This window comes from Neovison vison, chromosome 2, assembly GCF_020171115.1.
Source record: "Neovison vison isolate M4711 chromosome 2, ASM_NN_V1, whole genome shotgun sequence".
Taxonomy (NCBI): domain Eukaryota; kingdom Metazoa; phylum Chordata; class Mammalia; order Carnivora; family Mustelidae; genus Neogale; species Neogale vison.
Window position 1 is genome coordinate 155190374 of NC_058092.1, and position 121847 is coordinate 155312220.

The 121847-nt window shown below is 43.7% G+C and overlaps 3 protein-coding genes and 1 non-coding gene across 6 annotated transcripts; 3 read left to right on the plus strand and 1 right to left on the minus strand.

Annotated features, from left to right (window-relative positions):
- Positions 1–20237: 20237 nt before the first annotated feature.
- On the plus strand, positions 20238–80465 carry EGLN1 (egl-9 family hypoxia inducible factor 1). 3 transcript variants are annotated; one of them, XM_044239364.1, is made up of 5 exons: positions 20276–21529; positions 70951–71070; positions 74019–74155; positions 76772–76839; positions 77970–80465. In XM_044239364.1, exons 1-5 carry the CDS (start codon positions 20633–20635, stop codon positions 78032–78034), a joined length of 1287 nt encoding a protein of 428 aa, XP_044095299.1. In that variant the 5' UTR covers positions 20276–20632; the 3' UTR covers positions 78035–80465. The 3 variants fall into 3 exon arrangements, with proteins under 3 accessions (XP_044095301.1, XP_044095300.1, XP_044095299.1); XM_044239365.1 differs by lacking the exon at positions 74019–74155 and having other exon boundaries at positions 20239–21529; positions 77970–78126; XM_044239366.1 differs by lacking the exons at positions 74019–74155; positions 77970–80465 and having other exon boundaries at positions 20238–21529; positions 76772–76841.
- Positions 56458–56542, plus strand: LOC122901618. The gene has a single exon (XR_006383609.1). It is a non-coding gene; the product is annotated as a small nucleolar RNA SNORD35 (small nucleolar RNA).
- An 8341-nt stretch (positions 80466–88806) lies between the features above and the next one.
- On the minus strand, positions 88807–101704 carry SPRTN (SprT-like N-terminal domain). The gene is made up of 5 exons (XM_044239367.1): positions 101185–101704; positions 100099–100198; positions 95282–95410; positions 92075–92339; positions 88807–91154 (listed from the first exon to the last, which is right to left on the minus strand). Exons 1-5 carry the CDS (start codon positions 101403–101405, stop codon positions 90409–90411), a joined length of 1461 nt encoding a protein of 486 aa, XP_044095302.1. The 5' UTR covers positions 101406–101704; the 3' UTR covers positions 88807–90408.
- A 231-nt stretch (positions 101705–101935) lies between these two features.
- EXOC8 (exocyst complex component 8) lies at positions 101936–106705 on the plus strand. Its single transcript, XM_044239368.1, has one exon. It carries the CDS (start codon positions 102025–102027, stop codon positions 104200–104202), a length of 2178 nt encoding a protein of 725 aa, XP_044095303.1. The 5' UTR covers positions 101936–102024; the 3' UTR covers positions 104203–106705.
- The last annotated feature ends 15142 nt before the right edge of the window (positions 106706–121847 follow it).

Genomic DNA, 121847 nt, shown 5'->3' on the forward strand with positions numbered 1-121847 from the left:
CAGAAGGGGGCCAGCATCATCTCAAAACCTTCCTCATTCACATTTCTGGTGGCTGATGTTGGCTGTCATCTTGACAGCACTTGGACTAATAGCTGGAAGACTTACATGTGGCCTCTTTGTGTGGCTTGGGGTTCCTTCCTCATGGCACTGAAATTTAAGGATACACTTCCTAAACAGAAAGAGCCAGATGGGAACTGTATTGTCTTTTGTGACTTAACTTTGAAGGTCTTATTTCTGAGGTCATCACAGAGAACCACGATTGAAGGGTAAAAGACCTTCCACCAATTAACTGGGTGAGAGGCAAGTTTCTACAAGAGTATGTAAGACTGGAAATATTTTTGCAGTTTTGCTGTTATTGTTATTTTTGGAAAAGACATAAATCTGCCTCCAGGTCTTTTGATGAGGTGGTGACTTGGTCAGTTTGGTCACAGTTACGTCCATGATCAGTAGAGGACAGGACTCTCTAATGCCCATAGTGGGTAGGCTAAAGGGGATGCTGTGATCACTCTTCCTAAATGAAGTAGCACAAAATTGATATGAGGCAAAATTTTTATTACCTGAGGGCCAAATGAGGCCACCACATGTGTTTGTAAATACAGGTTTCTGGAGTACAGCCACACCCATTCCCACTGCTGCCTTCAATGGTAGAGTTGAATAGTTGCATCAGAGACCACAGGGCCCTCAGAGCCTACGGTGTTTTATATACGGCCCTTACAGAAAAAGTTTGCTGACCGCTGAGATGGAGTACTCATAGCTCATCATAAGAGCAGGTGGTAGCTGTATTTTCCTGACCTCAAATCAAAAAAGATTTGTCCAGTCTCTTTCGGTCAGATCTCTTTGATTAAGGTGCATGGGGGGAGGGGCTTATGGGATGCTCTACCATGAAGAGGTGGGAGGATGGTGGACACCTTGGCCTCCAACTTCAATGATGAAGCTAACAGACCATGTACCAGAGGTAGATGTTTATATAGGCCTTTCTTAAGAAGACCTCAGAGTAGTTGGAGTCCTACTCATGGTGTTCACATCCTTCTCATCACGTCTGTTTAACTGTGAAGAGATGACAGGGGCGCTGAGGTGGCTCAGCTGGTTAAGCACCCAACTCTTGATGTCCAGTATTGATCTCAGGGTCATGAGTTCAAGCCTTGTGTTGGGCTCCACACCCATGGAGCCTACTTTAAAAAAAAAAAAAAAGAAAGAAAGGTAGATGGCAGAGTCCATGAAACTGTTTTTAATGAGGGTGGTATAGGCTGACACAGGAATGATCTCAAAAGAATTGACTCAGAAGACTTCTTTGTGGAGGGACTGGAGGGTCAGGTTTTCCTGATCATTGCTTTTAGAAGCTTCATGATTGGGGGGAAGGGGGGTTCTTTCTATCTTATGCTGATTACTTTTTCTTTCTCCAGAAAGGGCTTTTCCCGTAGCATAACCAGGGAGTCAGTTGTCATGGGCTCTCTCCTAATAATTGCTATTCATGGAGGGGCACCTGGGTGGCTCAGTGGGTTAAAGCCTCTGACTTCAGCTCAGGTCATGATCTCAGGGTCCTGGGATCGAGTCTCACATCAGGCTCTCTGCTCCGCAGGGAGCTTGCTTCCCCCTCTCTCTTTCTGCCTGCCTCTCTGCCTACTTGTGATCTGTCTGTCAAATAAAAAAATAAAATCTTTAAAAAAAATAATTGCGATTCATGGAAACTTTGTTTTCTGAAATTATCCTCCATGTCTTGAATTCTTCTGCCTGTAAATTTCTGTTTCCTCTACATCGACCATTTCAGTTCATTCCTTGTACTCTTCCTATATTAGTCTCTTCTAAAGAATGTGTGTCTGCTCAGGGAGTTCTTTGAGAGCTTCTATTTTCGGCTAAAGGGCTTTGTGTTTCTTTTCCAGTTGTGCCTTGGTTAATTGCAGAGGTCAGAATTCAAGGTAACAACTCTCTGATGTTGTTCTCTCCATCCATGTGTACAGCTCACAGCCTATCACTCATTTTGGACTGGGATTTGAATTGTGATGTGAATCTATCCTTTTCAACTAATATTCATATAGTTTCTGCACATAGGACATAAATCCTCTTTTTCTGATCTTTTAGTACCTCATTCTGATGATCTACTAGTTGTCAACTAATTTACACCTTTCATTTTCTCTTTTTATTATATGGTATTTGCCGCCTGCTTCAGATGGAAGATCTGGCTATTTCAGTTGCACAATGCAATGATTAAAATGTTCAGTTTCATTTTCCTTGTAAACAAGAGTTCTTCTGTGTCTTTCTGAGACTTCTGAATTAATTAAGTGTGTCCTCTCAGTAAGTTCTGAATTCCAGGCTGCTACTCCCTCCTACATGCTCCTCTTCAGTCTTGTATTTTCTTCTCCAGTAGGAAGGAGGACTTTAAACTTCACATTGTCTTTATTGCCTTTACTTCATTAGGGGTTGAAAGACCCGAGGATCCCCTTACCCAAGAATTCAACACTGCCACAGGATGCAAGCAGCAAGAGGTTCTTTATTGTAGCGCGGGCGGCCCCCTGCCTACGTGACTATGCGGCCCCCTGCCTACGTGACTATGCCTCGGCTATTAGCAGAAGGTATCTTGTTCAAACAGGAGACCAGTGTCACACCCTAAAAGCCAAGCGGTTACAGAAAGGCAAAAGAGCGGTTAAATAATTAACAACTGGGGGAAGGGTCTTTCAGGGTATTTATATATATATATATATATATATATATATATATATTTATATATATTATATATTTTTATATATATATATTTTATATATATTTTATATTTATATATTTATATATATATTTTATATTTATATTTATATTTTATATATTTTATATATATATATATATTTTTTTTTTAAGATTTTATTTATTTTTTATTTGACAGAGAGAGAGATCACAAGTAGGCAGAGAGGCAGGCAGAGACAGAGGGGGAAGCAGGCTCCCTGCTGAGCAGAGGGCCCAATGCGGGGCTCGATCCCAGGACCCTGAGATTATGACCTGAGCTGAAGGCAGCGGCTTAATCCACTGAGCCACCCAGGTGCCCTGTATTTTTATATTTTTGAAAATTTTGTGGAATTCCTTTTAATTCCTCGTAATGTGTATGGATTTCTATCTTTTAAATATTTTATCCCAGTTCTTTACACTGTATTCTTTCTTGGTTTCAAGATGACAAGCATATATTTCAAACATGTTTTGGCCATCTTCATCAAGCCCAAGGGCTGTATTTTTTTTTTTTTTTTTAAGATTTATTTATGTGAAAGAGAGTGTGTGGTGGGGGTGGGAGCAAAAGGTGAGGGAGAGAGACAGTCTCAAGCCGACTGGGCGCTGAGTTTGAGCCCAACGTGGGGCTTCATCCCAGGACCCTGAGATCACGACCTGAGCTCAAACCAACAGTCAGACGCTCAACCGACCATGCCACCCAGGTACTCCACATCTTTTTGTTTTGTTTTGTTTTTTAAGATATTATTTATTTAATTTATTTTGGAGATAAAGAGAGCACAAGTAAGGGGAACAGAGGGAGAGGGGAGGGAGGAATGAAGAGTCTCAAGCAGATTCTGTCCTGAGCACAGAGCCCGACGCCCAGCTTGACCTCATAAGACCATGACCTGAGCCAAAAACAACAGCCAGGCGCTTAACTGACTAACACAGCCAGGGTTTTATCCCCCAAGGGTTTTATCTTTAGTACCAGTCCCTCTAGTAGAGATATCTGTATTTCTGTTTATTGGTTTCTTCAAATATTTACTCCTAATATACCATCTTTTTAAAAAGATGTTTGCCCTCCAGAATTTTAATCAAAACCTCAGACCTTGATTTTCAAATATCTGGAAGTTTCTAATTTTCTTCATTACATCAGAATATATTTCTTTAAAGAACTGAAGTTCCTGTCCAAGTTATTTCCCATATTATTGGCTAGACATTCTTCCTGGACAAATGTAACTTTGGCTTAATGGTGTGTAGCATGACTTGAATTAGGAGGAATGTGGAGAACTAATATACTTATGGAACTATCATATAGTCCACTTGTCAACACAAGATGTCTTTATTATAAGCAGTGGTTTCATGTGAGTACTTTTCCTTTACCCTATAGAAGCAGGTAATCAGGTTATATTTAAGCTCCTTTGAATCGATTGATTTTTTTTTTAATCTATGAATTTCTTCAAGTTCTCATGACATACTTAAAAGAATTCTATGTTAGCCTTCTTAGTAAGGTTGAAAATTTTTATTTCCATGGAGTTTTCACTCTAGCAAAATTCCTATTCAGTTAATAAATCTATTTCTCTTCTCTCTTCCCCATCTCTCTCCTCTCTATCTTCCAGACAGGAAAAAAAAAAGAAAAAGAAAAAAGAAGGGAGTCCCAGGCAGAAGAATGTAACCAGAAACAGGCATGAGGAAACTGCATTTATTTGGGAAGAACTCATGGGAGCTGTGGAGGAGCCTGAGTGGAAAATCAGTGGAGCCACTGGGGGAGGGTCCAATATGGTCCAACCCTATGGAGTCTAACTTATCCTGCTGAATGGACAACCATCTAAGTCTGTCTGTTTTCACACAGGAGCACTGTGTAATTTCTGTGTTGAGGAAGATACTTCTGAACTAGGTTCAGAAGGTGGATTGATAGTGGGAGACAGGTATTGGAAGGAGCAAGACCGGCCAGAAGATAGCTACAGTAACTTAGAGAGACCTGGGGGAAGGTCAGTTCTGTTCCAGCTCAAGCAGCATCTTTGAAACACTGAAGGGGAAAGCTCCATTGATCTACGTATGAGAGACCCAGCCTAGAGTGCCAGTGAGGAAGAGGGGGAAATCACGGAAACAACTGGATGTAGACGGAATTCTCAGTAGCCTGACTAGTGCCCACATGTCCTGTTAGACAGCATGTAAAAAGCCCATCTGGAGGCTTCCTGTCTGCAAGACTGACAGAATGTGCCCCACCCTCTATCTTTCTGTTATGGGCTTCCCAGAATTTCAACCTTTTACCCTCACACTAAGCCCTTGGTATCTCTTTTGGGCACTTCCTGGCCAACCACTTTGTACCCCCTTCGCTAATTTACAGACTACCTTGTTTAGTTGCCAAATTTATCGTCTGTCCCTAAAAGTGGTGATAAGTTAATACTGTTGCCCTGCTTGGCTCAAAGCAGTTGTTGTGAGAAGCAGACCTACATAGTTAAAACCGCTTCAACTGTTTTGCTTTGTATCATAAATAACTTCTTGAATTTTTTAATACAGGCTGATGATGATCCTTTTGAAGTCTGTCTTAAGTCACAGTGCCTTCAGCATAATATTGAACTACTGTGTTCGTGTGTGCAATGCTTTATAAATAAAGTGGTGTGACCATAGATTTTATTTAGATTTATACTCTGCCTCAATAATTCAAATCTGGCTCCGTGATGAACCTGTGAATTCATGGTGCCAAGATCAACATGCATCCTTTAAAGTTTATGCTGAGAGTTTATGATCTTCTCTACATGAGTAGAGAAGAGATTATTATCAGCCCTGATGGGAAGGACACAGTTGAAACTCGGTGAAGGAGAGCTCCATTCCCAGAGGACAGGCAGCTTCTGATGTCACCTCTTCTAGAAAACCTTCCCGGGCCATTGCAAGGTGGATTGGCTGTGGCTCTTCTGCAAACTCCTAACACTGTACCCACATATCAGCACTCCTCACCCATGCTGTGACCATTTGTGGCCACATGTGCTTGGCTCTTGTCTATGCCTTTGATCTATTTTCCATCCCTTCCCCACATACTGTATACTTTCCACTTGTCACTTTAATAAATGATCGATATGTTTTATGTGCTGTGATAAGCTCAAAGACTATTAGAACTGGAAAGGGGAAAAAAAAGGAACTGGAAAGGAATTTGGGGTTTTCAACTATCTGCATCAGACATATAGCACGCACCCACCACAGCAATATATAGCACCCATTGTGTGTGTGTGTGTGTGTGTGCATGCACATGCGTGCATGTGTATATGGCTATGAGAATCTCAATTTTACATATTTGATGCATAGATATGTATGTATATATCTGTATATAATAGAGAGAGATAGTATATGTATACAGATAGCTGTATAGTTATTACACACTGGAGTATGCACAGTATATAGGTATATGTATACACTATATGCATTTATCATTCACTACCGCAATGTTTAATGACCTCCAATGTAGATGGAACGCAAGCAACTCCACTTTGTCTTACAGACAGCTAGAGAGGTAATAACAAAAGCTTAAGCATTACATAGTGTATGAGGCTCTTTAACAAATGGACCATGATTAATTGTGAGGGAAATCTTAATCACCAGCCACAACCACAACCACAGCTTCTTTGCAGTACACATGTGGCTACCCTCAGGAGAATGACTTGCACTTTAACTCTCTCCCCCGCCTCTTTTGTCATCCTAACATTTCAAGGAAATTCACAGGTCACTCTTAGACATTCTTTTTATAAGGATTCCTTAGGCCATTCCTATCAGAAAATACTTTTTTCTCCCATCTGTCAAAAATATCCCTTGCTCCCTTCCATGACTCCTTCCTTTTTTTTTTTTTTAAGATTTTATTTATTTATTTGAGAGAAAGAGAGAATGCATACACATGCAACAGAGGGAGAAGCAGACTCCCCGCTGAGCAGGGAGCCTGATGTGGGATTCGATCCCAGGACCCTGGGAGGTCATGACCTGAAGGCAGATGCTTCACCAACTGAGCCATCCAGGCGTCCCTCCACGACCCATTTTAATGACTGCCCTATTTCTGCCCTTTTTAGAACAAAGGTCCTATAGTCATTATCATTCTCTCCTTCCAGTCTCTCCTGAACTGGTTACACTCAGGTGTGCCCCCACTCCACTCCTACGCTGCTCACCTCGAGTCACCCATCATCTCCACTTTTCCAGAGCCACCGGTCACTTCCAAGGCTCATCTCAGTCACCATATTAGCAGCATTTGTCATAGCTGGCAGCTTCTGCCTCCCCGCACCACCTGCATTTCTTAGATCCAGGACGCTTTCCTCTCCTGGTCCCTTTCCCATGTCCCTGCCCGCTCTTCCTCGGTCTTTTTTCCCCCATATTCTTCCCCATATTTCCATGCTGGATATGTTAGTTCCCCTACCACAGTCCTTGGGCTTCTCTTTCCTATCTATACCCATTCACTTGGTGACCCTTTCTGAGTGTCATGGTTTTATGTATCGTCTATATGCAGGTGACTCCCAAGTGTGTATCTCCAGCCTGGACCTTGCCCCCACATTCCAAACCTGTGTATCCAACAGTCTGTTTGAATCACCATTCAGACCAGGAATGTACATTTCAGATTTGGCAAGTCTAAAACTGATTTTTCTTTCTTTTTTTCCTTTTTTAAGTAATCTCTACTCCGGATGAGGGGCTCAAACTCATGACCCTGAGAGATCAAAAGTCACATGCTCTACTGACTGAGTCAGCCAGGTACCCTCAAAGACAATTTTTTTAAACCACTTAGAGGAGCAGGGCGGGATCTGGGGTCCTGGGCTCCCTGCTCAGTGGGAAGCCTGCTTCTCCCTCTCCCACTCTCCCTCCTTGTATTCCCTCTCTCAATGTCTCTCTCTTTCAAATAAATAAATAAAATCTTAAAAAAAAAAAAACCACTTAGAATGATTAATTTCAACATTAAGAAGAAATAAAAACAAACAAATTCAGGATGAAATGCAACAAGAATTGATCAAACTCAGGAAAGTAGTTGAAGATAAAGGTGTGTCTTAAAAAATGAAGGATAAACTACAATGTACCCAAGGAAGAAGGAATTCAAATAAAAATTTAAAAGAAACATTGAATCCATTGATGTATGAATGGAATATCATTCAGTGACAAAAAAATCAAAAAAATTCACCATGGATGGAACTTGAAGGCATTATACTAAATGAATTAGTCAGACAGAAAAAGATATATACTCTGTAATCTTACTTACACGTGCAATCTAAAACACACACACACACAACACAACCAAACTCATACAAAAGAGATCAGATTTATGGTTACCAAAAGTGAAGGGTAGAGAAAGAGGAATTTCAGGAAGGTGGTCAAAAGGTACAAACTTCTGATTATAAAATAAATCAGTACTAGGGCTATAATGTACAAAAGGATGACTATACCTAGCTCTCTATATGATACAAAGGAAATTTGTGAAGAGTAAATCCCAAGAGTTCTTATCACAAAGAAAAAGAAAGAAACATTGAAGAAAGTGAGTAAAACACAACTACTGAATCATTGAACACTACATCAAAAACTAATGATGTACTATACAGTGGCTAACTGAACATAATTAAAAAAAAAAGAAAATGAGTAAAACAACAAGCAAATGAAACTGAGATGAAGGTATATTAAAAGAAATCAAGAGAATGTGATGGGAGTGTAAAACAGACAAACAAAAAAAATCAATGTACACATAACTGGAATTTCTGAAGAAGAGAAATGAAACAACAGAATAAAACTCGTTTAAAAAGATTTTTAAAGCTTTTCAGAAGTAAATTTAAATATATTTCAATATTTTGAATTTGTCACTTAAGGGCCCACCACATGCATGATAAAAATGACCTGTTATAATGGCCTCAGAGTCATATCTTAGAAAAAAAAAATCAACAAACTTTAAAGCAAAGGAAAAAGGCTGAGAGTCTTAAAGCATAAAGATAAAATTACTTATAAAGGTAAGAAAATTAGGCTGACATAGATTTCTCAAGAGCAACATACAGAACTTTAAAGCTTCAAAAAATATATAAATTCATGCCAGAATAAATTTAACCCTCTTTAAGAAAAAACAACAAAATAGCATTCAACAGCAAAATACTCATGTTAAAATACAATTTAAAATTACTAAACATGCAAAGAGCCAAGGAAATGTAATCCATAGGCAAAGAAAGATTAGTCCAATTGCAAGAGACCCAAACATCACTTGTAAAGTAGCAGACATCTTTATAAATATGCTCAAGGATATAAAGGAAAACAGCATAATGAAGTGAGAAATGGAAGATACTGGAAGAAAAAGTCAAGTGGAAATTTCAGAGCTGAGATGATATATCTGAAATGAAGAAATTTGTTGGATGGAATTAGTAGAAGTTTAGACACTGCAAAAGAGAAGATCATGTACCTGAAGTTGCAGTGATAGAAATGCTTTCAAATGGAAGCAGAGAGCAAGGATCAGGTTTGGGGGAAGAAAAGAACTTCACTAATCTGTGAAACACTAAGTTATCTAATATATGTATAATTTGAATATAAAAAAAATGGAGGCAGAAAAATATTTAAAGAAGTCAGAGCCAAAATGTTTCCTAATATGATAAAAACTATAAATGTACATATCCAAGAAACTCAATGAACCTTAATTAGAATTAAAACAAATAAAACAGCATCAAGTCACGTATTCATCATATTGTTAAAAACTAGTGAAAAAGAGAAACTTTAAAAAGCTTTTAGGGGGCATCTGGGTGGCTCAGTGGGTTAAAGCCTCTGCCTTCGGCTCAGGTCATGATCTCAGGGTCCCAGGAGCGAGCACCGCATCCGGCTCTCTGCTTGGCAGGGAGCCTGCTTCCCTCTCTCTCTGCCTGCCTCGCTGCCTACTTGGGATCACTGTCTATCAAGTAAATAAATAAAATCTTAAAAAAAAAAAAAAAAAAGCTTTTTGGGTTTTTGTTTGTTTTTTTGAGAGCGAGTGAGAGCAAGTGCACACAGGACCACATGCACATGCCTCCAGGAGGGGAGGGGCAGAGGGAGGGAAAGACTCTTAAACAGGGTTCATACCCAGCATTAGGCTTGATCTCAGGACCCTGACATCATGACCTGAACCAGAATCAAGGGTTGGTTGCTTAACTGACCAAGTCAGCCTGATGCCCTAAAAAGCATTTGAAAACAAAACTCAATAGTAGTGGGCCAAAGGCAAGAAACACCAAAGACTATTTTCAGAGACAATGAAGCCAGGACACAATGAAATGACATCTTTATTTTGCCAGAAGAAAAACTCTCAACCTAGAATTCTATATCCAGCAAAAATAATTTTCAAAATAAAGGTAAAATAAAGACTTTCAGACAAAACACACTGAGAAAATCTCTCTCTCTCTCTCTCTCTCTTTTTCTTGACAGCCAGACTTGTACTAAGGAGATATTTATGGATGTTTATTATGCTTAGGGAAAATTATACCAAGAAAACATCACTCTACCAACAGAAGAAAAACAAAGAGAGGAAGTGAAGGGGCAAAGGAAAGGAAAGGAAGAGAAGAAAAGAGGATGTAGAGGAGAAAGAGAAGGAAGAGGAGGAGAAGTTGAAGCAAGAACAGAATAAGCAGGTAGAGAAGCAAAACTAGCAGAGAGAGCCTCCTCTTTTTGTAAATGAAGAGGCCACGTGCATATTTTTATGTATTTCCTATAGATAGTTTAACACAACAAGAGCAGAGCTGAGTAGTTGTGACAGAGACTAGGAAATGTTTGCTAAAGTCTAGTTTATATATCTCATATAGAGATTATCACACTGGATATAAAAGTAAGATCCAACTATATATATATAATCTCCAAGAAACATGCTTCAAACACAGAAATATAACTATGAAGATTCTATACCATGCAAACATTATTTGTAAGATAAAGTGGCTATATTAGTATCAAAGTGAACATTGTGATAGGTAAAATTAACATGAATAAAGAGTATTTTGAATAAAGAATAAAGAGAATAAAGAGGGTATTTCCTAAAGATAAAAGGATCAATTCAGGGGCACCTGTGTGGCTCAGTCAGTGAAGTGTCTGCCTTTGGTTCAGGTCATGATCTCAGGGTCCTGGGATCAAGTCCCATATCAGGCTTCTTGCTCATGCTTGTGCTTTCTCTCTCACTCTCTCTCTCTCTGGCAAAAAAAGAAAAAAAAAGGATCAATTCACTATGAAATAACAATTTCAATTTTTTATCTAATAACAGTATCAAAATGTAAAAGCAAAAGCTCTCAGACAAGAGAGAACACAAAAACCCCACATAACCATAGCTGGAGATTTCAACACTCCTTTCTCAACAACTGATAATACATAGAAAATAAGTAAGAATATAGAAAACTTGAATCCTGTCAACCAACTTGACCCAACTAAATTCTACAGAACATTCTACTCAGCAATAGTAGAAAACAGTTTTTTTTCAAGCACACATGGACCATTCACCAGAACTGGGTCATAAAACAAGTCTCAATAAATTGAAAAACAATTGAAATAATAAAGAATATGTTCTCCATCCCAAATGGGATTAAATTAGAAATCAACGGCAGAAAGATACCTGGAAATTCCAAACATTTAAAAATCAATACACCACACACACACACAACTTTAGAAATTAACTAACCCATTTCTAAATAGTCATCGGTCAAATAAGAAATCACAAGGGATATTATCTCAAAACACATTTTACTGAATGAAAATGAAAACACAACGTATCAACATACATGGATTGCAGCTAATGTAATGTTTATAGAGGAATTTATATCTTTAAGTATTCACGTAGAAAAGAAGAAAGTCTAAACATGTTCCCAGGTTTCCACCTTAACAAAGCAGAAAAAGACAGTTAAATCTGGAATGAATTGAAAGAGGAAATTACTCAGAAAGTAGCAGAAATCAGTGAATAGAAAATAAATGATAAAGAAAATCAATGAGGGGCGCCTGGGTGGCTCAGTGGGTTAAAGCCTCTGCCTTCGGCTCAGGTCATGATCCCAGGGTCCTGGGATTGAGCCCCGCATGGGGCTGTCTGCTCAGCAGGGAGCCATTTCCCCCCCTCTCTCTGCCTGCCTCTCTGCTTACTTGTGATCTCTCTCTCTCTGTCAAATAAATAAATAAACTCTTTAAAAAGAAAAAAAAAGAAAATCAATGAAACAAAAATTGTTTTCTTAAGACCAATAAATCTCACAATACATTAGCTAGATGAATCAGGAAAAAAATAAAGAAAATAAAATTATCAATATAAGGAAACTACCTAAACATTTAAACACTGGAGACTGGTTGAATGCACTACAGCATATTCACATGATGGAGACCCATCCATTTATAGCAACAAATGAGGAAGGTCTCTGGGGAAGAAATGTACAGTGGTTCCCAGAATATATTAAGTAAAATAAGTAAAATGCAAATCAGGACATGTAATATGCTACCTTTTACATAAGAGAAGAGGAAGGGACTTATATATTTGTAAGTTTATTATTATATTTATAGATTTATTTATAAAAAAATACAGGAGAAATTATAACTAATACCACAAAAATACAAAGGATTATGAGAGACTACAATAAATAATTATATGCCAGCAGGCTGGATAAACCACAATAAATGGAAAAATTCATAGAAACATAGTGTATATCAAGAATGAATCATGAAGAAAAAGAAAAATCTAAACTGACCAATAGGGGTAAGAGGGTTGAATCAGTAATCAAAAAACTTCCCAACACAGAAAGGCCTAGGACCCAATGGTTTCACTGGTGAATTCTGCCAAACAAAGAATTAATGCCAATGCTTCTCAAACTCTTCCAAAAAACTGAAGAAGAGAAACACTCCCAGATTCATTTTATGAGGATGGCCTTACCTTGATGCTAAAGCCAAATAAAGATTCTCCAAGAAGGGGCACCTGAGTGGCTCAGTGGGTTAAAGCCTCTGCCTTCGGCTTGGGTCATGATCCCAGGGTCCTGGGATTGAGCCCCATATTGGGCTCTCTGCTCAATGGGGAGCCTGCTTCCTCCTCTCTCTCTGCCTGCCTCTCTGCCTCCTTGTGATTTCTCTCTGTCAAATGAATGGATGAATCTTTGGAAAAAAAAAAAGATTCTCCAAGAAAAGAAAATTACAGACCTGATGAATGTAAATGTAAAAATTCTCAACAAAATATTAGCAAACCGAATTCAACAGCACATCACAAGGATCATTTCACCTTGAACATATGGTGAAACATCCTGTGATGCAAGGATGTTTCGACATCTGCAAATCAATCAATGTGATACACCATTAACAAAATCAGTGACAAAAATCACATGATCATCTCAATAAATGAAGAAAAAACAATTGACAAAATCCTTTTTTTTCCCCATGATAAAAACACTCAACAAATTGGGTTTCGAAGAAATAAATGTTCCTCAAAGGCCGTATATATAACAGGCCCTCAGCGATACTCAATGGTGAACATTAAAATCTTTTCTTCCATGATGAAGATGGATGCCCACTTTCACCACTTTTATTCAAGATACTATTGGAAGTCTTAGCTAGAACAAGTAGGCAAGGAAAAGAAATAAAAGTCATTCACATCAGAAAGGAAGAATTAGTTATCTCTGTTCACAGATGACGTGGTCTTATATACAGAAACCCTAAAGACCCTACTAAAAAGTGTTAGAATTTAACAAATAAATTCACTGAAATTGTACAATAAGAATACAAATACAAAATCAATATATAGAAATCAGCTGCACTTCTATACACTATCAACTGTATGAAAGAGAAATTAAGAAAACAATTCCATTTAAAATAACATGAAAAACAATACTTAGGAATAAATTTAACTAAGGAAATGAAAGGCCTGTATAGTGAAAACTATAAGACATTGATGAAAGAGATCAAAGAAGACACAAATATAGGGAAAGATACCCCATATTCTTGCATTGGAAGAATTCATATGGCGAAAATGTCCATACTACCCAAAGCAATCTACAGATTTAAGAAATCCCAATCAAAATTCCAGGGGTGGTTATTTTCACTGAAATAGAACAAACAACTCTAAAAGGTATATGTAATCACAAAAGACCCCAAATAAACAGACCTAGAGGCATTATGGTACCTGATTTCACGCTATAGTATAAAGCTGTAGCAATCAAAACAGTATAGCACTGGCATAAAACAGGCACGTTGATCAGTGGAACAGAATAGAGAGTCCAGAAATAAACCCCTACATATATGGTCAGCTGATTTTGGACAAGGGGGCCAACAACACACAATGGGGAAAGGACGGTCTCCTAAATAAATGATATTGGGAAAACCGGGCAGCCAAAAACAGAAGGATGAAATCAGACCCCTATCTTACACTACTCACAAAAATGTAAGACCTGAAATCACAAAGCTCCTAGAAAAAAAACATAGGGAAAAAGTAATTTCCTGGATATCACATGTAAAGCACAAGCATCAAATGCAAAAATAGGAGACTACATGGAACTACATTAATCTCAAACCTCCTGCACAGCAGAAGAAACAAACAACAGAGTGAAAAGGCAACCTATGGAGCGGAAGAAAATATTTGCAAACAGTATATCTGATAATGTGTTAATATCCACAATACATAAGGAACTCCTACAACTCAATAGAAAAAAAAAACCCAAATAATCCAATTAAAAAATGGACAAATAACTTGAATAAATATTTCTCCAAAGAAGATACATAAATGGCCAACAGGCCAACACGAAAAGGCACTCAACATCTCTAATCACCAGGGAAATGCAAATCAAAGCCACTGTGAGCAATCACTTCACACCTATTAGGATGACTGTCATAAAATTTTAAAAATGCAGTTTCTGTTCTTTGACTCTCCCATATTAATTCACATTTATCTCTCTTATGGAACTTATCATGTTTTGCCAGGGGATTATAAATCAGATCCTTCAGTTTAAATCCTTATCCTGCCCCTTGTGATCTAGGGAATGATGGAACTTGTTAGTACTTCACTCTTCCTAGGTATAAAGCAGAGGTGGTAATACCCACCCACAGGTTAACTGTGAGGGTTAAATTAGATGATGCATGGGAAGAATTCAGAACAATATCTAGCTATATGCTATGTACTGCATAATTAAAGGAATAATTTAAAAGTGGAAAAAAAAAATCAATCCCCTAAAAATTGAAAACAGACTGAAAGTAAACTAACCACATCTCAAGTTGATGGCTCAGTCATACAGAGAAAATAATTAGATCAGGTGACTTTAAAACACACTGTTTTCGGGGTGGGAGGTTGGGGTACCAGGTGGTGGGTATTATAGAGGGCACGGCTTGCATGGAGCACTGGGTGTGGTGAAAAAAATAATGAATACTGTTTTTCTGAAAATAAATAAAATGGAAAAAAAAATTCCATAAAAAAAAAAAAAAACCCCACACTGTTTTCACTAACTGTCCCTAATGGGACATATTACATAAACAAAAAGAATACAATAAACTCTTAGGTGGAATAAAGCAGATAAGTAGTTTTGTAAATGTCATCAGGAAAAAAAGTTTCCTATGAGAAAATGAAACACAAATATAAAATCAAATAAATTAAGATACAACCCTATAATGTTACATTTGAACTGGAATTCTAGTATGAATTCAAGATTTTTTCTTGAACATGTACTATGTTCAAGGATGTACTATGTAATATTGTAATATGTTGTAATATGTAATTGTAATATGTAAGATTAGTATGAATTCAAGATTTTTTTCTCTTGAAAAAAATTACCTATTTCCTAGCTCTAATCACTGAAAAGATCTAGGAGCAATAACAACCCAGTAGCAATGAGTACTACTGATGGTGGTTTCTAACTACTATTTCCTTCTAGAAGGAACCCAGGGATTTTGAAGAAATGACTGATTTCAGGTCAGGAGCGGGAAAATGTACAGGATAAGTCTGGGCCATCTTATACCGGAAGACAAGAAAATTATCAAGGATTAGTGTCAACACATCTAAAACACACAGGAACCAGGACCCGGGGGTGGCTCAATCGGTTAAATGCCTGCCTTTGGCTCAGGTCATGATCCCAGGGTCCTGGGGTTGAGTCCTGCATCTGGCTTCCTTTCCTGCTCAGTGGAGAGCCTGCTTCTCCCTCTCTGGCTTCCCCTGCTTGTGCTTTCTCTCTCTCTTGCTTGCTTTCTCTCTCTCTCCAGGTCAGATAAGTAACTATTTCAAAGTTGCTAAGAGAGTAGATCTCAGAAGTTCTTGTAACAAGAAAAAAGATTGTAACCATGTGTGGTGATTGATATTAACTAGACTTATTGTGGTGATCATTTCACAATATAATCATGTGTTAAATCCTTATGTTGTACACCTAAAACTAATACAAGGTTCTATGTCAATTATATCTCAGTAAAGAAATAATTTTCTAAAAAGGCAAAATGGGGGCAGGATTAGGCTGTTGATAACTGTTGAACTAATCAGGGTTGAGTTTGATTATACGATTGTCTCTATTTTTATGTATGTTTACAGTTTTTTCACATCAAACAATGTTACGAAAAATTATTTAGCTATCTCTGACCTGGATTAATTTAAGTTACTTACTGGGAATATACTAAAAGTCAGTTCAACATTAGGTAATGTTTGTTGTGTGTGGGGGCTCATTGTGTAATTACAGTAACATATAACAGAGTACCGGTGTTTCTGAGTAATTAAAAAAATCACTAGAGAAATGGTTAAAAGTTTAGGTTCTATTTCTTGAGATGATGAACTGATCAATTTTTAACTGGATTGGTAGATTTTAAATCATAAGCTGATAAAGTTGGATGATAGATACATTTTCTGGAATACATAAAAAGTCTTTTGAAATATCTAATTTTCTAAAGAAACCTTAGTAGACAGCAGAGCCGGCTCCACATACGTGGGGAAGCACACAGCTTGCGTGTGCACCTGGCAGAACCCCCAGTACAGAGAAGACCAGGTGCTATTTCCTAACAACACCTTCTTGAGCGCGTCCCAATACTATAGTTAGAAAATGGCTCAGATTTTTAGTTGCTCTCCCAGAACTCAAAGATCGTCTTCCTGTTTATCTTGGGGGGAAGCCTATGTTATACTTGCAATTTTTCTGTTCTCTGTAACGTATTAAAACAAGATCGTCACAGATGGGGAAACAAGAGGTCATTAGTTAACAATCAGATGTTTGATTTTTATTTCCTGAACAGCCAAGATACACTCTCTTGTGAATTTTTAACATATTTTTAAAGGAGAAATGGGGCTAGTCCCTGGAAGGTAAATTGTTCCCTGGGCTTTCCTCAAGAGTCAACACAACCATTTGTACATTCATGTCTTCACTTAAGTGTGTCCTGCACATTGACTCTCAGCTTTGCTGCAATCTTTGTCAGTCTCTTGTCAGTTTGTAGTGGTGATTGCTTAATAGTTTATGTTAACATTGCCAGAAAGTGCAAAGGAAGCCAAGTCCGTGGTGGGTTAGCTTTGGCCCAAGCCAGTGAGGTATGGGGATGACAGCACTTTCACTTCAATTCATCCTTCCGTTTCTAGAACAGTTGATCTGGATTAGGTTGGGGGGCAGGAAAAAACTCGTAATAATTCCTGGCTTTGGGAGACGCAAGCCTTTGTTCTCCCCAGAGTATTCGGTAACACTCCTAATGCTACTAATCATATAATCCTGAGAATTGAGAGGGACACTCATTCATTGCCTGACTCTGGTTTCACCCTTTGTAAATGAGCATCATAACAGTACACACCTCATAGTGTATTCATGAGGATTAAACCAGTATTTGTAAAATGCTTAGAACACAGACTGACATAAGCACCATAGACGTGTTTATAAGTTCCTACATGACAATGTAAATCTCTTAACATCTGAGTAAGTGGCCACTGCTACAATGTTGGTAGAGTTCCAGAATCTTGTTGGTGAACTTCTCATTGGCTGGCTGTTGCATTGCCAGTAGATGGTTTGGTGAAATTCTCACTAACTTGGAATTAGTTCACAGATTATTGAGCCTACATAAGTGAAAATTCAGAAATTGTGGATCTTTGGAAATATTTGAAATATTATTTTATATTTGCTCAGTTCATGAAAATTTTGGAAGTGTCATATTAAGTATTTTCAAGGTATACATGTTCAGTTTGTGATTTTGTGTACTTAGAACAAAAAGGAAGCTAACGAAGGTTTTTTTTTTTTTAAAGATTGTATTTATTTCTTAGAGAGAGAGAACATGTACAAGCAGGTGGAGAGATAGGTAGAGAGAGAAGCAATTCCCCCACTGAGCAGAGAGCCCCACATGGGGCTCAATCCCAGACCCTGGGATCATGGCCGGAGCCCAAGGCATCCTCTTAACCGAATGAGACACCCAGGTGTTGATATGAGTATCTGTTCTTTTAACTAGACATGAAGGAAAAGAGCATACAGGCATGTAAATATACTTGTTTGCACACCATAGACCTAAACAGTAATTTTAAACAAAATTGTTGGGCTACTTTTGGTACCTACAAATAACTAAATTTAGAAGAATCACATGTTTGTGGAATGAGTGTTCTTCAGTAAAGTTCCTGCCCTTGAGGATAGTTAAGAATCATTTATAATTACTCTAGCAAAAGGAGGCCTATGAAGTACTTGCTTTTACATGTATTGGAATTATAATTCATATAATTTATGTATATCAAAAATGTTTTAAAAGTTTGCTATTTTAAGTCATTGAACAGCTTCTTTACATTTTTAACAACTTCTTAACTAATTTGCTTGGAATCTTGCTTAGTGCAAAAGGCAGATCTAGCAATTCCTTTTTCTTTGTTCTGATCCCCTTCTAGCCACCCCTTTCTTACGCAACAGTCCAAATTCTAGGTTGTCATTATTTGTTTACGTGTCTGCGTGTGCACTGGACCATATACCTGTCGAGTGTACATAGTAGAACTAGTTCATTTGTGTGCCAAACAGCATGCTTCTAAGGCATTTGTTGAAAAAGCCTAATTAGCAGTATCTGAAACAGTATTTTACTGCATTTAATTAACTCTGGGAAAGCTGGATACACAATTGAGATGGATTCAGGTGTTGATTCTTTCCAGAAAGTTGGACTTTTAGTTTGGCTTGGAATTTGAAGCTGTGAGTATAACATTTACCTCAGTCTCCCAAAGTCCAAGCTAATTGGAATTACTGTCCTCAGTCCCCAGGACAGACGACTGGATCGCCAGGAGACTGTTTAGTTAAATAGAAGAATTTAGTGACACTTCTAAGTTCTGTACAGTTGATGGGAGAGCTGTGATGTTTTTGACTCAGGCCAGTTAAAAAACAGAATTCTACAAAGTAATTTATAATCATTCCTTGTATTCTCCTGCCTTTGACCTACACCTTTCAACTGCTCTGTCGTCAGTCTGAAGGGCTGTCATCTCGAGGACTGATGTTACTGTCAATCTGTTCAGATGATACGCAAGCCTAGCACACCATTTTCACAGTAGCAGGCGTTCAATAAAAATTGTGAAAATCTAAATTGCAGCTTTTTATTCTTAAATGGTAAAGTGGAAAGAAATCTTTGGCTTTATCTCTGATAAGATTTTTATGTCTTACAAAACAAAAATAGGTTCATTGGGCTTAGCACATATTCTAACACGAGATTTTTTAAATTTAAGAAGTCGTTAATGCTCATTGACCGCCAAAATCCAATTCTCAGGAGAAATTCCATCATTTTGAATTTAAGTGCCTGAATGTGGATATTGGAACGACCATTGATTAACTTGAACTTGGCAGCCAAAAATTTCTTCAGAGGATTTGACGCTCGGCAAAATCTCATAAGGCTTAGAAATGGCTTTAAAAAAATAAATAAATGAAGTAAAATTTCAGTACCTGTAAATGTGGCTCACACGGGGCATAGGGGCTAGGATGAACGCTGCAGCGAGACTTACTTTTTGTTTACTTTTTGTTTTTAACCACTTCAGGCCTCGAAATAGAGGTCGTGTTGGTGTCATGGAAAAAGCAGCCTTGGAATCTGACAGAGCCTAATTCCTGGATCCAGTCCCAGTCCTGCGTGACCTTGGGCAAGTTACTTTACTTCTCTGAATTTCCGTTTCCTCCTATGCAAGACCGGGACGGCGAGGGCCACCTTGCAGCGCAGGCCGGGGCGCGCCGGGACCCCATCCGGCTGGTCCTAAACCGACTGCGGCCATATTCCGTGCCCCGCTCCGCGCAGCTCCCGCTCCGCGTAGCTCCCGCCCCCGCGCTCGCCCCAGCAGGTGTAGGAACCATCAGCCGCGCAGCGCCGGGTTGCGGCCCGGCGGCCCCGCCCTTCCGCTCTCGCGGGCCTGCCCCTCGGCGTCCCCGCGCAGGCAGCGGCGGGGGGTGGCCTCGCGCCGGCCTCCGCGTCCCGGGCCCGCCCCGGGCGGAGCGCGCAGAGGGGCGGGGTGGGGGGGGGGCGCAGGCTGCCGGGACCCGGCTCCCAGGCCCAGCCCCGCGAGTGAGGGCGAGCGGAGGCGGCCCCGGCGCCGCCCGCGCCCGAGCGCGTGTGCGCGGCCGCCGCCCCCTCGGCCCTCCCCTCGGCCCTCCCCTCGGCCCCCTCCGCCCTCGCTCGCCGCCCGCCCGGGTCGTGGCGGGGCCGTGGTGTACGTGCAGAGCGCGCAGAGCGAGTGGCGCCCGCACGCCCTGCGCTCCTCCACAGGCCCGGCCGGGCGACCGCGGACGTTAAGGCGGCGGCGGCGGCGGCCGGTCTCGCGCGCCGGCCCCCGCGTGCCCGAGCGGAGGTCGCTGTCCGCCGCGCAGGCCGCGGTGCCCCAGCTCGCGGCAGCGATGAGGCGCTGAGGCGGCCGCCGGCGCTGCGCGGCCGGACCCGAGGACGAGGAAGCGGCCGGGCCGAGGGCGCGGGGCGCCGGCCTCCCTCAGGCGGGGAGTGGCGGGTGCATGGCGCAGTGACGGCCTCTGTCGCTCCGCCCGCTCCCCGTCCCCAGGCGAGGCCCTCCGGCCGCCACCTCTCCTGCTCGGCTGCCGCCTCCGCCGCCGCCGCCATGGCTAATGACAGCGGCGGGCCCGGCGGGCCGAGCCCGAGCGAGCGAGACCGGCAGTACTGCGAGCTGTGCGGGAAGATGGAGAACCTGCTGCGCTGCAGCCGCTGCCGCAGCTCCTTCTACTGCAGCAAGGAGCACCAGCGCCAGGACTGGAAGAAGCACAAGCTCGTGTGCCAGGGCGGCGAGGGCGCCCCCGGCCACGGCGCGGGCCAGCACCGGCACCCCGGCCCCGCGTCCGCCGCCTCCGCGCCGCCGCCCAGGGCCGGCGGGGCCGGGGCCAGGGAGGCTAGGAAGGCAGCGCCGCGCCGGGACAGCGCCGCCGAGAAGGCGGGCCCGCGGGCCGCCGGGGACGCGGCCATGGCAAAGGCCAAGCCCGCGGCCGACCCCGCGGCGGCCGCGTCCCCGCCTCGCGCGGCTGCCGGCGGCCAGAGCCAGGCGGCGGCGGTCGAGGCGGAGCCCGCGAAGGAGGAGGACCCGGAGAAGACGAACCTGTACCCGCCCAGCCACACGCCGGGCGAGGGGCTGAGTCCCGGCGGCGGCCTGCGGCCCAACGGGCAGACGAAGCCGCTGCCGGCGCTGAAGCTGGCGCTGGAGTACATCGTGCCGTGCATGAACAAGCACGGCATCTGTGTGGTGGACGACTTCCTGGGCAAGGAGACCGGGCAGCAGATCGGCGACGAGGTGCGCGCCCTGCACGACACCGGCAAGTTCACGGACGGCCAGCTGGTCAGCCAGAAGAGCGACTCGTCCAAGGACATCCGAGGCGATAAGATCACCTGGATCGAGGGCAAGGAGCCGGGCTGCGAAGCCATCGGGCTGCTCATGAGCAGCATGGACGACCTGATCCGCCACTGCAACGGGAAGCTGGGCAACTACAGAATCAACGGCCGGACGAAAGTGAGTGAGCGCGGGGGGTACGCTGGGCCTCCCTTAGCTGCGCGGGCCGCCCCCGGCCCCGCGGCAGGAGCGTGCTTTCTCTGCAGAAAGTGATTTACTTCTTGTGTATGTAGACCCCATCAGGAGAACGGTTCCAGTCCGGAGATGGGTGCTTATATCCTTTCTCTCTTGCCCACTGTTTTCCACTTACTACCCCTTTACAGACGTCTCTGTCTGAGGGCATGGTTTTGTGGCTGACCTTAGGCCCTCCCTTCCCCTTTGCTGTTTTTTGCTGTTTTTGCTTTTCCAGTGCACTGTCAGTTCAGACCTTACTGGAGTTTTAGCCTCCCATTGCGGGTAGTAGAGTAGTTCCCAAAGCCAGCGCTGGTTCTGCATCTGCCCAGTGTTTGCATACACTCCTAAATTCTCCATGTGGTGCCGGAGCCGCTTAGCAGGTTCTGGTTTACAGAGTGGACCAATGTGTTTGGTTTAAGGAGGTGCCCGCCTGACCGCGAAAAGGTAAATTTGTCATCAGTACTTGGTCAAAAACTCCTGTATTCAGGAAGAGCTTGCCTGCCCCCCTCCCTTCTCCTATCTCCTTCCCCTTCCCTGTCCCTACTGTTTTGAAACCCCCCACAAAACGGGGAAAGAAGTATTTCCGTTTTTAGACCTTGCAGTGTAGGTGGGTTACATTTTTAGTATAGGTTTCCTTTATTTGCTTTGTTAATATAATCCTTCTGTTGAAACAGAAGTGTGTTGTAGCTTCCTGCTAGGAAAAAACAAAACCCACGGAATTGGAGCAGGAGGGAGGGCTCGTTCTAAAATCTCAGTTTGGTGGAATCTCTTTGTTTTCTCTTTACTCTTGTAGTTCTCCCGCCCACCCCCCACCCCCCCCAGATTCTTCTGCTGGTACCTAGTCTAATCCCTCTTCCCTCCTCTCTATGGTAAACCCGAGACTTCCCTCCTTAATGCTCTCTCTAGCAGTTAGTTCTTTTTCATTTTGCTTCCCAGGTCTTAATCTTTTCTTTGTATCCAGCTCCTCCCCAGGCCGCCCTGCTCCACCCTCCTCCACCATCAATCTGTGTCTGATAGTTTGAGTTTTAAGAGCTTGTCTTAGGAGACCGTCACATGTGTGTTTGTGCGCACACACGGACTCTGCCCACTGGTTCTTTTGTGTGTTGTCAAGGCATCTATTTTGGCAGTCATCATGGGTGACTCTCAGGCTGCCTGAAGGCCGAGCATAAGGCAGTGAGGAAAGTTCTAAACATGAAAATCTTGTGGGGAAAAATACAGTGTAAACTCTAATTTATATATTGCCACCTCATTACTGGATGAAGGCACATGTCTTCATATGTAGTTTCAAAAAAGTGAACAGTCGCTTAATATCACGTTAGAAGAGGAAAAGGGAGCCTGATTAGACCTCAGTCTCAGTTTGCAATAAGAATTTCATTTATATAAAAAAAAACCAAAACTTTTGTCATGGATCAAATCTTAATGTAGTCATGAACTCTAGAGCAGGAAGGAAACCGGCCTGCGGGAAGATCCCGACTGGTCATTAGTTGGGGTGTAAACTTAAGGCTAATTTACGAGGAAGTTAATGTCCTAAATCTTCCTTGATCTGCTTTCCTTGGTTAATTTAGCTTTCCGAGTTAAGTCCTCTCCTGACCCCCTGTTTTCAGTGTGGCCTCAGGAAAGGGACAGTAGTTAGCCCGGCAAGATCTTAGAGCAGTTGCTTCTCACCGGGAGGTTGAGAATAGCCACCTCTGCATCAGGTGTCCTGGTGCCTGAAGGGAACAGTAGTTGAGGTCCTAAACCACTCTAGCGTATGTATTTTATTTCATTTTTTTTTTAAAGATTTTATGTATTTATTTGACAGAGAGAAATCACAAGTAGATGGAGAGGCAGGCAGAGAGAGAGGGAGAGAGGGGAGGGAAGCAGGCTCCCCGCTGAGCAGAGAGCCCGATGTGGGACTCGATCCCAGGACCCTGAGATCATGACCCGAGCCGAAGGCAGTGGCTTAACCCACTGAGCCACCCAGGCGCCCCATCGTTTTTTTAAAGAGATTTATTTATTTATTTGAGAGAGAGAGAGCGAGCTTGCAGGAGGGGGGGAGGGGCAGGGCAGTGGGGCGGAGCCAGGCATTGGGAGAGGGGGAGAGAATTTACCTTGACCCTGAGATCAGGACAAGAGCCAAAACTGAGTCAGACACTTAACTGACTGAGCCACCCAGGCGTCCCAGAAGGGCAGATTTTAAACTCCTTAGATTGATCTTAACGCTTACATTAATTTTCAGCACACAGCTTGAGAATCCATGAATGTTTTTAGGGAACCTCTTTCATTGTATTTGTTTGAGAGCGCTTTTGTTAATTGTGTTCAATCATGTAATTTTAGTATTCCTAAAAAAAAACGAAGATCTTGCTTTGGGGGAATGGGAGGGCTGTCGGGTTGTTGGCCACCATATATTGAGCAACCACTGTGGCCTAGGCACTGGAGTAGGCCCAATACAGACGTGATCACCATAATCTTAATCTTCTGAAGTGTAAGTGGTAGTTTTGCTAATTTACATTTGAGGATATTTCAGGTCAGACTTGGCTAAGGGCTGCCACTTGTACTAACCTCGATGGGATTCATATTTAGGTGATTCAGATATCAAGCCCCAGGCTTTTTCTACTATACTGCATATAGGTAGGATAGTAGATGAGCTGTGGATTACTTAGCATACGACTGGGACTAAAATTTGCTATATTTTATTGATGGTGATAGCATTAGCCTTGTGTGTGAATAACTACTTTATGGTTGGCCTCTATAAACTTTCTAGTAGATGACTACTCAGTGTTTATTTCCGATGTATATTTCCGTATCTGAAAAGCCGCTTTATAGTTAGTTACCCATTTGAGTCCTGCTCATTTCTGTGTAACTTTTAAGAGAGCCAGAATATGAGCACTAATGGGATTGAAGAGAGGATCTTCAGTTAAGAATTTTGTTATTCTTTACACCACTGTAGTAATTTAAAAAGTACTTGCCCCAAACGTGTACTGTTTTTCTCACTTAGATTTTCACAGTAACACTGTAAAATAGGTAGATTGTTGATATATTTTTCCTGTTCATAGTTTAGAAAGGTGAGCCTCAGGAAATCATGCGCTTTGGGGAAAATTATGCCACATATCAAGACTTAAATTGAAGTTTTCTGACCAAGATCAAATATCCTTTTTTATTTATATTATCTATTCTGAGTGGTCTTTGTGTGTGTGAGGGCCTGATAATCAGCGATTTATACTCGGCTGTGGCTCATTCAGTGTTAGACTTTGATTTCCCCCAAGTTTCTACTTCAGACATGCTTATCTGGCCCACTGTTTGTCCAGCTCCTTTAAAAGAGGAACTGTGGGGAAGGATGAAGTAATGCACTAGGGCACAGCTGAGCTGCAGCTTCCACTTTCTCTGGTCATTTTTTCGGGATTTTCCCGTCTTTTGCCCTTAAGCTGACCTTAGATCCTTTTTCCTTTCTCACACCCTTCCTTCAGTCGGCAGTGAGTTCAGTAGGAAGAAATCATGGTCTGCTAATCTTTGAAGAGCGGTGTCATATGGGCTTTAAGAAATCATAGGTGTCTCCACTTGGGGAGAGGAGGAAAGGGAATGCAGATGTGCGGGGATCATGGGAAAATGCTGAACCATGCAGTTGGAGTTTCTCAGCTACTCTGAAGGAAGATGTGCCTGTTAGAGTGGAAATGCCAGAATCATATACGTATTTTTGGAATCCATCTGAAACTTTACTCTGTTCAGTTCAAATGTACATAAAGAAAAGGAGATAAAATGGGTTGAGACTAAGAAGAAGCAGATTATATGCCTAAGATTTTTCGTTAGTGTCGCCCTTAGTCGGCTCTGGCTGGTGATGGTTTTCAGAGCAAAGAATAGGATGAGGAAAATACTGTTGGCTTTATTCTCACTACTGTGGTAGAGATGTGGTGACAGGCGTTTTAGATGTTAAAAGCAAAACCAAACATAACTTCCCTCTCGGTCCACTTCTGCCACTTTCTCTGTACTCTTGGCATCCACCATGCACGAAGGGGAGCAGCTGGTTTAATATTTTAATAGGTCTATCAGCCTTAAAGAACAAAGTCCATTATTCCGTATGTGAAAAGGTCAAAAACATTGCAAGTGCAGTAATAAGTTTCCCGTAGCGCTTTATGGTTTAAGAGAGAGATGTGCGGACTGAAAAAGCCATCTTCATAGGTTGTGACTGAACCAAGTTCAACATTGTAGGCGAATTAGTATACATGTAGTTCACATATAACGTCACTTCTTAAACTATTAAAGAATTCTATTTTAAATGAAAAGGGTTTGTGTTTTTTGGACGTTTTTAACTCTTCATCCACCTGTACCTAGTAAGCCCCAGGAATACCCTGTAAGACCTTAGTCCTGGTAGGTCAGCATCTGAACGGAGAATGCTGGTAGGCTGAGCGCTGCTGGTCCATCTGGCAGGGATCCTGGGTCGGCTGCTGCTTCTGTGTCCCTGAGCCGATTGCTTCATACCCGCTGCATCTCAGGGACTCCGCTTGTCCACTGGTGTTAAATCGTAGTCGCCTTTCCTGCCTCGCAGGCTTGCTGTGAGCAGTACGTATAATTATGCGTGTAAAAGTGCTTTCTAAATTGTAAAGCCCAGTGTTAAACTGTTGTTAACTATTACTCCACGTATCTGAAAGTTCTCCTGTTTTGCTGAATCTTTCTGTAAGAATGAGCTTTTCCTGTCTTTCCTGTTATAAGCTAGAGGGAAAAAAGACTGAGAATGATCACCCATTTTTTATCTGACCACTCCTCCCAAAACACATACATTTCTTTTTAAACGGAGAAAATAAGTCCTGGAGAGGTTAAGCGGCTTGTTCAAGGTCATAGAGTTCCTTACTGACAAAACTGACTGATGTTTGATTTAGTTGATTCTTATCAATTCTCTGCAACTTTATGCTGGATCTTGTGTAAAAATGACATATTCCTCAGTGGGTTAAGCCGCTGCCTTCGGCTCAGGTCATGATCTCAGGGTCCTGGGATCGAGTCCCGCATCGGGCTCTCTGCTCAGCAGGGAGCCTGCTTCCTCCTCTCCCTCTGCCTGCCTCTCTGCCTACTTGTGATCTCTCTCTGTCAAATAAATAAATAAAATCTTTAAAAAAAAAAAATGACATATTCCTACTTAGCTAAATTTGGGGGTATTTGGGGGCCATTCTTTGAAAATTGCTTGACCATTTATAGCTTCCCTTTTTCTTCTCCCTTTTACTCCTGTCCTTGTACAGTACAGCTTACCTGACATTCTAGTTTAAATTTTCCTCCTTAGGAACAGGCTCCTTGCTCAGCCTGCTTCTCCCTCTGCCTACCACACCCCCTGCTGTGTGCTGGCACACATGCTCTCTCTCTGACAAATAAATAAATAAAATCTTGAAAAAGTTTTCTTTAAATTTTCCTTCTTTAGTTAATTCCTCCCTGATTTCCCTAGATGTTCTTTATTCACCTTCTTTTCTTTCCTCCAGCATTAAAGCCATTTTCCTGAATCAGGCCTTCCCTCTCTTGTTTCCTGAGTAGGAACTATCTTTCCGCTCTGCCTCTGTGATTTACACATTTATTCTCTCTTTTCCTTTACTTTTTTCCCCCACTATCAGGCTGCATATCTATCTTTGTTCATCTTCTCCAGCGTTTTCTGAAGCTTGTGCCTTTCTGGTATGCCTTTGGATAGATGTTATCAGCTTCGTTATTTAATTTTTTGCTTTAGGCCTTGAAAGTGACACCAAATGTTCCAGTCTTGTGTTTGACCAGATGCTTAGACGGTTTTCATAGATGCAGTTTACTGCTATGCCTGCCTTGTTTTTATTATGCTTGCATTTACCTCCGTTCCTACTGTGCCTTTGTTTCTGCACTTGAAATACTGTCTGTAACTATGGGATGGCGTTCATATCAGTTATGAACTATATTCATAGATGGTCTTTGACTGTTATTCTAGCTAAAACCTTCCTGTTCTAATAAATAAATACATAAATAAATAAAACAGACAAACAGAAAACTGACAGATGGTTAACCAAAGCCTTCCCTTGAAATCGTTGTTATCACACTTGTATTTCCTAGTCCAAATGGGGAACTGTTCTCCCACCTTCATTGGAATGTTTTGTACTTCATTATCACATTTTCCCAGAACTGACTCACAGTTCTGTTTCCAAAGAGCTCGGATATTATTTGTGGTCTGTGTTTGCTCATTGAGGCCACTATGAAATTTTCATGAGTTTGAAATCCTCATTTTCCTTATTCAACGTCCCAAACCCCATTTCTTGGCCAAAGCAAAATGTATGTGCTCCTGGTTGGCCTTGTTGTATTCTCTGAGTCCTGTTTTGATAGTCCTTCCATTCATTTGTTCATTCACCAAATATGAAGCGAGGACTTGCCTGTTCCAGGAGCTAGGAATGTCTGAGCAATGACAACACCGAAAAGCCCTTGTTCTCATGGGGCTTAAATTCTGCTTGAGGTGGGCGAGAGGTGGGGAAAGACAGTCACTAAACAGATGCGTAAGTAAATACATAACGTGTTAGGTGGCAAATATTAAAGCAAAAAATAAACAGATAGTGAGGTAGTCTCTTAGGATCGATAAAGTACTAAGATGATATTTTAAGTAGACGCTGAAGTAGACACCTGGGTTATGTGGATACGTAAAAGGAGAACATTCCAAAGGAAGATATTACATAGCAAATACTATGGCCCTGACACAGAATGTGCTAGATGGGTTTGGAAAACAGCAAGAAGGGGGCCACTCTGGTTATAGGAGAGTGGAGGAGGGAGTAGGGTAAAGATGTGATCCCAGAAGTGGTGGTGTGGAATTAAGGTCATGTGGTGTAGGATTTTGCCTTATAAGCCATGGCGAGAACTGGGTTTTATCCTGTAGGCAGTGGGGAGTATCTGCACACATGGTGGAAATGAGTTGGATTCTGGATAGATTTTAAAAGTAGAGTCATTAAGATTTGCTGATGGATTTCATGTGAGGTCTGAAAGACAAGAAGGAAGGAGTGGAGAATGACTCCTGGGTTTTTGGCTCAGGCAGTGGGAAGGAAATAATGATTATTTTGTCTTGCCCTAACTCTTATGCCTTTCTTCTCTTGCCCCACTTTTTCAGTTTCCATTTATAGGGTGGTTGACACTTACTTTGCAGCCAAAGCTACAGAGAAAAGTTCTCTGCTCTTCCTTCGCACATTCCTTCTGACTGCCTGTGCTTGCTGCTGTTGTGGACCTTACAGCCTGTCCTCCTCTTCTGCAGAGGCTGCATGGCTTCTTTACACCCTGTGCTCTCATCGGCCCTGCCATGGATGCTGTCTGGGAATTACTACAGCATTTCTGGTGCTGTCAGCAAGTGAGGCTGTGTGTCTTGTATGAATTGCTCAGTTAAGATGGCTTATAGATACAAATCATGTAAAAAGAATTACACAAGTGGGGCGCCTGGGTGGCTCAGTGGGTTAAGCCTCTGCCTTCAACTCAGGTCCTGGGATCTCAGGGTCCTGGGATTGAGCCCTGCGTCAGGCCCTGTGCTCAGCGGGGAACCTGCTTCCCCCTCCCTCTCTCTGCCTGCCTCTCTGCCTACCTGTGATCTCTGTCAAATAAATAAATAAAATCTTAAAAAAAAAAAAGAATTAACACAAATTCTGAAATTTTTAGGGAAACATTGGAGAAAATGGGTTACATATGAGAGACAAACATAGATTTAGATTAAATGTCAAAATAAAGTCAGTAATAAAACACCTTGGTTTAAAAATGCTGTTGAAAATAAAACTACTGTAGAAAATTGAGAAGTAGAAGAGTGAATATAAAATACCAAAAATAATCCCATTGAGGGGCACCTGGGTGGTTCATTCAGTCAGTTAAGTTTCCGACTCTTGATCTCACCACAGGTCTTGATCTCAGGGTCATGAGTTGAAGCCCCACGTTGGACTTCATGTTGAGCCTGGAGCTGTTTTAAAAAATAATAGTAATAAAAAGAATAAATAAAGTTTAAAAATTAAAAAAATAATCCCGTTGACATGTACCTAGGACGATGTGGTAGCTTCATGTAGTAGTAAGTAAAGAGGGGATAAGTTGAGGATAGCATTAGGCTCCATATTCAGTGATCTTAAAATTGCTAGAGAAACTGGTGTTCTCATCCCCTTGCTGTGGATCCTGATACTGGAATTAGAACTAAAAGTACCAACTATCAAATGGAAGCTAATGGTGTTAAAATTGGAATATTGTATCCAGAACTTTGAAGGATAGAAGGCCTCACTTTTGACTCCAGGTAGAAGTATAGATAAACATTAGGTGATCGTGTATGAAACGGTTTTTAAAAATTTTAAACCTGAGGGGGCCTGGGTGGCCCAGCTGGTTGAGCATCTGCCTTCAGCTCGGGTCACCGTCCTAGGGTCTTAGGATCGAGCTCTGCTTTGGGCTCCCAGCTCAGTGGAGAGCCTGCTTCTCCCTCTCTCCCTCTTCTGCTCCCCTGCTTGTGCACATGCTCTCTCTCTCTCTCTGTCAAATAAATAATTCTTTAAAAAGACTAAAAATAAAATTAAAAAATTTAAACCTGAAAAGTTAAACATGAGCTATAGAATCCAGGAATGTGTATTCTCAATTTAATTCAGACAACTTCAATTTAAGACTGAATTTTGAACCTTTATTTTTTTTGAAATTTTATTTATTTATTTGATAGACAGAGATCACAAATAGGTAGAGAGGTAGGCAGAGAGAGAGGGAAGCAGAGTCCCTGCTGAGCAGAGAGCACGATGTGGGGCTCGATCCCAGTTCCCTAAGGTCATGACCTGAGCCAAAGACAACCTTAACTCACTGAGCCACCCAGGCACCCCTAAGACTGAATTTTGTATAATAAAACTTAGGTAGAAAATATCAAATCTAGCCAATTAATTGAAAAGGTTTGATCAGGATTTTGGAGTCTTCAGAGATTGACCATGCACCTGAATTTTTTTCTCAGTATTGGTACTCTGCTCTGGTATATAAATGGTAAGTAGAAGTTCTGAGTCTGTAGTTCTGTCATATAAGTGTCCTTCATTCTAGCTCTAGGCATTTGTTACTTTCTGTTGTGTCTTCCACTGACTTCTTAGCACTATTTCTCTGAAATAGTTGTCTTAAAAATTTTCTTTATTTTTTTCTTTCTAATTAGGCTCCATGCCCAACATGGAGCTTAACTAAGACCTGAACAATAGTCGGATGCTTAATTGTGCCACTGAAGGCACCCCTTAAAAGTTATTTTATATTTATTTTAAGATTTTATTTATTTGAAGGGTGACTCAGTCGGTTAATCATCTGTCTTTGGCTCAGGTCATGACCCCGCAGCCCTGGGATGAAACCCCATGGGTTCTCTGCTCAGCAGGGAGTCTGCTCCTCCTCTCCCTCTGCCCTATCCTCTCCCCCCACCCCCTGCCCACTTAGGCTCTCTCTCTCTCTCTCTCTCTCTCTCTCGGTCTCTCTCTCAAATAAATACAATCTAAAAAAAATTGTATTTCTTTGAGAGAGAGAGAGCATGCAGGTTGTGGGGAGAGGAGCAAAGAGGGAGGGGGGAAAGAATCTCAAACCGACTTATGCTTGAGCAGTAGCCCACGCAGCTCATCTCACAACCCTGAGGTCATGACCTGAGCCAAAACCAGGAGTCAGATACTTAACTGACTGAGTCACCCCAGGTGCCCCCAGAATTTTTTAATTAGAAAATTCAGTGATCTTTTCCCCCCTTAGACCAGGTCTTCTTGTTGCTTCACTAGCACGATTAACCACACTGCCTCTAGAATCCCAGACAACTTGCTCATTAGTCTGGGTCTTAGCCTTTCAGTTATTTTCCCTCATTATATTTTTCAGTTTTCCTTTTTTTTTTTTAAATTTTAATTTTAATTTTTTTTAAAGATTTTTATTTATTTATTTGATAGAGAGAGATCACAAGTAGGCAGAGAGGCAGGCAGAGAGAGAGGGGGAAGCAGGCTCCTTGCTAAGCAGAGAGCCCGATGTGGGGCTTGATCCCAGGACCCTGAGATCATGACCTGAGCTGAATGCAGAGGCTTAAACCACTGAGCCACCCAGGTGCCCCATTTTTTTTTTTTTTTAATTTGAATTCAGTTAGCCAACTGTGGTACATCATTAGTTTTTTTTTGTTTGTTTGTTTTTTGTTTTTTTAAGATTTTATTTATTTATTTGACAGAGAGAGAGAGATCACAAGCAGGCGGTGAGTCAGGCAGAGAGAGAGAGAGAGAGAGAGAAGCAGGCTCCCGCCAAGCAAAGAGCCCGATGCGGGGCTCGATCCCAGGACACTGAGATCATGACCTGAGCCGAAGGCAGCGGCTTAATCCACTGAGCCACCCAGGCGCCCCTCATTAGTTTTTGATGTAGTGTTCTTTGATTCTTGAGTTTCGTATAACACCCAGTGCTCATCATATCACCTGCCCTCCTTAACAGTTTTCCTTCTTTTCGCAGCTTTTTTTTTTTTTAAAGATTTTATTTATTTATTTGACAGAGAGGGAGCACAAGCAGGGGGAGCAGCAGGCAGAGGGAGAGGGAGAAGCAGCCTCCCTGCTGAGCAGAGAGCCCGATGATCCCAGGACTCTGGGATCATGACCTAAGCCAAAGGCAGACGCTTAATGGACTGAGCCCCCCAGGACCCCTTCTTTTCGCAACGTCTAACCGTAGTTTTTTCTTGCAGCTCAGTTCTTAACTTTCTCCTCATCACTGTCAGAAGCCAGGGTAGGAAGAACTCAAAACATCTATATTTCTAGAGTTTTCTTCTCCACTTGTATTACTTACCTTTCGCTACATAACAAACTACCCCAGACGGTAGTGAGTTCAAACAAATATGGGCACAGCCGGGCTTCATCCTTCACATGTCGGCCAGGGTCTATGGTCTCTGTTGGTCTCCAAGGCTTGAATGGGGTCTCTCTGCCTCCAGGCTCACTCTGTGGCTGTTGGCAGCATTCATTTTCCCGTGGGTTGTTGGACTGAGGGCCTCAGTTCCTTGCCATGTGGGCCTCTCCCAGCATAGCAGCTCGCTTCATCAAAGTATGCAAGCCAGAAACGCCCTAGCAAGACTGAGGTCCCAGGCTTCTGCAGCCTCGTGGCAGGAGAGACACTCATCCTATGTTCTGTAGTTAGCAGCAAGTCCCTAGATCGACTCCACATTCAAGGGGAAAGAATTACATCGGGCTATGAATGCCATTTCTTGAGTTGTTTCTCCCTTTGCAGTGTCTGCCCTTAAATGTTATTGTTCTTAATGGCCTGTGCTTTGTCTTCTGTCTTTGCTCTAGTCAACACTTTTCCTCCCTGGCTGATACCATGACGTGCCTGGGAAGCACAGGTTCTTAAGTTAGTTTGCCCGTGTTCAGAACCTTGTCTAGCTGCTTAGTTGCACTCTGAATTGAGGCAAATTTTCTTACAAAGCATCACTTTTCTCTTTGGTTTAACAGGAGTTAATAGCACGTAATTCCACAAGGTTTGTTTGAAGATAGAGGGGATAATGCATGAGAAATGCTCAGCAGATCAGTTAGTGTTCATTTAACGTTAGCTGAAACTGTACTAGTAACAGGAGGAGGATGAGAGAGGATCAGCCATTGACTTCAGCTGTTGGGATTTGTCGGAGCTCCTTGATCTGTGCCTTGCCCTGGCGTCTGTAGAGGACTAAGGGGCATCTCCACCTGAATGTCCTCAAAGTACTGCAAACTCAGCATGATTGAGACTGAAGTCCTCCCAAGCTTCCTGTCAGAGGGGACGAGAGTTGATGGGGCTGTCTGGTGGGGAGAGGAGGGAGCAGGTTCAAAATTGATCCTGTCTGTGGACTGCGTTTATTTTTTTTAACAGCCATTTACAGAGTGCTGGGCACTGGTAGTTCCAGAGCGCCCAAGCCAAGGTAATTCTCTCTGCCATTCTGGAGTGGAAGACAGCCTTGAGCCTGCATGTGTGTGGGTGTTCCTGAGATGGACAGGATCCCACAAGAGCCCTTCAGGGGGCCTAAGTTGGTCTGCAAGCCAGGAAGGGTCTCCTGGAGGGATTATTTAGACTGAGACTTTCAGTCCGTTCCCAGTGGAGGAAGTCCTTTCAAAGTTTCCAAGTCCGAAGAGAGCATGATGTTCTAGAAGAACATACCTTCTTTTATCAATATGGAAATTGGTTTCCTTTAAAAATTATTCCCTATCCCTCCTGTTCCTATTTACATTTACTCTCCCGTTGAGACGTATCTTCTTCTCTGTCTAGATTATTACAAAAGCCTATTTTTTTCTTTTTTTGGTGTCTTTCTTTTTTAGTCCTTTCTATCCTGGTGTTATATTTCCAAAACACAGATCGTATCATAGTCCGTATCATTGTTTCCCCCAAAGTCTTTGTATGCTATACAGACTTTAAAAAAAAAAATTGCGGGCACCTGGGTGGTTCAGTGGGTTAAAGCTTCTGCCTTCAACTCAGGTCATGATATCAGGGTCCTGGGATCAAGCCCCACATCGGGCTCTCTGCTCAGCAGGGAGCCTGCTTCCTCCTCTCTCTCTCTGCCTGCTTGTGATCTCTGTCTGTCAAATAAATAAATAAAATCTTTAAAAAAAATTCATTTCTCATACTTTCTCCTCCACCCACTGGAGCTTTCTTGCAGGTTCCTTGAACCTGTATTCGCATTCTGCCTCAGCACATTTCACTGGTGCTTGCTGTGTGGAAAGGTGGTAAGGAGGTTTCTCTAAGTTGATTCTTGCCCCAGTGCCTCTAAGCAGAATTGTACTTCTAACCTGCCTGTTGCTGTGACACTTCTTACCGCTGATAGAATGGGTTTCCTCTGCAGACTATGAGCTACCCGAGGATAGGACCTGTCTTTTCCCTGTCCGTGCTGCTCCTTGCATCAGGCATTTTCACTGCGCTGCTCTGGTTGGGATTTTGATCATTCTATACCTGGATTGTTTCCCAGCATTACTAATCTTTCCTTAATTCATTCTTTCCTGTGTAGCACTTCTATCCATCTTACATAAATTTACCGACCTTCATAAAAATCATACTCAAAAAACCTTCCTGAGTTGTACTTACAAGGGCACAGTTTGACTCTTGTGCACCTAATGCCCAGCAACTGCTTGGGGCCCACACCGTCTGTCCATTCTTAATTGCTCCTCCTCTTGGAAAAACAACACTTTTTCTGCCAGATTGTTTTCTTCTGTTGCTGTCCTCCTCCTCCCAGCACATCTGCAAATTCTTTGACTGGTTTATGACTCCCACACCCTTGCTCCAGCAATTTCAGTCTTTAAAATAGAGCTCAAATCCCATTCTCAAATACTGCCTTGAATGCTGTACCTCCACCAGTCTTTTTTTTTTCTCTAAAACTTCATATGTATACCTTTTGTTCCCAACGTGTCTTCTCCAGAAAGTTAAAAGGGCAGGGTACTGTGTATAGTACTCTGTCTTATACAAAGCTCCTTCTGTTCTGTCATGGCTTTTATTATTCATGTGTTAACACTAGTGAATGGTACTCAACTGCCCTACCAGGTACCTTACCCTGCTTCCCGTTATTTCCATCGGATTTCCAAAACTACACTTTTTGAAAGTCTTGTGAGGGTTTTTGTCCTATTGCGGTCAACTCTCCTTTTTGTGCTTATTATGCTGTTTCTAGTCCCTATTTTCCAGATAAAAATAACCCAGGCCAATAAGGCCTAAACTATTTTTAACTGCAAGTAGGGGGAGAAAGTTCTGCTGTGAAGGTGGAGTGAAGTTTCATGCCATTGCCTAGGCCCAAAGTCAGTGGATCAGGTTACAGACTGTGGTGGGACCTTGCACGTCCATGAACCTCCAGGGGAAGGGCCAGCATGTCTTCCCTGTCTCGCCCCCACCAGTGGCATGGGACTCCCCAGAGAACACGTGTCACGTCAAAACAAAGCAAGATAATAGGCATGATGTTGAAAGTGACCTCTTGTATCTTGTGCGTAACCTAGAAGAGAGAAGCTTGTGGCTAGCAAACGGACACAGAGTTCAACACTGATACCGCATGATTCATGTACAAAGTAAAAATTTTCAAGAACAAAATTTTAAACTTCTGAAATTACCATGGTTTTGATTTGGTTTTAGAACTATAATTTATTCAGATTTTCAAGTAACGTTAAAGGAGGTTTAAGAGTGATATTTAACAAGAGAGGGCATGGAGTAAACAAGGTGAATAGTATTTCTTTATCATCAGAAGACCCATGGCTTTAACTGCATTCAAGCATTTCATCAGCTTGGTGAAAGAGTTGATTTAACTGTTCAGAGAGGGAACTGGTAATGTAGATGATAGTACCTGGACAGACAGTGTAATGGTCGTTCGAATTTGATCTTAAAATGCACTCAAACATTTGTATGCTTTAAAGGAATTTCACTTCTAATTTTGCTGAAGTTTGGAACTTAAGATGTTTTCATTCTCTGAGTACAATTTTTGGGTTGGTAAGGAAAGTGTCCTGAGATTTCATATTTACTAAAGATAATTTATCTGCAAAATAATGGTTGTAGTTTGGGGCACCTGGGTGGCTCAGTGGATTAAGCCTCTGCCTTTGACTTAGGTCATGATCTCAGGGTCTTGGGATCGAGCCCCACATCAGGCTCTCTGCTCAGCGGGGAGCCTGCTTCCTTCCCTCTCTCTGCCTACTTCTCTGCTCACTTCTGATCTCTGTCAAATAAATAAATAAAACATTAAAAAAAAAAGAATGGTTATAGTTTTAGGTGCATGCAACCCAGATTATTTTGTATCAGATTTTTTGAATAAAGAAAATTTGGGCTAAAAATCATGTATGATAATAAAATAGCATCCCTCACCAAGAGTTTAGTAGTTTTTTTTCAAGGTAATGATATAGGTTAGTGGTTCACAACTTTGTTTTGCTGTGTACCTTCTCACCCTAATAAAGAACATACACATAATGTTTTGCTTATAATAAGGCCCATCCATAGACCCTACATTAAGAACATGTTACAGGAAGCATTCTAACGAATAAAAGAAAACAACATTGTTTAAGCATTTAATATCTGGTTATGGTAGAGTGAGGTTTCTTTATTTAGTTGCTCTTTTTCCCCCATGTCTATAAAACTATGTTTTAGATTTATTTTTATTTTATTTTTAGATCCCCCACCCCACTGGTAGTAGTCATTTTAAGCTCCAGAGACCCAGATGAAGGGATATACATTTTTTTTTTTTAAGATTTTATTTATCTATTTGACAGACAGAGATCACAAGAAGGCAGGGCAGCAGGCAGAGAGAGAGGAGGAAGCAGGCTCCCCGCTGAGCTGAGAGCCCGATGTGGGGCTCGATCCCAGGACCCCGGGATCATGACCTGAGCCGAAGGCAGAGGCTTTAACCCACTGAGCCACCCAGGCGCCCCAGGGATACACATTTTAATTTAAAACTGGTGGTTTGTACGTACAGACTTCTGAAAGATGTTTGCCTCGTACAGTCTGGTTATAAAACAAAACAAAGTTAACTGGTATGTACCAAGGTCGAAACCATGACCTACTACCTCTCCAAGCACATCTTGCTAGGCTAAACCTTGCTTTAGAATTCTAGGTATGCAGTTCTACCATGGAAGACTGAGAACCTTTTATCACTCATGGTTAACACTGGATTGTGATTCTCTTTTTTTCTCTTCCCTTTATACTGTCTTTGTATTCCCTGCTCCCATTGCGTAAGTTCATTTGTTTTGCTTCTGTTTTGGTTTTTTATGTGTGGCATCAGTAAGATTAATTTATAATTTTAAAAAAATAAAAACCTTGGGTCACCTGGGTGGCTCAGTTGGCTAAGCATCCCCGCTGTTGATTTCAGCTCAGGTCATAATCTCAAGGTTGTGAAATCAAGGTCCAGGTCCAGCTCATTGCTCAGTAGGGAGTCTCTGTGATTCTCTCTCTCCATCTCCCTTTATTCCCCCTGTGAGCTCTTGCTCTCTCTCAAAAACAAAAACAAAAACAAAAGCAAAAAAACCCCACCTTAGTAACAGTTTCCTGGGAGCCCAGGAGTAGGGGTACTCTTACAAAAATGAAACTGGAATTCATATTGGTTGGTTTTATTTATATTAAAAGTAGTTCCTGTAATTGTTAGATCTGAAGGACTTCTTGATAGTTTTGGTAGGAAATATCTTTTTAAATATGTAAGAATAATTTGTTCACATTGCTAGTTTTCAGGAACTGTGTTTTGATGTGGCAAATAACAGTAAGGTATTTCTCTAATGCACTCTAGAGATTCTTGCAGGTTTTTCTTTGTCTTAGAATTGTCTCAGGAATGGGAAAAGGAGGTGATTGTTGACAGGAGCCAGGAATGGGGATAGCCCTGCTCTGCTCTGGGTTCTGGTCCTCTGGCTCTCTGAGCACTGAGCCAGTTACTCAGCATCTCTCCCAGTCTCTTCATCTTTGAAATGGGAATCGTGTTGATCTAATTAACAGGAGAAATATTGAATAGTCGATTATTGTAAGAAGCTTTTTATTAATTAAAAAAAATTTTTAAGGCTTTTTTTTTTTTTTTTTTAAGATTTTAGTTTATTTGAGAGAGCGTGAGCGAGAGAGAACATGAGTGAGAGAAGGGGCAGAGGGAGAGGGAGAAGTTGACTCCCCACTAAGCAGGGAACCTGGTACAGGGCTCCATCTCAGGACCCAGGGATCATGACCTGAGCCAAAGGCAGATGCTTAACTGACTGAGCCACCCAGGCGCCCCTTAAGATTTTAAGTAATCTCTGTACCCAGTGTGGGGCTCAGAACCACAACTCTGAGATCAGGAGTTGCATGCTGCGCTGACTAAGCCTGCCAAGCTCCCCCGTAAGAAGCTTTTTTAAAAGTGATTATACTTTTTGAGCTTTCAGCCGGGCCTTACCAAATTGTTGGGATTTGGCTTGCTGCCCCTAACTGGAGACCTTTGTTCTCCTGGAGTTGTGTTGGTTAACATTAGAATCACAAGTTAAATTTCAGTTTCAGAGTCAGAATTCTTGAGTTGTTTTTAATGGAATATCAGAACCTTATTTTTATTTATTTATTTTTGTTTCATTTTAATTTTAATTCCAGTATAGTGAACATACAGTGTTCTCTTAGTTTCGGATATATAATACAGTGATTCAGTAATTCTCTAAATTGCTAATAAATGCACTCTTGAATTCCCTTCACCTATTTCCTCCATCCCCCCTTCTCATCCCTCTCAGGTGATGCCAGTTTGTTCTCTGCAGCTACAGTTCTTGGGTTTGTCTTTTTTTTTTATAATTTGTTTTGTTTCTAAAATTCCATGTCTGAGTGAAATTATATGATATGATATTTGTCTTCTCTGACTTATATCACTTAGCATCATTCTCTAGCTCCATCCACGTCCTGCAAATGACAAGATTTCATTCTTTTTATGGCTGAGTCCTATTCCATTGTGTGTATGTATACACCACATCTTTTTTACCCATTATCTCTCGATGAACACTTGGGCTGCTTCTGTAAGTTGGCTATTGTAAGTAATGTTCCAGTGAACTGAGGGTTGCATATATCTGTTTTTTTAAAATTGTATGTATTAAGAGATAGCAAGAGTGAGAGAGATCACAGAGGGAGAGGGAGAAGCAGACTCCCTGCTGAGCAGGGAGCCCAATTTGGAGCTCGATCCCAGGACCCTGGGGTCTGATCTGAGCCTAAGGCAGACACTTAACTGACAGAACCACTCAGATGCCCCAGGGGTGCATATATCTTTGAATTATTATTATTATTATTATTATTATTATTATTATTTTGTATTCTTTGGGGAAATACCCAGTAGTGGAATTTACTGGATCATAGGTAATTCTGTTTTTAGTTTTGACTGCACCAGTTTGCATATCCATCAACAGTGCATGAAGGTTCCTTTTTCTGTGCATCCTCACCAGCACTTGTTGTTTCTTGTGTTTTGGGCTTTAGCTATTCTGACAGGCCTTAGACAATATCTCGTGGTTTTGATTTGCATTTCCCTGATGGAGAGTGACGCGGGGCATCTTCTCACATCTTTGTTGGCCATTTGTATGCCTTCTTCGGAGAAGTGTCTGTTCACATCTTCTGCCAGTTTTTTTTTTTTTTTTTAAATATTTTATTTATTTATTTGTCAGAGAGAGAGAGGGAGAGAGAGTTAGCGAGCACAGGGAGACAGAGTGGCAGGCAGAGGCAGAGGGAGAAGCAGCTTCCCTGCCGAACAAGAAGCCCGATGTGGGACTTGATCCCACACCGCTGGGATCATGACCTGACCTGAGCTGAAGGCAGCCGCCCAAGCAACTGAGCCACCAGGCGTTCCCTTCTGCCGGTTTTTAAATTGGATTACTTGGGGTCTTTTTGGTGTTGAGTTATATGAGTTCTTTGTATATTTTAGATATTAACCCTTTATAAGATGTGCCATTTGCAAATACTGTCTCCCATTCAGCAGGCTGTCTTTTAGTTATGTTGATTGTTTCCTTTGCAGAAGCTTTTTATTTTGATGTAGTCCCAGTAGTTTATTTTTGCTTTTGTTTCCCTTGCCTTAGGGTACATACGTAGAAAAATGTTGCTATGGCCAGTGTCAGAGAAATTACTCCCTGTCCTCTCTTCTGGTATTTTGATGGTTTCAGGTTTCACATTTAGATCCTTAATCTATTTTGAGTTTATTTTTGTGTATGATGTAAGAAAGTTGTCCAGTTTCATTCTTTCACAGGTAGCAGTCTGGTTTTCCGAGCAACATTTGCAGAACCTTATTTTTACTCAAAACAAATCTGTTGCTGATTAAGCAGTTGGCACATAGCTTTGGCACTGTGGAAAAAAGAAATGGTCAGTTGATAAGGGCGTCTTGCGCTGAATTTCACATTGTTGTGTTACATCAGGATATGAAATAACAGACTGGGGATACCTTGATCAAAGGATTTCTCTCTTGCCCCTCTTCCCCACTCCCATTTTGCTTTCACCATCCCCTTCACCATCGCCATATCCTCTTAGTATAACGAAGTCAGATGGCAGTGAATATTTTACTTATTAGTAATTTAATTACTTAAGGTGCATTTTAAAAAATTGAAACTCTTAGGTATTAATTTAGAAAGCCAGTCATGCATATAAATAAGCTAGTTCCTATAAAACAATTGGATTAGATCTCACACAAATGAGTTTATACTGACTTTATAGTTTTTATTGATGTACACATAGATTAGATAGTTTCATAATTTGGTATTACTTAGTATTTCCTTTATTTACCACATAGTCTGTAATTTAATAAGAGGCTTTTTAATTTTTTAATTTTTTTATTTTTTTTTGACAGAGAGAGAGATCACAAGTAGGCCAAGAGGCAGGCAGAGAGAGAGGAGGAAGCAGGCTTCCTGCTGAGCAGAGAGCCCGATGTGGGGCTCAATCCCAGGACCCTGGGATCATGACCTGAGCCAAAGGCAGAGGCTTTAACCCACTGAGCCACCCAGGAGCCCCTAAGTGCCTGATTCTTGATCTCAGCTCAGGTCTTGATCTCAGGGTTGTGAGTTCAAGCCATGCATTGAGCTTCCATGGAGCCTAGTTAAAAAAAAAGGAGAAATGGAAGGGCGAGTGAAGTTAAACTGCATGTGTCCATAACTTGAATTTTTCTTACAGAAATTTATCTATCTAGATAGCATATAGAAGAATAATGGCTTTGAATTATATCATAGTTTAATAATTTAATATAGTTTAAATACTTGGTAATTTTAGTGATTGCTGTCTTTATTATTGAGAGGGAAAGAGAGTGCGTGGTGGTGTGCGTGCAAGCATGTGGGGACAGGGTGGAGGGGTGTGTCAGAGGGAGAGGGAGAGAGAATCCTCATGCAGACTCCCTCCTGAGCGTGGAGCCCAGTGTGGGTCTTGATTTCATGACCCCGAGGTCATGATATGAGCCAAAATCAAGAGTCTTGACACTTAACTTATTGAGCCACCCAAGTGCCCTGATTGCTATCTTTTCAATTTGGGAATTGCATATTTATCTGAACTGTAAAAATCTTACATGTTGAAAAGCAGATGCTGCTTCACTTCAAAATACATGAAGCAGAAACTGACAGAATAGAAAAGCAGTAGGGGTGCCTGGGTGGCTCATTTGGTTCGGTGACTGCCTTTGGCTCAGGTCACGATCCTGGAGTTCTGAGATTGAGTCCTACATAGGGCTCCCTGCTCAGTGGGAAGTCTACTTCTCCCTCTGACCTTACCCTCTTGTGTACTCTCTCTCTCTCTCTCAAATAAATACATAAAATCTTTATTTAAAAAGTAGAAAAGCAGGGACGCCTGGATGGCTCAGTTGGTTAAGCAGCTGCCTTCGGCTCAGTTCATGATCCCAGTGTCCTGGGGTCGAGTCCCACATCGGGCTCCTTGCTTAACAGGGAGCCTGCTTCTCCCTCTGCCTCTGCCTGCCATTCTGTCTGCCTGTGCTTGCTCTCTCTCTCTCTGATAAATAAATAAAATCTTTTTTTAAAAAAGAAGTAGAAAGCAATAGACAAAAATTACAGGTGAGATTTCAATACTTCCTTCTAGTCATTGTTACAACCAAGTAGAAGAAAATCAGTAAGGGTAGAGAAGACTTTTTTTTTTTTTTTTTAAGATTTTACTTATTTATGTGAGAGAGCATGAGAAGGGGAAGGTCAGAGGGAAAGGAGACCCCCTAATGATCAGGGAGCCCAATATAGAACTCAGTCTGGGACTCCAGGTTCATGACCTGAGCTAAAGGCAGTCATTTAGCCAACTGAGCCACCCAGGCACCCAGGGTATAGAAGACTTGAACACTGTCAACCAACTTGACCTGACATTTGTTGAACACTCTTCAAATGACTGAATAAAACATATTCTTAACAAGCACACATGAGACATCACAGGAATTGACCGTAGACTTAGCCATAAAACAAGTCTCAATAAACTTGAAAGGATTAAAATCACTCAGAATATATTCTTGGGCCACAATGGAATTATTTTGTAGATAAATAATAGAAATCTTGTATATTCCACATCTGTGGCAATTTAACAACACATTCCTAAGTCATCTAGGAGTCAGATAAGAAATAGATGTAGACATCTAGGTCAGTGGGCAGGATTAAGAGTCCAGAAATAGACCCATATTCAAAACATCAATTGATATTTTTTGTTGTTTTTGTTTTTTTTTATAAAGATACTAAGGTAATTCAGTACAGGGTTGTTTTGTTTTATTTTAATAAATGGTGTTGGAATACGTGGATATCTATCTGGAAAAATAAACATGACCCATACCTCACTCCATACACACATCTAAGTTCAGAATGGATCATTGACCTAAATGTAAGACCTAAAGCCATAAAAATTTTTAAAGAAAACATAGGAGAAAATCTTTGTGACTTTGAGATGGGTAGAGATTTTTTAGGACAAAACAAAAAGATGAACCATAAAAGAAAATGTCTGGCAAATTGAACTCTAAACATTAAAGTTTTTTGCTTATAGAAAAACACCACTTAAAAGATGTTATTTTATCTTCTTTGGGGACAAAATATTTACAAAACATGTATCTGACAAAAGACTTGTATCTAGAATATATAATTTTTTTTTAGATATAAACCTATATTATAATCTACGTACATGGAGATAAAAGGAAAGAAGTAACCACTGTTAATGTCTTGATATTCCTTTTTTCTCTCTGGGTTGTGCTGTTACGGCTAATTTTTTCTTCTTTATAATTTGCTCCTAAGTTTTTGTCACTTAGCTTCTGTTATCTTTTATTAGAAAATATTTTTAAAGGGAAAGTGGTCATGATGATTATTGGATGTTGAAGTCGTGGAGATAGGTCAGTGATGGCTCACTTACATAGCAGCAAGGAGCTGGTGGGAAAATCATACTGTTTTCTGTTCTCCCATAAATGTGTCTGTCTCTCTTTTTTTTCCTCCTTGGTGGTAGGTAGGATCCAGTCCGTTCCTTGAAGACTGTTGGACTGAAAGCCAGAGTTCCTCACTGACTGTTGTTAGCTGGGGGACTTTTTCCTTTCCTTGACCTTTTATAGGGTAGGGAACATGGCAGAATTTCACAGTATGGCAGCTGGCTTAACTCAGAGTGGGCGAGTGAGAGAGGGAGAGAGGTATGAATATTTCTTACAGCTCAGTAATAAGTGAAACAACCTAAGAGAAAAGAGGCAAAAAATTTGAATAGGTATTTCACAAAAAAAGATACATAGATGACCAACTATATGAAAAGATTCTCAGCATTATTGGTTGTTAGGGATATGAAAGTTAAAAGCACAATGAGATGTCACTATACATAACACTAAAATGGCTCAATTTCAAATACTGACAATACCAGATTTTGGTAAGGATGTAGTGCAGTTGGAATCCTCATACGGATACATTCATTACTTGTGGGAATGTAAATGGTACAGCCACTTTGGAAGACAGGTCAACCTTTTCTCAAAAAGTTAAATACAGACTCCTCATATGGCTCTAAGTATCTAACACTCCTCTGTATCTATCAAGAGAAAGAAAAACCAGTCCACACAAAACCTGAGTATTATTATTCATTATAGGCAAAAATAGGAAGCAGCCCAAGGTTCTGTCATCTGGTATGTAGATCGGTAAGATGTGGTACATGATGCAGCGGGATCCTGTTCAGCCACAGAATGAAATGACCTGTACTCTCTGGGGCAACAACACGGGGGAATCTCAGAAACCTTGTGCTAAGTAAATACTGTACAGTAATTATTTAACTAGCACTGTGGTAGAAGTTGGTGTTCTTTCTGGTGTTTTGCTGTGACAAGTAATTCTGCATTAGATACCGTTGAAGATGACTGCAGTTTCCTTAAGAGAAATTTCCAGAAGTAGATCTGCTGGGTTAGAGTAGATCTTTATATATGTATATGGCCAACATTACCGAATGTTTATGTAGCAACCACAATTAAAAGTACTCTTTCTACCTGGATTATCTCATTTAATTCTCCCAGCAACCATATTAATGTATAGGTACTTGTTTTTCTCATTGTTCCATTGAGGAAACTGAGGCACAGAATGTTGTTTAATTTCAACACAGGCACACTCACAGTCAAGAATACCAACCATTCACTTAAAGGAACATTCCTTTGATAGTATACAGATACAGTGTACAGTTCTTTGAGTTGGTTTTTTCACGTAAATCATGTAAAGAGTATTGATCAAATAGTAAGTTCATATGAACCTCAGACACTTAACCACGCTCCTGTCTTCCAACAGGCAGGGTGGGCAGAGGGTCCTCCAGGTGACAGTAGTGTCGGGGGCCCTCTGTAGAGCTTCGGAATCAGAGATTTTGATCGAGAGTGAAGACCAGATGACTTCTTAGAACTTAAGTGGAGCTTCGAATTCCCATTTGCGTCTGAGAAAACTGGTTTAGAGCATACTCTTAATTGATAAGGGATCTTAAAAATGTGATGTCTGATATATTAGACACCCAAAGGAGATTTGTTGAATAACTTTTCTAAACACCTCTTAACAGCAAAAAGGTTGGCAAAGGAAAAAAGATCTGTAATTAACGAAAACAGCTGGTCTACATTTTCTTGATTGATACTCTCTTCCCATAAATTGATACTCTCTCACCTTTTCCCAGGGCTTTTACAAGTAGGTGGTATCATCTGCCTTTACTTGTTCTTCAGGTATTTATTCCTTAACCTCGCTGATAAAATGACAGGTGTCTTCAAGCGCTGTTCTGAAACCAATCTTTTGAAAGCGACTCTTCGCTCTTACAAGAGGACCTGTCCGTTGCTGTCTCCCATCTTTTTTCTCCTTAGCTGTTCTGTAGCGCTGGACCCCCGAGGTAGTGTCGTGCAATAGTGGAGGACTCATCCAGTGCCTGGATTCACAGTCTAGCTCTGCCACTGGCCGGTTGTGTGATCCCGGCGAGTTATGTGCTTTGTTTTCACATTCGTTCTGTGGGAAGCAGTGGGGCTTCCGTTGTGATCTTGGCGAGAACTAACTTAGCCGATGCGTGTGGCATATCGTACCTGACACGCAGGGAGCTGTCAGCATTCCCGCGGTCTTCTGTGCACCCAGTTCCTCCTTTTCTCCTACCCTGGGTGTCCTGATGCTGCGCTGGTCTGGCTTTCTGTCATCTCTTGAACCGGGCCTCTGCTGCCTGCCTTCTCACGAAATGTAGGTGTTCCCCTCCGATTTGGTCTCAGCATTTTTCTCTTGACATGGAATATGGAGCTTGGCCACTGGCTTTGGTATCAAGGAGACCCGGGTTTTGGTTACACCCCTCCCGCGTATTAGCCATGAGACCTCAGAACTTAACCTGAATCCTTTCCATGCTTGGGCATCTGGTCTGTAAAACTGGGGTGATTCCTTCCTACACCGCAGGAGTGTTGGGAAGACGAGCATGAACCCGGGGCCCAGTAGAGGGTCTGTGCCGTGGTGGCTCCTGCTGTTCTCTCCAGTTCGTCTCACCCCTGCGCTCCCACCGACTTCTCTTCAGGTGTCACCACAGAACAGTGGCCCCTTGATGCTTTACTCTCTTTGGCTTTCCTTCGCAGGCCACGAAGGTGTGCTTTCTTTTTTTTTAATTTTTTTTTTTTAAAGATTCTATTTATTTATTTGACAGACAGAGATCACAAGTAGGCAGAGAAGCAGGCAGAGAGAGTGGGGGAAGCAGGCTCCCTGCTGAGCAGAGAGCCCAATGCGGGGCTCGATCCCAGGAGCCTGGGATCATGACCTGAGCTGAAGGCAGAGGCTTTAACCCACTGAGCCACCCAGGTGCCCCGAAGGTGTGCTTTCTGTAGGTTGTAGTGATACTGTAGAGTTCGTATATCTGATCTCAACCAATCCTCTGTCATCTTCCCTCTGAAACTACCCTATGTTCCATTTTAAAATTCATGTTCTTGACGTCCTTCCTCTCACGGTACGACTAAACCTTGTGTTGGTTCGTGGTGCGGTTCAGTCTGGCTTTGGTTCCTGTCTGTGTAGGCTCTATGCTCACTACACCAGGCCTGCGGTTCTCACTACCGCATTACCTTTTTTGGGAGTTTTTTCCCCAGTGGCATGAATGTCATCTCCCCACCTCCATTATGTTTTTCCCTTATCATAGTACTATTACTGAAGTGGGAGATCAGCAGATTCCCCTCAAGGGGCTAAATAGATATTTCAGGCTTTGTGATCCGTATGTTCTTTGTTGCGACTGTTCAGCTCTGCTGTTCTAATGGAAAAGCATCTGTATTTCAATAAAACTTTATTTTAGAAAACAGCTGGTGGGTGAGATTTGGCCCACAGGCCAGAAGTTTGCTGACTCCTGTCCTAAATGACCGCTCAGATTGTTATCTGTGCATGCTTACATGATTTCAGGCGTTCAGTAGCTTGAAAAATGGAGTGTGAATTCCTTAGCACAGAGTATGTAAGATCTGCTATTATGTGGCCTTGATTTCACTTTATTTTTCTGTACACTCATCATGCATTCTTCATTTTCTTTTATATTTTTAAAATATTTTATTTATTCGAAGAGAGAGCATGCATGCAGGGGTGGGGGCGGGCAGAGGGAAGGGGACAGGCAGATGCCCCACTGAGCAGGGAGCCCAATGAGGGGCTCGATCCCAGGACCCCGGGATCATGACCTGAGCTGAAGGCATACACTTAACCAACTGAGCCACCCAGGCACCCTGCATTCTTTATTTTAGCAAATGGAACTATTTCCTATTCCTGGGAAATGCCATGTTTTTTTAGGGCATCTCGTGGTTCTTTTGTTGGTCAAGGTCCTAGAGTAAGCATCCTTCCTTACTATTTTTCCCTCCAGGCCTCCCTCTCTAATGACCACTCTATACAGTATTTCTTCAAATGATTCTCTTTTTTAATATTGATTGCAAGGTAGGATAGACAGTCTTCCTAGTGCTCCACTTTCTTAGCCTTCATTAAAATATTTTGGTGTTAAGCATTTTGCTTTCCACCATTTGGAGAAGAAAAATGTGATGTGGTTGCACAGGCTCCAGAAAGACTAGTTCTCCTAGCAGCTGCTCTCAGTGTTCGCTCCTAACTCTTCGAACTCTTCGACGCAACCAGTCCTGCGTGTTAGTGATATGGAACTGTATGAAGTTCTTTGGGAAGGCGGCTTTAGGTCTCATGGGCCCGTCAATTTCTTCGGAACGTGTAATGACCTCCATAGAGTAGGATACTATTTTCCCTGCCTCATCTCAGCCGTTCTAAGTCCCCTGGGTGAGGCAGGAACACCGCTGGCCCTGTGTGTCTTCCTTAGGGCTTGGACGTATTCAACGTCAGCTTTGTGGGCACATCCCTTATGGGGCCTTGGAAATCTTCCTGGCAGTATTCTAATGCCTCAAATTAAATATTTCTTTGGTACTTTCTCTAGACCTGTGCTGGGGCATAAAGATAAGTAAAACACAGTCCTAGCTTAAGGACAGGGATCTGTAGACTTTCCCAAAAGGCGGGATAGTAAGTATTTAGGGTTTGTGGAATACATAATCTCTGTTGCATCTCTCAGCTCTGCTGTTGTACTTTGAGAAGAGCTATAGATGATACATAAATGACTGAACTTGGCTGTGTTTCAGTACAGTTTTATTTACAAAAAGAGGTGAGGGGGCCAGATTTGGCTTGCAGACTGTAGTTTGCCAACCCCTGGCCTGGTGGCATTGTGCCAAAGAATATTTGAAACCACAGGTAACCAGTGTATCTTCCTTGAGTGTCAGTTTTACTCCCTTAACATATGGAAAAAATTAAGTAGTTTTAATTGGTAAGTAATTTTAAAAGATTCTTTGAATAGCATAAGTAAGCTACCCCTAGACTAGAATGTAAAATTGAAAGGACTATTGGAGATGAAACTGAGCCTTGCAAGAAGTATCTTGCTTGTGGTGAGCTGCTTAGATCTGTATCTGCAAACTCTCCTGCAGTTTGTTGGAAAAGTTTGAAAAGTGCTGCTAGGCATTGGAGCCATTGAAGGATTTAGAGGAAGGCAGTGACACCAGATTTTAATTTTAGAAGGCTAACTTGAGTGGGGCATAGAGAAAAATTTGGAGCAAGAGCTGGCCATCCTGGAGTCAGGGAGACAAGTTAGGAGGCTGTTACATGAACCCAGGCAAATGATAAGGACCTCTTTTAAGATAGGGGTAACAAAGATGGAGAGATTGAGACAGATTGGAGTCAAAGCAAGGATGTTCGGTTTGATCTGTTGTGTCAGGGAAGGGACAAAGAGAGGTGAAAGGAAAGGGTTTATGAAGAAGAGCACCTGAAGGCCAGGGTAGACAGGCAAGTAAGGTGTTTCAGCATAGTGGAGCTTCCTTTGCCTGTGGGCTGTATATACAAGGAGAAGTTGGTTTTAGAGGTCTAAGACTCGAGAGCGCCATCTGGACTGTTGCGGTTGACATATAGATGGTAGCTAAAACCACAGGATCGAATGCAGTCCCCCTGAGGGGAGCATTTTACAGAGCAAGCGTAATGCTAATCACAGAAGCCTTAGGGGGAAACAGAACATCGGTGGAGAAGGGTGGGGGTAGGTAGTAGGCAGAAAAAGAAGAAAACCGGAAGACTGTTTTTGAAACCAAGGGAGAATAGAGGTACAAGAAGATCTCTAGTATCAGACACAACAGACAGCGTTCTTTAGGATTGGAATTGGAAGACATGTGTTGCTTTTATTAAAAAGGCAGGGGAGGTTACAGTTTGGGACTTACGGGAGTTGTGAGGTGTCTGTTGGAATGCGGTGAGTTGAGTGGGAACGGTAGAAGTGAGAAGATGGCAGCAGGGACTCTAGACCAGCCTTCTCAAGCTTTCGTGCTGTCTCAGTCACTCGGAGATCTTGTGGAAGTAGTCTGAGTCAGTGAGTCTGGGGGAAGTCTCCAGATCATGCATTTCCAGCCACCTCCCCAGCAGTGGGGATGCTGCTATTCCGAGGACTGCCCAGACCCACAGTTCCCTCATTGTGCATCGGGCCCCCCAGGGCACCGCCGCAGACTCACAGGGGTGCCTCGGCATATTTTTAAACTTCAAGGGAAATATGGCAGCATCTCTTGAATGGTACAGTATTAAATCACTGTATTCCTTTGCTTGATGTCATACCTTTGGAACCTAGGTTTTCAGTACTCGTTCTGATAAAAAAGTAAGTGCTGCCTAAAAATAACAGCAAGGCAGGAAATGAGGCTGTTGTGTCCAGTCTGATTACAGGGTTGGAAAAGTTACGCAGGCCCCCGAGGTGCAAAATTGTTAGGACCTTCCTACCTGTCAAGTGGTTTGGCCTGTACTACTTAATCAAGAGAATTAATAAATACTTTTTTGGCTTACAAGTGTCATGAAAAAATTGCTGAGACATTAATTACTCTGTGGACCAAGATAGTTTGAGAACCACTGACATAAACTGTACTTCCTAGAAACTGTGGAGCCTACCAGTTGAAAATACTGGATGGCAGTTAATAGCAGAGGAGCAGAGGAGGGTTTGTTTTAAAGTAGAAGAGACAGGTATGTTATATGCTGGGGCAAGGAGCAGCTGAAGAGTCAGGGATAAAGGTATTGACTTGGAGTAAACCGTCTCTGAGGAGATGGAACAGGATGGAATCTAGATCCTGCTTTTCTGAATGTTGCTTCAGACCAGCCACCTTGTTTTGTTGGGAGAAATGCATAATGTCAGGCCCCAGCTTCTAACTTCCTCAATCAGAGTATGTATTTTCGGTAAGATCCCTGGGTGATGTGTGTGCATGTTAACATTTCAGAATCACTGTAGGAGGCAGGGTCAGCCCTGCATAGGGGAAAGGACACGTCTTCTATTTCATCACCACACTGTGTATCTGGTACACACCAGCCATTCCGATAAGGGGATTGAGACGATGGGGCTTTTACATTTAGATGTATTGAGACACATGGGAGGAAGAAGCTGAGGAAGTTTCTGTGTGGTTGCCTTAAGTACCTGAGATAAATAGGGGACATCTCCATCTAGTGAGTTAAAATGTTGGCACTGAAATATCTGCTGAGACAGCCTGCAGTGGTGCTTGGTAGCTTGGGTGCAGGAGCTACGAGGATCGGATTCATTTAAACTTGCTAGTGTTAAGGGTGAGGTGAAGGAAAACGTACAGAGGGCTGGTACGGCCTCTGTCCTGGATCTGGAAAGAGATGAAGCCAAAAGGAGAAAGGTGAGGGTTAGAAGGGGTAAGCGGACAGGAGGTCTCCTCAAAAAGCCAGTGAGAAAGTACATCTGGGAGTGGGAGGGAGCCTGCCCTTGTTCTTATCCACCAGGAAGAGGAACTTTCTTTCCTGTCAGGCTACAGAGATTTAGCGGGACTCGGGCATGGATCGGCTAACAGGGAAGAAGGATCAGTCTCTAGAATGACTCCTAGGATCCCAGGAACACATACTTTTTAATTGGTGAAGAACTGATCTCTCATGAGGGTTTTTTTGGAAGGGCAAGGGGAGAGAAGGGACAATGTGGAGATGGGTTAAGAGGAGACTTGGCAATGTTAAATTTGAGCGTAGGTGACTGTGTAGGTAACACTGGAAATACAGACATGGGACTCATGTCAGATATGAGGATCGACTTGAGATCAATGATATAATAATAACTTCTAATTGAGTGTTACTCCCTTCAGGTGGAAGGCTGAGGAGTTTATAAAGCATTGCCACATTTATCCTCCCATCAACCTGTTTTACTTTTTTAATGTTTATTTATCTAAAGATTTATTCATTTATTTCAGAGAGGGGCAGCAGGGGGAGGACAGAGGAAGAGGGAGAGAATTTTCAAGTAGACTTCCCACTGAGCGCAGAACCCCACACAGGGCTTGATCCCAGGATCCTGGGATCATACCCTGAACTGAAACCAAGAGCCAGATGCTCAGCAGACTGAGCTACCCAGGTGCCCCTATTTATTTGTTTTATTTTTAAGTAATCTCTTTCTCTGCCATGGGGCTCAAACCCATGACCTGGAGATGGAGAGTAGCATGCTCTTCAGACCGAGCCAGCCAGGTACCCCTTTTAATGGACCCTTTGAGTCAGGTATCAAATCCCCTCACAGTTGAGGAGGTAGGCCTAAACAGATTGCCCATGGTTCACCTGTTTAGTGAGTGGTAGAACCAGGATGAGAAGCCAGATGTTGCTGATTTCAAATCCATGCCCTTCATGGTAGAACTCTTACTACATCCTTGATCACCAGCTTCTGGGAGGTGACTGGTGCCAGACGTGTTAGATCTCAGATGCAAATGTCAAAAACAAAATGAAAAATCCCTTAAATGGGCTTGAGCAACCAAAAAAGAAATTTATTGGTACCCATGATTATTAGATTCTAAGACTCAACCTCTGGCACAGTTGGAACCAAGGGCGCAAGTCATATTATCAAAACGTGCTCTCCCTGCTCTTCTTTTCTGTTGGTTCTTCTCTTGCAAGCTTTCTTCATGTGACAGCAAGTTGGCCACGGTAGCTTTAGCTGTACATCCTAGAGATGTACATAGGAAGAGAGCTTCTCTTTACAAGGGGCTCCAACTAAAATCCAAACAGGGTGGGCATAACAACAGTATACACCCCAAAGGGATGCGATCTCAGGATTGTGGATGAACCCCACATTGGGCTTCCTGCTCAGGAGGGATTCGTCCTAAGATTCTTTCTCCCTCTTCCTCTGTCCCTCCCTGCCGCCCCACTGCCTCCCCCCCAACTCTTGTACTCTCTTTCAAAAAAAAAACTTTTTTTTAAAAAAAGCTAATTAGGGGCTCCTGGGTAGCTCATTCAGTTAAGCGTCTGTCTTCAGCTCATGTCATGATCCCAGAGTCCTGGAATTGAGCCCCATATTGGGCTCCCTGTTCATTGGGGAGTCTCTTTGTCCCTCTGACCCTCCCTGTTCTCGTGCTCTCTCTCTCTCTCTCTCAAATAAATAAATCCTTAAAAACTCTTTCAAAAGGTAGTTAGTGCTACTGCAAGGCTTCTATTATCAAAATAATTTATTCTGAGGTTGCCTGTTTATCAGAATTGGGTATTCACAAAATTAGAAAATAGTATCTTAATGTGTCTTTGAGGTGGTATTTTAAGCAATGAAACCTGGTGTTTTGTAGTGACTAATAAAACAAGTTTTTATTTAGTTAGTTTGAGTTTCTAGAATATACAATTTACTAGGTACTGTTTAACTTTGGAACCCATTATTTTTGGACTTTGTGATGCCAGTTTATTTCCTTTAATCCTGTTTGAACTGTCCTGTGTCATTACGAAAGAAGCAATGTAGGTTTGGGAAAATCGATTGGGAAACCCAGATTTTTGTCTTTTGGGGATTCCCATGTCTGAAGAGTGTGGGACAGACCCTTATGGGCTCTTTCAATTTGAAATTTTAGAGTCGTTAGAATGCTCTGTCAGAAGTGTTGCCAGATGAGGGGCACCTGGGTGGCTCAGTCAGTTAAACATCTGCTTTCGGCTCAGGTCATGATCCTGGAGGATCGAGCCCCACGTCAGGCTCTCTGCTCAGCCAGGACTCTGCTTCTCCCTCTGTCCCTACCCCTGCCTGTGTTCTCTCACTCACTCTCTGCCAAATAAATAAATAAATAAAATATTTTTTAAAGGGTAGTGTTGTCAGATGGAACCATATTGTCTTGGAACCAGATTGGAAGTCTGTACAGTTCAGGTTCCTTATCTTAGAAATGAAGAAACATGGCTCAGGTGTGGCGATGTCGGATCTCTGCACACTTAGTGGCGGGCGCTTGGAGTAGAGGCTTTACTACAACTCCTCTTTCCTTACAGTGCTCGTACCGGGGGAAGACAGCTAACATTCTTTTATTTGACCGAGGGACTTTATTGAACAGCGTACACGTCTGAGGCATTTTGCCAGCTGTGGAGATGTGTAAATGCAGGAATGTGTATGGAAAGCCACGTAGCAGAGGCTGTAAACTGGGCTGTACAGAGTCCAGCAGACCTGGGTCCTCAGTCTTGCTGACCACTTAGCTCTGAGCCCCGTGTAAACTAGCCACCCCAGGGCCTGTTTCCTTGTCTATAAAGCGAGGCTAGTAGAAGTAGACATTTCCTATAGCTGTGGGAAGGATTAAATGAGATAATAGTACAGGTTATGCTTAGCATAGTGCGTGGTGCATAGTAGGCTCTCAGAGATTATGGTGAAGGTGTTTACGAAAGAACAAAGCCATTAAGATTTACAGAACACTTTCCTTTTTTGCATTATTTAATTCATAGCCCTACATACTCACAAGTAGGTAGTGATAATCCTAATTTTTCGAAAGAGGACACAGCTCTGGAGGCTTGGGGTTCAACCAGCGCCCCGCAGGTGTCGGTCGTAGCTACCATTAACTATGGCGCAGGCAGTGTTTTTAAGCACTGTTTTGTGTACTAGTTCGTTTGCCAAGCAGGTATACCGTTGTTATTTTCCCTTTACAGATAAGGGAAGTCGGGCTCAGAAAAGTTAAATGATTTGTCCGCTTTATTTCAGGCGGCCTTTGGGGAAAGTAAAAGCCATTTTGCAAGCTGGAAAGCACTGCGTAAAATGTGCTATTTTTATGTGACTCAACTCCTGTATTCTGGAGATTACAGTCTACAGGGAATGTGTCTTCTCCAGGCTAAACCTGTTCACATCCTGCCCTGTTCCTTACTGGACATTGCCCTCAGCGCTTTGGCCATTTAAAAAAAAAATACTCTCTGTTGTATCCTCAGAAGCGAATAGGGCCTGGGAAATATGGAGTCTTGTCCTGCTATTTAATGTAGCTTAATGGGGCTGGAGCTTTTTAGCAGCAACCCAGTGGCTAGTTGAAATTTAGGATCAACCAGAACGCCTCAGTTTTTTGTTTTGTCTTCTTTTTTTAAGGTATCTTTTCTGCTAAACCATCTTATCCCCCTGCGTAGCTTACGCCACATAGTGAGCATAATACCTGCCTCACAGGGATTCTGAGAATTAAGTGAAAGAATGAACGTAAAGTTCTTCGTGAGGTGACTGGCACACAGTGATACTCAGTCCTTGGTGGTGGGTTTCCTGTAAAGTGCATTTACCTCAGCTTCTCCTCCTCAGAACAGTTATGCTCATTCATTCAAAATCATTGATAGAAATGTAGCTTAGGGGCACCTAAGCCTCTACCTTCGGCTCAGGTTATGATCTCAGGGTCCTGGGATCAAGTCCCACATCGGGCTCTCTGCTCAGCAGGGAGCCTGTTTCCCCCTCTTTCTTGGCCTGTCTCTCTGCCTACTTGCGATCTCTCTCTCTGTCAAATAAATAAATAGAATCTTTTAGAAATCTAGCTTAACTGGCCAGAGGCTAAAGAGAGTAGGCTCTCCTCCCTGCTGACACAGGCGTGGATGGGGATTCAAAGAAGTGAATGGTCACTTCGCTCAGCTCCCACCTTACCATCAATCACAAATGGGGGAGGATTTTTCCTCAAGACTCTTTCAAATGTATCTGGTTGGTTCTTCATAATTAGTTTACTTAAAAGTCTCTCAAATTATATGCAAAAGGGGAGCCTGACCTTTTAACACTCCACCTTAAGACTCGCAACATTCTCTTCAAATTCCTGTCCTTAGAGCGTCTGTCCTCAGTTACTATCTTAGGGCCGGTGAGTCTCTCTGCTTAGAGAGTCCCTGAGCCCCACCTAGGACCAAAACACAACTTCCTCTCCTATCAACAGCACATTTATTGTGCTGAGTGAAAGCAGGCAAGCAGAAAAAGACTGTCATCTTATGGTTGCACTCATGTGTGGAGCATAAGGAATAACGTGGAGAACTGCAGGGGAAGGGAGGGAAAACTGAATGGGAAGAAATCAGGGAGACAAAGCATGAGAGCGTTTGGGCTCCAGGAAGCAAACTGAGGGTTACAAAAGGGAGGGGGAGGAGGATGGGGTAACTGGGTGATGGGTATTAAGGAGGGCACATGCTGTGATGAGCCCTGGGTGTTACATGCAACTGATGAGTCACTGAGTACCACATCAGAATTAAAAATGTACTGTATGCTGGCTAATGGAACATAATAAGAAGAAACAGCCCGTTTAGACATAATATTGAATGACAGTCTGTGGAACTTGACCTGTAGCGGACTGACACGTGATGTTGATCCGATGAGCAGGGTAGATGAGGTTTTGAGAGGATTCAGTAAACATTGTGACGGAAAGACTAAGCCTGGGCCAGCAGAAAACTGGGGCCCAAAGAAGCCTGTGGCTTGGAAGAGCTGGGGAGAAGCAGCAGACTGGTACAGACATTTGTTCTGATGGGCTGTGGGGACACGGGCTCGAGACAGACACTGGAGGTTCCCGGTTCCTGGCAAGATGTCTACAAGTCCGTAGGTGTGAAGGCTTAGACAACTTAACTTCTTAATGCTTGTTATGAAAATCTTGTATTCTATTTAGATTCTCTTCCGCAACCATTCATTAGGTACACTTGAAAATCCTTTTTGAAAGTAGACTCTGCACCCCACGTGGGGCTTGAACGGACAGCCCTGAGATCAAGAGTCACATGCTCTACTGACTGAGCCCGCCATGCTCCCTGACTTGAACATTCTTTTTTTTTTTAAGATTTTATTTGTTTATTTGACAGAGATCGCAAGTAGGCAGAGAAGCAGGCAGGGGGGCGGGGTGGGAAGCAGGCTCCCCGCTGAGCAGAGAACCTGATGTGGGGCTTGATCCCAGGACCCTGAGATCATGACCTGAGCTGAAGGCAGAGGCTTTAACACACTGGGCCACCCAGGTGCCTCCTACTTGGAACATTCTTTTTTTTTTTTTTAAGATTTTATTTATTTATTTGACAGAGATCACAAGTAGGCAGAGAGGCAGGCAGAGAGAGGAGGAAGCAGGCTCCCCGCTGAGCAGGGAGTCTGATGCGGGGCTCTATCCCAGGACCCTGAGTCCATGACCCGAGCCGAAGGCAGCGGCTTAACCTACTGAGCCACCCAGGCGCCCCTACTTGGAACATTCTTAAAGATAAGCTATGCCTAACCCCAAAATAAAGCCATGTGGTACTGAATGAAAACCAGTCTATTGGCGTGATTTAGTAACTACGCCTCTGTGCGTATGTACACACGTACACGTGTGTATAGTGTATGTGTATTATTTTTGTCATCCTGTCAACTTTTAGCAGAAAATGGTAAAGCTCAAGTTGCATTTTGTATTAAAGTGCAGATGATGTCTTTTCACGATGGTCTTCAGGTGCTCACCCTGGGCACTGCTGAGAAAGCCACTTCCACAGCTGATGGCAGAAGAAAAAAATAATAAATCATATTAAAATTGTCGAAGTTACTCTCCCTTTTCTCTCTACCGTTAATCATTAATTGATTGACTCAACAGAGGTATGAGCACCTGTATTTGGCCACAGATTAATAAGATCTGCTTCGTGTTCTGTAGGAGTCCAAAATCTGATGGGGGAAACCCAGAAAATAAATACTACAGGGGTGTCTAGGTATGGTGATTTATAAGTAATTCAGGAGAAAGCAATGATCAGTAAACTTGTTCAAAGTGGTAAAGACAGAGTAGAAGTTAATGTTCTTTGGAACAGGGCCATCATTGTTTTCTGGGACCAGATCTGGTCCTTGCAGGAACTGTATGTCTGTGCGGTAGTGTGAAGGCTCTGCGGAGAGTGTGCTTCGGCACTGCCGGTAAAATGGAGACTGGACTTCACAGCATCACTCGGAGGTCGAGGGTGGCAGGACTGAAGAGAGCTGCCCCAGATGCAAGTTCTGTAAACTAAAGTCCCATAAAATAAATCCATGCTCCTACAAGGGCCGTGGCTGGAATCTCTGTTGGTCACACCACAAACACGTTCCAGAAGTCTCTGGTTATCTGTCCGCAAAGGGAGTTATGCTGTTATTATTATCATCATTATCTCATTATCCTTACTGTTATTACTGAAAGACTCAGTTCATTATTGGACTTACTGATTTCTTAAGGGTCTGATTTGTGTGTTTTTAGTGACCAGTCTTTTCAGCTAAGAAGGAGTCCCATTCTGTGCCCATATAAGTCCTAAACTGAAAGAAGCGTATTAGCAATTACTGAATATCTCTCCCAGCAGTAGGGCTAGGGCCAAGTTGACACTTCGAAGCACTTCATTTGAGTGCGTTCATTCATTTTGGGAAATTTTTAAAAATCCGCTCTTTATTATTGTTGCATTGATTCTGCATCAAGAATATCAAACCAAGAACAAAACACAAACATTCCTTTGGAGAGTACCCCACAAAAGGAAATAGCTGTGGTTTTCCAGCTCCAGGAAGAAAAGCAGGCTCATGACTTCTAGCTGTGCTTCAGCAACGTGCCGTGCAGTCACCCGCTCAAGGGAATGGGAACTTAGAGTTGATAAGTCACTTCCCTGCTCAGAACTCTTCTGTGGCTCCCTCTTACCCCTGAGATAAAGTCCAAATTGATTATCAGGGAACACTAAACTTCCAAGGGGGTGGCCTTGGATATCATCTGTCACACTACTTGCTGGGTGCTTCGGGCTCCCCCTTGCTTGCAGTTACACATGAGACATGCGCGCGCACACCGTGCTGTCTGTTGTCTTCATCTGTGACTTTTTCTTCTCCTGGAACAATCTCCCTGACCTCTTTTGCCTGGCTAATTCATACTCTTCTTTCAAGGCCCCCCCGCTTTTTTCTAATATTTTATTTATTTTACAAGTAGGCAGAGAGGCAGGCAGAGGGAGAGAGAGAGAGAGAGGAGGAAGCAGGCTCCCTGCTGAGCAGAGAGCCCGTTGCGGTACTTGATCCCAGGACTCTGAGATCATGACCTGAGCCGAAGGCAGAGGCCCTATCCTGCTGAGGCACCCAGGCGCCCCTCAAGGCCCATTTTTTAAGAAGCTTTCTGACCCCAACTTCCCTTGCAATGGAATGGTATCCTGTGCCTGCCTTGGTCCTTTTTACTGTTAGTTGTGTTGAAATTACTAGTTTTCCTTTCTGTCCCACTGGAATTTAAGGTCTTTTATTTTTTTTATTTTTTAAAGATTTTATTTATTTATTTGACAGAGATCACAAGTAGGCAGAGAGGCAGGCAGCGAGAGAGGGGGTAAGCAGGCTCCCCGCTGAGCAGGGAGCCTGATGCGGGCCTCCATCTCAGGACCCTGAGATCATGACCCGAGCCGAAGGCAGAGGCCTTAATCCACTGAGCCACCCAGGTGCCCCTGGAATTTAAGGTCTTTTAAAAGCAGGGACTGCCTTCCTCCAACAGTGCTTTACTTACCTAACTGAACATGTTCAGAACCGAACCTCTGATCTCCCACATGCCCCCACCCTCACCTGCTGTCTTCATCTGTTTACAGTAATTACAGTTTTCCAGCTTCTCAAGCCAGAATCTTAAGAGTCAACCTCTCACAGCCCATGCCAGTCTTTCTGGAAGTCCTACTTTTTCATCCAGTCGCTTCTTACCACCGTGGCCCAAGCAGTCGTCACTCACCTGGTGTAGTGCAGTAGCCTCCTCACTAGTCTTCCACTCTGCTGCCTTCTCTCCATTTTCTGCACCAGGGGTCAGCAAACATTTTTTGCCAAGGGCCAAGAGGTAAACATTTTAGGACCACACAGTCTCTATCATGGCCGCTCAGATCTGCTGTTGTAATGTGACGACAGCCATACAAAATGTAAATGAAGGAGTGTTCCAATAACATGTTACTTCCAAGGACACTTGGCTGTTGTTTGCTGGTCTCTGCTCTACATGGCAGCCTGACTACTCAAAACCCACCAGTGACTTCCCCTTCTGCTTTGTCTTTACGGTGGTCCCTGAAACCCTAGGTGATTTGTGTCCCCAACCCTTGCCTCTCTGATCTCATCTCCCAGTCTCCCCTGCTTTGCTCTCCTCTCTGGCCACACTGACCTTCCATTTCCTCAGACATGTCAGGCGCAAGGTGTGCGTGGAACATTCACTTCCTCATCTCTTAACATTTTCTCAGATGTCAACTTCTCCGTGAGGTTGACCTGACAGCCCTGTTGATAATTATGCCCCAGCCTTGTATTCCCCACTCCTGTTGTTTTTTCTTGTAGTGTTGATCTTTGAACAGACTATATTTTATACTCAATGCTGATGTAATTAGTTTGTCATTTTTCCTACTGGAATATGTATTGCCTAAAGGCAGTCACTTTTTTGTTCTGTCCATTGTCGTATCCCTAAGATCTAGAAAAGTGCCTGGCATATAGTAGGTGCTTGGAAAATATTCGCTCAGTGAACAAATAGTGGATATATTTTAAGTTGTGGTAGTTGTTTATTTTTTTAAGTAAACTACCCCTAGCATGGGGCTCAGACTCATGACTCTGAGATCAAGGGTTGCCCGCTCTTGTGACCGAGCCAGCCAGATGCCCTGGTTGTTGCTATTGTTGTTTTGTTGTTCAGTGAGTTCTGGCTTCTGCCTCACCACCCCCAAATCTGTCTTTCACATTCTTAACTTTGCTGCGGCTGTCTTGGCCCCCACAGTCCCACTCCCCTCCATTCAGGCTCTCGTCTCTCACCTCCTGGTAACCCCGGATCCCACGCCATCCCATCTGTTCCCTACCAGTAGCCCAAGTGACGTTGGTAAGATTGAAATTGGCTTATTTTGCTACCGATGACTCAGTTTGGCCCTCTGCTACTCCGAATCTTTGGAGTGTTTGTTTAAAATTCCGAGATCCCAGGTCTGTACCTGGGATCATCCTGTACCACTACATGATGATTTCAGGTGGAGGGGTCGTCGGGCGTCATGTATCACCAAGTGATTCTTGCCGAACACATTTGGTTACATGAGCTTATGAAACAGAGCTTCCCAGCAAGTCAGTAAGCCTTTCTGCCCTGTCCCTGCCTGTCTTTTCTGCCCCATCTCCAGCTGCTCTGCACTGCGTACTTCCTCTTCCAACACTGTTTACCCATTGGTATTTCTCTCGGGGTGCCATGTTCGTTCTTGCTTTTTGCAACCGTTCTGTTCCCTTTACTGGGAATCTTCCCCTACTCTGGAAAACTTGTATTTTTATCCTTCAAAATCGTGTTCCTCTGTCACTCTGACTGCATAGTCTTTTTCTGACACCGGTTCCTGTGAGAGCGTTCATCATCTTGGCTGGCTGGGTCACAAGAGCGGGCAACCCGCTTGTGTGAGTGCGACTGTTGTGTTTACCCCACTGGCCTGGATGCTTTTGCACGATTTCACCTGTTATGACCCAGCTTGCAGTTGTTTGAGTAGTAGGTTCTTTTTGAGAGATACTGTGCATGTTTGCAAGGTATAGGGAAGTGAGGATGACGGATCTACTGTCCCCAAACCTGACTTTCAAAAGGCATATTGCTGGGGCACATCAGGCTCCCCGCTCAGCAGGAAGCCTGCTTCTCCCTCTCCCACTCCCCTGCTTGCATTCCCTCTCTCGCTGTGTCTCCCTCTGTCACATAAATAAAATCTTCAAAAGGCACGTTACTGTGAAAGCAGAACGCAGCTGGAGCTCTGCCACACATACAAGCACATATAAGCCAGTAAGCGCAAACATAGTCTTTTTTTTTTCTTTTAAAATTTATTTGACAGAGATCACAAGTAGGCAGAGAGGCAGACAGAGAGAGGAGGAAGCAGGCTCCCTGCTGAGCAGAGAGCCCAATGCGGGACTCCATCCCAGGACCCTGGGATCATGACCTGAGCCGAAGGCAAAGACTTTAACCCACTGAGCCACCCAGGTGCCCCAGCGCAAACTTAGTCTTACAAACTTTTCTAAACTGGATAAAGTCCCTCGTCTCCATTCTTTTAGGAACTCTAGCAGGTACCTTTTCTGAGAGTTTTATTCCAGGCAGAAGTGCTATTCTGGTTGTAGGATTCAGTTTAACCTTGATGGGATCAGACAACAAAATTCCCTGATAGGGAACTAATCACAGAACCAGCAAGAATTCCAAGGCCTGGGGTACATTCCAAAGTATATACGCCACAGGGTTCATTAGAGTTGTATACATGTGCTCACGCAGGAGCAGCGGTCCCCTTTGTGATACCTGGAGCCAAACCACATATCCTGAACACCACTCTTTTCTACTGTAGTCGTTTCTGGTATCTGTTAGGCAAGCTACCATACCCTCTGGATTTGAACAGAGAAGAGAAAACTGGGCTTATCCCACTGGAGTGACGGTTGTTTTTTTTTGTTTGGTTGGTTTTTAAAGATTTTTGTTTGCTTGTTTTTCATTTGAGAGAGAGCAAGCAAGAGCATGAGCAGGGGACCGCCAGGATCATGGCTTGAGCCAAAGGCAGACACTTAACCGACTGAGCCACCCAGACACCCCTGGAGTGAGATTTTTTATCAGCATCTTCAGCATTAACTAGTGATTATGTATCTCCATAGGGGTTTTGCAGATGTTAACCTCCTGCTCCAGGAGGCATGTCAGGAACCACTAATCTATGCCCTCCAGTCCATTTAAAATAAGTAAATATGCATTATATTCTGTGCTGAAATAATGTATAAAGAAGAGTTTAAAATCACACCTCTCTTCTGGACTCTGGGATTGAAACAGGTGTTGAACTGCACATCCCTGTATCCCCGTGCCGAGTGCAGTGCCGGCTCAGGAGGCCAAGGGAAGTGCTGAAGCAGATGTTTGTAATGTGAAACAGCTGAGTATTTTGTTTGTTCCCTTTTTGTTTCTTTTTTAATGCTAAATTGCATACTCTGCCAGGGAGCTGTATTAATAACATAACAGATTTACCCTAGCTGTCTGAGTATGTGTCTTACCAGTGATATCTCCTGGCATGGGCTCGAATGAAATCACGCCACTCCCTGGGTGGGGATCAAGCTGAGACCTGCCTGGGATCCCCAGCCCTCATGGGAGAGAGGTTGCTCTGTCCTCCTCCTCAAGTTTGTGGTTAGTGGGGGCGGGCTGGGGGCGGGGGGCGGTGAGTGGCATAAATACAGAGCCCCACTTAGGAGCCCAGAGAAGGGTGGTGTGTAGCTGGGGAGATTGGAACCGAGGTTAGCAAATTATAGGTCTCTGTTCTGACAGTAGGGCTTAGACAGCTCAAATAGAAACAGCTTCACCAGATGGCCTCCTAATTTATGAAGTATGAACTACAGTTCCGAAAAGGGAGAGTTAATAAGGCATCATTATATCTCTCTAGATCACATTGCCTCTTGGAAGCTTTGCCCTTAAGCAAGTTGATTTTCAAATGTATATAGAAGTTCTTTTCTCTTGGGCTAGAATGAGGGCCCAGTAAGGAAGGTAGTGTGTGTGGTGTTGAAACAGTCCATCATTCCTGAACCACTTGGGGAATAATTTGGAACAATGCTATTTATTATCTTTGCTTTTTTTCCCCTGCATTTTTCACATTCCTATGAATATAGTCAGAAAGTCTCTTGGACTTTTTAAAACTTTAGTTTATGTTAATAATTAATATGGTTATACTCTGCCTTCCTGCACAAATAATAACTATATTGTATTAAAGTATTCTGTAGGAGTGCAGTAAAAATGTTGAAATTGCTGTCATGTCACAGGATGGAAGGCTAGTAGCTGAGGAGCTCTTAAAAATCGGCAGAAAAAAAAAATCGGTAGAAAAGGATGACCAGCCCAAGAGGAAAGTGAGTAAAGGATGTGAGTAAGCAGTTAATAAGAACTAAATGGCCAATAAAAATACAAAAAATGTTTGCTTTCACAAATTGAGATGTAACTAAAATAGTGATACAGATTTTTACCTAATATTTTTACCAAAAAAATTACATAGTTTTTAGAAAATAAAATTCAGCCAGGATTGGCAAGTGAGTGGGAAGGATGTGTCTACTCCTGCAGAGCTGGCGGGAGTATCAGCTGATAGAACCATTCAGGAGAACATTGCGGCAATAAAAACATTTAAAGACTTATAATTTCACTTGTAGAAATTTAATTGTAGGGAGGCCTTGAGGATGTTTACAGTGACAGATCAACAGAACTGTTGTTGATTGCAGTGTTATTTATAATGGCAAGAAGTTTCTTAAAACATTTTACAGAAACAACCTGAATGCCCTTGTGGTCCTGTGGTTTTGTACTGCGTATTTATTATTTACGATTAGTCAGCTTTTGCCTGGTTATTAAACTGGTTTTGCTGTGATCAGGAAAGCAAAGTTTGATCCATTTTTACTCTAAATGAGTTTGTTCCCTTAAGAACCTATCCTGTGGTCTCTTCTCTCCCTACACTCTGGTATTTGGCAGTCTCTAGCAGCCACATGGCTCCTGCTATCCCATGTGAAGATGGCTTCGGAGTCTGCATCTCCAGCCATGACTCGCGTTTCCAACCGCCCTTGAACAACTCCATGCAGAGGGTCCACCAGCATGGCAGATGTCCAAAATGTCCAAAAATTGAACTGACCGCCCCCAGCCTGTGCTCCCTGCTTCCGTTAATGGTCTGTTACTCTCAACCAGGCACAGACTCTCAGAAACCATCTTCGGTTCAGCCACATCCCCTGTGCGACTATGAAAGCACTTACCAAGTCCCCTCCCTTATCTCATGGCCATGACCCCTTCCCATTCCACTCAGCTCTTGCTCTCTCTTTCCCTACCATGCAAAGCCCCTCCCCTACATCAGACTGCTGCCTTTGTCTGTAACACTTGGGTTCTGTCTGATTTTTTTTTTAAGATTTTATTTATTTATTTGACAGAGATTACAAGTAGGCAGAGAGAGGGGAGGAAGCAGGCTCCCCGCTGAGCAGAGAACCCGATGTAGGGCTTGATCCCAGGACTCTGAGATCATGACCTGAGCCAAAGACAGAGGCTTTAACCCACTGAGCCACCCAGGGGCCCCGATCTTGTTTTTTGCCTTGTTTTTTCCTGCCCCCTTTCCCAAAGGCTTCTTCCGTCCGGCTTGTCCCTGTGTCTGACCCACAGTTCTCATCATGTCGCTCCCTTGCTCCACAGTGCTGGCTTTCCTCTCCCTGTAGAGTAAGAAGGCACTCAGGTGTGTCCCCAGGCTGACCCCTCTCACCTTTTCAGTTTTCTTCCCCCTTCTCAAGAACTCTGTGCTTATTAACAAATCTGAATATTCCTCATCACCAAATGGTTCTGTATTTTCTCACGTCTAAACTTGCTTTACATAATTCATTCTGTTTGAAATACCCTCTCTCCAGCTTACATACTTCCTTTCCGCTTCGTTCAAATACAGCTTCATCTGTACACTTGGCTGTGATCTCATGGTGCTTTCTCAGGGCCTCCTCAGAGTCTTCTGTTTCTACTTGGAATTAGTTCATTCAGGCAGTGCTGATCTCTGAACAGGCTTCGTTGCCTCGTGTGGACTAGAGGTCTGAACTGAGAGAAACTGTCCTTGTCCTTATTGCCGCATACTGTTTATCAGTGTGAGTTTCATTTTTGTCATGACATGGGTTTGAAAAATGTACCTCCCAAAACACACAGTCTGAGGCATTTATGGTGGGATATTTATTGATAATATTAAAGTTTTAGCAACTAAGTTGAGATGTAAAATTTTTAATGTACCTAGATGGATCTCCATTACCCCCCCCCCGCCCTAATGAACAAAATACATGACTTTTTATAAAGTTTTTAATTGTACTTTTTTGGAAATGAGAGTTACCTAAACAGGTATAATTGAAGTCTGCAGTTTTAAAATTTGGTTGTTCTTGCAGTAAATACCAGCCTATTCTTAGTTCACTTCCTTTGGTGACCTCTTTTTCCTCATATTTGAGACAGATGTATGTAACCCAGAGGCAACAGTAGTGGTGGGTAGATGTGCTTTCGGGATATTTGGGGAAGAAGCTTCAAAGGTCAGGTGCAGGGCACCTGGGTGGCTCAGTGGGTTATTAAGCCTCTGCCTTCAACTCAGGTCATGATCCCAGTCCTGGGATTGAGCCCCACATCGGGCTTTCTGCTCGGCGGGGTGCCTGCTTCTCCCTCTCTTCTCTGCCTGCTTCTCTGCCTACTTGTGATCTCTCTCTCTGTCACATAAATGAATAAAATCTTAAAAAAAAAAAAAAAAAGTCTGACCCTTCACTTAGACTGAGCCACCCAGGCGCCCCTAGGAAGTACATTTTTTTTTTTTTTAAAGATTTTATTTATTTATTTGACAGAGAGAGAGAGAGAGATCACAAGCAGGCAGAGAGGCAGGCAGAGAGAAGGGGAAGCAGGCTTACTGCTGAGCAGAGAGCCCGATGTGGGGCTTGATCCCAGGACCCTGAGATCATGACCTGAGCCGAAGGCAGAGGCTTAACCCACTGAGCCACCCAGGTGCCCCAGGAAGTACATTTTAATAGGATAAATTTTCAGATAGTACACCATTTCCCCTCATTCAGGGAAAATACTACTTTGATAGCCTGTAAAATTTTCGTTCTTGTGGGTTTGAATCAGTGTTTTAAAATAATTCTGTTCAAAAAGGAAAAATTTTTTTAAAGTTTCCTGGTTCAGCTTCACACTGAATACAAGTCTTCCAATGCCAGAAATAAATGTCTTCAGATTCCAAAGTGGTATCACAAACCTCTTCCTTCCTTTTATTTTCCGAGTGAAAAACAAATTTATGGTGTTTCTTATCTTAAGAACATCCTCAATCATGTATATTTTCATATCAAAAAGGAAAAAATAGTATTTAATTGTGTTGCTTATGTTGAAATAGGCTTTTTCCCAGTGGGAAATTGAAATATTTAAAGCTGGCATCTCAAAGAGATGGCAGATTAGGAACATACGCAGAATTGTAAAGGAGCAATTGTATTGTTTCTTTTTCAGGCAAATGCCTAGATTCTTTGCTGTCCTCTACCCCAGACCTTATAGGAGTACAGAGTCCTTCCTCGTCCTGCTTCTCCTGAGAAAGGACAGGATAGCCCTGGAGTATCACTTCAGTCCTTAATAATAAGTCTCATTTTAATTTTCCTTGATAGACACTAGTGCCTTTCCTTAGCCTTAGAACTGGTACCTCTGATGTAAATCTGTTGGAACAGTTTTATCCTTTGTAGGTGTGTCTTAGTCCATTTGGGCTGCTTTTAAAACAGCAACGAAAAAACCGCAGATTGGGTAGCTCATAAACCACAGAAGTTTATTTGTTCATGGTGCTGGAGGCTGAAAAGTCCAAGACCAGGGCCACCACGCTGGTCACCTTTGGTGAGGGCCTTCTTCCTGGTTCATGGCCATCGACTTCCCACTGTCTTCCAGGGTTAGAAGGGGCAGCGATCCCTGCAGAGCCTCTTATAAGACATTCATCCCAGTCCTGTGGGCTCCACCGTCGTTCCCTTCGCACCTCCCAAAGGCCCCTCCTGTTGTCATCATCTTGAGGGTTAGGATTTCAGCTTGTAAATCTGGGGGGACATCCACACGCAGACCCAAGCATCGTGTTACATAATATCTTCCATATACATCCTAGAATAAAGAAGCTGCCTTCTTAAAAGTGACCCCACTGTCCCTTAACACGATGTATTTGTAATCTTCAGACACTTTGCTTTTCTTCTCTTCACCTGTATCAAATCACATCTGTCCTTTAAAGATAACCTTAGGTCTTATATGTACCTCAAAGCCTCGTCCCCTTATTTTATTTTACCCAACATTTTTCCAAATTCTTTTTATTATTTATACTACTCAGTTCATCATTTGTTTTGTGTGCGCCCACTTTCCTCTTTTCTTTCGTTTTTTTCTCCTCTCTTCTCTCTTCCATGTAGGTCCTTTCAGATAGATACCGTAACAGCCCTTGTTGTAGGGTGATATGGTAGGTATGCCGTATCTACATATAAAAATATATCTGTATTTTTCCACATTTTTAAGACTTTTTATTTAAGTTCCTGTCAATGCCGTATTTTTTAACGCTCTCCGTGACATCTAGACTAATAAGGTGTTTGAGCACATCTTATGAGTAGAGAATGAGTGGTTATTGGTTGCTTTACCAAGAAATTAATAGAAAATAAACTGACTTTACTGAAAGTATTGTGAATAAGAGTATGTTAGTTGCATATTAAAAGCGAGCAATACCGGAAAAGCAACATCAGAGTCTTCGTCATGCACATACATGTAAAAGACACCAGAAAAACAAAATTACCAGTTAAGAAACAGAACATGAATATTATTTCAAAACTGGAAAAGCTATGTTACATTTAAGGAACTTTAAATTTTGATGATGCAGATCATAGCTAAGGATGACTGTTTTGAGTACTGGTTGTAATCTTCGTAGCTGCTAGATTTCATGAGACTTAGAGAAATGCCTTTTTTTTTTTTTTTTTAAGTTTTAATTTTAATTTCAGTTAGTTAACACATAGGGTTACCTCAGTTTCAGGTGTGCTGTATAGTGGTGACTCAGTACTTCCATACGTCCCCCGGGGCTCATCCCAAGTGCACTCCTTAGTCCCAATTCCGAGAGATAACACCTGTTTATGTTTGCTACGGTCCCAATGGGGAAGAGTCTCGGTACATGCATCAGTTACTAAATGCAGTGTCACTATGTCATTATTGGGCTCTGCAGTTGTTTGCATAAATTCATGACCCTTCCAGTCCTTTGCAGGTTTCCTACAGGGCTTGTCCTTCCCCAGATCATCTATCTAGGAGTACGGCCCCCCGGGCCTCAGATTTTCTGTGATAGCATGGTTTTTCTGGGTGTGCTTAGGCTCTGTCCTTCTCCTGTAGTCTCTCCTTGTACGGCTGGAGGGGCTTGTCTGTCCGTGTTCTAGGACTCCTACTCCTGCCTTGCTGCCTTCTCAGCTATGTCCCAACATGCAGGTAACTGCTGCCCTAGTTGGAGGCTGGGGCAGAATCTGCTTGTCGGGTCTCTTACTTCACTGCAGCCCTCCACCGGTGGCCACCCCCAGGTACCTCCCTATACCCCAAGGGCTCCTGGGAAGGCAGGTTCGAAGTGACCGATACAGTCGGCTCCCATGTTGAGGCATCAACCTGATGTCTGCAGCTTGGTTCTGTTCTGGGGGGGTCACAAGCATTGCTGAGAAACTCCTTCCTCCAGGATGCGTGTTATTAAAACCATCCTCCACTTGTATTTCCATTTCTGGAAAGCGCGAACTCCAGTGCGTTCCATTCCATGGAAGAGACCCTCAGAGCCGTCCTTGACTCTTCTTCCTCACCACTTCTGATCCATTAGTGGATCCCGTTGGTTTTCTGCCTTCAGAATTCACCCCACCTTGTCACCCTGGGCAGGCCTCCTTTTGGTTTCTCTCCCAGAAGCTGCAGTAGCCAGCTAGCCGCCTTCTCTGTCTCCCTCCTGCCCACAGTCTGGAGTAGCGGCTAGCTGTGTGGGTCCCGAAGCTACATTGCCTACATTCCTACCTACTCCTCTGTCCTAGACACTGAAAACGCTAAGTAGCCTTTCTGGGCCCCAGTTTCCTTTTTTTTTTTTTTTTTAAAGATTTTATTTACTTATTTGAGAGAGGGAGACAACATGAGGGGTCTGGGTGAGCAGAGGGAGAGGGAAAAGCAGGCTCGCCGCTGAGCAGGGAGCCCGATGCAGGACTGGATCCCAGGATTCTGAGATCATGACCTGAGCCGAAGGCAGACACTTAACCAACTGAGCCACCCAGGGGCCCCCAGGACCTCAGTTTCCTTATCAGTTAAATAAAGATGGGGGTGATGATACTAATTTACCTCATGTGGTTGTGCCAGATGAGTTAGTAGACACAGATTACTTAAAATAGTGTGTGGCAAACAGCATCTGAAAAATACTAGGTAGTGGGTGATATGGAGGTCATTGCACTTGTTAGTTTTTATTCATACAGAACTGAAACTGACCTTCTTAAAACATCAATCAGACATCTCTTCCATTGGCTTCCTGTCACTTTTAGAACAGAATCCAAAGTCCTGACCATGGCTTGCTGAGCCCACCATAGTTTGCCTTTGCTCCCTAGGCCCGCTGGTCTGCTGTGGTTTTCCACTTGGCCCAGCCACTTCTGCCTTTGCTCTCCTTTTCCCTCAGCCGGAAATGCTGACCCCACAGATATTTACACGACCTGCCACTCCCTTCATTGAAGTTTGTGCTCAGATGTGAGCCCCTCACATAGGTCTTCCTTTACTGCTGTTCTAGAAATCATCCTGTTCTCCATATCCTTCAACTTTATGAAAAGATAACTACCTGACAGTATATTACACATGTTTGTTAACCGGTTATTTATTTCAGCACACTAGGTTCCCTTATGAATAAAAGCAAGGGACTCTGTTCTGTTCATCACTATAGTCACCGCTCCCCTCTTCTCACACCAGGGCCTCTCAGATACATTGCTGGTGCTCAGGAAGTGTTTGCTGTGGGATGGGTGGGGTGGCTGGACAAAGGAAGATTTTCCCCCCTTGTTCTTTGCACAAGAGACGCTGAGGTTACCAGATAGTTGGAGAGGCTTGAGTGAACTTTTTTGAGATGATACCACTTTAGGAAAGAATTCGGATTGGGTTTTTTGGTTTTTGTTTTTCCATCCTTTTTGTGGATAAGAATGTATCATGTGATTTACGATGGTTGTCTTTATTAATCACAGGTGGATTAATTGCACTGTTAAGCAGGTATCTTCTTATTATAGTTCCTGTTCAGGGTCTCTTGCATGTGCTATACCATTAGCAGCTGGTGACAGGGAAATTGAGTTTTTCTTTTATTGAGTATTATTAAATCCACAAACCCATGCTCTTCTGCCCATTATTATTTTTTTTTGCAGTTATGTATTCCTTTATTTTTTTTCCAATTTATTTATTTTCAGAATCTTCTGCCTATTATTATCTTAAGTCCCAAGAGAAAGCATGTAAGTCTTTTTAAGCTTTCAGTTTTAAAACGCTTCCTAGTCTCTTAGAGATGGAACACCGAGTTACCTATTCACTAAGCAGTTGAATATGAGTTTTACAAGTTAGCATTTGTCTTTTATGTTAAATAATGTAATTAATAATGTAATATAATGTTAAATAATGTAATTTCATTACTGTTTGATAGCTTTGTACTAGTTCATTGACAATACTGACCAGTTGACTTCAATACATGAAGAAATTATATACATGAAGAAACATGAAATAAAAGATTTCAGAATAAGTGATAACCTTGACCATCTTTGTTTTGTTTTCTTCATAATTCCTGAGGGTTTTTTTCTGTGTAACCATGCTTTCTAATTTCAGTCGATTATTATGTACTACAGTCCTAGAAGATGTGAGTTCTGGTGCTTATTTTGGACCTTTTTTCCGCCTTCATTCTTATTAATACCCATCAATCTTCTGAACTACATCTTGTTACAATGTGAGCAAAAAATGACTTTCTGGTTTGAAAAGGAGTTAGTCCCATGCTAATTTGTCACTTGGCCTTTTCTTTAATCACTGACATTAAATGAGTGACTGTTTGGAGTTGACCTTCAAAATTCGGAGACTGTTAGATGAGGTGTTTGGCTGTCAGACGTCATGCTGGTGTTCTGTCTGCCATCAGCCCAGGGAGGAAAGAAGTCTCCCGTGGAGCGGAACAAAAACTCACTTGATCTTGATCATCAGTATGAATAAAGATCCTGGAAGTGTGTCCTGCGATCCTTCTGGCCTCCGATTCCCTCTCATGTTGGTTTCTCCCGTCACCGTGAAGCGGCCCTCACCAGGCCTTGGGTTATTTACCAGCCTACCTGTGTGTTCTTCATAAGTTTCAACATAGGCTATCTTGGCCCCTTCTTATCTATAAGATATGATCGTTATTTAGAAGAATTTAAGTGTAAGAGTAGCCAAAAATCAGAGATTCCTTTTATAAGGTATTTTGCCTTTTTAGTCATAAATGTATAGACTTTTAAAATCCCCATCATTATTATTACAGGCCATGGTTGCTTGTTACCCAGGCAATGGAACGGGTTATGTGCGTCATGTTGATAATCCAAATGGAGATGGAAGATGTGTGACGTGTATATATTATCTTAATCAAGACTGGGATGCCAAGGTATGCAACTTCATTGACCATTTATTTTTTTTCCCCATAGCTATTAAGACTCATACTCCTCTTAGGGATACTGTCTTTACTTTAACACATAGAATAGTTAAAATTTTCTTAGATTTGTTTCTGTTTTGGGTATTAGGAGTGTATCTTTATAACTTGAAACATTATGTTATCTCAAAAAGTGGATTCCCTTATTTTCAGATACTGAGGCATGCATCCAAAATTTAACTTTTTTTGTTTGTTGCTGTTTCGTTTTGTTTTTTAAGTAAGCTCTACGCCCAGTGTGGGGCTCGAACTCATGACTCCGGGGTCAAGAGTCACACGTTCCACCGACTGAACCAGCCAGGTGCTCCCCAGAATTTAACTGTTACCACAGTGGATTTCATTAAAATATATACCTTTTAATAGCTTTTACAAAAAACTCTGCTGAGAATAACTGTTTTATAATGGCTTCTGAGAGAGATTATGTATAAACAACCGTTGCGGATTATTTCCTGCCTACTCCTCTTGCAGAGATCTTATCTGGCATTGGATTGCGGAGTCGAATATTGGAGGCAGGATTCCTTCTTTTTCTGACTGTGGAAAAAAACTTGAAGTTTATTAATACTGACAAATCCTTTAAAACCAATTAGAGTATCCATTTAATTTTCTCTTGTTTTAAATGTTTATTTCCTTAATATTGGCCTGAGTTTCACTTGAGTTTAAATGATTGAAACTTCAGAAGTATGTCATGCTTTTATATTACTTTGGAGGTTGTCTAAACTAATGTTTGGTTGATTTTTAGAAATCCTTATTTACTTTCATTGGAGCAAGAAATTCAAATGGAAAAGTGAACACATTGTTTAGCTCAGGCATTTTCGCAGCATGAACGTACCTGGGTAGCCAGGGCAAGTTTTAAAAATCAAATAACCTTTAAAACACTTCCCCCCAACACACAAACATATACACAGGAGGGAAAACCACCAAGTCTTAAATATGTAAAAACCTAGTAGGATATGCTCACAGGGCTCAGTAATCTTTCTGTGTCATACAGATTTAAAGATTCTCCTCAGTCCGAGTTCAAAAGGGAGGTAAGTTTTATTGCTAAGTAAATTAAGTAAATTTTGGTTTTTCTGTTCTAGTTTTCAAAGTTTAAAATAGAAACATAGATCTGGTCATTCACCTTGAGCCCAATGGACAAAACAGATTGGTGTAACTTTGGTTAAAACTTCAAAATTTATTTTTTCCCCCAATTTTGTGAATACCTTAAAAGCTAAAAATGTTTGAGCAACTCCTAACTTCTGTATTTTGTTAGGTTCTTTCTAGTTTTGATCTGACCTAGCCAAGGTCATTAATAATAAAGTTTTTAAATTAGTGCCCGAGCTGATAAAACTCTTCAGTATTTTTGTAGGTAGAACTGAAAACTTCTTTGCAAGATTACAGGAATGTGTGCAGTGTGCCAGATACCCTTCTGGGTGCTGGAGATAGAGCAGAAATACGGTAGCCTTCACAGAGCCTGGGATCTAGCAGAGGGAAGCTAGCGGTAGATGAACAGTGACCGACTGATAAGTGGTTCTGCCCAGCACAGGACAGATTGCTATGAGACTGACTGTATTGGGGGAGGGGTGCGGGGGACATCTGCTTCAGGGGTCAGAGGAAGATTGGAAGCTTTAATTATCTCTTTAAACATTTGCAGCAGATCCCCTGTGATACTCAGCAGTCAGGGGGAAGAAAAGGATGTGTTCTTGGTCACAGTCTAGAGATTCTTTAGATGTTTGCATGAGTGCCGTGGGAATCAGTCTGAACAGAACCTGGGGAAGGTTCGGGTAGTTTGGATTTAACTTAAGGATGAGCCTGATGAACAGCTTGTCTGGCTAGACATTCTAGGCTCAGCGTCTGTGGTGTCTCGATTGAGTATGAAAGTTCCTTTCAGTTCGAGCATCTACCTGCTTAGGAGTTAGTTCTTCAAGGGTAAAGAGCTCCTCAGTTGCGGGTGGGTCGTGCCTTGCTCTCACTCCCCCCAGACTGCAATTATCAGGAGGATGACGTCTGTGTACGTTATTCCCTACTCCATACCCGGGGTCCACCTCAGGTCCCAGAACACTCATTCGGTATTGGAATGAATAGGTTGAGTCCATCTAATCCCAGATAGAGACGGATGGGTATTCGGGTAAATAGTAATTATCCTTTCTGGATGGAATCCCATTCTGTACACAGGTGGCCATCAGTGTGTCAGGCCCAGGCTAGAAAGGGAGACTTACAATCTCTGGTAATGACCACAGTGATGATGATAGTGACAATAAGTGATGACACCTTCTACTGATGTAGTTGAATTCCTTATTTATTTAAAAAGATTTTATTTATTCACGAGAGTCCGAGAGAGGGGCAGAGGGAAAAGGAGAAGCAAGCTCCTCCCGGAGCAGGGAGCCCTATGAGGGACTCAGTGCCGGGACCCTGGGATCACGACCTGAGCCCAAGACAGATGCTTAACTGACTGAGCCAGCCGGGTGTGCACGTGTTCCTAGTTGAATTCTTTAAATAAGAGGCATTAAACTTGTTGCTGTCTTACTACTGTTGAACCCTGAAACACAATGAACTGCTGAGTTGACATCACCACTTCAAGATAATTTGAAATGGACACATTTTAAAAGCTTAGGCTAATTAAGCACATCATAAACATACCTACATAAGAGACATGTGCTTAAAACTTGCTTCCAGTGTCATTTTAAGCCTTTTGAATTCAGATAATACTCATTTGTTTCATCGGTATTTACAGAAATCCCTAAAACAAGAATTGAATTTTTCCTTTTATCAATGAGTGTACTTGGAATCTCAGCTTCTCTTCATACCTTTTATTTTGTGAATAATCCAGCTAAGAGTTTTGATTCTGAAATGGTCTTTTTTTTCCCTCCCTAAATTTCATTTTGTAGAGTTCTTGCTCTCATACTTACATACTGGGCTCTTTTCCGTAGGTAAGTGGAGGTATACTTCGAATTTTTCCAGAAGGCAAAGCCCAGTTTGCTGACATTGAACCCAAATTTGATAGACTGCTGTTTTTCTGGTCTGACCGTCGCAATCCTCATGAAGTACAACCAGCATATTCTACAAGGTGTAGTATTTCTTTTAAGAAAAAGTTGGTAAAGACTTTGGTAGGAGAGGAGGGGATGGATGAATGTACTTGAGAGTTTTCTAGTGAGCATCTTCTGTTCCTTATTCAGTCGTGACTTTTTAAAATTGAATAATTATATTTACTATTTATTCTTGGTTAGTGCTTAATGTTTGTGTCTTTCTTTGTGTAACCACTTCCATTTGGGGTAAGAACTGGAAGTGCAGGCCCTCTCCTCTCTACACCCTGTCTCATTATTTTGTGCATCTCTACCTATAATCTGTTCTTATTCTGTGAGAGCACTCACTTGGGGGACAGAAGGGCTCGATAGAGAAAGAAAAGGACAGCTTTTCAAAGGGAGGAAAATGAGAGGGATGATGTTGAAAAATTAAAACAGGAAAATAAGAGGCACCTGGAGAGAAGAAATGAAGAGAGGAGAAGAAAGGTTGTCATGTGTGGGAGTTCATGTGAGAAAAATAACCCAGTAGCTTTAATAGTAAGTATCTAGGAGCCTTATTATACTTTTGACACTTTCTACTTTGAAATGTTAAGACTCTTAAAATAGAAGATGTTGTAGACATTGTTACAAATATTTGTAGAAAAATTGCACTATTTTGCAAATACCTGTTTTTCACTGTAGAAGGGACTTTGAATCTTGTGAGTTACTGGCCAGCAGTGGTTAGATCTGGTGAGAAGGGGCCGAGCTGTAGTCACACTGGGAGAAGAGCTGGCTTCTCCCAGCGGTATCTGGCATGGGCCAGCCTAATGAGGTTCCAATTCCAAAACTTGATCACCTTTTTTTTCTTGCTTCTTCCTTTCCCTTTCCCTTCCCTTTCCTTCTCTTTTGTTTCCTTTCCTCTTCTTGCCTTTTCTTTCTTTTCTCTTTCCCTTTCTTCCACCCAGCATGGGGCTCAAACTCATGACCCCCAAGATGAAGAGTCGTACACTCCACCAGGCACTCCTTTTTAACTTGCCTCCTTCTGAGCTGTGTTGCCCTAATCCTCATTCACATAGTGAGCAGCAGGCTGAGTAATTGTGGCTGGAGATCCTAAGAAGCCATGAATGGAAACTGGGGGCGGGGGGGGGGCCGTCCTGTCCCATCACACGATGTGCTGTCCTAAATCCCCCATCTCTCCTGGCTTCCCAGCGCCCATCTCTGCCTGTGCTGCTTCTTAAAACCCTTTTTGACCTAGAAGCTGCTCCACGAACCTTTCCTTTTAAGGAGTCTTGCGTATGGTCTGCCTGTATCATTTCTAAATGAAGAAATGACAAACATTTTTAAGTAGTAAATGTCAGACAGTTGTGGAGGGTACATACTACAGAACTCGAGGAGGGAGAAAATGGTGTTAATTGGAATAGATGGAGTAGATGGCCCAGGTGTCACCATGAAGACAGGAGCTCAGCTGGGCCCAAAATGACCAGAAGCAAGGGGTATGACAGTGTTAGGGAAGCCTTGGGACAAAGGTCAAGGTTGTTCAAGACTCTAATTACTAAGTAACTGGAAGTTTGGGGCATGGGCAAAAAGAAAATTATCTGTCTGTACCCCTTTCCCTTCCCATGGCCACCTGGGAAAATAGAAGAGGCTACATGGAGGGAGCAGAATCTGGAAGTCAGGACGCCAGACTCGGACCTCAGCCTGGTCACTCAGCAGCTGAGTGATCTGCTGGCTTCACTTTCCCCATTGGCCCAGACTCCCAGACTCTGCCTCCAGTCTGCATTTGACTCCTTCCTTCAGATACGTTACCTGGCGCAGGTCACACGCACGGGCTCTTCATTCGATCACTGATGCCCCCCCAGAGTCCCCGCCCCGGCCCTAGTTAAGATACTCTGACTGTTGTGTTCTGCTGAGCAGTCCCCATGTCTAGTGCGTTTCTGCTTCTTATAGCATGTGAACACTTTCCCCATTATTGGGACCAGGAGGTGTCACAGTGTGCTTTGTAGTATTTAATAAACCAGAGATTCTTCCTTTATTTGGGGAACTAGCTATTCCAAACAAGTAATATTTTCGGACGAATTAATTTTAGCTAAATAAACTTCACATGTCAAAACACAGTGTAAAATTATTTTGATAAAAATCCCCAAAATTCTTAGTATAATTTACCTCTTTCTTGATGACACCAGATTATAAAATTATAAACACCCACTGTTAGTCTTTGCTGTCCTACAGTGGTGTCCTCAGAAGCTGCTGGAACTGGGAGCCGTCCCTTCTGCCACAGGGCCCCAGGCCGTGACTCCTCTTCTGCTTCTCTTCTCTTTTTTTGAGAACTTTCGCTAGTGATGCTGTGCATTTCCTGTCGGGGCCATTCTTTTCCCTTCTTCCTGTCTGTTTCTGATCTGCTGTGGGCTCGCAACAATAACCCAGTAGGTTAAGCAGGCAGTAAGAAGAGCCCCAAAACTCAGCTTCACAACATCTATTTTAGCTACTTCTGGTTCTCCGCAGCGCTCTTGAGCGGTGAGGTTCCTGGAGAGGTGGGTCATCACTGAGCTCGGTGTCCTCTGATAACATTTGGTCGAGGCATTGTTTTGGCATTACACCTTGTCATAGACCATTGCCAGAGCATACCACTCTTTTATTTCCCCAGTGTGATCGTTCTTACCCTATTCTAAATTTTCTTTTAGGTACGCAATAACTGTTTGGTATTTTGATGCAGATGAGAGAGCGCGAGCTAAAGTAAAATATCTAACAGGTAAACGTTATTTGGGGCCAGGGTCAACCGTAAGGCGGGCAGCCCACAGTCCCGCGCTGCTGTCCCTGAGCGCACGGTCTTTATTAACTCCATGAAGGCTTGCCCCTTGTTTTTGTCAGATTCCTTAGTTCCCTGATGTAAAAGGGAGACTTCTCTCAAGTCATCGTCCTTGTTCTCTTTAACCAACACTGTCCGAAGATGAGGAAAGTTTGAGGCCAGAAACCTGAAAAAATGATTCAAGTACAAGCTGAGTTTTTCTGTGATTACCCTTCCCAGTCACCGGCTGCCCAGCTCGTGGTAATGCCGTCTGACTTGTCTCACTCTCCCGTCAGAAGGAAGTCAGTAAATACCCTTTCCCTGTTAAACGTACACTCTCTAGAGAATATCCGGGTCTTCCACGTTGAATGTGGACGTGAAGAAAGTGAATACAAAGGAGACGAATTGAAATGCCGAAATCAGTAAGGCAGCCAAGCACGTCGAGGCCATCCCTGCCAGCCGGTGGTGTCCGTAGATCAACACGCTCGAACCGAATTTGAGGATCCTTCAGGATGCCAGTCCCACCCCCCAACCCCCACCACCAACTGTCTCCTGAGAGCAGGGGGTCTTAGTTTTCCATCAGATGGACCACTTCCCTCTTTCCTTTAACCCTATCTTATATCTCCAAAAGTCCTCCATCCTCACATTACTGATGTGCTGTATTTTCATGAGCCATTGGTAATCCCACATCATCCTTTTGTAAAATTATAAAATTGGATGTGCATTGCTTTTTCTATGTATTTTTAAAGTTATTATTTGTGGCAGAACCCTAGTGGTGTGCTTTCAGTGACGCCGAACACACTGCTATTTTATAGCAATTCAAATTGCTTTTTAAGTAAAAAGGAGATAAAATTATTATCTCTGTAGAGAATGGCTTTCCCCTGTGAGGGTTTACCAGTTCTGAGTAACTCGTTCATTGCAGCAGTGCTGCAGGGTAGCAAGTCTGACAGTTTTCAGATGATGTATGTTTGCAAAGCTGTGGCGGTGCGCACTGGTAGGAGCTCAGTGGGAAGCAGTAACAGAATAACAAAAGCTCTCTGGTGCTGAGTGAATGAATGAATGAATGACTTTTTTTTTTTTTTTTAACCTCACAGGTGAAAAAGGTGTGAGGGTTGAACTCAATAAGCCTTCTGATTCCATCAGTAAAGACGTCTTATAGAGCCTTCAATCCAGCAATACCCCACTCCACCTACAAGAATTGTTGACGCTCTTTGTTAACTTGTGAATATGAATAAATGGGATAAAGAAAAATAGACAACCAGTTGGCATTTTAATAAGGAAACAGAAACAACTTGGTCGTGTTGCCTCAGAAAGAAGATTGTGACTGTGACTTTGTACTGCATGACTTTCCAAACCTGTGATCTCATGGGAAGGATACAAGCTACCGGCTGAAAATGGGGGTGACACCTGGATGTGAAATAAGTGCCCTAGGTAGAAGTTTTTCATTCTTATATTTTGCCAGATCTGTCATCTAGATGAGTTCATTTCATCTCTCCCTTTTTTATATAGTCAAGTTTGAATTTGAAGTAATTTTTGTATGATCAGGTACAATACATCAAAACTGAATTGAGAAAAAAGTACAGTATTACTCCCCCAAATAGCATCGATCTATTTTTGTAAACTTCTTCGTACTATTAAATTTTGCCCTAAAAAAGACCTCTTATCATGATTGTTGCCAGTGACTGATGATTCCTTTCCTTTCCTTTTTACTTACCGTAAGAAAAGGAGCACTTTAATCGCCAACTAAAAACTCAGATTGTTTTGTAGTCCTGTCTTTTACACTAATTTGAGCTCTTTAAAGATTGCTGCTGTTGTGTTTTTGACATTGTTCGTAACGAAACGTTAACAGTAAAACCATCACTGTTTACTACCAATAACTTTCAGTTCATGTTTTATACGGAAAAATACCCAGGTTTTATTCTTTTAAGTTAGTATTTTTAAAAGACTAAAGTGACTGGCACTAAATGAACTTGAGTTTGTCCTCAGCATCAAGTTCCCAAGACAAAGGGCTCTCTCATGCTTTCAGGTCTATCCTATAGACGTAATAGGTGACGTCCCCTTCCTAAGACTTTTCCTTTTGGTTCCTGTCAAGTTAATCGGACTTCCAATTTTGCTGTTAACGTTTCCTTCCCACTCCTGCGACGCACGTGATCTGCGGTGGAGAACCTGGCTTCTGTTGGCTAGCATCAGGGGGAGACGGAGCGCCAGGGCTGGGCGGTGTTAGCAGAGAGCGGATGTTAGCGAATCCTCCGCCCCGAGCCAGGGCAGGCCTTCCCCAGGCGTGACATGATGCTCGCCTCTTTGTCAGTAGCTGGATGTTTAGCTTAAAAATACAAAAGAAGTAGAAAACCAGGTAATTTTCTTATTTTGTTTTGTGACTTTTCTTTACTTTTCAGAAAAAAAAGGGACTATTACAGTAACACACGAGGCCTCAGACTTCTGGTTTTTGGTGGATGAACTGGGATGGACATCCAAGACTTCGTTTTCCTCAGCCAGTCTTTAGCAGAGGCCAAAGGGTGGATCCATATTTAACATGAATCATGGGTCAGACCTTGCCCACTTCAGTTTTCTACATCTACCCTTGATCTTTGCCAAAATGTGTGCACAGAAATACTTCTGTATATTTCAACTCATGACAGTTTTAGCATCTGTATAGTTTGTATTCAATTAGAGACCTTTTCTATGGAAAGCTCAGTAATTTTTATTAAAAGATTGCTATTGTTCATGTAAAACATGAAAAAAAGTTGTTTAGTGAAACTGACAGTATAGACTTAGGGTGGGATGAAAGGTTTCAGTATTGTGAACTCACTTAGGAACGTGTGGGAGAAAATTAGCGTTTATTGTTGTTTTTCCTCGCCCTTGTTCGGTTTTGTTCCCCTTCCTCTCTGTGTTCCAGATAATGCCATGTGACATCTCTGTAGTAAGTGCCTCTGCCAGCCGGACCTGGGGGTACAGGTTGTCTCTGCCATCTGGTCTGCGGCGCGCTGCGCTAGGCCGCCACTCTGAAGCGCTGTCGTTCTTAGGTCTAGTAGAGATTGTGTTCTGTTGAGGAGGTTCGTGTGGTCGTCGGGGGGGTCCTGCAACAGCCTTGCCATCTGGGAGCCCCAGGGTCATTCGCGTGTGTATCTCTGCAGTTGTGCAAAGTGTCAGATTCTACTCTCTGTGCGTGTGCTTTCCAGACAGGTCTTAAAATCGGTATTTTTCAGAAAATTGTATCTAATTTCTTGGAGATCATTGTGAAAGGATCAAGAAATCCAGTATAGCCATTTCTTTAGTATCCACTTAAAATCTGTTCATTTCATGTTAGTGGGACCGTTAACTTGTTACCAAGCAGGACTCTATTTAAAACTATTTGTGGCCTCTGTGTGTTTAATCCTGGTTAAAGATGAAGCTTCTAATGCTGTTTTTCAACACATTAACCAGCTGTAAAACACAGACCTTTATCAACAGCAGGCAAGGAATTTCAGGATTCATACACAGATAGATGGTGAAGTCATGTAATTTGAAAAGTGGTGTTTCGTTATGAAGGAGCTCTCAAGTTGCTTGTAAAGCTAATCTAATTAAAAAGATGTATAAATGATCTTGAAAAACTATGGTGGTTATTTCCAGCTGTCTTTTTTTTTTTTTTTTAATCCTTCCTCATACACTGACTTTCTTAATGGGCCCTTCCATCAGATAAGGTCCTTTTCTGTCGCACATCTCTGGCATAGTCCAGAACGTTTGGTATTGCTCTTTATAAATGATAATAAAGGAAAGAGAGAGAACAGTAAACATAGGAGTCTTAACAATTCTAGAAACATCCTGGGGGGTAATTGGCCTGTCCACGGGATCCATGAGCTCTTTGTTTGAATTCTCAACATTTGGATTCTTGCCCTTTGAATAGGATTTTTAAAAATTACTCCAACACCAGTTCTGTCGGATACATCTGTCACCCCTCTGCAGCAAACAGGAAGGGCCGTTAGGCATAGATCTGCAATTGTCATAGGTGTCCTGTGTGTGTATGCATGGAAGTTTAATTCATGTAATCGTGGTCAGAGCCTACAATGTAAGAGCTCTTACAATGTGAGATCAGTGTCCTTGTTCATTGATCTCCTAGCTAAGGGACGTTTGGTGTGGTGGTTTTGTTGTGTTCTAGCCTATCGTGGGGCATGTGGGAAAAGGTACTGAAATATAGTGGGCTGGATTAAAGGTGAGGGCAGATGAGTCAGAGATGAAGACTAATTTAATGAGGTAGTGTTGTAAAGAGAGTACAGGACTGACAAATCTGTTTAGCTTTGGTCCAGGCACTTAATTAGTTGACTATTGGAGCCAGACCTAAATGAAGTATGGATTACTTCTAAGGTGCGCGTGGCCCAAGCATGAGGGCTCTGTGGTGGCCAGAGGCCACCATGGTAAATATGTATACCGTATGTTTAACCATGTCCTTGTGTGTAGGTGGTTTTTAATTCACTTACACTCACGAGGAAATGCCCAGACTCCACTGCTTCAGGATCAGTCTTTGGACATCCAAGGTCAGGAATCCATTCCCTCCTATGCTGCTGTTGATTTTAATGCAGATTCTTTTCCTCATCGCCAGCGAGTAAATTTCACCTGAAATTTGGCAAGCGCCCAAGGATGAACCACTGGACAAATGACCCATATGAAGGGCCGGGCCTCGGGAGCTGGAAGGAGTTTTGTGAGGAGAAAACACTTCAAGACAAACCACTTCAAAAGACCAGCAGAGCCTTCCCAGCTGCCGGCAGCCAAAGCTCCTTTTAGCAAATGGATGATTTTTCGACTCTGAAATAAGGGGTCAGGGGTCATAAAGATCATTAGGGCATTTTTGGATCAGGTCATCTTTTTACTGAGATAGGACATTTTCTGCCAAAATTAATGACTATTATGAGTTCTGTGAAATCGCTCCATAGTTTTTCCTCAGAACCTACGGAGTAGGCGAACGTCATCTCCGTTGACAGTTAGAGCAGCTGAGAGCAGTGACTCGTTCAGGACTGCGTAGCCAGGAAGTGGAAGAGAGCCAGGACTTGAGCGTGGACGTCCTTTTCTTGTTTAATTTTTTTAAAAGTCAAAGTTCTACTGTATATGTAGCTAAGTCAGCTTGTTCTAGAAGGGTTTTTAAGGAAATGAGCCCCTCATGTGCTTCCCCTGAGGACAAATTTAAGTGATTCTTTGGATGTAATTAGTTGCCTGATTTGTTCTTAGTGACATAATCATGTTGCCACATGTTGGATTTCCAGGGTGAGGGCTTATATGCTAACCGGTTCGCCACTCGAAAGATACGACTGTAAGTCCCTATCCAGCCCCCAGGTCAGCCGCCCGCCGACGCACGGACAGCACACTTCATATCCCCTGCCTTCCTCATATAATTCTGCTGTAACTTAGATCTGGTTGATCGTTCAGACTGTTGTTGACACTCAGAGCTGGGACGCAGAGTAAACCATGGTGACTTTTCATCCACGATTTGCTTGTATCCTCCTGCCTGATTTTCCTGCTTTTCCTGCGGCTTCTCGCCTGCGGTTGTCTGGAGCCGTTGTCCCCTCTGCCTGCTACACAGCCGTCTTCCTGAGGTCTCCTTTCCCCATTGTTCTGGAGACCCCCTCCACCACTCTGCTGGGTCTCTGGTTTCCTGGATCCCTTATCTTCCCCTTTCTTGGTCGACTTCCTCAGTCCGGGAGGGGGAGCGTGTCCTTCACATGTCTTCCTGAGAAAGAGTAGGTGGGTGGTAAATTTCTCAAGACCCGTGTCTTTGTTTTACCCTCAGACTTCATTGGTAACTTGCCCAAGCTTCCCACTCTTGTCCGGAAAGCATTTTCCTTCAGCATTTGGGAGGGCATCGCCTCACTGGTTCTAGGTTCCAGCATGGATGCGAAGAACTCTTAACGCCATTCCTATGTGCCTGACTCTTCAGAAGGAGGCCGCTTTCCCTCTGTGGAAGCTCGTGGAATCGCTCTTTGTCCCTAGAGCCCTGGGGTTAGTATAGAAGAACCAGATCCACTTAAGAGATACAGTATCTGTGGGGCACCTGGGTGGCTCAGTGGGTTAAAGCCTCTGCTTTCGGCTCAGGTCATGATCCCCAGCATCCTGGGATCGAGCCCCACATCCGGCTCTCTGCTCGGCGTGGAGCCTGCTTCCCTTCCTCCCTCTCTGTCTGCCTCTGTCTACTTGTGATCTCTCTCTCTGTCAAATAAATAAATAAAATATTTTTTTAAAAAAAGATACAGTATCTAACCTTGCTTTGCGTCCATTTTAATGTTTCTGTTTCACAGAGGTTTTGGCTCACAGGTCTGGTCATTTTTGCTGGGTATTCGTGTCTAAGGGAAGGTACTTGAGCTTCTGGTTTTCCAAGAAATATTGGCAGCGGCCTAAATCGGAATCTCTTACATAGTCTTCCCAACACATACAGACAAGGAGAACCGAGCAGGTCACCTAGAGCACATGCCTACACCACAACCGGGAGTGACACACAGAAGTTCAGCGTGCAGGGGAGCAGAGAAGTCCACCTCCGAGGCCAGCGTTAGGCCCCATGTGAAGGCAGAGTCAGGTGGAAACTGTACAATGGAAGGGACTAGGGCAGTAGAAGCCTAGAGGTGGCAGCACACAGCGGGTCAGAGGGAAGCAGGGGCCTCACCTCGAGTGATGCAAATACAGACAGTCCCCAACTGATGGTGGCTGACTCAAGGATTTTTCGACTTTTGTGCAGAAGCAATGGGCCATTCAGTAGCAACTATACCTGGAGTTTTGAGTTCGGGTCTTTTGGTCTTTTTTGGTCCCGGGCCAGTGGTTTGTGGTACAGTCACTCGTGATGCTAGGTGACAGTAGTGCCTTCCAACTCCGAGGCAGCCACACCATCACAAGGGTCAACAACCGACACCTTTCCTGCCTCCTGTAGCCCTATGGCCATTCTGCTTGTCACTTCCGGCACAGTGTTCAGTCGCTTACAGGAGCTACGCAGCGCGTCATTACTAAACAGGCCGTGTGGTAGGTGACTTTGCCTCCCTGTAGGCTGACCTAAGTGCTCTTAGCATGTTCAGAGTCCGTGGGGCTGAGCTGTGATGCTCGGTAGGTTAGTGTACTAAGTAAGGGCATCTTCAGCTTACAACGGATTCATTCCGTTGTAAGCGGAGGAAGATCTGTGTTGATGAATCTGAGCCCGGTTCACCAGAGCACTAGCCTCTGGGTCATCAAGAGGAAGACGTTTGGACAAGTACTGTTCCTGGGAGGAGGCGTCGATGTCTCCTGGAGGCCTGATGGTCAAATGCAAGAAGGAAGCAAGGGTCTCGTGGGGGGTGGGGGTGGGGGAGAGTCTCACAGAATCCGAAGAGAACAACCCTTCCAGCTCAAAAATACAAGTGCTCTCTCTGGGCAACGCTGCACTTCGCTGAACCAACAGAGCGCCTGTGACTCCATCCGGTCCACCACACAGACCCCTCCTCTCTGCCTGGGTAGAACCAGCTAGCTCTGCCATTCAGGAAGAGAACGCCTTCCAAAACGAGCACAACAATGAAGACGGCATCTCTCAACACTGCCATTAGAAGAAAACAAAATGAGAGTCATTGACAGCTGATGACAAGTCTCTCCTCTGCAAGAAGGCCGAAGAAAACCGCAGGGAGAGCGAGCCGGAGTCAGACATCTTAAGCTGGACTGTTCAGAAATTCAACTTAACACTGGAACTTAAAGATGCAAAATGTCAGGGGCGCCTGGGTGGCTCAGTCGGTCGAGGGTGTGCCTTCAGCCCACGTATTGATCCCAGGGTCCTGGGATCGAGCCCCCTGTCAAAGCTCCCTGCTCTGCGGGGAGTCTCCTCCCTCTGCTGCCACCCCTCCCCCTGCGCTCGCTAATAAAATCTTCAAAGAATTTTTCAAAATGTCAGAACAAAAAACAAGAAAACCTGCAACAACCTATAAAAAATTGAAAAAGGCAAAATTATCTGAAGATTATAGGGTGGCAAGAATATATTTCAGCTGAAAATACAGAGATGGGCACTGGAAAAAAGAAAAGCACCCGAGAGTACATAACAAAAGTTACAAGAGAGTAGAGTGGGCGCACACGAGTGCGTGTGCAGTGAGGGCAGCTCGCACAGGGACCTGGTACACAGCCGCGAGCACGGACAGTCGGCTGACACAGCATGGAGGGCTCCCAGACGTGCTAAGAAGATCGCCTTGTGGAGCCTGTAGGTGTGGCTACTGCCTATATGGTGGTAAGAATGGAACTGAGCAGGTGTGTGTGTGTGGGGGGGTCCCTCTTCATAAATGCGGTGGCTCAGTGGGTTAAGGTCTGCCTTGGGCTCAGGTCCTGGGATGGAGCCTTGTGCCAGGCTCCCTGTGCAGTGAGGGTCAGCTTCTCTCTTTCTCTCTCTCTCTGCCCCCTCTAACCCTCCCCTGGCTCCTGGTCTCTAAGTAAAATCTTTTAAAGATAAAAATAAATGCATTTCTGAGAACCATTTTGTACCTGTGTGTATGTGTAGGTAAACACACGTTCATCTCTTGAACTGCCTTTTTTTTTTTTTTTTTTTTTTTTTTTAAGATCTTATTCTCATGTAACATCTCCAGCCAGCATGAGGCTTGAACTCACAACCCTGAGATCGAGAGTCGCGTGTTCTACTGACTCAGCCAGCCAGGTGCCCCTCTACTGAGCTACTTTAAATGTACACAGATACATAAAGGAATCATGTGAGGAATCTTCTGTGAAAACAAAAAACCAAATGCCTTCCCTGTTTCTTTCATACAGGCGCCGATTTTCCTATATTTAGTTTGCAAGGAACACTTAGCCCTGGAATGATCTGGGTCTTAAAAGAGTGTTCTAGCTGGCAATACACAGCCTTGGACTCTTCAGAGGTATGGAGAAGAGTCGGTGTTCGTGGGAGTATCATCAAGAAAGCACACAAACGGAACTTGACAATGCCCAGCCGTTTCAGCCACTCCACACCCAACAATCTGAGGCTCCTCTATGTTCTGTTCAATTCCGCTGTCAGGGCGGAGAACAGTATTGGTGTCCAGGGAAGCCCTCAGACTGCTGTAGGCGACACGGAGGAAAGTGCTCTGTCTCAGGCTGTAATTTCAGAAATAGTAGGAAAGCATAGGTCTTGCCTTGTCTAGAAGGCTTCCTGTTATGAACCACCCCGTTCTGCCGTATGTGTGGGTGACTGCCTACTTGCAGAGTGCGAGTGACAGGTGGAATGAAAGCAAGGCTAGGAGGTTAGGGTGCCCTGTACATCGCTCCTTGTTTGTTGGAACCAGCACACATTCTTGGCCTGCTGGGTCTCTTCTCACAGGACTTGGCGATCATACCTATCCTTTCCTTGCTAGGAATCAGAACTGGCAATTATTGTTCCAGTTGTTGGTAAGTTTCTTGTCCATTTGGTTTGGCCTCCACTTGGGGATTTTTTGAGAAATTGAACTTCCCAAGAGCGCCCCCTGGTGCTCAGTGAACGGGGGTAAATCTTTCAGCAGGGTTGGCTCCGGTACACAAGGCAGCCAACAGCCGCTTGTTTCTGGATTACAGCACACAACATTGTGAACTTTAATAATCATCTGGCTGCAGAGTCCCCCAAAAAGAACAGTCTTTTCATTTCAAAAGATATAATGATGATGAAGTATGTATCCTGTAACCATCTGGCGGAATATTAGCCAAAAGAAGCAAGCACTAACCTCCACGTGGCGTCCTTTTTTTTTTTAACTCTCTAGGCAATTTAATCTGTAATAGTAAATGTCATATCAGAGTTTCACTTCAGTGGTGGATATGCTGCTAGTCAACAACTAAAACAAACTGCTAAAAAAGCAAGACAACGGAGAACAAGAAGCCAGCGGCCCTCAGTGAGAACAAACAAACCACGCAGAGCTCAGCGTTGTTCCTAGCAGCCCTGGGAGAGGAGGTCGTGTGTGCCCGGGTGCGGGATCCCAGGGAGGCATCAAGTTTGCAGGAAGATACACAGTTGCCCTTTCACTTTGACAGTGAAATTTCCTGAAAAATCCTGTAAACTTTACGGGGTGCCTGGATGGTGTAGTCGGTTGAACTTCTGATTTTTTTTTTTTTTTTAAGATTTTATCTATTTGAGAGAGACACAGAGCACAAGTGGAAGAGGGGGGAAGCGGGAGAAGCAGGCTCCCTGCTGAGCAGGGAGCCCAATGTGGGACTTGATCCCAGGACCCGAGGATCATGACCTGAGCTGAAGGCAGATGCTTAATGACTGAGCCACCCAGGTGCCCTGAACCTCTGATTCTTGGTTTCAGCTCAGCTCTTAATCTCAAGGTCATGCTCTGTGTTAGACTCCGCGCTCAGCACAGTCAGCTTGAGAGTCTTTCTCCCTCTGCCCACCCCGCTCATGCTCTCTCTCTCTCAAATCAATCGGTCTTAAAAAATATACATCCTGTATAGCCCTGGGTGTTAATACACAACTAATGAATTGTCGAACACTACATCAAAGACTAGTGATGTTCTACATGTTAGCTAACTGAGCACAGTAATAAATAGAAATCCTGTAAACTTAAAAGAAAAAAATCCTGTAAACTTTGAAGAAAACAAGCTCAGTGCTTTAGGACAATGGGACAGTAGGAGTTTTTTGTTATACTTTCCACTTTAGATACATATTTATGGTCTACAAAGCAAGACAGAGAACTTTCCAAATTTAAAATTAGCCCTGACTTGAATTCTTATACAGTCTACCACCCTTCTCCCCAACCCCATCTCTCCAGAATGCATGCTGATAGCATTTCAAGGTTGACCCAGGATTACCAGCTGTTACTAGTGCAGGACATGTACTTTAAAGGGTAAAAAAAACTAAACCAACAGAACACTATTTCTTTTATAATAATGACTCAGAGTTGAGGTTAACAATTCTTTTGGTGCAAGTTTTCTCAAAAGCTTTAACACAAATTGAAGTGAAGCCTATTTAATTCCAAATTTAAAATTAACTTCCCTTTGCTTGCCACCTAACATGTCATCATCCCTTAAAATTGACCAACTCGCGGGGCACCTGGGTGGTTCAGTTGGTTAATCGACTGACTTGATTTCTGGCTCAAGTCATGATTCTGGGGTCCTGGGATCAGGCTCTGCTCAGCGGGAAGCCTGCTTCTCCTTCTGCCTCTTCCTGCTTATGGTCTGCAAATAAATAAATAAAAATCTTAAAAAAAAAAAAGATTCTCTCCCTCTCTGACCCCCCCCCCAAAAAAAAAAAAAACCTGACAGACTCTTGATTTTACCACCTAGCTCTTCCTCAGCCCATCCTCTCTCTGGCCCTGCCACTGCCCTTCTTCCTCCCATGTATGTTGCCCCCGAGAAGCCATAAAAACACTTTTCAAATGTTCTTGAACAGCTTACAAACCTTTACAACCCCTCTCCCTGCCCCCTTCCCCAAGCACCATACCCACCGAATCAACAAATATGTGTTATCGGGAACCACACAAACCAAACAAAGTGGACATGACCCCACCCTCTAAATTCCACATGGCTGGGTCTGTCTGCAGTCCTTCTGCCATTTTACCCCTCACATCGGTCTGCTCATGTGGAACGGCTGTTCCCCCAGTAGAACGTGCTAGTCTAACTCCAATGCCTTTCTCGTGCTCCTTCACTCTGCAAGGCCCCTTCCATCCTTCCTTACCAGGCTACCCTGACTCACCCTAGATCCAGCTCGGGAGCTGTCTCCTCCAGGAAGCTGCCCTGACGACCTGGCTGTGCTGATGGTCCTGCAATCCCAGCAGCTCCCAGCAAAAACCACTCAAGAGCCCTTTCTGTGTTCAGATTAATCTGCTCTCATCATACTACCTAACTAGGCCGTTTTAGAAAGCTTGAGGACATGGACTATCTTGTTTACTTCTTTGCCCCAGAACCTCATAGAGACTCAAAAACTGTTTACCTGCACGTAATTTCCTAAACTGAATTAAGAAAAAATGATCCTGTATGAAAGTACATAATTGCATATATCCAACATAATACACATGTTTTAAATAATTTATCTATAAATATTTATTAAATACTATTTTTCAACTTCATACTTAAAAAATACCAAACTTGTAAACACTCAACTAGATGAGCTAAAACAAAAAGGCCCTGATAGTAGCGTCAAGACAGTGGGACAGCCGGCGCTCTCCCGCATTGCGGGCAGTATTGACTCAAGCCAAACTCGCGTACGCCCTGTGCCCCCGCACGTCCAACCCTGGGTGTACACCCAGCAGACGGGAGCAAGAATGTTCTTAGCAGCATTACAGATCGTAGCCAGCTCCAGACGGGGAGTAGTTAAGAGAATGGTGGGACAGACTCTGGCATATTCAGACACTACAGAGCAGTCAGTGAAACAGAAGGAACTTCCGCACGTGGCAAAGAGGGTGGTGCTTCGTGAAGTTCAAAAACGAGCTCCAGCAACACGCGGCGACAGGAGATGTAAACGGTGGTTCTGTCCGGAGGCTGTGGCTGGGAACGGGGAAGAGGCGCCCACGTGGCCGCCTTCTGCGGGACCCGCAGTGTTTCCTCCCTGACCTGGGCAGCGGTCGCCCAGGAGAGCGCGATGTGCAAGTTCACACTTAGGAGCTGGCCCCTCAGGTGTGTGAGGGTCACGCTGCAACAAAGTTCAGAAAAAAGAAAACCTGTGAACGAAACTCGGGAAAATGCCAACATGCCAGAGGCAAAGCCTCCAGAAAGAAAACTGATAAAAGTATCTTTGTCTCTTTGCTGTAAAACATGGAAAAGAATGTTTTTAAAAAGAACTGTATACTTTTTAAAGTGCACAAACGGTATTCCTTTTTATTTTAATGGTTACAACTTTGGTTTAAGGTTCATAATTCTGTTTCCAGATAATGTTCCTCTGTTAACACCAACAAGGCAACTCTGTGATGTTACTTAGGCGGTTACCCACTCATTTGGTTACATTTTGAGAAAACCGCTCAACTCTGGCCTACAGGACTGCAGGAGTCATAGTCTAGAATTTTTATTTCGCTATATTCCTTCTGTACTTTAACCTAAAACCTGCTGCCACCTTTTAGTGATGACAAGAATAAAATTCTTTAAAATACAGAAAATGTATTTCCTGCTAAGGTTAAAAAAAGAAACCAAAAAACCCCAAAACTCTGAGTGCCCTAAAACAACTGATATACTTTGTCCTCTAGATTGTATTTTTGGTCAATGTGTCTCATGTTCTGAATACTGAACTACAGTTCTTGGACTGAGTTTTAATACTAATAGAAAAATACTCAGTTTAACCGAATACCTAACAGGATCCTTCAGTGAGTATTTTGAGGAAGTATATAAATAAAAAGATTAACAGATCCAAATACCTTTAAGAGCAAGAAAGAACAAAAGCTTCTAAAAATTATGCATGTGTACAAGCAGAACAAACTCGACCACAGGATATGCGAGGCAAGAGTGAAAAATACAGCACCTTCCGACAGAATATTTTCCATTACAATCTCATACATGTGCATGGGAAACAGAACTAGCTCATAACCCACGGATCTCAACGCTCCCCAGAGATTCCTGAGCAACTGACGCTATATTTGCGGGGTAACACAGGTGGGTGTGTGGCACCCATTGGTTCTTCAAAGCTCTTCAACTCTTGACTTTGATGCTATCACCTTCAAGGCACCAATCCAAGTGCTCATTAATCTGAGACTCCAAAACTTCATTCTGACAAACGGGACAATCAACCATCCTGAGGCAGCTGGCCGGGCTGCTGGGACTCGGAGTTGCAGCTGTAGGATGGGAACGCCACTCTGGATCATTTCCACTGCTTTGTACTTGCTCTTTCTTGATAAAAAACTTGTCAAAAACAGTCTTGTCTTCTAGCCTGGGTCGTTTACTTGGGAATTTCTCTTCGGACCCACTCACGTCCAGGGACGCAGTCACAGATGTCGATTCCGGGGCTTTTAAAGAATTCCTCAGGGGTATCTTCGACGAGGTGCCCCTTCTCTGAGAACCAGAAGAGACCGAGTTTTTAGGGATGTCCCCGACTGTCAGGCTTTTCGTGGGAGAGCCGCTCACACTTCGGAAGGCCTTCTGGCCGGCAACTGAGACCGTAGGAAAGTAGTTGCTTAAGACATTTTGGTGACTGGTAGTCAGAACAGGGGATACAAGAGTTTTTTTATTCGAACCACTATGTTCAAATTTCACCTCAATTTTAGTGTTAGGTCTGAGGGCTTTTGCTGAATGGTCTTGACCTAAAAGATCTTGGGTTTTATTAATTGTATATGGAGTGACAAACTTCCCAGATGAAGGCGAGTTGCTCCTTTCTCCCAGAACATATCCTTTCCCACTGAAAGGGATTACCAGTTGGGTCTCACCTCTGTTGGGCTTATCTGCAAAAGAAGCAAAGGTTTTTCCTGACTCGAAATCAATACAGTAACCAATGTTAAGCTGATGGATGTTCTGCAGAGGTCAGGGAGCTTCTGGGATGGAGAAGACACAAAGGATAAAAAACATCTTCTTCTATTCAGAAGAATAGAGTTCCAGCAGCCAAACACTACCAGCAAAGGAACTTTTACCTTGAAAATCCCCTAGCATTCTAGAAGTTTAGTTCCAGAGGGAAAAGTACACTCCCACATTCTCACCTTTCCTCGTACTCCCACAGAATGAGGATATACAATCTCTCCACGTAGTCTTCCCTAGCTCCTCTCAACATTTTGGATTCAGGAACAGTAGTTTATTGTGTTTCTGGATCCAACCAACAACTTCTCAAGGGAAGAAGCCTTAACTTTAGTGACCTGGGTCCCCTGTCAAAACTCAGTTACTCTGAACTTCATAGGAAAGAGATAAATCTGGAAGATGAAGTACCGGCACATACATGTCATATCCTTTTCCCATCTTTCTCCCAATGAAAATACATATATCACCAGCAGAAGTCTCTCGGCTACAGTCCAGCTGATAGGAAGGGGTGGAGTTAGGACTAATTCCGGGCATTGTTATTTGAATTGTTGTTTTTATTTTGACAATCATTTTGCCTTCTGTTTCCCAATGACTCATCGAGTCAAGATAGGGAAAGGGACTTTACCCTCTAGTATTATCCGTGGAAACTATTGCTACTTTAATTCACATCTACATAGAGCAAAGCACATTTTTCTACTGTCGCTTCATAAATGGGAACTGTTTTTCCTAAGTCCACACTTAAAAATATCTACACGAGAAAGCTCATCCTAGCCCCCAGCCTGTAGAGGCCACCACTGGCTTTACCCAGTTAGCCGAGGTCCCAGCAAAGGGGGAAGACCAGACAGCAAGGTACCTTTATTTTCTGCGGGTGTTGGCGGCTGCCCTAGTTTTGTCTTTCCTTTGCCCTTCCTGGAGTAATTCTCTGGTTCCTTGATTTTGATGTAAGTGCCACCGCACGTCTTCTGGTGCTCGGCCCACCAGTAGTCGTGAGCGGAGGGTGCCCGGTTGGTGGCACGTTTGACGTAGCCGTAGTAGGGCTTCCTGTGCTGGCATGGGCCATTGCAACGCCACCAGTGTCGCCGGTACTCGTCCACCTCGTCGTGGAAAGTGTGGTACACCTAGGCGAGAGAGCGTGTTCAGTGTTAACGAGGCACGTTAACAAGTTTAAGAAAATAGATAAGCAGCCTTTATTGTCGAAAGGTCCCCGTTTTTGTGAGCTTTCTGCAGTGACACTTTGGGGAAAACAACGACTACACTGAGCTTCTATGCAAAAGTTCATTTTAATGGACTAGCAGCAGCTAATCCCTCATGAACTGTCTAAAGAGAGAAAAATCTGAGATTAGAAAAAAAAATTTTTTAATGCACAAAAACCCCTATCAATGCTAAAAGCTTTAGAAACCAAGTTTCAAAATTATCAAAATTTAGGGTAAAGACACAATTTTATATAAGCCATAACATGTAAGAATTGTTCCTACTATAAATAAAATCTTAAAAAAAAAAAGGGACGCCTGGGTGGCTCAGTTGGTTAAGCAGCTGCCTTCGGCTCAGGTCATGATCCCAGCGTCCTGGAATCGAGTCCCACATTGGGCTCCTTGCTCGGCAGGGAGCCTGCTTCTCCCTCTGCCTCTGCCTGCCATTCTGTCTGCCTGTGCTCGCTCTCTCCCCCTCTCTCTCTCTGATAAATAAATAAAATCTTAAAAAAAAAAAAAAAAAAAAGAACTGTTCCTACTGCTGAACCGAATTTTCTCCTCGAGTAACACTGCCCAAGGGTTCATTTATACAGAATATAAACGCTCCACCCCTACCTGCACAAGCACCTTGCCAGAGGCGGCCTCCACTACGCCCACGCCACATGCGCGCAGCTGTAATGAGCCCTTACGGGGCATCATTTTTATCTGCTTAAGGCAAAGAGCGCCCCAGATTTCAACTGGTTCATCTCTGTGTCCCTCGTGGCTAACACAGGCTCTGGCACAGTCAAGGTGCTCAGTCCCATCTGCCGCCTGCCTAAACGAAAGGCTTCATTACTGATCCAAAGAATATTCTCTGTGAATGTGCTTTTCAATCCTTACATGGGATCCTTTAGTTTCACCCTCTAGAAGGAACCTTACTTACGGGAAAAGTGGTCTGAAAGGAAAGTGAGTCTGCCCCACTCGGTGGCCCTGTGGACAGCAGGGCACCACTAAAAAATTGCTAATCCTAAATAAACCTAAATAAATCCTAATTAACCATTACTACTGTACAGGATAAGCAGCATCCATGGATGAGGTTTTTTTTTAACCAAAGACATTTAACTTTCTCATGAATTCCCTGAGGAAAAGAACGTGAAGCCTTCGGTCACTCTCCAGCAAGGTTTCATCCTGGCTCTCCGTCTTAAGCAAAACCCTTGCGTGACTTGGCAAGCGCGCCCAACAGTGCGTATTACATTTGGTGCACGAGACACCGGGGGGCGGGGTTTGGGGACAAAGATGTACAGAACACCTTCCTCCCTTACACTGAGAATTCTGCACTTAATTCACTGACCAAACAGCCAGGACATTGAATCTGTTTTGCTTCCAAGTCTTGTAACTCCTAAAGCCTGGGGATGTGACTTCTTTAACGATGTCATCACTAAAAGAAAATTGTGCAACTGGATGCCCTGTGGAGTTTGTTATAACAGGATGTAACCTGTAAAAGCAAGGGGTGTCCACTCGATAAAACCGCTCCTCGATGAAAACACACAGTCGCGCAAGATAAAAGAATATATCCTCTTCCAAATGAACAGTAGGAAGTATACCAGGACTTTGCTTACAGTGAACACACTGATGAGGAAACTAAAAGCCTTTTGCACCAGCACCTCCACAATTCTTTTGCTAATCGGGACTTTATGCGACTGTCTTTCAATGCAAGCCACTTTCTTGATGTTGAAGTAACTCTATTCAATAATTAAATAAGCTCTCTAGACTATTAAAGCCAACGGCTGGAAAAAAAATATACAGAAGGTGAGCACTTTCCATTTTCCACCACACTGGCCTTTATGCCTTTCAAAGGCAGGAAATCTCTGCAGGAATGAATATCCTATTTGGTTCAATTTGATGCCGTACTCATTAGGCCCTCGTGGGGGCGCTGCACCACACAGCTTCTACGGAGGTGCAGAGACCAGGAGAGCCGCCCTGTGTTCAGAGGTGGGACAGCAGAGCAAAATATGGGAGAAGGTCCAGGAGCTGCTGAGGACACTCAAAGGACAGAGCAGTCCTGCCTGCTGCAAAGACGAGGGGCATGTGACAGCACAGAGGAAATGGCACATGGGAGGGAGAGCACGTGTGAGGGGCAGCACGGGGGCAGGAAAGTTCTCTCAGAACCAAGACAAGCTGTGGCTGTGGGAGACAAGAGACAAGGAACAGGATGGTCACCTGATCAAATGAATCCGTAATAAATAAAAACTTCTAGTATTTACCTTGTACTCAAACTGGGCTACAATGTTTGTGTGTATTTTTTTCCTTTAATCCTCAAGGACCCAAAGGTAAGTGTCCTTACGGCCCTTGTTTTTTCCTCCTATGCAGACGCCCCACTGTCCGGCATCTGTGGAGCCGGCCTCGGAACCCCAGCCTCAGACTTCTGGGTTTTCTGACCCCAGGCTCTGCTTCCTACAGGGTTAAGTCTTACAGGGTCAAGTCTTGCAGAATCAAGACTTCGGGTGATGGGAACGACACATGATACAGGAGCGATCGAAGGAGACTATCACATGGAAACGAAGCTGAGGGACAGTTGTGATGACCCAGAGGTAGGGCAGGCCTGCAGCCACTGTGTGTACAGTGTCGCCCTAGCCATGCTCAGAGGCCTTGCAGGGGCCTCGGGGACACCCAGCCCAAGACGGACTGGTCAGCTTCTCTTCGCTTGTCCTACCATTTACTGTGGAAATTCCTCAAAAATAGTATTTGTTCTGACCCAGGTGTCTATTTTTAGTTAAATCCCAAGAATTACTGAATAAATATTAAAAATCATAAACATTATACTTATTTAATATTTAATAAGCTAACTGATTAAATTAATAAATGTTATATTTATTATTTAAATCACATACCGTTATATTGGCTCCTGTCAGGCGATTGATGCGATGCATGTGTTTACAAAACTCTGGCCCGTGCCCCTCCCGGTCTTTATCATTATTAGTGACAAATAAATAGGCGTGTATCATTTCATGCAAGAGGGTCTGAAATAGAAAACAAATTAATTTGTTAGGGTGCTTTTGAAAATAATAATGCATTTTCTTACTCTACGTGGGATCTTAACTTTGCTTAGATCACAGGCTCCTTTCAAAGACTGGTAAAAGTCACAAACTGTCTTTCTAGAAAAATTACATACACATACATTCACAAAACTTTGCATATATTCACCGAAGCTCTGCAGATCCCAAGTTAAGAACTCTGTGTTCCAAGAAAGGCTTTTTAACTCTTCATTGAAACCCAAAAGGAAAGATCAATGAACTCAACTACATAAGAATCTTAAAATTCTGTGTGGGGGAGAAAACACTAAAAGACTAATTCAGAACGATGTATGTGCAATGCATCCCTCAGGCTATTCTTAAACTATAAAGAGCTATTAAAGTCAACAGAAAATGACCAATAACCCATTTTTAAGTGGGCAAAGGTCATAGATGGATTCTCAGAGAAAGAAATATAAAGTCTCTGTCAGGGGCACCTGGGTGGCTCTGAAGCCTCTGCCTTCGGCTCAGGTCATGATCCCAGGGTCCTGGGATCGAGCCCCGCATCAGGCTCTCTGCTCAGCAGGGAGCCTGCTTCCTCCTCTCTCTCTCTGTCTGCCTCTCTGCCTACTTGTGATTGCATCCCTTCCTCTCTCTCTCCCCGTGCCTCTCTGCCTACTTGTGATCTCTATCAAATAAATAAATAAATAAAATCTTAAAAAAAAAAAAAGCCTCTATCAACGCTTAAAATTTTCATGTAAAATGATCAAAAATTAGGATAAACCATAAACATGAAAAAAATGGGCAACTTCATTTATAAAACAAATACAAACTAATGCTACACCAGCAGGTCACTTCTGCTTATCTACATTAGTAGAACGCCTGGAGTTTGACACCATTAGGAAAGCTAAGGGGAAACAAACATTCCTGTCTATCTCTGGTAGAACAGCAAAATGAGCCAAAGCCCACAGAGGAGAATGTGGTAACATCTCACAAAACTACAAATGCACTTATCCTCTGACCCAGCAATCCTGAAACTAACAGGAAAGGTCACATGTACCAGGCATTTTCACTGCGGCATTGTTTATTATATTAAGACCGGAAATAAGTGCTCAGCAACAGGGGCCCGGCTGAAGGAACTACGGAAAATCCACAACATAGGATTCTATACAGACTTAAAATAGAACGCAAAGATCTCTATGAAGTCATCTGGAGAAACCTACAGGGTATGCTTTTGAATGAAAAAGGCAAAGTACAAAGAAGAACGTACACAGTCTTTTGTATGAGATGGCAAGTGATCGGGAGAGGAAATAAGAATGGACATAAATATTTGCAAACAGGGGCACCAGTTAAGCATCTGACCCCTGGTTTCAGCTCAGGTCATGACCTCAGGGTTGTGAGATCGAGCCCTGTATCTGGCTCCACACACAGCGCAGTCTGCCTGAGGTTGTCTCCCTCGCTCCCCCGCCCCCGAAGGCTCATGCTCACTCTCTCAAATAAATAAATCTTTTTAAAAAATTTGCAAAACAGAACAGCAAAACAACAAAGAAACTAATAACAAGAGTATCTTACAGTAATTGGGGAGATCAGCAAAGAGAGGGAAAGGGTAGGACAACGTTTCTAGGTATACAGCTTTCGGTAGCTTTGGGATTTTGAATCGTGAAAATTTCAGAACAAACAAACAATAAAATCTACTGCTCTAGTGAATAGCATCTGACGGAAAATCCTGTGATTGGCCCAAATTTCATCTGAATTTACATAAATCTTGTTTGAATTAAAACAACAGCCTACTGCTCATTTGCACACCAAGGATGCCAAAGTGTAGGTGCAAAATTCAGAGAAGTATTTAAGGCTGCCATTTCATAATGTATCCCAAAGAAATATGAATATATTTTTTACAAAGTGAGAGTCAGTGGGGCACATGGGTGGCTCAGTTGGTTAATCGTCTACCTTTGGCTCAGGTCATGATCTTGGGGCCCTGGGATCGAGCCCTGCATCACGGGCTCTGGGCAGCAGGGAGTCAGCTTCTCCCTCTCCCTCACCCTTTGTGCCCTCCTTCTCTCTGTCTCTCTAAAATAAATAAATAAAATCTTTAAAATATATATATGCTTTTTCTAAAAAGTGAAAGTCATGAAGGTCTTCAAGAGCAAACCTTGTTCGTAATGTTTTCACAAAGAATTTCTATCAGAAGAACTAGATTTGCCACTAATGAATTGTAGTCTTATCAAATTCTGCTGAACAGAAAAATGGGTGAATCAAACATTTTAACTTGGTCACTAGGAAAACATCCCTTTTAAAATTATCAACTCCATCTCTGAAAATGAACTTAATCGTTTTAAGTAAATGCCTCTCTTTTGGGACTTAAACTCAAAGAGCATTCTACATTTCAAACGTTTTCCTACATTCTAAAGTAATGATCAGCAACTATTCTTATAAAGAGAAAGAAACTTAGTTCCTAATTTTGGGTACAATTTAAATACCTTGAAAATGGAATGGCCCATGGCACCATACAGAACCATTTCTATCTTTATATACCCACCATTTTCCAAATTTAGGCTAGATTCAAGGCTCTAATCAGCACAGTCCCACAACACCTCTGCTTTCCACCACTGTTCTCTATCTGGACAAAAGCAACTACTTCTGGTCCTCAATATGCCCTAATTGCAGGCCTCGCTTTCACCTCACTGCATGCCCATTTCTTCTGCCAAGGGTAGTTTTCCTCCACCATATCTGCTTGTCAGAATCCAGTCCGTCCTGTAAGGCTCACCCCCATGTTCTAATTAGCAGAAGTAATAATTATAAAGTGGTAGTAATGAGGTCAAGTGGTACAGGGGATAGGACAAGAGCTTTGGAGTCAGGGACCTAATCCAAGGATTTGTTACTTATCACGCTCAAGACCCTGAACCAGCTACAAGGTGCTCCTCACGCCTAAAATGGGGATGTCCTGGCCTTGCAGGGCCATACACACTAGATTAATTATTGTTATTCCAAAATCTGGCCACAATATGTGCTCAACAGTGAGTGAGAGGAGTGGCAATGTCAGTAGTCACAAAATACACCCAGGAAGCTTTTCTTCTTTGTCCTCGACCACACAAAATCTTTTCCTTTTCTGAACCCTTTTCATGATAACTTAGGTCATACTCTATGTACAGACCAGAGTCACACGGTTCCTTCTCGGTCCTTCTCACCCTGATTTGATATTGTAACTTTCTGACAACAGAGAATGCTCCCTTGATAGCATTACTACGCGTTTCCCATTCTCTTCTCACCCATTACCTTTAAAAAAAGCTGTTCGTGTGTTTAATGATTTACATAATAAATACTCATTAAGCAACTACTGTTCTAATTAGAGCTCCTCATAAGGTTGATTTGGTTTAATCATGTTCAAATTTTTTTTATGCCTACTTTTTCTGCTTATTCACTGTGTTACCAAGAGAGTCGTATTAACACACAACTATGATTGTGGATTATTTCTCTTTTTGCTTCTACTAATTTATGTTTCATGTAGCTTAAAGCTATATCATTACTTTAAGGGTCAAATTATGTGTTTTTATTTAATAGATTATTTTATCATTCTAAAATGTTAACCTTTTTTTCTAGTAAAACTTCTTCCCTTAAAATCCTTAGTCTGATACAATAGCTTTCTGTTATTGTTCGGATGGTGTACTTTTTTCAACCTTCTACATGTAATGTATGTGTGTCTTTATCTTAAGCCTATCTCTTTTCATCTAGTATGTCATTCCAAGTCTTTAGTGCTTAGTCTGTTTATATGTAATGTAACTACTGATATTGTCTTTATGCCTACCTCTTTTTTTTTTTTTTTTGCAGGACTTTGTTCCCTTATCCCTCCTTCCTTTTTAAAATTATTTCTGTTGTACCATTCTATACTTAGTAGCCATTTACTTTTTTTTCCTAATTGTGGTAAAAAGCACGTAACATAAAATCTACCAGCTGAACTATTTTTAAGTGTACAGTTCTGGAATGTGAAGTATATTCCCATTGTTCTGAAACCCATCACCTTCTATTATCCTTAAAAACACCATCTTTTTTATTTCCGAGCACGTTTTAACATATTTCCCATCCAATCTCTACCACTCTATCCTCTTTATAATGCATATGCTTCAAGTGACATAACTGGGGCAAGATCAGTCACACTGGGGGCATCTTAGGGAACGTCAGGCGTGTTCTAGACTCAACTAACCTTAATCAGGGAGCCCCTACTCCTCCATTTTGCTAGTGATGCATGCCCTCGCTCGTGCTGGCTGGTTATACCAGCTCAGCTAGATATTCTGGGAGGGCAGCACCACAGTGTCTGAACAGAGAATCAAAGTTTGTGTGCCTTGGTTGGAAGATATAGGTCCTAACTTTTTCTCTGCTGCTAAGTATGAAACTTAAACCTGTTACTTACCCTCTCTGAGTTTTAATGTCCTCATTTACAAAAAAGAGGACAACACATGTTGTACATAAACAGGGTTGTTGCAAAGATCAAATCAGATAAAACACCTGAAAGCCTTTAGCTGTGAAAAACTATAAAAATATAAGGTAACTGTTATCATTTACCCTGCAGTTAAAGTCTGCAATGACAAAAAAGAGGTTTTGGTTTTGGTTTTACATTACAGGTTAAGTCACAGCAGTCTAAATCAGTAATAAGCATTTTCAAATTACTCAGCTAAGAATCAGGTTTATGCAAAGAATACCTCTACGAGATCCTTTCTTGGTCTCAACTTTAAAAGAGGTTCACTGAGACGGATGGAACACATTCCACCCCTGCCTTCATAGCTGCATATCCCAGCACACCTGGAAAACAACCACCACAAAAACATTATTTACCCAATATACAACAAAAGAAATAGAGATGAAAGAGGAAATCCTTATACATTCTTGGGCAGGTCACACCAAGTACCTTCTTGGTTAGGAGATATTTGCATTTCACCCCAGTGAGATGTGTCAACAGTAATGCATCCCTTGCCCTCGCCAGGCTGCAGGGGCCCCAAAGAGGACAATCCTGTTCTGTGGCTCCCAGTCTCCTCCCTCAAACTGTAATCAGTTTGTGTTAACAACCAGATCTCCAACAGCACGACTGGAAAACTGTAACAGAAGCCTCTGTGAAAGAAACTGGTTCTTTACACACAGTTCTGTGTCTGATCTTAATCTGTCTTACTTTAGGAACTTGGAACACAAGCATGTGGTATAAACTCTATCCTAAACCTGCAAACGCCCTTCAGGTGCAGGAACAGATTCTTTCAAATCGGGATTTCTCAACCTCAGTGCACATCCTTTTGGAGGCATCCCCGAAGATCCTCTGGGTGCAGAAATATGGAAACGTCAAGCCCGTCCCCCTTCCAACACCGGAGCTCACTACAGAGTGGTGTTATCTCCAAGAGCGTGGAACAGGACAACGCACGTCCTTGGGAGGCTTCCCTGCCTCCTCGGCGTTCTTTCTTAGCGACTGACTCTGGATGCTTCTCCCTCCTGGGTCAGAAATGTGTTAATTTACTTTCAAACTGAAGGAGATCCAAAGACACTTCCTTTTCCCTCACTGTGTCCTCTACACATCAAACTGCTACCGGGATGGGCCACACAGCTCCCGAAAGTTGCTGGAGCGGGAGAGAGACAGAGCAGGAAGAGAGAGGAACCCAGAGAGCCGCTGCTGGTCCCAAACAAGACCCCGCGTTTCACGCCCCCCAGGCCCATCGGGGCGGAGCGAGAAGGGGAGCCCAGGGCCGGGGGCTGCGGAGGGGCCGCCAGCCGTTCTCGCTCCCCCAGCGGGGCTCGGGACTCACAGGGTCATTCGCATGCTCCACTTCACCTCGACGGCCTCCAGCTGGCCCCAGAAGAACCGATCGTTGAACTGCACGAACAGGGCCTGCAAATCCGGGGTTGGGTCCACCAACTCCCAGGATGCGTCCACCAGCGACAGGGGCGCCTGGGCCCGGTCGCGCTCCGACCGCTGCAGGTCCCACTCCTCCTGAAGCCGCAGCGCCAGCACAAGATCCTCATCCATCTCTGCCGGCAGCCCAGGCGGCGTGCGCCGGCGTTAGGGGCTCCGCGTCTCCGAAGCTCCGAGGGCCGGCCGAGCTCCTAGGAGATACCGGCTCTCGGGCTGCTCTCGGGTCGGCCCGCCGGTCTCGCGAGAACTCAGGAATAACTGGCTCTAGAACGAGAACTAAGGTTGCCCCAAGCCAAGATTCTGGGGCTTAAAAAAGAGAACTCGGCTAGACGCCTGCTAGTGGGCTCAAAACCTGGGTCTCCACGGACTGGACTCCAGGAGGGTTTCAGGAAACTGGTTACCGGCTTTACGCTTCGCCGCTAACTTCAAACACTTACGTCACGCTCAGCTCATGCGCAGTACCCACGTCCCTCTGCCTCGCCCTCCACTCTCTTCCGCAATAGCGCCTCCGGCGCATGAGCCGTAGGTGGCGGGCGTTCCTGCGCAGGCGCGCTCCCTGCGCCCGGCCCCTGCGCAGGCGCGGTGTCCGAAGCTCAGACCCGGGCGCAGGCGTACTCGTCTTCCTTCCATCCTGCTTCCTCAGCCTGGAGCTCGGCGGGGCTTGGGTGGGTCTCAACAGCGGCAGCACCGGTGGCGGCGATAGTGACAGTGACTGCGTGAGACTCGGACGGAAATGGCGATGGCGATGTCGGACAGTGGGGCGACCCGCCTGCGCCGGCAGCTGGAGTCGGGGGGCTTCGAGGCGCGGCTGTACGTGAAGCAGCTCTCGCAGCAGTCGGACGGGGACCGGGACCTGCAGGAGCACCGGCAGCGCATCCAGGCGCTGGCGGAGGAGACGGCGCAGAACCTGAAGCGCAACGTCTACCAGAACTACCGGCAGTTCATCGAGACAGCCCGGGAAATCTCCTACCTGGAGAGCGAGATGTATCAGCTCAGCCATCTGCTGACCGAGCAGAAGAGCAGCCTGGAGAGCATCCCGCTCACCCTGCTGCCGGCGGCCGCCGCCGCTGGGGCTGCCGCGGCCTCCGGCGGGGAGGAAGGGGGAGGCGGCGCGGGGGGCCGAGACCACCTGCGGGGCCAGGCAGGCTTTTTCCCCACTCCCGGGGGCGCCTCCCGCGACAGCTCGGGCCCCGGCGAGGAAGGGAAGCAGCGCACTCTGACCACCCTGCTCGAGAAGGTGGAAGGCTGCAGGCACCTGCTGGAGACGCCGGGGCAGTACCTGGTGTACAACGGGGACCTGGTGGAATACGAGGCCGACCACATGGCCCAGCTGCAGCGGGTGCACGGCTTTCTCATGAACGACTGTTTGCTGGTGGCCACCTGGCTGCCCCAGCGGCGGGGGATGTACCGCTACAACGCCCTCTATCCCCTGGATGGTTTGGCCGTGGTCAACGTCAAGGACAACCCGCCCATGAAGGACATGTTCAAGCTGCTCATGTTTCCCGAGAGCCGTATTTTTCAGGCGGAAAATGCTAAAATCAAACGAGAGTGGCTGGAAGTGCTGGAGGAAACCAAGAGGGCCCTCAGTGAGAAAAGACGAAGGGAGCAGGAGGAGGCAGCGGCCCCTCGAGCACCACCCCAGGTGACTTCCAAGGCCAGTAACCCATTTGAGGATGAAGAAGAAGACGAACCGGCCGTTCCTGAGGTAGAAGAGGAGAAGGTGGACCTCTCAATGGAATGGATCCAGGAGTTACCTGAAGACCTGGATGTCTGTATTGCCCAGAGGGACTTTGAAGGAGCCGTTGACCTGCTGGATAAATTAAACCATTACCTAGAGGATAAGCCCAGTCCACCTCCTGTTAAAGAGCTAAGGGCCAAAGTGGATGAACGTGTCCGGCAGCTCACGGAGGTGCTGGTATTTGAACTCTCCCCAGATCGTTCCCTGAGAGGTGGTCCAAAGGCTACACGTAGGGCAGTTTCTCAACTGATCCGGCTGGGCCAGTGCACAAAGGCCTGTGAGCTGTTTTTGAGAAACAGGGCAGCGGCTGTGCACACTGCAATACGTCAGCTGCGCATCGAGGGTGCCACCTTACTCTACATTCATAAGCTGTGCCATGTCTTCTTTACCAGCCTTCTTGAAACTGCACGGGAATTTGAGACGGATTTTGCAGGCACAGACAGTGGCTGCTACTCTGCTTTTGTGGTCTGGGCGAGATCAGCCATGGGCATGTTTGTGGATGCCTTTAGCAAGCAGGTGTTTGATAGTAAGGAGAGCCTCTCTACCGCGGCCGAGTGTGTGAAAGTGGCGAAGGAGCACTGTCAGCAACTGGGGGACATCGGACTCGACCTCACCTTCATCATCCATGCCCTTTTGGTGAAGGACATCCAAGGGGCCTTGCACAGTTACAAAGAGATCATCATCGAAGCCACTAAACATCGCAACTCTGAGGAGATGTGGAGGAGGATGAACTTGATGACCCCAGAGGCCCTGGGCAAGCTCAAAGAGGAGATGAAGAGTTGTGGGGTCCGAAACTTTGAGCAGTACACCGGGGATGACTGCTGGGTGAACCTGAGTTACACCGTGGTTGCCTTCACCAAACAGACCATGGGCTTCTTGGAAGAAGCCCTGAAGCTCTATTTCCCAGAGCTGCACATGGTACTTTTGGAGAGCCTGGTGGAAATCATTTTGGTTGCCGTGCAGCATGTGGATTACAGCCTTCGGTGCGAGCAGGATCCGGAGAAAAAGGCTTTTATCAGACAGAATGCATCCTTTCTCTATGAGACCGTCCTCCCTGTGGTGGAGAAGAGGTTTGAAGAAGGCGTGGGGAAACCCGCCAAGCAACTCCAGGACCTGAGGAATGCATCCAGACTTATTCGTGTGAACCCTGAAAGTACAACGTCAGTGGTCTGATGCCCGTGGCTCTGTGTCTATGTATGCCTATATATTGCTTATACGTTATTTATATTTATATTAATTTGCATTAGCATATTCTTTATAGTCTTAAACACGGATCAAAAATAAAAGCGCCCTCTCAAACAGAAATGCAGAATCAGAAAGAAAAAGAAAAAAAGTTAAAATTAAGCCAAAATAACAAAACATTGGAATTATTAAAATATATGCTTTCCTTTTAAATTATGCTAACTCTCTAATGAATATGTTGTCACACTACAGCATTTCAGTGTATCCTTTTGGGTCAAAACACACTCCCTTCCAGTCTATATTATGCAGCTCAGAGAAATCGTATCTATAAATACGTAGAGTTTAAGTATGTCGTGAGGTTTCCCAGTTCGCTAAAATGTTAGGTCTCTTTTTTCAAAGAGTACAGTGCCGTACAAACACCCTGCTTCACACACTTCCCCACCTTAAAATGTGACTGAACAATTTTGGGGGGTGGGAGGAGGAGTTGAGAGCATTGGTTTTAGCATAAATTTTGGTCAAAAAAATTCCTTCTTGAAAGTGGCCAGTTTGTGGACTCAAATACTTGGATAGCTTTCATGAAACGGCTCCGCAAACATTTTGCCAGTGTGATTTGAGTGACTAATTATTTTCACCTGCTAATTAGCAGCTTTCTAATACTTGATTCGGGAGCATTTACTTGAATCTTAAGGACTATGGTAACTTTTTTTTCAACATATTCCTGAACTGCGTGAATTTCTAGCCACAGCTTTTGTCCTTATCATACTAAAAAAATTAAAATGATTAAAAGAAAACCACCAAAACAGGACAGACTGAGGAACCTGGCATGGCCAGAGACTTTTAGCTGCCTTCCCTCAATCTCCCTGTAACATATAATGACTCAGACTACATGGAAACGGGAGGAAAGTTTTCAGTGAAATATTTATTGAGATTTCAGGGCCTGGGTGGATGGGAAATTAGAAAAAAATCATATGCAAACCCTACAGTGTTCTCAAGTATGACTGTTTTGAGCACAGATTTGGCTTTTGAGTTTTTGTTGCAAAGTAGAGAACAAAAAGGTAAGACAATGTGCCCAAAGCCAAGGGAAGAAAAGAACTTTTGGTGACTCCTACTAGAATGCTACATACTGCCTTTCTCTTGTTTTGTGTTTTCCTTTGTTATGAAAAGTAAATATAATGCTTACTTCAGGTTGTTTTGTAAAACAAATATCCAGGATTTCTGAACTGCTGCTTCCACTGTGCATTGATTATAGAAGATTCCCCATATGTGGAGAGAAATTGTGCTAAGATCCACCATTTTTCCCTCTTTCCAGTTGTGATTCTTGTCCAAAAGTGCCATTTCTGATGCCAAGGACTTCCAAAGGTCTTGTCTTTTATCTGAATTAAAATAGTGGTATTAAGACTGGAAATTATGTAAAACCTAAAAAACTTCCAAGAGTGGCTTAGGGTTTGTGAAGCTCCATGACTCAGTTACTTGCTGTCAGAGGAGCCCTTTTATGTATTTTTAGCTATGCATTTTAAAGGTTGAAAATTATCAAAGTTACAGATTTTCTTTAATTTTTTCACATAAATTTAGAATTTTCTAGACAATAACCATAACTGGATATCTCAGCTGAGCAAAAACAGTTATAATTTGCCTTTTTTAAGATCACTGGAAACTTGAATTTGATAACAATGTTATTATTTTGTGAAAGTTAGTTTCTAAAACTGTATTGTATAAAATGTGTGTAAATATCTGATGCTGGGTCCATGAAAAGATACTTCTGAAATCAACACTTAAGGCATGAAGTTGTAAAAACATAAATGTGTATACTCAGATATTTAAAGGGTTGCTTCTCCATAGAACTGTCTGCTTTTTAAAATTGGAAGTTCAGAATTTTCTTTGGGTAAACTTTGTGTGTTCCTTAATCAGAGTTGTAGCTGGAGGAAGTTGGCCGGTGGCGATTCAGTTAGTGTGGGAAGTGGATCAGAGACCGTCAGTGTCATAATGTGTCTTTGTGCCAAGACAGAGCCATGGTGTACCATTCCTCACAGTGGAGTCGGAGCTCTTCCCTCGTTCTTGTTTCATTAGACTCCAAAACAAGTCCTAAAAATCGAATACAGTTAGAGATTGTCCAGAAATACAGCACATACTGTAATACACCACTGTAAACTTGATTGCCTCTTCTTGTCTGCTTCCCATATCACACTGTCACTCGAGCTTGGAATCACAGACTTGATTGAATTAATTACTGTTGAGAAAAAGACACCCTGTAGAATTAAGTCTCTTTTTGATTAAAGCCTCATTTCACTTAACGTGCGGAACACTTACTTTTGTTTAAAAGACTACCTGTAGTTAAATAACCGGCACTTGTATTTTGCAATTCGCTTACCTAGGATTGGGAATTTGGGACTTGACTTAAGGTGTAAAATCAGTATATGTACATTTTGCTTATTGATATGCTGTGATACGAGGGATCCTGAAATATTTATCAAAATAAAGCTTAAAATTTTTCTTACACTGGATAAAATTGGCATTATAATGTTGTATCTCCTTTAATTAGGACTCAATATTCTTTCTTTTTCTAAAGATTTTATTTATTTATTTGACAGAGATCACAAGTAGGCAGAGAGGCAGGAGGAAGCAGGCTCCCCGCTGAGCAGAGAGCCCGATGCGGGGCTTGATCCCAGGACACTGGGATCATGACCTGAGCTGAAGGCAGAGGCTTTAACCCACTGAGCCACCCAGGCGCCCCTAGGATTCGATATTCTTAGGTTCTTGTTACAGAAGTACCGAACTTTTTAAAGATTTTATTTATTTATTTGACAGAGAGAGAGCACAAGCAGGGGGAGCGGCAGGCAGAGGGAGAGGGAGAAGCAGGCTCCCCACTGAGCAAAGTCCAATGTGGAACTTGATTCCAGGACCCTGGGATCATGATCTGAGCTGAAGGCAGTCGCTTCATCACGTGAGTGCCCCTGAAATACTGTTTGTTTGTTTGTTTGTTTTTTTAAAGATTTTATTTATTTACTTGACAGATCACAAGTAGGCAGAGAAGCAGGCAAAGGGGAGAAGCAGGCTCCCTGCCGAGCAGAGAGCCCGATTCGGGGCTCGATCCTAGGACCCCAGGATCATGACCCGAGCCGAAGGCAGAGGTTTAAACCACTGAGCCACCCAGTGAAATACTGTTTTCAGAGAGCCGAGGGGGTTTTTGTTTTGTTTTGTCTTTCTCTAGGGGGATGACAGGTAGGAAGCTGTTAGCTAATTTAAATACATGTTCTGCTTACTGTCAGAATTGTGATTAAATCATATCTCAGGGTTTTTTTTTAATTTTTTTTTAAAGATTTTATTTATTTATTTGACAGAGAGAGATCACAAGCAGGCAGAGAGACAGGCAGAGAGAGAGAGGAGGAAGCAGGCTCCCTGCTGAGCAGAGAGCCCGATGCGGGGCTCGATCCCAGGACCCTGGGATCACGACCCGAGCCGAAGGCAGCGGCTTAACCCACTGAGCCACCCAGGCGCCCCAATATCTCAGTTTTTTTTAAGGACTCCTTTGAATGGGAAATTTCAGATACATAAAATGAATTTGCTCTAAAAAGTGGATTTTATGTCATCTGCACATCCCTAAATGAAGAAAATATAATAGAGGCCATATGACCTAAGAACTGGGAGCATCAATGACAAGGATCTGTTTTTTAATACATATAGACCCTGAGGGAACTTTTACATAAAATTGATTTAAAGCTATTTATCCAAAAAAAATATTCAGTGTTATGCCTTACATTGACTATAATGTGGGATGGGGAAGACAAAATAAATTTGAGCATGCTTGCTCTGAAATTCTTGAGAATTGGAAAAGATGGAGGATAAAAAGTTGGAAAAACTAGGTTAGGGAGCCAAATACACAATAGTGTGTTGCAAATTACATTAATTAAATAATCGAATGCAGACAGCGTGTTGCCAAAAAAACAACAACCCTGTGTGTTGTCATTTTCATACTCCGTATTTCATGGGAATACTGAGAAGGAAGAGGGCAATGTGTTTTTGAGGAGTCTGGAGAGTCTACGTGGAATTGTTGGCATTTGAGACAAAAAAATAATATTTGACATGAAAAAAAATTCACGTATGAGAAGCGATGTGGGAACCTTCCTTTAGGGAATTACTTACTAATGTTTCAAGCAGTGTGATAAACACCTTTATGTGTTTCAAGCTGTGTTTCAAGCAGTGTGATAAACACCTTTATCGGGTTATTTTATCTAATCTTCACTTCGGTCTACAGAAGGACTTGAAGTTTTGTGAAGTAATTTGCAGGTAATTCAACCTACAAAGAGTTCCCTAAGTGGCCCGGATGGGATTTGAACTCGGACTTTCTCTAGGGCTGGCTTCTGAGCCATTGAGCCATAGGATTGGATTGTGTCTGCTGGCTGACATTTCACTAGGTCAGGTGCTCTTTATTTCGAAGACTTACCCATTCACAAGTGTATTCTGTTAAAATTAAAGGTGTTACGTCACAGGATATATAGATTTTTTAAGGTTTTATTTATTTGAGATAGAGCACAAGCAGGGGGAGAGGCAGACGGAGAGGGAGAAGCAGGCTCCCCGCCGAGCAGGGAAGCTGCTACAGCTCGATTGCAGCAACCTGAGATCATGATCTGAGCCCTAGGTAGACACCAAACCAGCTGAGCCACCATGACGCCCCAGGATATTTTTTTAAAGATTTTTTTCATTCATTTGAGAGAGAGAGCATGAACAGGGGGAAGGAAGAGAGAGAGAGGGAGACGACAAGCAGGGAGCCAGACGTGGGGTTCAATTCCAGAACCCCAAGATCATGACCCAAGAGGAAGGCAGATGCTTAACCAAGTGAGTCAACCCAGGTGCCCCTGTCACAGGATATTATAATTTATAACTGCCTTAAAAAAATAAAGTAGCAGACTTGAGTTAATGAGATTGTTAAAACCAGATTGTTTCCATTGACACCAATTTGGTTTTGTTTAAAACATTTCATTGAGGGGCAGGTGTCCGTCGGGCTCGTTCAGTGGAGCGTGCGATTCTTGGTCTCAGGGTTTTGAGGTTGAGCCCCACATTGGGTGTAGAAGTTACTTAAAATATTGGCTGGCTCAGTGGGTTAAGCCTCTGCCTTTGGCTCAGGTCATGATCCTGGGATCGAGCCCCGCATTGGGCTCTCTGCTTAGTGGGGAGCCTGCTTCCTCCTCTTTCTCTGCCTGCTTCTCTGCCTACTTATGCTCTCTCCTCTCTGTCAAATAAATAAATTAATTAATTTAAAAAAATAAAATCTTGAAAAAATTTTAAATAAAATATTTTCTTTCTTAAGTAATCTCCATGCCCAACATGGGTCTTAAGCACATGACCCCAAGTTTGAGTCACATGCTCTGCGGACTGAACCAGTCACCTGCCCCATTATCATCAATCTGTACATTATTGAATTCTTTGTAATTGGTAAAATTAAGTAGCCTTGAACTTGAAGAAATTTCTTTGGGCATTAAGATACATATAACTTAGATTAAGAGTCTCTGTCTTTGGTTTCATCTTCTTTCATTTTTCCCTGCCTTCCCCTATGATCCTCTGTCTTGTTTTGTTAGGAAACAAACTGAGGGGTGCTGGGGGGTGGTGATGGGAGGGATAGGGTAGTGGGGTTATGGACATTGGGGAGGGTATGTGCTGTGGTGAGTGCTGTGAATTGTGTAAGATTGATGAATCACAGACCTGTACCCCTGGGGCAAATAATACATTATATGTTAATTTTAAAAAGAATAACTGGAAGTGCTCTATAAAAATGCAGATTCCTGGGTCCCCTTAATCAGAATTTTTGAGGACCAAAACCACACATCTGAGTATATAACAAGCTCTATAGGTAATTCTTTCTTACACAAAGTTCTGACAAAGTTCTCTGCTTGGCACAGATGTTCATAATTGGTGCACGTATGAGAAACGAAGCAACGGGAACTGCCTGCCGTAACCTCTGTACTGGCCATTTTGCCTTGGGAGGTATAAAAAGGGTCCCAAAGAGCCTTCCCTTGCTTTCTCAATGGATTTTGGTAAAGTAGTTTCAGTTGAACATAATTACACTGATCTTTAATAGATAAAAAAGTTCTCAGGGCAAATAAGTTTCAGAAATGCTCAACCCTATTTTCTCTTTGATTAACATGACACACATTACCAGCATGTGATGCATTCTGGGGAATCCTCCTTCCATAAAATTCTTAAAATTTGATGGGAAAAAAAAAAAAGATACATGTAACTTAGCTCCTGTGGTTAGCAGCCAAGCTCGGGAATGGCTGGGTGTGTGTCTCTGATAGAGGACAGTTGCCAGACAAGGGCTTGTTTCTTTAAATGTCACGCTTGATTAGTTTCACCTAATATGCTGACTTTCTCTCAGATTTACACCTGTCTCACTAAACACATTAAACAAAGTTACATAAGCCAAGTCAGTGTTGACAAATCTCTAAAATATTTGTGTGTGTCGTCTCAGACGTTGCTGGTGGGAATTACTGTAAACTGGGCACTGGCAATTTGGCAAGCCTTAAAACCACAGAATTATACAAACCCTTTGACCCACAACCCACTTCTGGAGATTTATTCTACAAAAAAAAAAAAAGCCTTCCTAAATTAAATTTACCCATGAAATTCATGTGATTTATGAGTAAGTTTTGAAGAACGCTTCTAGTTTCTGCTTTTGCGTGTAAGCTCAGGAGAGGCACTCAATCCTGACAAGGAGAAAGCCGAACAGATCGAAAAATCAACAAGCCTTCTTGGATCCACAAACCCCAGCGGGAGACTGGAGAGCCCCGTGGGCAGATGCAGGAAGTCCTATCCTAGGGGAGCAGGGGCTCAGAGAGAAACCACTGTGGAGCCCAGTGCGGGGGTGGGTGAGCCGTACAGAAACCTCAGTCGTAAGCGACAAAAGCTGGAGACTCCGTGCCCACAGCTCAGAGTTTAAAATTCCAGGGGGATCCAGTCCTAAGGGGAAACCCCACAATATTGTGAACTAAAGAACCCTTTCCAGGTTCTCACACTGAAGTTTCAGAGGGAAACCCCTCAGGCTTCCAGCGGGCGGCGGGACAGGGAACCTTCTGAAACGGACTAGAGCCCTCTGTTTTTCTGAACAAGACCTGCCCTTAGGGGAGACTAGTTAACCTGAGCCTAACCTGCTGGGGAGTAGCAGAGCCTGGCTGACCAGCGGAAGGGAACTAGCCCACCCCCCAGCCCACTCTAGCCATCCTGTCCCCCGAAGGGGGAGAAAGCAGCTGAGAAACTCTCAGGAAATTCACGGACAGACCTAATCACTAGATGACAGAACTCTGCTCCCCCACACTCACGGGCACCTCAGGAAAGGCCTATTTACAGCAGTCCCCTTTTCCGGGTAACTCCACATCCAGCTACCGAGAAAAATTGCAAGGCACACCAAAAGGCAAAAACACAATTTGAAGAGACAGAGCAAGCATCAGAGCCAGACATGACAGGGGTAGTGGAACTACCAGACTGGGAATTGGAAACAACCACGATTCATACCCCAGGGGCTCTGACGGATCAAATAGACAGTCTGCAAGAACAGACAGGCAATATTAGCAGAGGGATGGAAATCTGAAGAAAGTACTAAGAAGAAAGGCTAGCCGGGCGCCCGGGTGGCTCAGCTCAGGTCATGATCCCAGGATCCTGGGATCGAGCCCTGTCAGGCTCCCTACTCTGTGGGAAGCCTGCTTCTCCCTCTCCCTCTGACTCTCCCCACAGCTCATGTGTGCGTGCTTGCTCTCTCTCTCTCTGTCTCTCAAATAAATAAATAAAATCTTTAGAGAGAGGAAAAAAAAGAAATGCTAGAGATAAAACAACAATAAAGACCCACACTGTACCAGAAATGAAGAGTGCCTTCGATGCACTGCCTAGTAGACTGGACCGGGCTAAGGAAAGAATCTGAGCTGGAGGATGTATCAGTAGAATCCTTGAACACTGGGGCGCCTGGGTGGCTCAGTGGGTTAAGCCTCTGCCTTCGGCTCAGGTCATGATCTCAGGGTCTTGGGATCGCCCGAGCTGTCAGGCTCTCTGCTCGGGGAGCCTACTTCCCCCTCCCCCTCGGCCCGCCTTTCTGCCTACTTTTGATCGCTCTCTCTGTGTCAAATAAATCTTAAAAAACAAAAAAACAAAAACGAATCCTTGAAAACTGCAAAGCGAAGAGAACAAAGACAAAACAAAACAAAACAAAAACAAACAAAACCCCAGCATATCCAAAGACCGAGGAACATCCGTAAGAAGTATGACATGGTGGGGGCACTGGGGTGGCTCAGTCAGTTGAGCAACTGACCTTGGATTTCGGCTCAGGCCACCATCTCAGGGCTGTGGGATGAGCCCCACACTGGGCTCCACACTCCGAGGGGACTCTGCTTGAGATTCTCTCTCTTTCCTTCTCTCTGCCCCTCCCCCTTCCCCTCCCCCTGCTCTCTCTCTCAAAAAAAAAAAAAGAGGAAAAAATAGCATCAGATACTATAATGAGAATACCAGAACGAGAAGAAAGAGAAGGAAACAAAAATATTGGAACAGGTCTTACTAAACAGGTTACAGATGTTGTAACAGCACGAGAAGAGACCGCCCAGAGGCGTACAGAACTTCAGGGCGCGCATACAATGTAACACCACGCGGCTTAACAGTGACAGCCCTGGCCGGGTCTGAGGTGGAAAGATGTCTAACACAGGTTGCCACCAGGTGCCTGGTTCTCTCAGTGGGCAGAGCATGTGACTGCTGACCTCAGGGTTGTGAGTTCAACAGTCAGACCCTCAAGCGACTGAGCCACTGAGGGGCTCCTAAGGATACTTATTTTTAGACTTTCATTTTGAAATTTTTCGGTGTATAGAGAGTAACAGAGGTACATAAAGAATAAAGAATCCCAGGGCGCCTGGGTGGCTCAGTGGGTTAAGCCTCTGCCTTCAGCTCGGGTCATGATCCCAGGGTCCTGGGATCGAACCCCGCATCGGGCTCTCTGCTCAGCAGGGAGCCTGCTTCCCCCTCTCTCTCTGCCTGCTTCTCTGCCTACTTGTGCTCTCTCTCTCTGTCAAATAAATAAATAAAATCTTAAAAAAAAAAAAGAAGACGAATAAAGAATCCCATGTCCTCATTACCCAGCTTCAACAACTGTCAACATTCTGTCATTATTTCGACTATACCCAACAATGGCCCATGCCCTCCACACCCTGCCCAACCCCGCTGGGTTGTTGTTGATTATTATTATTACCTACAGTTTTGCTGGAGATAAACTTTATACACACATTGTGATGTATGAATCTTAGCTCTAAAATTTTAGAAAGTGGATCTACTTACGTAACAACTCCCCAGTAAAGCTGTCCACCGTTTTCATGTCTCCATGTGGTGATGAGGGTGTCACCTCTCCCTGTGTAGCTCTTCTTCATGTTCTTTCCTGTACCTTAGATTATTTTTCTGGAAAAGAAAATCATGTTTTCCTACATAATTGAGAGTTGTAACTCTTAGACCGTGTTGCCTGGAGGTTGAAGGTCTCGGTGAGTTATTCTGAGCGAGCCTTATCGACAGAGGTACGAGGCACAGTCCTACGGCCGTAGACTTGCAGCTCTTGGTATGCTGGGAAGCTGGGAAGGATGCAAGGGGAATGTGGGGTGGGTGGTTCTGGTCTAAGTGATGAAACATCCAGTCTAAGGTCGGACTGTCCGGTATGTAGTCCCTTTGCCACGTGTGGCTGTTCAAATACAAATTATCTAATAATCATCATCATAATAAAACTCAGTTCCTCGGATATCCTAGCCCCATTACAAGGGCTAAATAGCCACAGGTGGCAGTGGGCATCCTACTGGACTATGCAGACAGAGGACATCTCCATCATTACAGAATATTCTAGCAGACAGTGCTCATCCAGGAAAGGCAGAAAGACGGGTGAGACACCAAAGAAATGGAAAGTGAAGTTTGCAAAATGCAGAACTAAAAGCAAATGCTGCAAGCTTTATCTTTGCCCCATATGTGCCCTTCTACCATCAGTTCCTCCTTGTAAATGAGCATTCCTGTCTTTGTGTTTCATTTCTTTTTACCTGCATTCTGGCTGCCCCACCCCGTTTGACTTGTTGCTGTGAAAGGGTCCCCAGTCCCCCACCACCTGCCCCTTCCTGGGTCTCCAGGGCAACACAGGCATCTGGCTGACAGGCGGGCTCCCCACACAAAATACAAGGGACAGCTCAATTTGAATCTCAGATAAACGACTTTCAGCATAAGTATGTCTCAAATATTGCCGTACTTGGGACAAATACGAGCATCCCAAATATACTTAGGTTAAAAAAATAAAGAAGAACCCCATTCCAGGCTAGCTGCCCGCAGGACGCAGGGCCTTGGCTGAGCCCCTCCTGACCGGCTAGGATTTGGCATGAGGGGAAGAGAAACAAACCCGCTTCTGCTTATGCATGGTCTGGAACCCAGTTTTATCAGGAACAAAACTATTTGGCTCTCCATCCATCCGACACTCGGGTCTCTTTCTCAAGGAGCTCCAGACCTAAGGAAGGAGCAGCGCCTGGTTCAGTATCATCATAAACTCTAACCTTAACCTGTTGGTTAAGCAGCTGTTGGGGCTGCTGTCCCCAGGACACCCGGCACAGCGCTTTGTGTGGTGTGGTCACCGGCCCCAAGTCCCGAGGGTTACTGCACGGTGTCCCTGCCGCCCCCCACCCCCGCGCCTCCCAGGGGCTCCTTCAGAGGCTGCCACAGCCCCATGCGCATTGGGGGACCCTTTTCCAGGAGATGGCTCCCTCCAGCATCCTGCTGTGTTCTGATGTGGCCTGGGAGACAGTTTGTCCAACGACGACGGCAGCCACTCCACCAGCCCCGAGGAGCTGCTTCCTTTGCGGGGTCCGTGGGGGTCAGCGGGGGCGGCGTCTCTCCCTGTGCGCTCTGTTCAAGGCACTCCACTTCTTTCTGCAAATTCCATTTCCTGCCTTGGTTTTGTTTAAATCACAGAAACAAAGGTTTGCTGGCGACTTGCTCCCACCTTGGCTGCTAACTTCCGTCAAGACAGGCAAAACGAAGTCTAACTGTGTGCTCCGACGGTAAACAAAGAGAAAGGAAAATACAAGGAGAAAAAACCGAGAACATCAAAAAATATTATTCATCCACATATGTAATAGGTATATACACCAGTTCTCACCAGGATGAGGGGTTTAAGTACAGAAAGTAGTGGGGGGAGAGGGGATGGGGGTAAGAGAGAGAGGGATCCAAGCACCCCCCCCACCAACTACTGCCCCCAAATTAAGCGCTTCAGTCCCGCACCTGTTGCCCAAGGTCGTGGGCTGGACTAAAGCTGCAGGTTTGTTTGTTGTTGTTGTTGTTTAAGATTTTATTTATATCTTTGACACAGAGAGATCACAAGCAGGCAGAGAGGCAGGCGGGGGTGGGGGGAAGCAGGCTCCCTGATGAGCAGAGAGCCGGATGCGGGGCTCGATCCCAGGACCCTGAGACCATGACCTGAGCAGAAGGCAGAGGCTTTAACCCTCTGAGCCACCCAGGCGCCCCAAGCTGCAGGTTTTTGAGCCTAACGTTACCGTCCAGTTTAATCAAGCCCACAGCGGGGACTTCACATGTGCTGGCTGCTGTGATGGCTGTCGCCATCTGAGCGCCAGGGCGCCGGCAACACCCCCTCCCGAGGCTTAGAGGAGCCCTGGCATTGCTTGGCCCCATGTCCTGTTCCCACAAAGTCGGCAGAGAGAAACAAAGCAGCTGCTGGCGAGCATGGAGCAGTGTTGTTTCCTATGAACACTGGTGCTGCGTGCCGAGAACCCGCAGCTGGAAAATACGTAAGTTGGCACTTTCAACACGAAAGGGGATTGAGATTTCCTAATTTTAAACCTTTTAAGGCACTTTTATTTTTTTTAATTTTTAAAAAAGATTTTACTTATTAATTTGGGAGAGCGAGCGAGCTTAAGCCGGGGAGGGGCAGAGGGAAAGGGAGGAGCAGGGAGCCCAGCGTGGGAGGCGATGCCAGGATTCTGGGATCATGACCTGAGCCTAAGGCAGAGGCTTTAGGGACTGAACCACCCAGGCGCCCCTTTAATGCATTCTGAAGGAGTCTAGTCCCCATCCCCAAAAGAAACATCAGGAGGAAAATCAGATCAGATTTTTTTTTTTGTTAAAAACCACGCCTTTGAGAAGATGTAGCTATTGATTCTGCTTTGGCCCGTGAACCACCAAGCGCCCTGCTCGGGTCCCAGAATATCCTGTTTATTAGCCTCAAATGCATGTGCGATGCTGCCACTGAGCGCATGCGCGCAGGGGCGCCATGTGCCTCCACCCGCCGAGGAATTCACTGCTCTCCCCGCCCCCAGCCCGGGTCTCAGATCCCACCCCTCCTTGCACGTGGATGGGGTGCTCAGCACACCGCCAGAGGCTTTGGTCTGGCTCAGCTCCACACGCTCCCACGCGTGTCCCTGGGATGGAGACGGATGCCCTCCGAAAGCCGTCAGACTTCGGCACCACACCTACACCCCAGCCTGCCCCCTACGCATGCGGGGGGCCAGCGGGCGGTGTGCACACAGATGGGCCCCCCCAGCTCTCCGGGCGCGCCGCCTGCGCACTAGCGAGAGTGTGAAAACGGGGCGACTCACAACCAAGTCTACAGACGTGGTCTGTATGCAAGGTCAGTGGGGATGTGCTCCCCAAGCCCGGCCTAAGGAACTGATGAGGGCCGTGATGAGCCCCAGGTGTTACAGCGACTGATAAATTATTGACCACTACACCGGAGCTGATGATGTACTGCAGGATGGCTAGTTGAATTTAAATTTAAAAAAAGAAAGAAACTGAGGAGTCATTCTACCTCTGGGACCAAAAAGCTGGACAAATCTCTTTGCCTCTTTGTCAAACTGAAACTGTCAGAAAACTCATTTTTTGTTCCCAGCAGAGGCAGGCTCAGACTCTAAGAAATTTCATTTTCATGTGTTTGCGATTTGTGGGGTTGTTTCCTTTCTGCTTTCCGTATTCCGTGGCCCAGTTTCCAAAGAAAGCACGTTTGGGACACGGAAGCAGCACTTTACGGACCCCACAATCCGTTTCCCCCACCCCGTGAGAGGACTCTGACCTTTCCTCTCCTCCTTCTCTCATTTCATGGTCAATAACTTCTAACAGGTTTCTCTTTCCTGACTCCCGGGAACTGTTCTCCATCTGGTTTTGTTCCAGACAAGGCAGAAGACGCTAATTCAAGCTTCCAGAACCGACCTGCCCAGTAAGCACAGTTCGGCCTCAGAGACATGTCGGTTCAACAGCTGTTTGCAAATCCATATAAGCTGGGCCTTGGGGGCCCCCAATGGCCTTCTAGACTGTTCCAACCATGCTGGTGCAGACTCTGATAGTACATTCAGCCAAAACCTTTCCCTTCATGGACAAACTGGTTTTACAGACGGTCACCTATTAGAAGTCACAGTAAGAATGAAAAAAAAAAAAAAAGTTCAGAAGGGCCATTTTTTCACAAGGAGATAACATGCCTGCTTTCAATGACCAAGCCTTTGCTTTCTCCATGTAGAGGATGGAAAGAACACCGGCAGAAGGCAGGCAAGCTGGATCCTTGCAAGCTGAAAGGCAACAAATGAGCGGTTGGTTTCACTGACTTAGGAGGTCCCAGCCTTAACCTGCTGGGGACAAAGCCAACCACCGTGGGCCAGAGGACCCGAGCAGGGCTCAGACACTGGGTGTGCAGGAGAGGCAGGGCCATGAGGAGGAGGTCTGCTCTTGGGAGTCTGTGAGAGAAGCAGTATGTGCCCCACACAGCCTCTGGGTGGTGGTTCCTCTGCCTCTAGATGAGAAACGTGCTTTCTGAAGAGGTTGAACTAGACTTTCAGTAGTCTTAGAGTCACTGAGCGCAGCTGGGTCTAGGTGTTGTGAAAGCATATTTGCTGGATGAGACCCTCAGCAACCCACCCCCCACCCCAGCCGCCGCTTCCCCCAATGCAGGCAGCGACTTACAGAGACGGAGTGATTCCTCTCTGGGGAAACTGACTGGCCAAACAGAAAAAGACCACAATCTACCGAAGTTCTGGATCTCTCAACAAAACACCGCCAGGCTTCTGTCCTAGGCCCTCCCTGGGCAGCCCACTCTGGGGACTCTGCCCCCGCGGAGAGAGCTGTCGACCGCTCCGTGGTGTCTCAGGGCTGAGTGTGCATGGGTAGGCAAAGGACACCGGATGCTCTGGGGGATCTCAAACCAGAAAGGGGAAAACATAGCAAAACCCTGGCGGAGATGTGACTCAAGAGGCAAAGAAAATGCCACAAACCATCAGTGTAATCAGTGAGAGGAAGAGGATAGCCCGTCCGGGGGACACAGACAGGGGGTTAGAAAGTCAGAAGCCAGGAGGCCCTAAAATAAAATAATACAAATTTTAGCAACAAAGAGTCGAGAAAACAGAAGGGAGCCAATGATAAAGGAAGTAACACAAGAACATTCTTGAAGAACTGAAGAACACGCATCTGTTAAGAACCCACTGAAGGCCCAGAATAAAGGATTTAAAGACGTTATTTATTTATGAGAGAGAGAGAGAGGAAGCAGGGGGAGGGACAGAAGAAGAGGGAGAGAATCTCAAGCAGACTCCTCACTGGGCACGGAGCCCGATGTGGGGCTCGATCTCATAGCCCCGAGATCATGACCTGAGCCAAAATCACGAGTCAGATGCTCAACTCACGAAGTCACCCAGATGCCCCCAGAATAAAGGATTTAAAAACACAGACAACCAACCAACAGAATGAAAAGGCAACCTATTGAATAGGAGAGAATGTTTGCAGATCACATTTCTGATAAAAGGGTTACTATCCAAAATACACGAAGAACTCCTACAACTCAATAGCAAAAAAATAATCCAATTAAAAAATGAGCAGAGAAACTGAACATTTTTTTCCCAGAAAGGTCAACAAGTACATGAAAAGAGGCTCAGTGTCACTTATCATCAGGGAAATGTAAGTTAAAACCACAGTGACAGACCCCTTCACATCGAGTAGAACGGCTGCCTCAAAATCCGAGAAAGAACGAGTGCTGGCCGGGGTATGGAGAAGGGACCCTTGTGGGCTGTTGGTGCGAGTGTTATTGGTGCAGCTGCTGTGGGAAACCGTGTGGAGCTTCCTCAAAATATTAAAAAGAAAACTACCGTATCACCTAATAATTCCACTTATGGGGATTTATCTGAAGGAAATGGACACAGTAGCCTGAAAAGACATCTGCAGCCCCATGTTCACTGCAACGTGATTTGCCATGGCCCAGACACGGAAGCACCCTAGATGTCGTTCATGTCCACGCATGAATGGATAACAATGTTCTAACACACACACACACACACACACACATTATTCAGCCGTTAAAAAGAAGGAAACCTTGCCATTTGCAACCATATGGATAGAACTTGAGGGTGTTACGCTAAGTGAAATAAGTCAGACAGAAAAAGATAAATTCTCCATGATCTCTCTAACAGGTGGAATCGAAGGAAACAACCCCCCCCCCAAAGAAAACCAACAAAAAACCAAGTTCACAGACCTAGAGAAGAGATTGGGGGTTGCCTGAAGAGGGCTTGGCAATGGACAAAATGGTTGAAAGCAGTTAAAAGGTACCCATTTCCAGTTACAAAATAAAGTCATGAAGAGGTAATGCACAGCACGGTAACTATATTTACTGCTGCATCACATATATTAAAGTAGACAAGTTATGGGATTGCCTGGATGGTTCTGGGGGTTAAGCCTCTGCCTTCAGCTCAGGTCATGATCTCAGGGTCCTGGGATCAAGCCCAGCATCAGCTCTCTGCTCAGCAGGGGGCCTGCTTCCCCCACCTCCCCACCTCTCTGTCTGCTTCTCTGCCTACTTGTGATCTCTGTCTGTCAAATAAATAAAATGTTCAAAATAAATAAATACAATCTTTAAAAGAAATTAAAAACATTTTTTAAAATGTTTAAATGGACTTGTGATCATTTTGCAATATATACAGATGTCAAATCCTTATGTTGTACTCCTGAAACTAGTTTAATGTGTCAGTTATAGCTCACTTAAAAAAAAAAAAAAGTGGGAGAGGAAGATGGAGGAGAAAACCAGGAAGATCCAGAATGAGGACTCCACTCAACGCTTCGGCATTTGAGGGAGCCGGGAGCCAAGGAGGGCTGCGTCGAGTTGCTGGGAAGGGCTAGGAAAGATTCTCCCACTCGAGCCTCCTGGTCAAGCTGACACCCCGATTTTAGCCCAGGGAGATTCCTTTCAGACTTTGACCCCCTCAACGGTAAGATCATCAATTTATCGAAGCCACAGAAAACAAAACCTCCAACACCGACAACAAACACATCATCCAAAATTCCAAAAAGCGAGGAAAAGAGATCCTAAAGATTTCTGAGAAGGAAAATAGTTTGTGTTCAGGAATCAGAAAAAAAAAAAAAAAAAAAAAAGAATGCCCTTTGGACTTGAGAAGAATAACTTTAGAAACTAGAAGACAATGGAGAAAGAATTTTCAAAATCCTCAGGGAAAATGACCTAGAATTCACCCAGCTGAGTCGTCAGACAACTATGAGAGTAGGAAAAAGACATGTTTAAACAGGTGAGGTCTAAAACATGAATCCCTCCTACAGCTGAAAGACAGGCCTCCACTAGAATTGATAAACAATCAAAAAGGAAGAAATGGGACCCAAAGAGGAGAATCCAACACAGAAAGGAAAAAGGAATTTCCAAGAGGGGCAGTGATGGGAAACCCCAGATTGAGAGCCCAGCAGGCCCAGAGTGGGTTCTAGAAAAACCGACATTTGAATCTATTGACGGGAGATTTGTACTTCTGTCAAAGTTGGTAATTTTAATTGAGGAAAAGAAAATAAAGAAATGAACAAAGTCAAACAAGGCATCAGAATCTATTTTCTACCTCAAGTTGAACGTTTCCATTCTGTTAGTGGAGGTTGAGATGTAAGGAAACTATGTGATTTCTATCATGGCTGCGCTGAACTTGGGATGTGGCAGGTGTGTCTGCGTGAGGTACTGAGCGATGCACAGAGGGTAACGCCGTTGGGCTGAGGCAGGCCCTCAAGGTCAGGGACACGAGCACCTCCAGCCAGAGTGTCCTCTGGACAGCACCCGGATCTTGTCAGAGAAGCCAGCGAGGGTCCCCATCAGTCATGGTAGCAACAGATGACACATATTGCCAAAGACGGTTTCAAATATTTGACCGACATTCCTCTTTCCTTTTCTGCATAAGCTTTATGCCCAACATGGGCTTGAACTCAGGACCCCGAGATTCAGAGTCACCTGCACCACGGACTGAGCCAGCCATGAGCCCCTTCGAGTTCCCATTTCTCACAGCCCAAGAGGGATTAGCATCATCCTTAGCTTACGGATGAGGAGCCTGAGGCTTTGAGTACGAGTAAATCACACCAGAACACAGGACTAGTGCATGGCAGAGTTGGATTTCACCCCCAGCTGGGCTCCGGACCTTGCATTTTCAGCTGCTTCATAATATTGTGTTTGGAGAGGAGACTTTCTTGGAAAGCCACATGCTATGGGTCTTTTTTCTTGTCTTTTCTTTTCTTTTTGAAGATTTTATTATTTGACAGAGATCACAAGCAGGCAGAGAGGCAGGCAGAGAGAGAGAAGAGGAACCAGGCTCCCCGCTGAGCAGAGAGCCCGATGCAGGGCTCCATCCCAGCAC

Bases quoted from the DNA above. Each gene is read 5' to 3' on its own strand.
- EXOC8 (XM_044239368.1), top strand. From the start codon at position 102,025: ATGGCGATGGCGATGTCGGACAGTGGGGCGACCCGCCTGCGCCGGCAG.
- SPRTN (XM_044239367.1), bottom strand. From the start codon at position 101,405: ATGGATGAGGATCTTGTGCTGGCGCTGCGGCTTCAGGAGGAGTGGGAC. The intron at 100,199-101,184 runs GTGAGTCCCGAG...GTTGTTTTCCAG, and splicing joins TGGAGCATGCGAATGACCCT to GTGTGCTGGGATATGCAGCT. The intron at 95,411-100,098 runs GTATTCTTTGCA...TTTCTATTTCAG, and splicing joins CAAGAAAGGATCTCGTAGAG to ACCCTCTTGCATGAAATGAT.
- EGLN1 (XM_044239364.1), top strand. From the start codon at position 20,633: ATGGCTAATGACAGCGGCGGGCCCGGCGGGCCGAGCCCGAGCGAGCGA. The intron at 74,156-76,771 runs GTGTAGTATTTC...ATTTTCTTTTAG, and splicing joins CAACCAGCATATTCTACAAG to GTACGCAATAACTGTTTGGT. The intron at 76,840-77,969 runs GTAAACGTTATT...TTAACCTCACAG, and splicing joins TAAAGTAAAATATCTAACAG to GTGAAAAAGGTGTGAGGGTT.